Raw genomic sequence first — 115,989 nt, 5'->3', positions numbered from 1 at the left:
CACTGCTCACCACAGCCTCAAACTCCCGGACTCAGGCGATCCACCCACCTCAGGCTCCCGCGAGCGCCACCACGCCCGGCTAATTTTTTTGGGGTGGGGAACCGAGCCTCACTCTGTTGCGCAGGCTGGAGTGCAGTGGCGCTATCATGGGGTTTTGCCATGCTGCCCAGGCTGATCTCGAATTCGCGGACTCAAGCGATCTGCTCGCCTAAGCCTCCCAAAGTGCTGAGATTACAGGTCTGAGCCACCGCGCCCGGCTGGAATCGTGTATATATAATTAACAGGCTTTTGCGGGGGACGTTGTCAGCTGACTGTATTACTTTTCTTCCCTATTTGCCCGGTGTAACGTCGACGTAATACATGCACAGATGAGGTTATGATGCAAAGCCGCTGCTCCTTGCCTCATCCCTCCCTGCTCCAGATCCCCCTCCTAGAGACAGCCATGTAGTCTTTTTTATAATGCTTAACTCCCTACTAGTCTTTTTGACTTAGATATTTCCATAAAGCTTCATAGTGAAGACCTCCCAAATCTGTCAACTTGGTTCCCAATCATGGTAATAATCTCTGAGATGAGTTTTACTTGTGTAATACAACTTAAAAAAATTAGTTTCATCGTACATTTTTTTCCTACAGTGCTTTATGGTAAAAAGATTGACATGGACTTTCAACTATAGTTCTATGGTAGGAAAGTTCATCTAGCATTATTATGAAGATTGCTACCCCTGGGGGCCAGATTTCAAGGTTTGAATGTCGGTTATTGATAGGACTAAACTTATATGACATCTGGCTCTTAGAAAAGATGTTGAACGGCCGGGCGCGGTGGCTCAAGCCTGTAATTCCAGCACTTTGGGAGGCCGAGACGCGTGGATTACGAGGTCAGGAGATCGAGACCATCCTGGCTAATATGGTGAAACCCCATCTCTACTAAAAAATACAAAAAACTAGCCGGGCGAGGTGGCGGGCGCCTGTAGTCCCAGCTACTCCGGAGGCTGAGGCAGGAGAATGGCGTAAACCCGGGAGTCAGAGCTTGCAGTGAGCTGAGATCCAGCCACTGCACTCCAGCCTGGGCAACAGAGCGAGACTCCGTCTCAAAAAAAAAAAAAAAAAAGAAAAGATGTTGAACTTGGCTGGGTGGTGGCTGATGCCTGTAATCCCAGTACTTTGGAGACCCTAGACGGAAGATCGCTTGAGGCCAGAAGTTCGAAACCAGCCTGGTCAACATGGTGAGCCCCATCTCTACAAAATAAATTATTATTATTATTATTGAGACGGAGACTCGCTTTGTCACCCAGGCTGCAGTGCAGTGGCGTGATCTCGGCTCACTGCAACCTCCACCTCTGGGTTCAAGTGATTCTCCTGGCTCAGATTTCCAAGTAGCTGGGATTACAGTGCGCACCACCACGCCCGGCTAATTTTTGTATTTTTCGTAGAGACAGGGTTTCACCATGTTGGCCAGGGTGGGCTGGAACTTGTGACTTTAGATGATCTGCCCGCCTCGGCCCCCCAAAGTGCTAGGATTACAGATGTGAGCTGCCACGCCTGGCCAGGTTGATACCATTTGAACCACTGATCAATCTTAGTACCATTAAAAGTGAGATAACCAGATATAAAATACTTCATGATGTTATGCAATAGAAAATACCCAGTGCCTCCTGTGAAGTATTCCTGATCCCTCAAACTGAACTCAAATCTAATTAAGCCTTAGATCTAGCCAACAGTTTATAGGAAATACAAGAAAGGGAAAAATAAAAACACCGAGATGAAGTACAGGACAAATAACCACATTCCCCAACAGATTAAATTCACAATCAAAGATGGGAGAAAGGTAGACTATTATGGACTAAGAGTCTTCCCCCGACCCTTTATTCCTCTTATTTATTTTTTGGAGACATAATCTGACTCTGTCACCCAGGCTGGAGTGCAGTGGCACAATCATGGCTCCAACGATCCTCCAACCACACCCTCTCAAGTAGCTGGGACTACAGGCCTCCAACACCATGCCCAGCTAATTTTTAAATTATTGTAGAGACCAGGTTTCGCCCTGTTGCCCAGGCTGCTCTCAAACTCCTGGGCTCAAGTGATCCTGCTGCCTAGGCCTCCCAAAGTGTTGAGCAACCAGGCCGGGCCTAGAAGAGTAGTTTCTTTTTTCTTTGTTTTTTTTCTGAGACAGTTTCACTCCTGTGCCCAGACTGGAGTACAGTGGCACAATGTTGGTTCACTGCAACCTCTGCCTCTCGAGATTCTTCTGCCTTAACCTCCCCAGTAGCTGAGAACACAGGTGCATGCCACTGTGCTAGGCTAATTTTTGTATTTTTTTGTAGAGATGGGGTTTTGATGTTGGCCAGGCTAGTCTCTAACTCCTGGCCTCGAGTGATCCACCCACCTCAGTCTCCCATAGTGCTGGAATTATAGGAGATATTTGCTTTATTTTATGAGTTGTAATCCATTGCTATAATTATTTATTTTGTTGCTTGAATTGTCCCAGATTTCAGTTATAATCTTTTGATATGTTTAAACATATATAATGTCCTTTTTTGGGAATTGTCTATTTTCTATTTTTCTATTGGATTTTTATCCTTTGTCCCTCAAGTTTTATGAGTTCCTTATATATTAGGAATATTAGCCTTTTATTTGTGCTTTATGTTGCAAATATTTTCTCCTAGTTTTTAAATTGTATTCGACTTTGCTTATGGTATATGTTGCATACTATTTTTTGATTTTTAATTAAATTAATTAATTAATTTATTTTACTATGGCAATAAAAGACTTCCAAACTAACATACTATTTTTTTTTTTTTGAGATGGAATTTCGCTCTTGTTGTCCAGGCTGGAGTGCAATGGCTCAATCTTGATTCACTGCAACCTCCACCTCCCAAGTAGCTGGGATTACAGGTATGCACAACCACACCTGGCTAATTTTTGTATTTTTAGTAGAGATGCATTTTCACCATGTTGACCAGGCTGGTCTCGAACTCCTGACCTTAGGTGATCCACATCCCCCCCACCCCCCTCAGCCTCCCAAAGTGCTGGGATTACAGGTGTGAGCCACCGTGCCCGGCCACTACTTCCTTTTCTTTTCTTTTTTTTTTTTTTTGAGATGGAATCTCACTCTGCTGCCCAGGCTGGAGTGTAGTGGCGCAATCTCGTCTCACTGCAACCTCCACCTCCCAGGTTCAAGCGATTCTCCTGCCTCAGCCTCCTGAGTAGCTGGGATTACAGGCGAGGGCCACCATGCCCGGCTAATTTTTGTATTTTTAGTAGAGACGGGGTTTTACCATATTGGTTAGGCTGGTCTCAAACTTCTGAACTTGTGATCTGCCTGCCTCGGCCTCCCAAAGTGCTGGGATTACAGGCATGAGCCACTGTACCTGGCTGCCCCTGGATTTTAAGTCATAGTTAGCCTTTTTTTCATACTGAGGTTAAAAAGGACTTCACTATGTTTTCTTCTAGTAGTTATGTAGCTTCATATTTTACATTTAGATTCTTGATCCATTTGGCATTTCTTCTTATGTATGATGTGAACTATAGATCTAATTTTACCTTCTCCAAATGGCTACCCTGTGATCTCAGCATTAAAAAGCCCATCTTTGCTTTTTAGATGTCACCTTTATCATACACTACATTTTCTTATGGAGTTGAGTCCATTTCTGGGTTTTCTGTTTCCCTAGTCATGCACCAGTAGTGCCACACTGTTTTAATACAGAGGCTTTCAAATTTTTGTTTGTTTTTTTGTTTGAGATGGAGTCTCACTCTGTCACCAGGCTGGAGTGCAGTGGCGCAATCTTGACTCAGTGCAACCTCTGCCTCCCGGTTTCAATCGATCCTCCTGCCTCAGCCTCCCGAGTGTCTGGGACTACAGGTGTTCACCCCCATGCCCAGCTAATTTTTTGTAATTTTAGTAAAGACAGGGCTTCACCATGTTGGTCAGGCTGGTCTCAATCTCTTGACTTCATGATCCACCCACCTCAGCCTCCCAAAGTGCTGGGATTACAGGTGTGAGCCACTATGCCCAGCTCAAATTTTTATGTCTGATTGGGCAAGTCCCCCTTCCTATATATTTTTAAGTAAGTCTCATTGCTTAATAGCCACAATTCATTTTAAAAATCTTATTTTGTTTTATTTATTTTCGAGACGAGTTCTCACTCCGTTGCCCAGGCTGATTCTCCCGCCTTAGCTTCCAGAGCTGCTGAGACTACAGGCATGTGCTACCACACCCAGCTAATTTTTTTTCTTTTTCTCTTTCTTTCTTTCTTTCTTTCTTTCTTTCTTTCTTTCTTTCTTTCTTTCTTTCTTTCTTTTCTTTTCTTTTCTTTTCTTTTCTTTTCTTTTTTTTTTTTTTTTTTTTGAGACGGAGTTTTGCTCTTGTTGCCCAGGCTGGAGTGAAATGGCGTGATCTCAGCTCACTGCAACCTCCACCTCCCAGGTTCAAGCAATTCTCCTGCCTCAGCCTCCTGAGTAGCTGGGATTACAGGCGTGCACCACCACTCCCAACTAATTTTTTTGGTACTTTTAGTAGAAACGGGGTTTCTCTATGTTGATCAGGCTGGTCTCGAACTCCTGACCTCAGATGATCTGCCTGCCTCAGCCTCCCAAAGTGCTGGGATTATAGGCGTGAGCCACCATGCCCAGCTTTCTTTTTATTTTTTAAGCAGAGATGAGGTCTCACCATATTACTCATGCTGGTCTTGAATTCCTGAACTCAGGTGATCCTCCTGCCTTGGCTTCCCAAAGTGCTGGGATTACAGGAGTGAGCCACCATGCCTGGCTCCTTGGGAGAAATTGAAAATGTGAGTGTGTGAAGTATCTTTCCTCTCCCCAAGCCCAATCTCTCACTTTTGGCATGTGAGGAGTGTTAGAGTATTTGAGGCTAACTCTCCTTATTCATATCTTACTGGGAGTTTAGGAGAGGATCCTGCATGAGGAGCAATATTAGAAATAAGAGGTGTCTCCAGTTCCCTCATTTTATATGCAGAAAGGAAGACTCAGAAAAGGAAAGTCACCTGCACCAATAAGAGAGAGATGGACATTGGATACAGTGTACACTGCTCGGGTAACGGATGCATAAAAATCTCAGAAATCACCACTAAAGAACTTATCTAAGTAACCAAAAACCACCTGTTCCCCAAAAACTATATAAATAAAAAATTTGAAAAAAACTATTAAAAAAAGAGAGAGATGGAAACAAACTTAGAGATAATCTAATTACTTGGTTTTACAGAAGCAGAAGTCGTAAGTTGCCCACCCAAAGTCATGTGGCAGTAATAGTACCATTGAGTCTTCACCATGCTTCAGGCACTGGACTATTTTTATTTATTTATTTATTTAGAGACAGAGTCTTGCTCTGTCACCCAGGGTGGAGCGTAGTGGCGCCATCTCAGCTCACTGCAACCTTGGCCTACTGGGTTCAGGTGGTTCTCCTGCCTCAGATTATAGGCACCCACCACCACGCCTGGCTAATTTTTGTATTTTTAGTATAGATGAGGTTTCGCCATGTTGGCCAGGCTGGTCTTGAACTCCTGACCTCAGGTGATCCACCCGCCTCTGCCTCCCAAAGTGCTGGGATTGCAGGCATGAGCCACTGCGCCTGGCTTGGGCTACGTATTCTAAAAAGTTTAACTTGTGTATTACAACAACCTAAAGATTAGATAATATTATTGCCTCCATTTTTTTTCATTTATTTATTTATTTAGAGATGGGATCTTGCTATGTTGCCCAGTCTGGAGTGTGGTGGCTATTCACAGGTGCAATCATAGCAAACTGAAGCATAGAAGTCCTGGGCTCAACTGATCCTCTTGCTTTAGACTACCAAGTAGCTGGGGCTACAGGTGTGTGCCAGGTGGCTCAACTGCCTCCATTTTATAGATTTTTTTTTTTTGAGATGGAGTCTTGGTCTGTTGCCCAGGTTGGAGTGCAGTGGCTCATGTGATCACAGCTCACTGCAAGCTGCGCCTCCTGGGTTCATGCCATGATCCTGCCTCAGCCTCCTGAGTAGCTGGGACTCCAGGCGCCCGCCACCACGCCTGGCTAATTTTTTGTATTTTTAGTAGAGACGGGGTTTCACTGTGTTAGCCAGGATGGTCTCGATCTCCTGACTTTGTGATCTGCCCACCTCAGCCTCCCAAAGTGCTGGGATTACAGGTATGAGCCACAGCGCCTGGCCATTTTATAGATTTTTAAGGCTGAAGCTGAGCGTAGTAAAGCAACCAGGTGAGTCAGACAGCTGGCACAAAGCAGAACTGGGGTTTAAACTTGGGTAGATTAACACTCTTAACCATTAGGCTCTCGTGCCTCCCGACAAGCAACTGTCATCACAGATAAAGAGCTCGAATGAGCAGACCTAAGTTTAGTCTCCAGTCACTCAAAAATTACTTGTTTTAACCAAGAACTGAAGTGTTGATATTGTACAAACTCTTGCATGAAAGTAAAAACAGATAGAATGAACAGTTTATATTAAAGATTTCACAATGCACCAGGCCAACCCAAGAAAGTCGTTGTCTCACAGCGGTAGTTTTTGTTTTTGTTTTTGTTTTTTTTAATGTATGCAGCTTGAGCTTTTGCTTTAAACATGTGTACATCTGCACATGTGCATTCTTCCCTTTTGACTAGCAAGCAGAGAGAGATACCTCCACACTACCTGAATATCCAGTTGCTCATCAACCCTTCATTCAGTGGGTTTGGCATCCATTGAAAAATCTTTGCCTAAATCAGCCATTCTATTCAAAATGTGGACTTTCCAATTCTATCTTGTCCCTCTATTCACCAGCTGCAATCTTCTAGTAAATAGTTTCATTTTTCTTTGTTTTGTTTCTTGCCCACTTCCTCTCTCTGCTCAATAGTTTTTTATTTTGTTTTGTTTTGTTTTGTTTTTTAAGAGCTTTCTCCATCAGCTACAGGTTATTTGACTATTTTGAAATACAGTTCCATCGCTTCTCAGTCTGTTGGCTAGGATCACATGCAAAATATAGTTCCTACTGGAAATGATAAATGCTTAATTATTTTAATTGCCAATTTCAGAATAAGGTGTTTGTAAAACAGCTCCAAAGGAGGAATATGAAGCTTTTCAATTACATAACTGAAAGGGATTCTCACTTAGAGTACCTTTCCACTTACATACTGTGGTGTTATGATATCTCATATCCATTTTCGTCCAGGTTCCTGGCTGGTAACTCCCCATAGGCCTTGTTACAGTCTTTTGTTATAATGTTGGTTGTGTTAGGCTTCTTGCAGGCCTCAGGAAATAATCTCTTTGACCTTCTTCTGTGCTCCTTTCACTTGACCCAAGGCAGGACTCAATACTCTTCCCCTGCCTTTCTGATTGTGGGTCATAAGACCCTCATTCCAGAGAGGCCAATCACATTTCCAAATAGTTGTCCATAAAAACCCAGGAGGACTGGGTTCACAGAGTTTTCAGATAGCTAATACTTGGAGGTTCCTGGAGGGTGGCTCCCCCCGGGAGGGCATGGAAGCTCCACACCCCTTCCTCCATACCATATATTTTGTAATGTTTCTTTGACTTTTGTGAGCTGCTCCAGCAAATTTATTAAACCCAAAGTGGTGGATGTGGGAATGCCCAAAGCACTAGGGTTATAGGCATGAGCTATCTCTTCTTTTTAGTATTATTACTGTTATTTTTTGAGATAGAGTCTGGCTCTGTCTCCCAGGCTGGAGTGCAGTGGCACAATCTCTGCTAACTGCAGCCTCTCCTCCTGGGTTCAAGTTATTCTTATGCCTCAGCCTCTCGAGTAGCTGGGATTACAGGCACATGCTACCATGCTCAGCTAATGTTTGTATTTTTGGTAGAGACAGGGTTTCGCCATGTTGGTGAGGCTGGTGTTGAACTCCTGACCTCAAGTGACCCACCCCCGGCCTCAGCCTCTCAAAATGCTGAGATTACAGGTATGAGCTGTCGTGCTCAGCAAGAATATATTTTGTGGCCTCCCCAGTACCTCAAACCTGTAATCTCAGCACTTTGTAAAGCTGAGGTAGGAGGACTGCTTGAGCCCAGGAGTTTGAGACCAACCTGGGCAACAAAGTGGGACCCTGTCTCTAAAAAATTTAAAAAATTAGCTAGGTGTGGTGGTGCATGCCTGTGTCCCCTCTACATAGGAGGCTGAGGCAGGAGGATCGCTTGAGCCCAGGAGGTCAAGGCTGCAGTGAGCAGTGTTTGCGCCACTGCACTCCAGCCTGTCTGACAGAGCGAGACCCTGTCTCAAAAGAAAAAAACAACAACCAGCCAACAGACATTTTATCACCTCAAGCACTCAGAGTAGAACACAATGAAATTAACCTGTAGCATTTAGCCAGTTCTTAGGAACTAGATCTCACTGAAAGTGAGAAAGATCAACCACAATTAAAGAAAAGATAGGTGAATTTGAACATCAAAATTTACAACTTTTGTGCATTAAAGGATAATATCAACAGAGTGAAAAAACAACCCACTGAAAAGGAGAAATATTTAGAAATCATATGTCTAATAAGGGTCTAGTATTCAGAATAAATAAATAACTCTTACAGTTTAAGAAAAAACAAGCAACCGGTCCCAGTGGCCTATGCCTGTAATCCCAGCACTTTGGGAGGCTGAGGCGGGCGGATCACAAGGTCAGGAGATCGAGACCATCCTGGCTAACATGGTGAAACCCTGTTTCTACTAAAAATACACAAAAATTAGCCGGGTGTGGTGGCGGACACCTGTAGTCCCAGCTACTCAGGAGGCTGAAGCAGGAGAATGGTGTCAACCTGGGAGGTGGAGCCTGCAGTGAGCCATGATCTCGTCACTGCACTCCAGCCTGGGCAACAGAGCGAGACTCCGTCTCAGAAAAAAAAAAAAGAAAGAAAAAGAAAAAGAAAAAACAAGCCTGGGCAACATAGTGAGACCCCTTCTTTCAAAAAAAAATTTTTTACTTCTTAATTATTTATTATATTATTATTTATTTTATTTTTTATAGAGACAGGGTCTTACTATATTGCTCAGGCTAATCTCAAACTTCTGGCCTCAAGTGATTCTCCTATCTTCACCTCTCAAAGTGCTGTGATTACAGTCATGAGCCACCATACCCGGGCTATATCTCTTCCGTAGGGAGAAATCTACTGAAGTCCTTTGTTCATTTTCTAATTGTTGGGTTTTTTTTTTTCCATTTTTTATTTAATTAAAAAAAAATTGTTTGCTTTTGTTGCTGTAAAACTTTTTTTGGTTAGTTTCTTGTTTTGTTTTTGTTTTTTGGTGTTTTGGGGGCACAGGGGCGTGCTCTGTCACCTCATAGCCTGCTGCAGCCTGCAACTCCTGGCCTCAAGCAATCCTCCCACTTCAGCCTCCCAAAGTGCTAGAATTATAAGCATGACATAATTTTTTTGTAATTAGCTGGGCATGTTGGTGTGGGGCCATAGTCCTAGCTACTGTGGGAGGCTGAGGTGGGGGATGGCTTGGGCCCAGGAATTGGTGCCTGCAGTGAGCTACAATGGCACCACTGCACTCCAGCCTGGGTGACAGAAGGAGACCCTGTCTCTTAAAAAAAAAAAAAAAGCAAGATGATATATAAATGGCTGGCCGGGCGCGGTGGCTCAAGCCTGTAATCCCAGCACTTTGGGAGGCGGAGACGGGTGGATCACGAGGTCAGGAGATCGAGACCATCCTGGCTAACACGGTGAAACCCCGTCTCTACTAAATATTACAAAAAACTAGCCGGGCGAGGTGGCGGATGCCTGTAGTCCCAGCTACTCGGGAGGCTGAGGCAGGAGAATGGCGTGAACCCGGGAGGCGGAGCTTGCAGTGAGCCGAGATCTGGCCACTGCACTCCAGCCTGGGCGACAGAGTAAGACTCCGTCTCAAAAAAAAAAAAAAAAAAAAAAGGCTAATGAGCATACGAGCCTATGAAAAGATGCTCAACATCATGAGTCTTAGAGAAATGCAAATTAAAACCTCAATGATATACCACTTTACACCTGCTAAGATGGCTACTATAATGTTGAAAAAAGAACAATCAATGACAGGTGTTGGAAAGGATATGGAGAAATTGGAATCTTCATACACTGCTAGTGGGAATGTAAGCTGGTGCACCTGCTCTGGAAAGCAGATGGACAGTTCCTCAAAAAGTTAAACAGAGAATTACTGTATAACCCAGCAATCCCACTCCTAGGTATATATTGAAGGGAAACATATGTTCGTTCACATGAAAACTTGTACACAAATGTACATAGCAGCATTGTTCATGATAGCCAAAAAGTTGAAACATTTCAAATGTTTATCAGCTGATGCATGGATAAAAAAGTGTGATATGTCTATACAATGGAATACTATTTAGTCATAAGAAGAAATGAAATACTGTTACATGGTCCAACTTGGATGAACCTTGAAAACATGCCAAGCGAAAGAAGCCAGACACAAAAGGCCATACAATGGGAGCTTCTGGGTACTGCGTGAAGGTTCCTGGAGGGTGATGCACCTGGAGAGGGCATAGAAGCTTCCAGCCCCTTCTCACATGTCTTATCCTGTGTATCTCGTCATCTGTATCCTTTGTAATATTCTTTATAATAAACTGGTAAATGAGACCAACTGGATAAGCAAGGGCCCTCTAGTTTCATCTCCAAACACAGTGTGGGCCACTTCATACTGTGCTGCCTCACCACCAATTAGTACGATGGATGTAGCACCTGCTCCTCCCACCTGTACAACTAGGACTCTGGCCCCGTCTAGGAGGATGGAATTTTAAAAAAGGAACAAATGAAGACAGCAATGAAGCTTGAGCCAAGAACTTCAAGTTTAAAAAAAAAGGCCACATTTTGTTTTTGTTTTGAGACAGAGTCTTGCTCTGTAGTCCAGCCTGGAGTGCAGTGGTGTGATCTCGGCTCACTGCAACCTTAGCAGCTGGTCTCATTTACCAGTTTATTATAAAGGATATTACAAAGGATACAGATGATGAGATACATAGGCTAGGACATGTGGGAAGGGGCTGGAAGCTTCTATGCCCTCTCCAGGTGCACCACCCTCCAGGAACCTTCGCATGCTATACAGAAGCTCCGAATGCATGGCCTTTTGGGTCTTACTCTGTTTCCCAGGCTGGAGTGCAGTGGTGCACTCTCAGCTCACTGCAGCCTCCGCCTCCTGGGTTCAAGCGATTCTCCTGCCTCAGCCTGCGGAGTAGCTGCGATTACAGGCGCCCGCCACCACGCCCTGCTAATTTTTGTATTTTTAGTAGAGACAGGGTTTCACCATGTTGGCCAGACTGATTTTGACCTCCTGACCTCAGGTGATCTGCCTGCCTTGGCCTCCCAAAGTGCTGGGATTACAGGCATGAGCCACTGCGCCCGGCCAATATGGAAGTTTCTAAAGAAATTAAAAATAGAATTACCAGATGGCCCAGCAATCCCTTTGCTGGGTATACATAGCCAAAGGAAATGAAATCACCACCTAGTAAAGATATCTGCATTCCCATGTTCATTGCCATGTTCATTGCAGTACTATTAACAATAGCCAGGCCTGGCGCAGTGGCTCACGCCTGTAATTCCAGCACTTTGGGAGGCTCAGGCGGGTAGATCACCTGAGGTCAGGAGTTCGAGACCAGCCTGGCCAACATGGTGAAACCCCATCTCTATTAAAAATACAAAAAAGAAAAAAAATTAGCCAGATGTGGTGGTGGGTGCCTGTAATCCCAGCTACTCGGGAGGCTGGGTCAGGAGAATTGCTTGAACCTGGGAGGTGGAGGTTGCAGTGAACTGAGATCGTGCTGTTGCACTCCAGCCTGATTCAAAAGAGTAAAAAACTCCATCTCAAAAAAAAAAAAAAAAAATTAGTGAAGATATGGAAACCACCTCGGTGTCCATCAACAGATGAATGGATAAAGAAACTGAAACTGTGGACACATACACACACACACACACACAGTGGAATATTATTCAGCTATAGGAAATGAAATCCTGCCATTTGCCACAACACAGATGAAACTAGAGGGCGTTATATTAAGTGAAATAAGCCAGATAAATAAAGAAAAGTACTGCATGATCTCACTACTTACATGTGGAATCTAAAAAAAGGAAAGAAAAAAAAAAAAAGAGAAGCAACTTCAGGAGCAGAGGTACCCTTGCAGAGCACAGAGAAAATTCACAGTATCTTTAAACACTTTGGTAGGACTGACTTTGGTCTGTCAGTTGCCAAAATGATACCATCTGGGGAGTGTAGAAAAGACCTCTCTGCTTAATTTATTCTCAACTTTTCCACTTTGCTGAGACTCGTGGTTAATCATCAGCAAAACCCCCTGTGTCCTCTATCTCCTCTTTAAATAGTTCATTCACCTTGCTGTAGCTCAGAGATTCTCACCTGGAAGCAATCTTGCCCACCTCCCCAGAGCACATTTGGCAATGTTTGGAGGTATTTTTAGTTGTCACAACCGGAGATGGTGCTACTGACATCTAGTGGGAAGAGGCCAGGGATGCTGCTAAACACCCTACAATGACAATGTACAGGATGGCCCCTCACAGCAAAGGAGTATCAGACCCAGATGTCAATGGCCAAATTGAGAAACCCTGACTCTTTTCTGTAGGTACTGCTTCCTCTTTAGATCTCTCAGATCATCTGTGTTTTCTCGTACCACTGGGTTTGGAGGTGGAGTAGGAGTCTTCTTCCTTTCTCATTGCTGCTTGCAAACAATTCTTCCTCCCTAAATCCTTAAAAAAGCCCAGCTTAACTTTGAATTTTATATCCTCAGACGTTATCACTCACCACCTCTCCTTAATGCAGTCATCTGCAGATTTCCACTCCTTTCATTGTCATTCTCTCTAACACCACAACCATCTTCAACCTCGGCGATTTCATCATCCACACAGACGATCCTTCCAATATCTTGGACTCTCAGTTCATTGTATTCCACTCCTGTGGGGAGTATGACTCTCCACCACAGTCACTTCCTCACCTACATTGCCATAATTGCCATCATCTGAATTTCACTTTCTGGGCACTACATCCTATCATTTTAGCCCACTCCCTGTAGTAGGTTGATTTCAACAAATCTTTGATCTCATTAGGTAGTGAGTGATAATGCCTGATGATGTCATTAGGACAACCAATCCATCAATCAATTGCGTAGTATTTATACTATGAAAATCAGCAAATCTACAAATTAATGTTCTTTTCCTCTTTCTTTCAGAAAGCTAGTTGTTAAACATTTAACTCTTGTGTATTCATGGGATATACCTTAAGCAATCTATGTGTGTGTGTGTCTGTGTCTGTGTCTGTGTATGTATACATACATAAAATGTTGCTTTGCACATTTAAACATTTTGTATACCTGGTTTACTATAGTATGTTTTCTGATATGACTTTCCCTCCACAACATTTAGATTATGAGATGCATTCACGTTGATATGTGTAACTCTGGATTACGGTTTTTTTTTTTTTTTTTGAGACAGAGTCTCACTCTGTTGCCCAGGCTGGAGTGCAGTGGCATGATCTTGGTTCACTGCTGCCTCTGCCTCCCAGATTCAAGTGATCTTCCTACCTCAGCCTCCTGAGTGACTGGGACTACAGGCCTGCACCACCATGCCTGGCTAATTTTTGTATTTTTAGTAGAGAAGCTCTTTCGCCATGTTGGCCAGGTTGGTCTGGAACTCCTGACCTCAGGTGATCCACCCGCCTTGGCCTCCCAAAGTGCTAGGACTACAGGTATGAGCCAAGGTGTCAGCTGGTTCATTCGTTTTCTGCCCTACACAGCAAGAATGTAAGCTCCATGAAGGCGAAGATTTTTATTGATTTTATTCTCTGCTGTATTCCTAGGATTTGGAACAGTGCCTGGCACAAAGCAGGCTCATATTTATTTGAAAAAACAGGCCCAGGACGGTGGCTCACACGTGTAATCCCAGCACTTTGGGAGGCCGAGGTGGGCAGATCACTTGAGGTCAGGAGTTTGAGACCAGCCTGGCCAACATGGGGAAATCCCATCTCTAATAAAAATACAAAAATTAGCTGGGTGTGGTGGCTCACACCTGTAATCCCAGCTTCTTGGGAGGCTGAGGCAGGAGAATCACCTGAACCTTGGAGGCAGGGGTTGCGGTGAGCAGAAATTGTGCCACTGCACTCCAACCTGGGCAACAGAGTGACACCCTGTCTCAAAATTTAAAAAAATGAAAGAAAGAAAAAGAAATGAATGGTGGGCCTGAAATTCTACCTTTGCCATTTATCTAATTTAAAATATTACTTGGTTATTTTTCTTTTTGTTTCTGTTGTTTTTTTTTTTTTTTTTTTTTTTTTTTTTTTGCTGCCCCTTGCGGAGCAGAGCTACCTCATACACAGTGGGCCAACAGTAGCCTATGTTGCTATTTGGTAGCTTAGTAGATCTTACTACACTGAACCGCTTGGGTTTTCAAACCTCATCAAGGAATTTATTTTGCATATCCTTTGTAACCAGAATAGGGCAAGCTTGGAGGGAAAAAGAAATAGGTGAGAAATGGAAACAAGTCCTAAATGTAGGACGCTGCCTGTTTTGAATCTCTATAGCCACCAGGTGGCAGTATGAGCATGCTGGAAATTTAAGGTCGGGGATCCAGGCTTCAGGGGTCTCCGAATGTAAATGGGTGCCCCAAACTTACACATTTTTCCACTTTATTTCTCCTTTTGGTCAAGTTGTCATTTTTTAACATCACTATTCTGCAGATTTATATAAGTTGATACTTTCTATTTTCCCTTACATTTGACAATACTAAATTTAAAATATTGGAGCATAACAGATAATAAAAAATCACATAGCAGGGTGTAGTGGCTCACGCCTATAATCCCAGCACCTTGGAAGGCTGAGAGAGGAGAATCACTTGAGCCCTGGAGCCTGGGCAACATGGGGAGACCTTGTCTCAAAAAAAAAAAAAAAAAAAAAAATCCACGCTTGGTGGTGAGCGCCTATGGTTCCAGCTACTTGGGAGGCTGAGGTGGGAGGATCGCTTGAGCCCAGGAGGTGGAGGCTGTGGTGAGCTGTGTCTGTGCCACTGCATTCCAGCCTGGGCGAGAGCGAGACCATGTCTGAAAAAAACAAAACAAAACGACAAAAAGACAAAAAGCAAAACAAAACAAAAAACTCGCATAACATACAAATCACTATTAAGCTTGCCTGCTTCCTTGCTTTCTGCTTGCTTGCGTGCTTCCTTTTCTTTTTCTTCTTTCTTTCATTCTTTCTTTCTCTTTCTTTCTTTTCTCTTTCTTTCTTTCTTTTCTCTTTCTTTCTCTTCCTTCCTTCCTTCCTTCCTTCCTTCCTTCCTTCCTTCCTTCCTTCCTTCCTTCCTTCTTGCCCTTTTCTTTTCTTTCTTTATTGACATCTGACTCCATCACCCAGGCTGGTGTACAGTGATGCGATCTCAGCTCACCGCAACCTCTGCCTCCTGGGTTCAAGCAATCCTCCCACCTCAGCCTCCTGATTGTCTGGGACTACAGGTGTGTGCTACCATGCCTGGCTAATTTTTGTGTTTTCTGTAGTGATGGGGCCTTGCCATGTTGCCAAGGCTGGTCTCCAACTCCTGAGCTCAAGCAATCTGCCTGCCTTGGCCTCCCAAATTGCTGGGATTGCAGGCTGGAGCCACTGTGCCAGGCCTTAAACCATTTTAAAGTGTAAAATTCAGTCAGTTTTAGTATAATATATTCACAATGTTGTGCAACCATCACCATGACCTAATTCTGGAAAATTTACATTAAACCAAAAGGAAATCTTACACTCATTCAGTCACTTGCAAGCCTCCCGCCATCTTCTGACAAGTACTAATGTACTTTATGTCTCTATGGATTACCTGTTCTGGGGATTTCAGGTAAATGGAATCATACACTATAAAAGCACCTTTTTTTTTTTTTTTTTTTTTTCAACAGAGTCTTGTTCTGTTGCCCAGGCTGGAGTGCACTGGTGCAATTTCAGCTCACTGCAACCTCTGCCTCCTGGGTCCAAGCGATTCTCTTGCCTCATCCTCCAGAGTAGCTGGGATTATAGGCGCCCGCCACCACGCCTGGCTAATTTTTGTATTTTTAGTAGAGCCTGGATTTCACCATGTTGGCCAGGCTGGTCTTGAACTCCTTAACTTAGGTGATCCACCCATCTCGGCCTCCCAAAGTGCTGGGATTACAGGTGTGGTGTGAGCCCCTGCACCCGGCCAGCAGCACATGTTTTTAATTGCAATATTTATCTATGGCATCATACAGATGGACATTGTAGACAAAATTGGGGGATGTTGAAGGCGCGTGAGGGATGAAAAATGACCTATTGGGTACAATGTACACTATTCAGGTGACCTGTGCACTAAACATCTAGACTTCACCATTCCACAATTAATCCATGTAACCAGAAACCACTTGTACCCCTAAAGCTATTGAAATTAAAAAATGTTATAAAGGACTTATCTCTGGCATTGAAATAAGGCTATGCTTTTAGGAATTTCATCTAAAATATCAAAGTTATATACCAGGTGGAAAAACATACAATTTTGGAACAATTAGTAACCCTAACTTCCTTTAATATTACATAATAAAATTTTAAGGGCTACCTAAATTGTGTTTGCCTGCCCTCTTGGGCAGGGATGCACTTTGGTTCTCTTAATTGCAATGAGACAGAGACTGAAGAATGGAAGTGATGGAGAATGATTAGCAGAATTCATGTTCCTTTAATTCCCTAGCAAATAAAATGCATAGCAATATCCAGACATTACCCATCACGTTTTCAAGCTCCTACATAGTCTTCATGGCTCTGAGCTCAGAGCTGGCTGCAAGTGGTCCCTGATGGGTTTTGCCCACAGCACAGGCATGGCACCTCTGGAGACAGCTGGGCTAATGTTCAGCAAAGGTTGGCAGAAGCAGGGAGAGGGGTTTGTCTTTCTTTCCTAACTTTCCCAAAAATAGAACTTGTGAGTTCATGGCAACATTTAGTCACAACTTAATTTTGTAAATAGAGACAGGGTCCCACTCTTTCACCTGGATTGGAGTGCAGTGGTGTGATCATAGCTCACTGCTATGAACACCTGGGCTCAAAGAATCCTCCTGCCTCATTCTTTTAAGTAGCTGGGACCTACAGGTGCACGCCACCACACTCAGCTAATTTCTTTTGAATTTTTGGTAGAGACAGGGTTTCACCATGTTGCCCAGGCTGGTCTTGAACTCCTGGGCTCAAGAGATACTCCTATCTTGCCCTCCCAAAAGCTGGAATTACAGGTGTGAGCCACCATGCCCGGCCTCCTTCTTATCCTTTATTATTATTATTTTTTAGATGGAGTCTTGCTCTGTCACCTAGGCTGGAGTGGAGTGGCATGATCTCGGCTCACTGCAACCTCTGCCTCCTGGGTTTAAGCTATTCTCCTGCCTCAGCCTCCTGAGTAGTTAGGACTACAGGCACATACCACCACATGTGGCTAATTTTTGTATTTTTAGTACAGATCGGGTTTCACCATGTTGGCCAGGATGGTCTCGATTTCCTGACCTGGTAATCCACTGGTCTCAGCTTCGCAAAGTGCTGGGATTACAGGCTTGAGCCACTGTGCCCGGCCTCCTCCTCCTCCTCCTCCTCTGCTTCCTCCCTCCTCCTCCTCCCATTCTCCTCCTCCTTCTCCTTCGCAATTTTTCTCTCTCATTTTCTGAGACGTACTCTTGCTCTGTCGCCCAGGCTGGAGTGCAGTGGCCTGATCTGGGCTCACTGCAAGCTCCGCCTCCCGGGTTCAGGCCATTCTCCTGCCTCAGCCTCCCAAGTAGATGGGGTTACAGGTGCCTGCCGCCACGCCGGGCTAATTTTTTGTGTTTTTAATAGATATGGGGTTTCACCATGTTAGCCAGGATGGTCTCAATCTCCTGACCTCGTGATCCGCCCACCTCGGCCTCCCAAAGTGCTGGGGTTACAGGATTGAGCCACGACTCCTGGCCTCCAAAGAGTTTTTCAGAGGGGATCCCACAGCACTGAATGACATCTTCACTAGTGACAAACACAGACAGATGCATGTACTTTAAAACTGAAATTCACGGCTGGGTGTGGTGGCTCACGCCTATAATCCCAGCACTTAGGGAGGCTGAGGCAGATGGATTGCCTGAGGTCAGGAGTTCAGACCAGCCTGACCAACATAGTGAAACCCCATCTTTACTAAAAATACAAAAATTAGCCAGGCGTGGTGGTGTGTGCCTGTAGTCCCAGCTACTTGGGAGGCTGAGGCAGGAGAATTGCTTGAACCTGGGAGGCGGAGCTTGCAGTGAGCCGAGCTCCCACCAATGCACTCCAGCCTGGGCGACAGGGCGAGACTCCGTCTCAAAAAAAACAAAAACAAACCCAAAAACCAAACAAAAAAAACCCCCAAAACCAAAAACTGAAATTCACTGAAGTAAAAGTGACAGGAACATGGGGAGAAAATGATTCTACAGCCATCATAATTTTTTTTTTTTTTTTTTTTGAGACAGACTCTTGCTCCATCGCCTAGGCCAGTGGCACGATCCCGGCTCACTGCAACCTCTGCCTCCCAGGTTCAAGTGATTCTCCTGCCTCAGCCTCCCAAGTAGCTGGACTATAGGCGCGTGCCACCATGCCTGGCTCATTTTTGTATGTGATTTTTTATAATAGGAATAGCCAGCTATTTTATAATAGGAATAGCCAATGTCTTGAAGATTATGAAAACATTCAGATTTTTAAAAATTCGGAGAGCTGGGTGTGGGTGGCTTCCACCTGTAATCCCAGCTACTTGGGAGGCTGAGGTGGGAGAGTCACTTTAGGCCAGGTGTCCCAGGCCAGCCTGGACAACATAGCAAGACCCTCATCTCTTTAAAAAGTTTTAAACAATTATCTGGGCTTGGTGGCACACACCTGTAGTCCCAGCTACTCAGGAGACTGAGGTGGGAGGATCACTTAAGTCCAGGAGTTCAAGGCTTCAGTGAGCTATGATCATGCCACTGCACTATAGCCTGGATGACAGAGTGAGACCCTGTCTCAAAAAAAGAAAAAATGAGTTCAAAGAAAGGACAGGCATAATTCACTGGAATGATGGCCTCGTACAGCGGTTCACGCCTGTAATCCCAGCACTTTGGGAGGCCAAGGTGGGTGGATCACCTGAGGTTAGGAGTTCGAGCCCACCCTGGCCAACCTGGTGAAACCCCGTCTCTACTAAAAATACAATAATTAGCCGAGTATGGTGGGGGGCACCTGTAGTCCCAGCTACTCAGGAGGCTGAGGCAGGAGAATTGCTTGAACCCGGGAGGCAGTGACTGCAGTGAGCCAAGATCGCACCATTGCACTCCAGCCTGGGCAACAGAGTGAGACTTGGTTTCAAGAAAAAAAAAATTCATTGGAATGAGATTTTCTTTCATTTATTGTCATTCATTAAATATTTAGTAAGTTCCTATTATTTGCTCTGCACTGTGCTAGATGTGCCATGATCAAGAGGATTGGGTTGCCCTGAAATAGTCAATTCTGATCACATAATTTAAAAGGACCTCAGTGAAGAAGAGTAAAAGGAGATGTCTGAAAAAGCCACTGTGATAGTATGCAGCATTTTCTAATTAGTTTGGATATTAATAGAAAATATATGCATGACAGAAATAAGGAAATGTGACTAAAGATGAATAGAGTTCGTTCCACAAATCTGTAAAAATGGCATGAGGAATATTACAGCTCAAATGCAGGGAGAATTGCAAAGCCATAACGACAAATAAAACAGTTTTTTAGGCCAGGCGTGGTGATCCATGCCTGTAATCCCACCCCTTTGGGAGGCCAAGGTGTATGGATCACCTTAGGTCAGGAGTTTGAGACCAGCCTGGCCAGCATGGTGAAACCCCGTCTCTACCAAAAATACAAAAATTAGCCGGGAGTGGTGGCGTGTGCCTGTAATGCCAGCTACTCGGGAGGCTGAGGCAGAATCACTGGAACCCAGGAGGCGGCAACTGGAGTGAGCCAAGATCACACCACTGCACTCCAGCCTGGGTGACAGAGTAAGACTCTATCTCAGAAGAAAAAAAGATCACATTTAGCTGAAGAAGACAAAAGAAGACCTAGGTCTGATGCTTGGGCTATGTAGTGTGAACAAGTGACAGAGGAAGCATAACCCTTTGAGTCTGTCTTCTGTGTCAAAGAAAATGGTCTGGATACTGAAAAAGGTAAAACAAAAGTGGGTCAGAAGGAACTGGAGCCCAAGATGGGTGAGAAGTGTGAGAATATATAAATTGTACAGTGATCTAAATAATTTTCAACTATCAGGCCTACGTGAATTAGATCTCAGCTTACTCAGAGAGCCCTGAATAAGTAGATGAACAGATATTCTTTTATTTGAAAATCAAGGAGAATGAAATCAAGGTCGGATATTAACAAATACAGAGGCAATTTCTAATCGGAGAAGCTGGAGCTCTCAAATTATATGCTGATGAAATTGGTTTTGATTCTGGGCAAGATTCAAGAAAGAATTCTTCAAAGTATCATTTATGTGGTCATATAAAGGAAACACATTCTTAGAAGTGAGAGTTTGCTAGAGATGTGTATTTTCAGATTCACTTTATTTTTGTTTATTTATTTTTTTGAGACAAGGTGTGACTCTGTCACCCGGGCTGGAGTGCAGCGGCACGATTATGGCTCCACCTCCTGGGCTCATGGCATCCTTCCACCTCAGCCTCTTGAGTAGCTGGGACTACAGGTGCACATCACCATGCTTGGCTAGTTTAGCAATTTTTTTTTTTTGGTTAGAGATGGGATTTCCACATGTTGCCCAGGCTGTTTTCCAACTCCTTGATTTTTCAAAGTGCTAGGATTACAGGTGTGAGCCACTGCGCCTGGCTAACTTTACTTTATTTTGACATGATTAATGAATTTGTAAAAGAAGGAATGCAAATGACAGGAAATCTTCTTTTTTTTTTTTTTTTTTTTTTTGAGATGGAATCTCACTCTGTTACCCAGGCTGGAGTGCAGTGGCATAATCTCCGCTCACTGCAACCTCCGCCTCTCGGGTTCAAACAATTCACCTGCCTCAGTCTCCTAAGTAGCTGGGACTACAGGTGCACACCACCATGCCCAGCTAATTTTTGTATTTTTTAGTAGAGATGGGGTTTCACCGTATTGCCCAGGGGGGTCTCGAACTCCTGACCTCGTGATCCACCCACCTCAGCCTCCCAAAGTGCTGGGGTTACAGATGTGAGCCACCTCACCTGGCCAACAGGAAATCTTATCTTCCATAGGGCTATAGAATAGGTTTCTCAGGGTACCTTCCAGACTGCAAGGTCCTTGAGTATAAACGATTGTGCCTCATTTGTCGTTGTGTCCTCCAATGCCTGCCTGAAACAGATTTTTCTTTTTTGAAGAAACATCCTGAGATTTAGTTTTTATTTATTTATTTATACACAATAGTTGTACATATTTATGCAGTACATATGGTATTTTGACACACGCATACAATGTGCAATGATCAAATCAGGGTAATTGGACTATCACTTCACATATTTATCATTTCTCTGTGTTAAAAACATTCCAAATCTTCTCTTCTAGCTATTTTGAAATATATGATAAATTATTATTAACTATAGTCACCCTACTATTCTATCGAACATTAGAAATTATTCCTTCTGTCTAACTGTATTTTCGTACCCATTACCTAACCTCTCTTCATTCCCCCTTCCTCCTACCCTTCCTGGTCTCTGTAACCACAATTCTATTCTCTACCTCCATAAGATCAAATTTTTAGCCCTCACATATGAATGAGAACATGCAATATTTGTCTTTCTGGTGCCTGGCTTATTTCACTTAACATAACATCCTCCAGTTTCATCCATGTTGCTTCAACTGGCAGGAGTTTATTCTTTATTATGGCTGAATAATATTCATATATATGTATATATCACATTTTCGTTTCTGTTTCTTTTTTTAAATACCCATATTTTCTTTATACATTCATCCATTGATGAACTGTCTTAGGTTAAGATTCCATTCATTGGCTATTGTGAATATGCTGCAATAAACATGCAAGTGCAGAGATCTCTTTGGAATGCTGATTTCCTTTGTTTTGGGTATATAACCAGCAGTGGAATTGCTAGATCATCTGGTGGTTCCCTTTTTAGTTTTTGAGGAACCTCCTCTGTACTGTTTTCCACAGTGTCTGTACTATTTTACATTCCCACCAACAGGGTAGAAGTGCTCCTCTTCTCCTTGTTAGTGTCTGTTCTGTTCTTTTCTTTTCTTTTTTTGAGACAGAATCTTGCTCTTTCGCCCAGGCAGGAGTGCAATGGCATGATCTCGGCTCACTGCAACCTCCGCCTCCTGGATTCAAGCAATTCTCTGCCTCAGCCTCCCGAGTCCCTGGGATTACAGGCACCCGCCACCACGCCTGGCTAATTTTTGTATTTTTAGTAGAGACAGGGTTTCACCATCTTGGCCAGGCTGGTCTCGAACTCCTGACCTTGTGATGTGCCTCCCTTGGCTTCCCAAAGTGCTGGGATTACAGGCCTGAGCCACTGCGCCTGGCTTCTTCTTCTCCTTTTTTTTTTTTTTTTAAAAACCTTTCCTATGGTGCTGAGCATTTGTTATTTTTGATCTTTTTGATAATAGCCATTTTACTGGGGTGAGACATCTCATTGTGGTTTGATTTGTGTTTGCCTGATATGATTAGTGATGTTGAGTATTTCTTTTCATATACCTGTTGGCCATTTGTATATCATTTATTTATTTTTAGAGATAGGGTCTTGCTATATTGCCCAGGTTGAACTTGAACGTCTGGCTTAAGAGATCCTCCCACCTCAGCCTGATGAGTAGCTGAAACTACAGGCATGGGCCACCATACCCTTATACATCTTCCTTTGTGCCGGGCGCGGTGGCTCAAGCCTGTAATCCCAGCACTTTGGGAGGCCGAGACGGGCGGATCACGAGGTCAGGAGATCGAGACCATCCTGGCTAACCCGGTGAAACCCCGTCTCTACTAAAAAAATACAAAAAACTAGCCGGGCGAGGTGGCGGGCGCCTGTAGTCCCAGCTACTCGGGAGGCTGAGGCAGGAGAATGGCGTGAACCCGGGAGGCGGAGCTTGCAGTGAGCAGAGATCCGGCCACTGCACTCCAGCCTGGGCGACAGAGCGAGACTCCGTCTCAAAAAAAAAAAAAAAAAAAAAAAAGAGAAATGTCTATTCAGATCTGTTGCCCATTTTTAAATTGAATTATTTGTTTATTTTTGCTATTGAGTTGCATGAACTCCTTGTATATTCTGATTGTTAATCCCTTGATAGATGGATAGTTTACAAATATTCTTTTAATTCTTAAAATTAGTTAATTATTTTGTAAAGACAGGGTCTCACTGTGTTGCCCATCCTGGCCTTGAACACCTGGCCACAAGCCATCCTCTTGCCTTGGCCTCCAAAAGTGCTGGGATTACAGATGTGAGTCACTGCACCCAGCCAGTTTGCAGATATTTTTCCCATTCTGTAGGTTGTCTCTTCACTTTGTTAATTGTTTCCTTTGTTGTGCCAAAGCTTTTTAGTTTAAGATAGTCCTGTTTGTCTATTTTTGTTTTTGTTGCATGCGCATTTGAGGTCTTACACACACACAAGTCTTGCTCAGACCAGTGTTCTGGAGCATTTCCCCCATGTGTTCTAGTAGTTTTGTAGTTTCAGGTCTTAGAATCAGCTCTCGAAGCCATTTTGAGTTTATTTTTGTGTATGATGAGATATAGGGGTCTAGTTTTATTCTTAGGCATGTGGATATCAGTTTTCTGAGCACCATTTATTGAAGAGACTACCCTTTCCCCAGTGTAAATTTTTGGCACCTTTGTTGAAAATGAGATGGCTACAATGTGTGGCTTTATTTCTGGGTTCTCTATTCTGTTCTGTTGTGTATGTTTTTATGCCAGTACCATGCTGATTTGATTACTATAGCCTTGTAGTATATATAGTATACTACTGAAATCAGGTAGTGTAATGTCTCTGGCTTTGTTCTTTTTGCTCAGAATTACTTTGGCTATTCAGAATCTACTATGGTTCTGTAAAAATTTTAAGATTAAAATTTGTAACAATCTGGTCTGGCGTGGTGGCTCACGCCTGTAATCCCAGCACTTTGGGAGGCCAAGTCTGGAGGATCACTTGACATCAGGTGTTTGAGACCAGCCTGACCAACATGGTAAAACCCTGTCTCTACTAAAAATACAAAAATTAGTCAGGCATGGTGGTGCACGCATATAGTCCCAGCTACTCAGGAGGCTGAGCAGGAGAATTGCTTGAACCTGGAGGCGGAGGTTCCAGTGAGCCGACATCACACCACTGCACTGCAACCTGGGTGACAGAGGAAAATTCTGTCTCAAAAAAAAAAGGTAGCTTTTTCTATTTATGTAAAAATATCATTGGTATTTTGATAGGGATTGCATTGAGCCTGTAGGTTACTTTGGGTGGTATGAACATTTCAACAATATTAACTCTTCCAATTCATGAGCATCATTTATCTTTCCAATTTTTTTGTGTCCTCTTCAATTTCTTTCATTAATGTTTTATAGTTATCATTGTAGAGATCTTTGATTTCTTTGGTTAAATTGATTCTTAGGTATTTTATTTTATTTTTGTAGCTATTGTAAAATGGCATTGCTTCTTGATTTCTTTTTCAGATTGCTCACCGCTGGCATACAGAAATGCTACTGATTTTTTTATGTTGCTCTTTGTATCTGCAAACTTTATGAAATTTATCAGTCCTAAAATTTTTTTGTGGTATCTTTAGTTTTTTCTTGAAATAAGATAATGTTATCTGCAAGGAAGGACAGTATGACTTCTTCCTTTCCAATGTGAGTGTTCCTTATTTCTTTCTTGAAGGGGTGGCCTGCCCCTCCACACCTATGGGTGTTTCTCATTAGGTGGAACGAGAGACTTGAGAAAAGAAATAAGACACAGAGACAAAGTGTAGAGAAAGAAAAGCGGGGACCCAGGGGACCGGCGCTCAGCTTACAGAGGACCCACCCGGCACTGGTCTCTGAGTTCCCTTAGTATTTATAGATAATTATCTTTATCATCTTAAAGATAAGGGAGTGGCAGGACAATAGGATCGTTTTTAGGGAGGAAATCAGCAGTAAGACATAAGAACAAGGATCTCTGTGACATGAATAAGTTTAAAGGAAAATCCTGTGCCTTGAGATAAACCTTTTAGCAGCATTGTTTCATCCTATCACATGGGGATAAACCTTGGACAATACCTAGCTTTTCTAGGAACAAAGACACACCCTGCATGCCCAAAATCCATTAAACCTTGAGTTACCACAGCACATGTCTCTTGCAAGGACAAGGTTGGGGGTAGGGTCACAGATTAACAGCATCTCAAATACAGAACAAAATGGAGTCTCTTATGTCTACTTCTTTCTGTATAGACACAGTAACAGGCTGATCTCTTTCTTTTCCCCACATTTCTCTGGTCTAATTGTTCTGGCTAGGCCGTCCAGTTGAATAAAACTGGCAAAAATGGGCACCCTTGTCTTGTTCCAGATCTTCAAGGAAAGACTTTCAATTTTTGTCCATTCAGTATGATGTTAGCTGTGGGTTTGTCATATATTGCCTTTATTGTTTGAGGTGTGTTCCTTCCATACTCAGTTTGTTAAAAGTCTTTATCATGAAGGGATGTTGAATTTTATTCAATGCTTTTTCAGCATCTATTGAAATGATCATATGGTTTTTGTCTTTGATTCTGTCAATGTGGTATATCATGTTTGTTGGTTTGCATATATTGAACCATCTTTGCTTCCCTGGGATCAATCTAACTTGATCTTTTACATATTAATTCTTAATTTAATAAGTAATTATTAGTGAAGAGACTGTCTAATAATATTAATATTAATTCATTTAATATTTATTTTTAATTTAATTTAGTTTGTTAGTATATTTTGTTGGGGATTGTTGACTATGTTTCTCAGGGATAGTAGAATATAGTTTTCTTTTGTTATTGTGTCTTTGTTAGGTTTTGGTATCAGGGTAAAGCTGGCCTCACAGAGGAAGCAGTACCTTCTTATTAATTTTCTGGAATAGTCTGAGTAGAACTGGTATTATTTCTTTACAAGCTTGGTAGGATTTATCAGTGAAGGCATCTGGTCTTGGGCTTTTCTTTATTGGCAGACTTTTTATTATGGCTTTAATCTTGTTACTTGTTATGGGTCTGTTTAAGTTTTCTATTTCTTCATGATTTGATCTTGGTAGTTTGCATGTGTCCAGGAATATATATATATAATATATTTCTAAGTTGTCCAATTTGTTAGCATGCAGTTGTTTATAATGTTCTTTAATAATCCTTTATGTTTCTGTGGCATCAGTTATAATGTATTCTTTCTCATCTCAGATTTCATTCATTTTATTTTTATTTATGTTTATTTTATTATTATATTTTAGAGATGGAGTCTTGGTATGTTGCCCAGGCTGGCCTTGAACTCCTGGGCTCAAGTGATCCTCCTGCATCAGCCTACCAAGTAGATGGTATGCATGCACCACCATATCTGGCTATTTTTCTTTAATTGATACTAATATTTGTACATATTTATGAAGTAACTGATATTTTGATATATGCATAGAATGTGTAATGATCAAGTTAGGGTACTTAAGATATCCCTCACCTCAAACATTTATCATTTCTTGGTGTTGGGAACATTTCAAATCTTCCCTTCTTGCAATTTTGAAATATACAATATATTGTTGTTGAACATAGTCACCCTACTGGGCTATTGAACACTACCTACTATTTAACTGTATGTTTGTACCATAACTTTTTTTTTTCCTTTTTGAGATGGATTCTCACTCTGTCCCGCAGGCTGGAGTGCAGTGGTGCCATCTTGGCTCACTCCAACCCCTGCCTCCTGGATTCAAGCGATTCTCCTGCCTCAGCCTACTGAGTAGCTGAGATTACAGTTGCCCACCACTACACCCAGCTAATTTTTGTATCTTTAGTAGAGATGGGGTTTCACCATATTGGCTGGCTGGTCTAGAACTCCTGACCTCAAATTATCCACCCACCTCAGCCTCCCAAAGTGCTGGGATTACAGGCGTGAGCTACCATGCCTGGTGTGTTATTATTTTTTTTTTTTTTCTTTTCAATAATGACCATTGTAACTGGAGTAAGATGTTATCTCATTGTGGTTTTGATTTGCATTTTCCTGATGATAAGTGATATTGACCTTTTTTTTTTTTTTGAAGGAGGATCTCACCCAGGCTGGACTGCAGTGGTGTGATGAAAACTTACTGCAGCCTCGAACTCCCATCTCAGCCTCCTAACTGGCTGGGACTACAGGCATGCATCATTACGTCCAGCTAATTTTTAAATTTTTTGTAGAGATGGTCTCACCATGCTGCCCAGGATTACCTCAAGCTCCTGGCCTCAAGGAATCCTCCCACCTCAGCCTCCAAAAGTGCTGGGATTACAGGTGTGAGCCACCACACCTGGTCTTATAATGTTTACATTGATTTGCATATGTTGAACCATTATTGCATCAGTTGGATGAATCCCATGTGATCATGGTATCTGTCTAAATATCTTTTTAATGTGTTTTTGGATTCAATATGATAATATTTTGTTGAGGATTGTTGACTCTATGTTTATCAGATATCTCAGCCCATAGTCTTTTTTTGTGATGTCCTTATCTGGTTTTGGTATCAGGGTTATGCTGATCTGACAGGATGAGTTAGAAAGTACTTCCTTCTCTCAATTTCCTTGGAATAGTTTGGGAAGAATTGGTGTACTTTTTTCTGTATATGATTGATACAATTCAGCAGCAATGCCATCTGGTCCTGGACTTTTCTTTGTTGGGAGTTTTTTTAAATTACTGATTCAATCTCATTCCTCATTATTAGTCTGTTTAGGTTTTCTATTTCTTTGCAGTTCAATCCTGGTGGTTGTGTGTCCAAAAATTTTCCATCTCCTTCCATTTCTTAGAATAGTGGCTTGTTATAGTCTCAAATAATAGTTTCTATATGTGTGGAATCAGTTGTAGTGTCTCCTTTTCCCCCCCAATTTTGATTATTTAGGTCTTCTTCCTTTTTTTTCTTGATTAGTCTAGCCAAGTTTATCAATTTTGTATATGTTCTCAAAAAACCAACATTTTGTTTCATTGATCCTTTGTATTTTTTTAAAGTCTCTGTTTCATTTAATTCTGCTTTTTTAATAGCTTTTATTTTATTAAATATATTTGAACTTAATCATTCACAAATTTAACCTATCCTTAAAAGTAGGCATTACTTATTTTATATTATCCTATTTGTGTACAAAACAAACTCTTTACATATTCACACTTAGGTAAGTGCTCAGAAAAAAGCCTGAAAGAATATACATTATTAAATTCAAATGCTGGTAACCTTTGAGAGGGTAATAAAGGGAGATCATTTTTTATTTCATTCTGTATATTTGAATTTTTTACAACATGTATTTATGGATTACTCACATAAATTATTTTTTAAAAGGCATAATGGGATTCAGTTAAACCATACTTTCTAGTCATTATGTGCATATTAATCAAGACTTCTATTATTTCAAGTAGCTCTTAAAGTTTGTGAAATACTTTCTAATTTCCCCCTCAATTTTGCTTGCCCCAGTCATTTATTTAGTAAACCCTTTTCCTCACTCATAAGTTAATTCCAGTTTTGTCAGAAGTACAACTTAAAGTGGCTCCAGGCTACAGGTAATCCTGTTCAAAATTCAGGAACTCAAGAAATTTGGATGGGTTTTTGGAACTAAAAAAAGGTTTAGATAATGTGTTCTATATCCAAACTCATAAATGAATATATGTGGTACCAAGGGATACTTTGTATTGCTATCTAGGCACTTTTGCACTAATGTTGCCTTTAGGGAAGTGGTTTATAATCCTTGGGTGCCCACTGGAAAAATCTGTGGAACTTTTAAAAAATACATAGATGCTTAGGCACCATCTTTAAAGATTTCGAGTCTATAGTTGTAAGGGAAGCAAACGTTCCTTAGAAATGTTTTTTCCTAAGAAGAAGAAGAAAAAAGAAATGCTTTTTCCTAAATCTCGATCAGTGATTATATGTGTAAAAAAACGACATTACCCAGAGAATGACTGAATTCAGAACCTTACAGAATGCAAAAGCTAAAAAATTCATAGTAAAGTTAGGGTTTTTTTGGGAGGAAGGGAACAGAATTGGTTCTGCTAAACATATTCAAAAGCACCAAAAAGGATGAAAAACAATTTTAAAATACCTATTTTTGCACCAGTGGTGTTTTGTAGTATGTATTCTTCCTCGGAAGCTGTGTACTGATAATATAGGGCAAAGACTGTAAACAAATAACAAACATAATCCTGAGGTTTATTTATCAAATGCCAGTCAGTGGAATCTCTGACCGGCTTTTAAAATGAGGGCAGTTTCATTACACTGGCATACTTGGCAAACCAGGTAAATACAGAAACCCTGTTCAAGATTTAAAAAATGGAGCAACACTGGTCAGCATTTGGTATGTGAATATAATACACCTACTGAAAATATTCCCATACATCATGAAAACTTGGAGGTAATTTGCATAGCTTGAAATGACTTTAGAATATTATGCATAAAAGGGCCTCATCAGGAACAGAAAAGTGGCATTTTTTTTGTGTTTCGACTACAAGTTAGAACCCAACTGGCTTTGATGTTATATTCAGTAAATTCCAGAGTATGTGGGGCATAAAATCAAGCTCCAGAGTATGTGGGGCATAAAATCCTGATTTGAGTTTTATATGACAAAAATTCTACTAAATATTCTTTTTAATAAGTGGCTTATCAATATTCTCAAATTCAACCTAATCATCCAAGAAAAAGTAGTTTCCACTCTTCTTTTGTTCTACATCCTTAATTGAATTAAATTTATTTATTCGTGGCCTATAGTTATTTGGATCTCTTCTGAATGTAGTTTCAAGCTGAGAGAAAAATGTATTCATGCCAGCCAAAGGGGTTTGAGGACTGTTTGCAACTGTGTTCTTAGTAGATGGAACACCATCAAAAATGATGACATGATCCGCTAGATAGGTGGCTATGATGAAGTCACGTTCCACAACAAAGGCTGTCTTTTTTGCATGAAGTATGAAACGTTTGGCAACTCGAGCTGCCATCAGTCTTTGCTCAGAATCCAAACATGCAGATGGTTCATCAATTAAATAGACATCAGCAGATTTGCCCAAACAAAGGGCTAAAACTACTCGCTATAGTTCATCACCCAATAACGTCTGCACCTCTTGATTGATGATGTTTTCAATTTACAGAGGCTTCATTACATTAGTCACAAATTGTGAATGAGTATAAGCATCTCTTATCTTTTCATGTAGTAACTGGCAAACACTTCGTTGATTTCGGACTAATTTTCTGTAGCTTATAACTGACATTTAGAACTGGTACTTCTCCTCCTTTATCAGATTTAAGTCTTCCAGCAAGCATTCTGATAAATGTTGTTTCACCCATTCCATTTTCCCCCAGCATCACCATGATTTCAGAATCTGTAAACTCTCCAGCTACAATTGCTAGCTCAAACTCTCCCATTTTTTCTTCATTCTTGGATATTTATACATACACGTCATTTTGACTTCTTCTTCATTTGCTGTCTCAGCCACTTTAAAAACAAGTGATGCATCTCTGAATCTCAAGTTTTCTGTTGGAACATAGCCATCCAAAAAAATGTTTATGCCCTTTCTTACACTAAAAGGCATAGTGACAACTCCATAGGCGCTTGGTATACCATATAAACAGCAGATGAAGTCAGAGAGATAGTCTAATACACTTAGGTCATTTTCCACCACAATGATATATCTATCCGGATTTATTAGAGATTGTAGAGTAATAGCAGCCTTTAAATGCTGCTTGACATCTAGGTAACTAGAAGTCTCATCAAACATGAAAATATCAGCTTTCTGTATGCAAATGACAGCTCAGGCAAATCTCTGCAACTCTCCTCCTGAAAGAGCTTCAACATTTCGTTCTTTTAGGTGGGTTAAATCAAGCTGCTAACATACAATTTCCTGTGTCTTTGTTTCATCTTTTCGGTCCAAAACAGATCCCACTGTCCCCTTTGCAGGCTTAGGAATCTGATCTACATATTGGGGTTTGATGATGGCTTTTAGGTCATCTTCTAGAATCTCAGTAAAGTAATTCTGTAATTCAGATCCACGGAAATAAGTCAAAATCTCTTGCCAATCAGTAGGATCATCATACTTTCCAAGGTTTGGCTTTTGTTTTCCTGCAAAAAAATTTTAAAGCGGTTGACTTTCCAATACCATTAGTTCCAACTAATCTCAAAACTTCACCTGGACGAGGGATAGGCAACCTGTGAAGTTTGAAGACATTGGCACATTATCAATGTGTGGTTTCTTTTTCCAAGTTGCTTGGTAAATTGTCAATTGATAAGGCACCAAAGGGGCATTTCTTAATACAGATACCACAACCAATACAAAGAGTTTCAGAACTTTGCTCTGGGGTGTAACTTCTGTGCATAATTTTCCCATCTGAACTACAGGACAACTCTTTTTGCATTCCTGTTGACATTTCTTAGGTTTACATTTGTCATGGTGACAATAGCAATTCTCATTAATTTGTGTGCTATAACTGTGCGAAAGAATATCCAGCTCTTCTGGAGAAAATGATCACCTTGAGGAGGGGAGTGCAGAGGCCAAATCAGCTCTTGCCTTCACTTATCAGCCACACAGCATGTTCTCATGACCACCGGCCAAAATGGCCTTTTTTTTTTCTTTGAAATGGAGTCTCACTCTTGTTGCCCAAGCTGGAGCACAATGGTGCGATCTTGGCTAACTGCAACCTCCACCTCCTGGGTTCAAGCGATTCTCCTGCCTCAGTCTCCCGAGTAGTTGGGATTTCAGGCCACTGCCACCACGCCCGGCTAATTTTTGTATTTTTAGTGGAGACGGGGTTTCACCATGTTGGTCTCAAACTATTGACCTCAGGTGATCCACCCCCCCTCGGCCTCCCAAAGTGCTAAGATTACAGGCGTCACCGTGCCTGGCCTATTCTTTTTTATTATTTAAAAAAAATTAAAATAGACGCAGGGTCTCATTCTGCACTTACCCAGGCTAGAGTGCAATGGCGCAATCACAGCTCACTGCAGCCTCAAACTTCTAGGCTCAAGCAATCCTCCTGCTTCAGCCTTCTGAGTACCTGGGACTACAGACACCCACAACCATGCCCCGCTAATTTTTTGTTTTATTTATTTTATATATTTAATTAATTAATTTTTGAGACGGAGTGTTGCTCTGTCGCCAGGCTGGAGTGCAGCTGCGTGATCTCAGCTCACTGCAACCTCCGCCTCCCAGGTTCAAGTGATTCCCCTGCCTCAGCTTCCCAAATGGCTGGGACTCCAGGTGCGTGCCGCCACGCCCAGCTACTTTTTGCATTTTTAGTAGAGATGGGGTTTCACCATGTTGGCCAGGATGGTCTCAATCTCTTGACTTCATGATCCGCCCGCCTCAGTCTCCCAAAGTACTGGGATTACAGGCGTGAGCCACTGCGCCCAGCCAATTTTTTTTTTTTTACATAGAGACGGGGTCTCATTATGGTGAAATGATATTGCATTGTGGTTTTGATGTGCATATCTCTGATGACTAGTGATGTTAAGCATTTTTTTCATATACCTGTTTGCCATGTGTATGTCTTCTTTTGAGAAATGTCTGTTCAAATCCCTTGACCATTTTAAAATCAGATGATTATTACTTTTTGCTATTGAGCTGTTTCAGTTCCTTACATATTCTGATTATTAGTCCCTTGGCAGATGGATAGTTTGCAGATATTTTCCTCCATTCCATGGCTTATCTCTCTGTCTCTCTGCTTTTTTTTTTTTTTTTTTTTTTTTTTTGAGACAGGGTCTCACTCTATTGCCCAGGCTGGAGGGCAGTGGTGTGATCTCAGCTTATTGTAGTCTCAGCCTTCTGGGCTCAGGTGATCCTCCCACCTCAGCCTCTCAGGTAGCTGGGACTACAGGTGTGTGCCCGCATGCCTGGGTAATTTTTTGTAGAGACAAAGTTTTGCTATGTTACCCAGGCTAATTTCAAACTCCTAGGCTCAAGCAATCTGCCTGCCTCAGCTTCCCAGAGTGCAGGGATTACAGGTGTGAGCCACTGCTCCTGGCCTCTGTGAGTTGTCTCTTCACATTGTTCATTGTTTCCTTTGTTTTACAGAAGCTTTTTAGCTTGACATAATCCAGTTTTCTGTTTTGCTTTGGTCACTTGTGCTTTTCAGGTTTTACAGAAAAAAAATCTTTGCCCAGATGAATGTACTGGAGCAATTCCCCAATGTTTTTTTCCAGTAGTTTCATAGATTCAGGTCTTAGAATCAACTATTTAATCCATTTTCAATTTATTTTAATGAACGGTGAGAGACATAGGTCTCGTTGCATTCTTTTACATATAGTTATCTAGTATTCCCAATACCATTTATTGAAAAGACTGTCCTTTCCCAATTGTATGTTTTTGGTGCCTTTCTCAATAATGAGTTGTTGCAAATGTGTGGATTTATTTCTGGGTTCTCTATTCTGTTTTACTGGTCTATATGTTTGTTTCTATGCCAGTACCTCATGCTGTTTTGGTGACTATACTTTGTAATAAATTTTGAAGTCATGTAGTGTGATTCCTCTATTTTTGTTCAGGATTGCTTTGGTTATTTGGGGTCTTTGTGGTTCCATATAAATTTTAGGATTGCTCTTTCTATTTTTGTGAAGAATGTCATTGGTAGTTTGATAGGGATTACATTGATCTGTAAATTGTATGTCCTCTTCCATTTATTTCATCAAAACTTTTTGTTTTTTGTTGTTGTTGTTGTGGTTTTGCTATTTTTATTATTATTATTTTTTGAGATGGAGTCTTGCTCTTGTTGCCCAGGCTGGAATGCAATGGCATGATCTCAGCTCACTACAACCTCCGCCTCCTGGGTTCAAGCAATTCTCCTGCCTCAGCCTCCTGAGTAGCTGGGATTCCAGGCACCTGCTACCACGTCCAGCTAATTTTTGTGTTTTTAGTAGAGACAGGGTTTCGCCATGTTGGCCAGGCTGGTCTCGAACTCCTGACCTCAAGTGATCCACCCGCCTTGGCCTCCAAAAGTGCTGGATTACAGACGTGAGCCACGTACCCAGCCTAATTTTGGTTTCTTTGTTGATTTTTCTGTCTGAAAGATCTATCTAGTTTTGAAAGTGGGGTGTTGAAATGTTCTACTATTCTTGTGTTAAGGTCTGTCTCTCTCTCTAGCTCGAAGGATATTTGCTTTATATATCTGGATGCCTCAGTGTTGGATGCATATATATTTGCAACCGTATATCCTCTTGCTGAGTTGACCCCTTCATCATTATATAATGACCTTCTTTATCTCTTTTTACAGTTTTTGACTTTGTCTATTTTATCTGATGTAATGATAGCTACTCCTGCTCTGTTTTGGTTTTCATTTGCATGAAATATTTTTTTCCATCCTTCACTTTCAATCTATGTGTGTCTTTATAGGTGAGGTGAGTTTCTTTTTTATTTTATTTATTATTTATTTATTTTTTTGAGACAGAGTCTCACTCTGTCGCCCAGGCTGGAGTACAGTGGTACAATCTCGGCTTACTGCAAGCTCTGCCTCCTGGGTTCACCCCATTCTCCTGCCTCAGCCTTACGAGTAGCTGGGACTACAGGTGCCTGCCACTGTGCCCGGCTAATTTTTTGTATTTTCAGTAGAGCCGGGGTTTCACCCTGTTACCTCGGATGGTCTTGATCTCCTGACTTCGTGATCCGCCTGCCGCGGCCTCCCAAAGTGCTAGGATTACAGGTGTGAGCCACTGCGTCCGGCCGGTGAAGTGAGTTTCTTGTAGGCAGTATGTAGTTTATTCTTTTTATTTTTATCCATTCAACCAGTCTATGTTTTTTAATTGGAGAGTTTAGTCCATCTATATCCAATGCTATTATTGATAGGTAAAGACTTCCTACGGTCATTTTGTTACCTGTTTTCTGGTTGTTTTCTAATTCTTCTTTCTTACTGTCTTCCTTTGTGGTTATTTTCTCTGGTAGTGTGGTTCACTGTCTTGCTTTTATTTTTTGTGTGCCCATTATAGGTTTTTGTTTTGTGGTTACCATGGGGGTTACAAAAAAATCCTATAGTTATAAGAAGTCATTTAAAACTGATGACAACTTTGTAAAGAAAAGAAATAAATAGCTAAAACAAAACTAAAAAAGTCTATACTTTTAGTCACATTTTCATTTTTTGTGGTCTCAATTTATGTTTTTTTAATCTTATTATTATTATTTTTTTCTGAGATAGAGTCTTGCTCTGTCACACAGGCTAGAGTGCAATGGGACAATCTCAGCTCACTGCACCCTCTGCCTTTGGGTTCAAGTGATTCTCCTGCCCCAGCTCCTGAGTAGTTGGGATTACAGGCATCTGCCACCATGCCCAGCTGATTTTTGTTATATATATATTTTTGAGACAGAGTCTCGCTCTGTCACCCGGGCTGGAGTGTAGTGGTGCAATCTTGGCTCACTGCAACCTCTGCCTCCCAGGTTCAAGAGATTGTCCTGCCTCAGCCTCCAGAATAGCTGGGACTACAGGCGCGTACCACCACACCCAGATAATTTTTTGTATTTTTAGTAGAGACGGGGTTTCACCATGTTGGCCAGGATGGTCTTGATCTCTTGACCTCGTGATCTGCCCGCTTTGGCCTCCCAAAGTGCTGGGATTACAGGCGTGAGCCACTGTGCCTGGCCTAAATTTTGTATTTTTAGTGGAGACAGGGTTTTACCGTGTTGGTCAGGGTGGTCTGGAACTCCTAACCTCAGGTGATCACCTGCCTCAGTCTCCCAAAGTGCTGGGATTACAGGCATGAGCTACCATGCCCAGCCTTTATCTTAATTTTTAAATTTTAAAATAATTTCTCTTTCCCATTGGTCTGTGTGATGCATAAATTTATATTTTTTTATAGTGTCTTCTACTTAATAAATTGCTGTAGTTATTATTTTTGATATATTTGTTTTTTAACCTTTATACTTAAAGCATAGTATTCCATGGTGTATATGTGCCACAAATTCTTTCTTTTGCTTGATCAGTTCTTCTGCTGACACACTTGATGCATTTTTAAACCTGTCAATTGCACCTTTCAGCTCCAAGATTTCTGTGCTTAAAAAGTTATTTCAATCTCTGTTAACTTTGATAAATTTTAGAATTGCTTCTCTGTGTTTTATTGAAGTTTTTTGAGCTTCCTCAAAAGAGCTATTTTGAATTCCCTGTCTGAGAAGTCATATGTCTCTATCTCTCCACGGTCAGTCATTGGTGTTTTATTTAGTCAGTTTGGTGAGGTCATATTTATTCTTAATGTTCCTTTTTTTTTTTTTTTTTTTTTGAGATGGAGTCTCACTCTGTTGTCCAGGCTGGAGTTCAATAGCATGATCTTGGCTCACTGCAACCTCTCCCTCCTAGGTTCAAGCAATTTTCCTGCCTCAGCCTCCTGAGTAGCTGGGATTACAGGCGTGCACCACCACATCCAGCTAATTTTTGTATTTTTAGTAGAGACGGGGTTTCACCACGTTGGCCAGGATGGTCTCGAACTCCTGACCTCATGATCTGCCTGCCTTGGTCTTCCAAAGTGCTGGGATTACAGGCATGAGCCACTGCGCCCGGTTTTGTCTTAATGTTCTTAACACTTGTGGACATTCATCGATGTCCAGGCATTGGAGAGGTAGGTATTTATTCCAGTTCTCACAGTCTGACTTAGTTTGTTTCTGTCCTTCAGAGGGCCTTCAAAAGATTCAAAAGGAATTATTGAGTTCTTGTCTATGGTCACCGTAGCCATTTCAGCACCAGAGGGCACCCTAAGCCCAGTTATGCTGTCACTCTCTTGCAGCCTCCTAGATAACCCAGCCCAGATGGATGTGGGAATGATCAGGGAGAAATCCCTGAGTTCCAAGGGAAAGTCCCTCATTCATTTTCCTCTTTTTCACCCAAATGCCCAAATAGAAGGAGTCTCTCTCAGCACTGAGCTGCCTGAAGTTGGGAGAGTGATGATACGGGCACCTCTGTGGCCATCACAGCTGGTGTTATGCTAGGTTACACCCCAAGAACATAGCTTCCTGACCAGTGCATCACCAGGGGTCACACAAAGACCGAGATCCCTATAGCCTGGCTGCCACTAACATTTACTCAGGCCTTACCACCCTTTCCTTCCCCACCCACCCCTCCAGCAAACAGATTCTTCCTACAAGCTGCTTTATCTGCTTGGAGTTAAGGGAGGAGTGGTGTCGGCAACGTGAGACTGTCCCTTCTATCCTTTTCAATGTGTATTTTCTTGTTATTATGCTAAAACCAGGTACTATGATTGCTCCTCTGATTTTTTAATTCTTGCGAAGGTGCTTTCTCGCGTGGAGATTTGTCCAGTTGGAGGTTCTCGTGCAGGGACGATTGCTATAGGGTTCTTTTCAGCCATCTTGCTCCACCTGCCTTGAAACAGTTCCTATTAATTTGCTGAAGTCTGTGCTCTGGCAAGCAAATGAGCAAATGTACCACTTGGGTAAAGGAGGCAGAAATATAGATCAGATGCTAGTACAAATGAGTGGTTACTGGTTAGATAACTTTGCTTATAAAGTGCTTAGCCAATGGATCAATATCAAACTAGACAAATGAAAAATTCAAATTGTGAAACAGTAAGTTGAGAACAATACCATTTTGGTTTTGAAAATGATATATTTCGGGCCAGGCGCGGTGGCTCACGCCTGTAATCCCAACACTTTAGGAGGTCGAGACGGGCGGATCACGAGGTCAGGAGATCGAGACTATCCTGGCCAACATGGTAAAACCCCGTCTCTACTAAAAATACAACAATTAGCTGGGCGTGGTGGCAGGCACCTGTAGTCCCAGCTACTTGGGAGGCCGAGGCAAGAGAATCACTTGAACCCAGGAGGCAGAGGTTGCAGTGAGCCGAGATCGTGCCATGGCATTTCAGCCTAGGCGACAGAGTGAGACTCCATCTCAAAAAAAAAAAAAAAAGAAAAAAGAAAATGATATATTTGAATTCAAAATATAAGCCTAGGCAGTGTAGTGAGACCCTGTCTCTATAAAAAATAAAAATAATAGCTGGAGATGGTGGTGTGTACCTGCTAGGGAGGCTGAGGTGGGAGGATCCCTTGAGCTCAGGAGTTTGAGATTACAGTGAACTATGATCACAATATTGCACTCCAGCCTGAGTGACAGAGTGAGACCCTGTCTCTGGAAAAAAAAAAAAAGCAACCATAAAAACAAAAGAGAAAAAGAAAATATTTAATGTATTATCAGCAGTGTAAGGTAGCAGAGCTGTCCAACAGAGCAATACTCAGTGATGTTAAGAATGTGTGTACTCTATGACCCTCTACAACAATTTGACTCCTGAGAATATATCCCAGAGGAACCCTTCTTGACAATCAGGGAGACAGAAATAAGGATGTTCATCATATTTTTGTTTGTAGCAAACAAGAAGCAACATAAAGGCAGTACCTTAGACCTGGACAAGAGGGGCCTCTGCTCTTCAGAATTCTTGGTGTACCACAATGACATAAAAAGTACATGGGCACCCTGGCCACTGACTTGATATTTAGGGGTGGCACAGCCTGACCTGTGACCCTGCATATTCTTTGTTGGACTGATGTTATTCAGGCTCCAGGGCAATGCATCCATATATCTTGCTCTATGTCCTTAAAAAAGGGGGCTGAATTAGACTGTTGCGAAGGTCTTTAGGTTGTACTGTTGCCAGCCTTGGAGATGGGCACTGCTTTGGAGCATAGAAAACACTTGAATGGCAAAAAAAAAAAAAAAAAAAACCAAAAAAAAAAACACCTCAGATAAGGGATAAAATAAATTAATTACAGAACTGACAAATCCTTCCTCTCAGATGCTACAAATACATTAGAGTTTCACATAATGAAGCATCTTTTCTCAGTAGTGCTGGGGATCCATTTCTTTGCTTCTCTCAGTGTTCCAATTCAGGTTACTCACAAATTAACACTGTATTTGCAACACACAAACCTCACTGCAACCTCCGCCTACTGGGTTCAAGCAATTCTCATGCCTCAGCCTCCCAAGTAGCTGGGATTACAGGTGCATGCCACCACACCGGGCTAAATTTTGTATTTTTAATAGAGATGGAGTTTCACCATGTTGGCCAGGTTGGTCTCTAACTCCTGACCTCAAGTGATTTGCCCACCTTGGCTCCCAAAATGCTGGGATTACAGGCGTGAGCAACTGTGCCCAGCCAGAAAACTAGATTTAAAATTCCACTTCATTTAAACTATTTTGACCACATATTCTTTTTTTTTTTTTTTTAGTGAGATGAATGATTGCCTTTATTTATTTTGAGATAGCTTTTTGCTCTGTTGCCCAGGTTGGAGTGCAGAGGCTTGATCATACTTCACTGCAGCTGCAACCTCTCAGGCTCAAATGATCCTTCTGCCTCAGCCCCCGAAGTAGCTGGGACCACAGGTGCATTCTGCTACACCTGGCAAGTTGTTTATTTTTTGTAGAGATGGGATTTTCCTGTTTCCCAGGCTAATGTCAAACTTCTGGGCTCAAGCAATCCACCTGCCTTGACCTTCCAAAATGCCAGATAGTAAGTGGCAGCCACCATGCCTGCCCAATATTATTTTAACAGCACAATGTTTACAGAAAACAGTGTGACCTTTCTAGGTTTAGAATAAATGATTTTGAAAATAGAAGCTAAACATTTAAGACAGATAAATAACAATCACTGTCCAGGATGAAAATTCAAAATAATTCAAAATAATAATAATGGTTAATAAACTGAGAAAAGAAATCATATACAAAATAAAAATAGAAATATTTACATTATTCACTTCAACTAGATTATAGAAAGTCATGTTGAATAATTACATATACACACATATTTGAACTACCAAAAAAATCCACAAAGAAGTAGAAAATTAAGGAATGCGTCACTGATTTTATACCTGCTGTAAAAAAAAAGTTCAGACTTTTGGCTTAAGTCACAAAGTGAGAAAACATTTTTCAGTTTTAAGTATTGATTCAAAAGATTGCCCAAAGCCAGTCAGCTAAGAAGTCTGGATGGCCCTGGAAGTGCATTTCTTTCCCTCTTTTGGTAGCTTAGCAGGGAGCTGGCTCATCAGGACTGAGCCTGTCTGCAGAGGGACAGCTAGGCCACTGGCTGATGCTAATATTCCCAGGAGGCAGAGATTCTTCAGGGCTGTTCCCAAGACCCTTGATGTGTCACTCTAGCCTTGGTGTTCTTCCTGGACCTGAGATCCCTTGGTATATACATTTTTTTCTTTCTTGGAGAAACTAGGTTGTCCCCACTCCCTTTTAGTTCAAAAATTGATAAGTATGTAACAGTGAGGAGGCAAGGTCCTGTCTTCTTGACTGCTGTTCATGGCATGTCTCTTGACTGCTGTTCATGGCATGTCTAGTCTTTTGCCTTAGGCTGGCCCCAGAGACTGTGGCCAAGGTGCATTCAGAACATCTAGGCCAGGGCCAGGCACAGTGATTCATGCCTGTAATCCCAGCACTTTGGGAGGCCCAGGTGGGTGGATCACTTGAGGTCAGGGGCTTGAGACCAGTCTGGCCAACATGGTGACACCTCATCTCTACTAAACTTACAAGAATTAGCTGGACATGGTGGTGCACGCCTGTAATCCCAGCTACCTGGGAGGCTGAGTCAGCAGAATTGCTTGAACCCAGGAGGTAGAGGTTGCAGTGAGCCAAGATCATGTCACTGCATTTCAGCCTGGGTGACAAAGTGAGATTCCATCTCAAAAAAAAAAAAAAGGCATCTAGGCCAGGCCTGTGTTATGAAATAGCAAGAGTTCAGGGGACTATGTGTGCTCTACCAGTAAATTCTGTTATAGATGCACATATGGCACTTGTAGTGTGTGTCTGTAACTTTGTGATATCCTCCACCCCAAACACAATAAAGCCTATAATAAAGGCCTTGCTAAAATAAAGTATACATGCTATAATTTTAGCCAAAAATCCAGAAACATTCTTGAAATCACTGATGCCACTTCGAATCTGTTGGATGTTAATCAGCCAATAGCAATGATATTCTCTGGAACAAATCAAAGACTAAATACAATATTCTTTTTTTTTTTTTCTTTTCTTGACACAGAGTCTTGCTCTGTCACACAGACTGGAATGCAGTGGCACGATCTTAGCTCACTACAGTCTCCACTGCCAGGTTCAGGCGATTCTCATGCCTCAGCCTCCCCAGTAGCAGCTATTACAGGTGCATGCCAGAATGCCCAGCTAATTTTTGTATTTTTAGTAGAGACAAGGTTTCACCATGTTAGCCAGGCTGGTCTCGAACTCCTGGCTTCAAGTGATCTGCCTGCCCTGGCCTCCCAAAGTGCTGGGATTACAAGTCACCGTGCCCGGCCTAAATATAGTATTCTTGATCTGCCCAAACACTGAACACCATGATTTGAACACATGAGGAAAATGTTTATTAAATTTTGTTAACATAATTGGATTTAATTTAGACAAGATATACAATGCACTAGAAAAGTGAAACAAAAAAGAAGATCTTTAAGCGTAGAGCAATTTGTGAGCTTTCTGGGAGAATGAAATTTATTTTGAAGTTGCACTAGTCACAGTTATTTGGTATTACTATTTCTAATGTCATTAATTCTTATTCATTCCTATTACTAGTATTAGCAAAGCTTTAGCAAAAAAACCTTACATATCTAAGTTTCACTTTTGAGAAAACAGTTTTTTAAATTTTAGAGAAAATAGTTCTTTTTTTTCTGAGTCTGTTTCTAGGGAAGATAAAATAGTTCTAAAACAAAACATATTGAACAAGATGACATTCAAATAAAATATGCAGAAATTAGAGCAAAGAAACAAAAAAGTTTATATAAATTTCATAAATGAGATGATTCATGTATAAATAACCATCAAACATTTCCTTAAAGCATGTTTTCTAGCTGTGATAGATTGAAGAGACATTTGAACAAATTGATTAGCATACTCCTAATTTTAGTTTTCTTTGTAATGCCCTAGCATTAAAAACTTTGAAACAACTTAATATTCTCCTTCTTTTTTTTTTTTTCTTTTCTGAGATAGAGTCTCGCTCTGTTGCCCAGGTTGGAGTGCAGTGTCAGTCTTAGCTCACAGCAACCTCCACCTTCTGGGTTCAAATGATTCTCCTGCCTCAGCCTCCCGAGTAGCTGGGACTACAGGCACGGGCCACAATACCTGGCTAATTTTTGTAGTTTTGGTAGAGATGGGGTTTCACCCACGTTGGCCATGCTGGTCTTGAACTCCTGACCTCAGGTGATCCACCCGCCTCGGCCTTCAAAAGTGTTGGGATTATAGGCGTGAGCCACCATGCCCGGCCAGAACTTAATAAATATTCTATGGATATATTGTTTTAAAGAGATAATAGGCCAGGCATGGTGCCTCATGCCTGTAATCCCAGCACTTTGAAGGCCCAAGGTGGGAAGATTGCTTGGGGCCAGAAGTTTGAGATCAGCCTCGGAAAAATAGCCAGACCTCCATCTCTAATTTAAAAAAAAAAAAAAAAAAAAGGAAAAAGAAAATTGCAATATAACTGAAAGCAATTTGTGTAGTAAAATTGAAATATTTGCAATATTTTTGTTATAATAATTTATTATATGCATTACAATAAACAATGGCATCATTTTATTATCATGGTATATGATGCTAGAGGTAAGACTAGTGCTTACTTTAGGGCCGGGTACAGTGGCTCACACCTGTAATCCCAGCACTTTGGGAGACCGAGGTGGGTGGATTATTTGAGTCCAGGAGTTTGAGTTCAGTCTGGGCAATATGGTGAAACGCTGTTTCTACAAAAACTACAAAGCTGAAGTGGGAGGACGACTTGAGTCTGGGAGGCAGAGGTTGCAGTGACCTCAGATAGCACCATTGCCCTCCAACCTGGGCTACAGAGACCCTGTCTCCGAAAAAAAAAAAGAATAGTGCTTACTTTGTGGGGTACAGAATAGAAAGGGGCCTTACTGGGGAGATCTTACCGGGGAACGGATCTATTTCTTGCTCTGGGTGGTGGGTTACATGGGCATAAACATGCACAAAGCTATTGAGTTATACACACAGGTTATACCTCAATGTGAATGTTTAAAAGTTCATGGTTCATTTTTTTTTTTTTTTTTTTTTTTTTTTTTTTGAGATGGAGTCTGGCTTTGTTGTCCATGCTGGAGTGCAACGGCACAATCTCAGCTCACTGCAACCTCCGTCTCCTGGCTTCAAGCGATTCTTCTGCCTCAGCCTCCCGAGTAGCTGGGATTGCATGCATGTGCCACCACACCTGGCTAATTTTTGTATTTTTAGTAGAAACGGGGTTCACCATGTTGGCCAGGCTGGTCTCGAACTCCTGATGCCAAGTGATCCACCTGCCTCGGGCTCCCAAAGTGGATTATAGGCGTGAGCCACTGTTCCCGGACCATGGTTCATTTTTGAATATAAGTATGGTATCAGAGGAGTGAAATTTCTTCAAATTAATAAAAAAATTGGCTGGGTGCAGTAGCTCATGCCTGTAATCCCAGCACTTTGGGAGGCAGAGGCAGGTGGATCACCTGAGGTCAGGAGTTTGAGACCAGCCTGGCCAACATAGTGAAACCCCCGTCTCTATTAAAAACACAAAAATTAGCTGGGCATGGTGATGTATGCCTGTAATCTGAGCTACTCGGGTGGCTGAGGCAGGAAAATCGTTTGAACGTGGGAGGTGGAGGTTGCAGTGAGCTGTAATAGCACCACTGCACTCCAGCCTGGGCGTTTTAGCAAGATTCTGTTTCACAAAAAAAATCATGTATCTATAACCACTCAAAAACGTTTGTCTGCATAGGTCTTGCTAGTAGAAAACAAAATAGGGGAAAGTTTTGATTGTTATAGTGATTTTGCTGAAAAATAAAGGCAAGAAAAATAAAGCTTTAGAATAAATATCTAATTTTTGAATTACATATGTCTTTAAAACTCATCCAGATGTCATCGTCCATCGACAGAAGATGTGTGTAAAAATAATTAATTTTAGCTCTCTTGGACGTTATGCCAATTCTAAGTCATATAAAAATCAGAGTTTTACAGATAGGTTTCAATTTTTATTTTTAAAAAATTATCTAAGTCTGAATGAAAAGGTTAAATTTGTCTTTCTTTACAAAGGAATATTTGGCAAGGAAGAAGAAGAAATATCTAATTTTACAGTATGTTATTGTCACTTATGACTTTTTTTTTTTTTTTTTTTTTGAGATGGAACCTCACTCTGTTGCCCAGGTTGGAGTGCAGTGGTGTGATCTTGGCTCATTGCAACCTTCACCTCCCGGATTCAAGCGATTCTTCTGCCTCAGGCTTCTGAGTAGCTGGGAGTACAGGTGTGTGCTACCATGCCCGGCTAATTTTTGTGTTTTCAGTAGAGATGGGGTTTCTCCATGTTGGCCAGGTTGGTCTCGAACTCCTGACCTCGTGATCCGCCCACCTTTTCCCAAAGTGCTGGGATTACAAGTGTGAGCCACCGCGCCCTTATCATCACTTATGACTTTTAAATATTTAAACTTACGATATACAGGCATTGGTCTTTTGGACCAAATGCATTTGGTCTCTTGCCTCAGACCCCACAAATGTTAAGGGTGGGCCTGATTAAGGGAATGGACAGGTAAACTGGGGCATGGAGTTAGATTTATGTATCATAATATGGATAGATCTCAAAAAATAATATTGAAAGAGATAAAGAAGAAACTGAATATTACTTGTTTTTCAATAACAGACATTTATTTCACTCTCTTTTCCTTCCTTCCTTCTTTCCTTCCTTCCTTCCTTCCTTCCTTCCTTCCTTCCTTCCTTCCTTCCTTCCTTCCTTCCTTCCTTCCTTCCTTCCCTCCCTCCCTCCCTCCCTTCTTTCTTTCCCTCCCTCCCTCCCTTCTTTCTTTTCTTTCTTTCTTTCTTTCTTTCTTTCTTTCTTTCTTTCTTTCTTTCTTTCTTTCTTTCTTTCTTTCTTTCTTTCTTTCTTTCTTTCTTTCTTTCTTTCTTTCTTTCTTTCTCTCTCTCTCTCTCTCTTCTTTCTTTCTCTCTCTCTCTTTCTTCCTTTCTTCCTTTTTTCTTTTCTTTCCTTCCTTCTTTCTTTTACAGTGTCTCTGTGGCCCAGGTTGGATTTGCAATGGTGCAATCATGGCTCACTGCAGCCTCGGCCTCCCAAGCTCAAGCAATCCTCCCACTTCGGCCTTCTGAGAGGCAGGGGATTACAGGCGCATGCCATAGCACCTAGCTATTTTTTGTATGTTTTAGTAGAGACGGTGTCTCACTATGTTAGCCAGGCTGGTCTCAAACTCCTGGGCTCAAGCGATCTACCTGCCTAGGTCTCTCAAAGTGCTGGGATTACAGGTGTGACTTACCTTGCCTGGCTGACATTTATTTAATACCTATATAGCGTCTACTACGTACCATACTCTGTTCTAATCACTTAATAAGTATTAGCTCATTAAACTAAATATTAACTCTTTATAACAATCCTATGAGGTAAATACTAGTATTTAAAAAAAAAATTTTTAAATGAGAAAACTGAGGCATATAGAGACTAAGTAAGTTGCCTATGGTCACATAGCCGGTAAGTAGCAGAGCCAGAACAGAACTCAGGAAGACTATCTTTAGAGTCCTAACCAGTACTCTATACTATTTACTTAAATAAATGTAGGAAAGTGTTTTGGAAGAACCTTTAATTAAGTACACTGGAGTGTGTTTCTGTAAGGAGAAGAGAATAGGGATGAAGGAATAAATAACACAAACAACAAAGAGGAAACTTGCACTGATCAATGGTAGTAGGAAGGCATGAACTGACGGGTATGAGCATCTCATTTCTATGCCCCTGAGCGACTTTTTAAAACTTGTTCACTTGCTAAACCAGTTGTCTTGAAGAATGGGATTATGGGAGATGTTCAGTTTCTATATTTCTATACTTTTCAATTTTTGAAAAAAGATGAATAGGTATTACCTTTGTGATTAAAAACACTGCATGCAGCTGGGCACTGGCTCATGCCTCCCAGCACTTTGAGAGGCTGAGGCAGGAGGATTACTTGAGTCCAGGAATTTGAGACCAGCCTGGGCAACATAGCAAGAACTTGTCTCTACAAAAATTTTTAAAAACTAGCTGGATGTGGAGGGGTGTGCCTATAGTTCTAGCTCTTCAAGCGGCTCAGGCAGGGGCAGGTGGGGGTGGGCGGATCACTTGAGCCTGGGAGTTCAAGGCAGCAGTGAGCTATGATGGCACCACTGCATTGCAGCCTGGGCAACAGAGCAAGACTGTCTCAAAAAATAAAATAAAATAAAATAAAATAAAATAAAATAAAATAAAATAAAATAAAATAAATCCCAGAACAATAGGCTAAATCTCCCAAGATGAAATTTGTAAGTATATTTAAGATGTTAATTTTTTGGCAAGGAAAAATAAGAATATCTTTCTTTTGTTCCTTTTAACTTTTATTTTAGATTTGAAGATACATGTGCAGGTTTGTTATCTGGTTATATTGCATGATGCTGAGGTTTGGGGTATGACTGATTCCATCACCCAGGTACTGAACATAGTACCCATGACATTAATTTTTGAATCTAGTTTTTCTTTCTATTATCTGTGACCTAGAACAAGTTATTTAAAAATTTAAAGCCTTACTTTCCTCATGTAATGGAATGTTAAAATAGGACTCTTGACCGGGGGTGGTGGCTCACGCCTGCAATCCCAGCACTTCGGGAGGCGGAGGTGGGCGGATCACAAGGTCAGGAGATGGAGACCATCCTGGCTAGCATGGTGAAACCCATCTCTACTAAAAATCCAAAAAAAAAAAAAAAATTAGCCAGGCTTAGTGGCGGGCACCTGTAGTCCCAGCTACTCTGGAGGCTGAGGCGAGAGAATGGCCTGAACCCGGGAGGTGGAGCTTGCAGTGAGCCGAGATTGCACCACTGCACTCCAGCCTGGGCGACAGAGTGAGACTCCGTCTCAAAAAAAAAAAAAAAAAAAAAAGAAAAAAAAAACAACAAAAAAAAGTAGGACTCTTTTCTCAGATCTTTCCTGGGTATGTGAAAATATTTAAGAAACAAATAAAATAAATATGGCTGGGTGTGGTGACTGATGCCTGTAATCCCAACACTTTTGGAAGTCAAGGCAGGAGGATTGCCTGAACCCAGGAGTTCAAGACCAGCCTGGGCAATATGGAGAGAACCTGTCTACAAAAAATTAAAAAGTTAGTTGAGCATTGTGGTGAGGGCCTGTGGCCTGGGTGACAGTGTGAGACCCTGTCTCTCTCCCTCTCTTTTTTCTTTTTTCTTTTTTTTTTTGAGATGACGTCTCACCATGTTGCCCAGCCTGGTCTCGAACTCCTGAGCTCAAGCTATCCTCCCACCTTGGCCTCCCAAAGTGCTAGGATTACAGGCATGAGCCACTGTGCCTGGCTAGACCGTGTCTCGAGAGAGAGAGAGAGAAAAAAAAAGCCCAGGTGCAGGGACTCATTCCTGTAATCCCAAAACTTTGATAGGCCAGGATGGGAGGATTGCTTGAGCCCAGGAATTCAAGACCAGCCTGGGCAAGATAGTGAGACCCCCATCTCTACAAAAAATTAAAAAAAATTAGCCGGGCATGGTGGCATGTGCATGTATTCCCTGCTACTAGGGAGACTGAAGTGGGAGAATCACTTGAACCTGGGAGATAGAGGCTGCAATGAGCTGTGATCGCATCACTGCACTCCAGCCTGGGTGACAGAGTGGGACTCTGTCTCTTAAACAACAACAACAACAACAACAACAACAAACAGAAGAGATAGGAGTTCTCAAATGTTACCCAGGTTGGATGCTGGATCTGAACTCTTGGACTCAAATGATCCTGTCTCAGCCTCCTGAGTAGTTGGGACTGTAAGTGTGTGCCACTGTGCCCAGCAAAAATCAGACTTTTTATTATCTAACAGTGACCAGATAAGTCACAGGGCTTGCTTCTAAAGCAAGTCATCCCTCTAGAACAGGTTTGAATGAAAAGTGGAGAAAAGAAAGCCAGTTGTTTTTCCAAATATAACTGTGAGTCCCACCTGTTCAGTGTATCACCTATATTCATTTCTTTTTTATTTTTTTAAATTTCTTTTTCACCTATATCCATTTCTAATACAACATAATAATAGGGTTTATCTCCTAGGTTGTTGAGAAAGTAACAGAGATAATGCAAATAAAATGCTCAGCACAGTGTCTGATACAAGGAATGAGGTCATCTTAGACCATCTAGCCCTAGTCAGACTGCCTGATGATTGCAGCTGCATAAGTGATTCCAAGTAAGACTGGCAGGAGAACCACACAGCCGAACTCAACCCAAATCACTGATCCTTAGAACTGAAGGGCCTTGGAGCCAGGTGTGGTGGCTCATGCCTGTAATCCTAGCACTTTGGGAGGCTGAGGAAGGAGGATCCCTTGAGCCCAGGAGTTCAAGACCAGCCTGGGCAACATAGGGAGACCCTGTCTCTTCAAAAAAAAAAAAATAAAAATAACCTGATAGACCTTGGAAAAGAGCAGATGCAGAGGGAGCATGAAGAGTGATTGTTCCTGAAGGTATGGTCCTAAAGGATAGGACTCACGCCAAAAGGTAGATGGAAGAAAGATTTATTTTCAATATACAGAAGAACTTTAAAAATGAAGTTTCCTGAAGATTAAATAAAGTTCCTTTGAAAGTGGTGAGTTTACTATCACTTGAGTTTTTTGTTTTGTTTTGTTTTAAGCTGGATGACCTTCAAATGTCGGGGATAGTGTAGAATGAATGAATTCAAGTCTTGTATGGGTCCCTTTACCCTTACAGTTTTTGGAATCTAAGAAAACTCTGCACATCAATTTGGCCTGGAAGTTCTGAAGATACTTTCCTTTTATTATTCACTATAGTAACAATTTTAACAGTTTTCTACGAGTTTACAGCAATAAAGATGATTCATTAGAAACGTCTGTCAAAGCTAATCCTTTTTGTCCTTTTAGTTTATAAAATTGCAATTAGCCAAGTAAAATGACTTTATCCTTGGGATTTATCAAACACACATATATATACTTTTTTTTTTGGATACAATGTTTTGCTCTTGTTGACCAGGCTGGAGTGCAATGGCACAAGCTCAACTCACTGCAACCTCTGCCTCCCGGGTTGAAGCGAATCTCCTGCCTCAGCCTCCTGAGTAGCTGGAGATTACAGGCGTCTGACACCATGCCCAGCTAATTTTCTGTATTTTTAGTAGAGATGGGGTTTCACCATGTCAGCCAGGCTGGTCTGGAACTCCTGACCTTGGGAGATCCAACTGCCTCACCCTCCCAAAGTGCTGGTATTACAGGTATGAGCCATGGTGCCCAGCCGTGTGTGTGTGTGTGTGTGTGTGTGTGTGTGTGTGTGTGTGTGTGTATACTTTTTTTTTTTTTTTAAGAGATGGGGTCTCATTCTGTCGCCGAGGCTGGTGTGGCTGGTGTGGTATGGCACTATTATAACTCACTGCAGCCTTGAACTCCGGGCCAAAAGCCATCCTTCTGCCCCAGTCTCCCAAAATGTTGGAATTACAGGCATGAGCCACCATGCCTGGCCTATTCAGAGGCTTTAATTTCCAAACCTAGCTCCTTATATGGAAAAAAGTTATAGTAATGAAGTTTAAATAAAATAGCATTCATCATTTCACTTACTTTACATGGGGTAATTATTTTGAATTTTATAATAATGAACACAATGTAGGTAATTTTTGCAGTCAGGCAAATTAGTGAGAAAAGATACATATTTGTGCCTTCTGTTTGGTTAAAATCCATCTCACCGAATGTGTGTGAGTATGACCTTGAATCTGCTAGGAAAAATAATAGTCATTATGATCTTGATTATTTGAATGTTCACCTTTGCCTTTTTGCCCTTTATATCTGGGAGTTTTAGAGATTAAGATTTACTTTCTAGGCCAGGTGCGGTGGCTCATGCCTGTAATTCTAGCACTTTGGGACTCTGAGGGGGGCATATTACCTGACGTAGGGAGTCTGAGGCAAGCCTGACCAACATGGAGAAACCCTGCCTCTACTAAAATTCCAAAATTAGCTGGGCGTGGTGGCACATGCCTGTAATCCCACCTACTTGGGAGGCTGAGGCAGGAGAATCACTTGAACCCAGGAGGTGGAGGTTGCGGTGAGCTGAGATTGCACTATTGCACTCCAGCCTAGACAACAAGAGCAAAACTCCGTCTCAAAAAAAAAAAAAAAATTACTTTCTATAGGCAAGACTTCCATTTGAATTGGGGCAAGATGAGTTCCCAGCATAAGGAATAGAGAATTAAAATATTTGTCTTGGCCCAAACTCTTCTCTTTATTTTGCTTTGGACTAGGAGTTTTTCTCATGGTTAACAGACCTCTCTCACATTCTCAAACCCTAAGAGGCAGGTTGGGCCTCTCCCTCCCCTGACCTGTCAGGACTCCTCCAGACCAAACCTTTTGGACTATTATTATGTGGAAAAAGAGAACTTCCATGAAGGGTCAGGCACTCCTCACAGCCCATTGGAAGGCACTTCCAGATTTAGGCCTTCCCAACAATCGTGCCCTTTAGGGAGGCTTACTTCACTTTTTTTTTTTTTTTTTTTTTTAATTTTTGAGACAGGGTCTTGCTCTATTACCCAGGCTGGAGTGCAGTGGCATAATCTTGGCTTGCTGTAACCTCTGCCTCCCAGGCTCAAGCAATCCTTCTGTGTAACCTTCCTGAGTAGCTGGAACCACAGGTGTGCACCACTACACCCAACTAATTTTTTTTTTTGGGTCAAATGAAGTACGTTATTTCATTTCACAAAATTCCTTATAAAACTTTACAAAATTCCTTATAAAACATGGGGTAGATGCCACCTGGTTACCTCACTCGGCGCCCATCCAACTCCCTTTGAGGGGGCAGATGAGGGTGGAAAGTGTGTGAATGAAATAGCATTATGTACAAGGCAGGGGTTGAAGTGATAGGTACAAGTTCTTTCATATTTACTATATTTCACATATTCACAGGTATACAGAAAACCAGGAGGAAGGAGTGAACTCTGGTCCTGTTCTCTTTTATAAAAAAAGGACCAGTGTCCTGGACTGGACACCCACTGCTATAAAAGATGCAGGGGGGCGCAGGGCCTGATGGTCACAGACTGATATACCGACTGGAGTCTCATAACTTGTTAGGTGGCTCAGCCCAAAGGCAGGCAAAGAAAGGATGCTGAAGGGCTTCACCTAAGGTCAACCGCTTAGCTGGTTCATACTCTAGCATGCTTTCCATCAGATTGAAGAGCTGGTGGTGTTCCTCTGCCTCTGAGGTCAGATACTGCCGCAGTGGTTTGCAGTTCTCACAAACATAGTGCCCAGCTGATGTGTTCTCATCTCAATCCAGGCGACCCCAGTAAAAATGTTTCTGCTTTCTTGTCTTTCGGATCATCCAGGAAGGGGTAGGACCCAAGATCGTTTCCATCATGGCTAGATGCTCTCTGTTGTCATGGATCTGGAAGAGGGTGAAGCGCACACAGTACTCAAAGAAGATGCAGCCTATACTCCACACATCACAAGGCTGTGACCAGCCCAACTCAAGGATGACCTCTGGTGCTCGGTAATGGCGAGTGGAGACAATGGTGCTATCATGCTTATGGTCAAAGGTGGCACTGCCAAAGTCTCCCACCCGCACAGCTGTGCTCTTCACACTGTGCTCATCTTGCTTCTTCTCTAGGTTGTAGGTGAGCTCATAGTCTGAATTCACAAACAGAATATTTTCAGGTTTGAGGTCTGTATGCGTCAGCTTGTTATCATGGAGGAACTTGACAGCCTGGCACAGCTGGAAGGCCATGTGGCACACTTGGTAGATGGGGTAGGGCAGGTAGTTGTTGTCTTTGAGGAAATCGAAGGTGCTAAGGCCCAGAAGCTCAAAGGAGATGCACACGTGGCCATGGTAGTCAAACCAGTCAAACATCTGGACACAGAGGTTCTCGTTGTCAGAGTCTTTCTCGTTGATCTTCTCCAGCACGTTGATCTCAAGTCAAGCTGCTTCCTTACACTTCTCCACATTTTTAACGATCTTCAGGGCAACTCGAGTCCCACCCCTGCGATGGTCAACACATTGTACAACTCGGCCGAAGGTCCCCCTTCCTAAAGTGCTAACGATTTCATATCGCTCTTGTAGCCAGTCCCCGACGTGGTAGATGAGGCGGCCCTCAGCGTGGTCCTCTACACGCTTGGCTTTCCGGTGGCTGTGCTGCGAAGATGAGCGGCTAAATGTCCGGCTGCGCCTCCTCCGGACATGGTCACTGTCCTCTCGCCGCCGCCGTCGTGTCCGGTTATTACCACTTGACCAGGAGCGACTTCTTCGTCGCTTATGTTTTCGGCTCCGATAGTGTTCACGGTGACTCCCCCGGCTGCCTCGCTCTGAGGGATGGTACCCTCGAGGATGAGGCACCGTTCTGGCGGCGAGGCCCGCGCGCGTGGCCCGCAGGAAGTCCATGATGGCGGCGGCACCGCGGCCGGAGTCCCGGCACCCCAGCGGCGACGAAGTGCTGCTCCACCCCGCAACCCGAGACCCTGGGACCTCCCGCCCCATTCTCGGGCTCCGCTTCAGTCCTGCCCGCCTCTGCTTAACTGTCGGCCTGTTTCTAGTATTGGCGTTTTCAAAAACTCTGATGTAACAATCAGTAGTCCTGGGTATCTGGGTTCACTTTGGGGATTGCTAAAGCAGCATATTCTTCATAGGAACCGAATAACTGATTTAAGGTGAAGGAAGTAAAAACAATTTATGTAAAGTTGTTTTTTTTCTTTAAACTTTTGGAAGCACTCTGCAAAATATATTTAGAAGCCGAATTACCATGGAATAGGTAATTTGGCCATAATTTGACTTAGCACATTGTGGAAAAGAATAGGGGAAATCATCAGGCGGAGTCACTAAACTCTGAAGCTCCCAGGGGATCAGCTTTAGAGCCCTCAGTAAATTATCTGGGAGGGAGAATATGCAAACAATAAGAAAAATAAACTTAGTACAGTACTTTATTTTCAAAGTACTTTTCTACATATTTCAGGTCCAAAAAATGTTATGTAGACAAATTGTTTGGGTACCACCCCCCTCCCTTCTCGGTGCCCTTTCAACAAACCCCACCCTCTCCCCAAAGTCTTCCTCCTGTTCAAAGGCATTCTTGACAGTTAGATAAATGAATAATCCTGAAATCGGATTCATATTTTAGGAGACTGATCTCAGCTCAGTATTCTCTCCTATCACACCTGTGGTTTGCTGCTGTCCGTTTTACCTCTTCCCCCACCACACAGATGGGGTCTTGCTCTGTCGCCAAAGCTGAACACCGTGGCTCACGTGTGTAATCCCAGAACTTTGGGAGGCTGAGGTGGGTGGATCACTTTAAACCAGGAGATCAAGACCAGCCTGGGCAACATGGTGAAACCCCGTCTTTACTAAAAAAATACAAAAAATTGGCTGAGCATGATGGTGTTCACTTGTAGTCCCACGTGATCAGGAAGCTGGGGTGGGAGGATGGCTTGGGTCTGGCAAGTTGAGGCTACAAGTGAGCTGAAATCACACCACTGCACTCCAGCCTAGGTGACAGAATGAGACCCTGTCTCAAAAAAAAAAAAAAAAAAAAAGAAAAAAAAGAAAAGAAAAAAAAAATACGGAAGTAGGAAAAAAAAAAAGTGTGTGTGTGTGTGTGTGTGTGTGTGTGTGTGTGTATATATATATATGGAAGTAGGTACTCCAATTCCAATTTTTTCTCCCAGTTCAGTTTCTCTTTTCCTCAGAGACAACCATTAACCTCTGGAAAGGTTATTTTTTCTTGTTACCATGATATTCTGAGCTTGCCTTTTAGGAATAGACTACTTTCTCCCCTATTATGGCATTGAGGAAGGTGACACTTTTCTATCTGGGGCCTGATACGAGTTGGCTGTGGTTATTCTCCTTGATTCCAGAAAGGAATGGCTTCAACTCTGATTGAATTAATTTGAGCAACTAATTATGTTCTTCTGATTTTAGGTCTTTCTTTGACAGATGAGTGGGTGGAGTTTGGCAATACCTCCCATTACTTCTAGGAAAATGGTTTCTAAAGTGAAAAGTGCTATACAAGATCATAACAATTATTATTATTATTATTATTATTATTTTCATGTCTTGAACCTTCTAAATTAATATACTCTTGTCTACCAAGGTGTGGAATACTATGGAAGTAACAGAAAATCTTGAAAGTTACATGAATCGTTAGACAGCGACCAGGAAAACCTCTGTCAGAGAGCCAAACAACATGTATTAAATATATACAGTGTCCAGAGATTTGTGTACTGGGGTTAGCAGAAAAATTCATTCATTCACACTTAATCTTAGCCAAAAGGCTGAGAAGTGATAATTCATTCACAATGTTTTTTGGTTTTTGTTTGCGTGTGTGCGTGTTTTTTTTTTTGTTTGTTTGTTTCTATTGCTCAGGCTGGAGTGCAGTGGCGCGATCTCGGCTCACTGCAACCTCTGCCTCCCGGGTTCAAGCAATTCTCCTGCTTCAGCCTCCTGAATAGTTGGGATTACAGGCACCGCCACCATGCCCAGCTAATTTTTGTATCTTAGTAGAGACTGGGTTTCGCCATGTTGACGAGGCTGGTCTTGAACTCCTGACCTCAAGTGATCCGCCTGCCTTGGCCTCCCAACATGCTGGGATTACAGGTGTGAGCCATCATGCCTGGCTATTCACAATGTATTTATTTATTTATTTTTATTTATTTTTTTTGAGAGGAGTCTCGCTCTGTCGCCCAGGCTGGAGTGCAGTGGCGCGATCTTGGCTCACTGCAAGCTCCGCCTCCTGGGTTCACACCATTCTCCTGCCTCAGCCTCCCCAGCAGCTGGACTACAGGCGCACGCTGCCATGCCCAGCTAATTTTTTGTATTTTTAGTAGAGATGGGGTTTCACCGTGTTAGCCAGGATGGTCTCAATCTCCTGACCTTGTGATCCGCCCGCCTCAGCCTCCTAAAGTGCTGGGATTACAAGTGTGAGCCACCGTGCCTGGCCATGATGTATTTATTGAGTGCTACTACAAGTGTTTGGAAACAGTGAATAGTGAGGTGTTTAGAATCAAATATAGGCCATTGGCTTAACATACATACTTTAGCATAAAGGACCATTTCATGAGTTACTTGCTTCAGTGTCTTTCTTTAATGCTTTAGTGTGCTTACAATGATAATAGTGGATGCAGAACCTGTGGATACAGAGAGCCAACTACAAGACTTGAGCATCTGCAGATTCTGTTATCCTATGGAGTCCTGGAATCAGTCCCCCATGGATACCAAGGGATGGCGGTACTGTGGAAACTGTACACATCAGCTCACATTCTCATTGTAATCCTCACAATATCTTTTTGATGTACTCTTATTACTGACACTTTGCAGATGGGAAACGGAGGCTTAGAGAGGCTATGGAACTTGCCCAAGGTTACACAGTTGTAGCGCTTGGAATTGAATGAAGGCAATCTGACTCCAGACCTCTACTCTTTATTTTTTAAACTGGGAAACATAACACATACATGGAAAAATGCATAAACAATAAATATATAATCTAATGAGTTATTACAAAGCCCACAGCAGTGTAACTACCACCCATACCAAGGAATAGAAGATTTGTAGCATTCCAACCCTATTAGCTCTTCACACTCTCAAATCCCTCCTCACAGGACTCCTTTGGTCTCAGAGGTAGCCACTAATCTCCCTTTCATGATGATCAATTCCTTGCTTTTCTTTATAATTTTAACACCTAAGTATACATTCTTTTTTTCCTGTTTTTGAACCTTACAAAAATGGAATAACACAGTATATATTATTTTGTGAATAGTTTCATTTTCTTAATAATTAAGTTTTTAGGATTCATCTATATTGTCGAATGTAGCTTGTTCCTATTTCCAAACTGCTGTATGAGTTTACTTTCCCTATGGCAAAGTATGAGAATTACCATTGCTCCACTGTGGTCAACATTTGTAATCGTCAATCTTTTTCGGTTTTAGCCATTCTGGTGGGTGGCATGTTATTCTCTCATTGTGATTTAAATTTTCTTGTCCTCATATGAGGTTGATGCTTTTTCATGTTTATTGGTTATTTGGATTTCTTCCTTAGTTAAGAGCCTGTTCAGCTCTTTTTCTTTTTCTTTTATTTTCTTTCTTTTTTTCTTTTTTGAGACAGAGTCTCACTCTGTCGTACAGGCTGGAGTGCAGTGGCATGATCTTGGCTCATTGCAACCTCTGCTTCAGGCACGCATCAGCACATTGGGCTAGTTTTTGTATTTTTAGTAGAGACAGGGTTTTGCCATGTTGCCCAGGCTGGTCTCGAACTCCTGGTCTCAAGTGATTTGCCGACCTCGGCCTCCCAAAATGCTGGGATTACAGGTGTGAGCCACCGTGCTCAGCCTCAACTCTTTTTCTTATGATTATAGTTCTTTATATATTCTAGATACAAGACCTTTCTTGGTTATACATGTTGTAAATTAACTTCATACCTTCCTTCTTTCTCTTCTCTTCTCTTCTATTCTCTCCTCTCCTCTTTCTCTCTTTCTCCCTTCCTCTTTCTTTCTCTCTCCTTCCTTCCTTCATCCCTCCCTCCCTCCCTCCCTCCCTCACTCTCTCTCTCCCTTCCTTCCTTCTTTCCTTCCTTCCTTCCTTCCTTCCTTCCTTCCTTCCTTCCTTCCTTCCTTCCTTCCTTCTTTCTTTCTTTCTTTCTTTCTTTCTTTCTTTCTTTCTTTCTTTCTTTCTTTCTTTCTTTCTTTCTTTCTTTCTTTTCTTTCTTTCTTTCTTTCTTTCTTTCTTTCTTTCTTTCTTTCTTTCTTTCTTTCTTTCTTTCTTTCTTTCTTTCTTTCTTTCTTTCTTTCTTTCTTTCTTTCTTTCTTTTCTTTCTTTCTTTCTTTTGATGGAGTTTCACTCTTATCACCCAGGCTGGAGTACAATGGCATAACCTCAGCTCACTGCAACCTTTGCCTCCCAGGTTCAAGCAATCCTTGTGCCTCAGCCTCCTGAGTAACTGGGATTACAGGCGCCCGCCACCACACCCGGTTAATTTCTGTATTTTTAGTAGAGATGGGGTTTTACCATGTTGGCCAGGCTGGTCTCAAACTCCTGGCCTCAGGTGATCCACCCACTTCAGCCTCCCAAAATGCTGGGGTTATAGGAGTGAGCAACCGCGTCTGGCCCATGTTGTAAATTTCTTAATCATCTGTGAGGCTTGCCTTTTAACTCCTTTAATGGTGTATAATTTGATAAAACCAAGTCTTAAGGTTTTTTTTTTGTTTTTTTGTTTTTTTTGGAAGGACAGAGTCTTGCTCAGTCACCCAGGTTGGAGTGCAATGGTGTGATCTCGGTTCACTGCAACCTCTGCCTCCTGGGTTCAAGCGATTCTCCTGCCTCAGCCTCCTGAGTAGCTGGGATTACAGGCACCTGCCATCATGCCTGGCTAATTTTTGTATTTTTATAGAGCTGGGTTTCACCATGTTGGCCAGGCTAGTCTTGAACTCCTGACCTCAGGTGATCCGCCTGCCTTGGCCTCCCTAAGTGCTGGGATTACAGGTGTGAGCCACTGCACTTGGCTGTCTTAATGTTAATGTGGTCAAATTTATCTATTTTCCTATTATAGGTAGTGCTTTTTGGATTAGTTTAAAAAGTCTATCCCCTTACCCTTGAGATCAACATACTGTTATATTATCTTTAAAAACAATAAAAGCATTATTCCTTTTTTTTTTCTTCTTACGTTAAAGTCTGCTTCTACATAGCTTCATTCTTCTGACTTTAATATTTATGTCTCAGCTGGGCATCATGACTCACACCTGTAACCCAGCACTTTGGGAGACTGAGGCAGGAGTTTGAGACCAGCCTGGACAACACAGCAAGATCCCGTCTGTTTAAAAAAACTACTCGGGCTTGGTGGCACATGCTTGTAGTCCTAGCTGCTTGGGAGGGTTGCTTGAGCCCAGGAGTTTGAGGCTGCAGTAAGCTATGATCACTTCAGTCTGGGCAACAAAGCGAGACCCTGTCTCTTAGAAAAAAAAAAAAGTGTCTGTTAGCCATCTGAAATTGACTTTTGTGTATAATGTGAAGAGTCCAATTTCATTTCTTTTCCAAATAGAGCACTATTTGTTCCAGCACCATTTAATCATTGAAAACTGTTCTTTAGGTGTTGCTTTGCATTGCCAGGCTAGTCTCAAACTCCTGAGCCCAAGTGATCCTCCTGTCTCAGCCTCCCAAATAGCTGGATTTACAGGTGTGCACCACCACACCCAGATCCCTGGGCTCTCTATTCTGTACTACTGGTAGATTTGTCTATTCTTGATCTCCTTCCACACTGCCTTAATTACTATGAAAGTTGACAGTATCAAAATGGAATCACTTGTGTAAAAAACCCCAAAACACCCTGAGAAATACAGCCAGGAAAGCTAAGAAGAGAGCGTTTTCACACTTGCATGCCTGATAACAAAATTACCACAGAAGACTCCAGAAAATCACAACATTAACTATGGTCATTGTAAACTTACACAAAACGTACTTCTATGAGGATATCTGCTCAGCAACTGTCTGTCTAACCTCAGACTGGAGCCACCCTTGTTATTATAGATTATTGTAGGCAAGGATAATAATTTCAAAACAATTATGTAATGCCCCTAAATTTTCCTGTAAAAACCTTTGTCTTCCTTTACCTCCTTGAATACACACATAGTTTACTGTGGCATGTGTATTCCCATTGCAATGCCCTATTCCCAAATAAACATATTTTTCTTTTAGAGAGCCTCTCTCTGTTATTTAGGTTGACATAAATGGTGCCAGAAACAGGACCTGAAAAAAGATCACTATCACAAGGAATTGGCAGTTCTTGAATCTGGTGCCGTACTCATTTAAGCCATTTCAGTTCTCTGCTTCCATGGCTCACTTTTTCTACCCTGATGAGTCTTCTCTAATACCACGCCTCCTTCTTTATGGTAGAAGCTCTTGACTTTATTTGGGGTCTGATTTGAATAAGGCAACCCTAAATAAAGGACTTTACATCCCTCCTGGGATTAAACAAAGACTTTTTGTATTTTCTGGTAAGTCTTTTCTGATTTCTACACAATTTCCATTCTGTCTGTGAGGCATGTCTTTTCTGATGAATTTACTTTTGGTCTGCGTGACTACTTTAATATTTTGTCTGATCCACATGCCTGGGTTAAAATTTTTTTATGAACACTCTTGGTTTTATTTTGGTTACGTACAACTGATTTAGCTCTTTTCCCTTGCTTGTTTCTGAAAATCTTCTGAGAACAAAAATAAACATTCTTTTAGAATGGACACATTCTAAATGATGGACACAGGATGGCTAAATAAAAGCCACTAGAGTGGTTGCTACCATCAAATACATTGGTCCAAACTTCTGACATTCTAACAAGATTGATAATTTTCTTTGCTCTTGAGAGATTGATAAGTAATGTAATGAGGTTTTCCTAATTTCTTTTCTTTTTTTTCTTTCCCTTTTTGTTCTTCTTCTTTTTTTTTTCTTTTCTTTTTTTTTTTTTTTTTTAGAAACAGAGACTTACTCTGTCTCCCTGACTGGAGGTCAGTGATGCAGTCATAGATCATTGCAGCCTTGAACCCCTAGGCTCAAGTAGCTAGGACTAGGGGTGCATGCCACCATGCCCAGCTACTTTTGTTTTGTTTTATTTTGTTTTGTAGAGACGGTGTTTCACTCTGTTGCTCAGGCTTCTCAAACTCCTGGCCTCAAGAGATCCTCCTGCCTTAGCCTCCCAAAGTGTCAAGATTACAAGTGTGAGCCACTGTACTCTGCCTAGGATTTTCAAACATTAAGGCATGCCAAGTTTTCTGGGACTCCAGCTACATTTGATGGCTCATTCTCATGCACACTTAAAAAACTGATGGGTTTATGAAACTGTTACAACAGGTCTCACTTAATCCTCTATGGTAATTTCATTTATTCAGCTGGTTAAGCCTAATTCATGGCTCAAAACTACTAAGCAAACTGAGATTATCATTTTACTTTATATTTTTCCTTTTTTAAAATTTAGCCTGTAATCCCAGCACTTTGGGAGGCCGAGACAGGCGGATCATGAGGTCAGGAGATCGAGACCATCCTGGCTAACACGGTGAAACCCCTTCTCTACTAAAAAATACAAAAAACTAGCCGGGCGAGGTGGCGGGAACCTGTAGTCCCAGCTACTCAGGAGGCTGAGGCAGGAGAATGGCGTAAACCCGGGAGGCGGAGCTTGCAGTGAGCTGAGATCCAGCCACTGCACTCCAGTCTGGGTGACAGAGCGAGACTTCGTCTCCAAAAAAAAAAAAAAAATTTGTATGTTACTTGTTAAATTTTTGCAGAAGTATAGGTCTTAACAAAATAATGCTGGGCCAGCACTTTGAGATGACAGCAAAAGACTATAGACCTTAATAATAAACTCCAGGTAGACTTAGCCTGAGAGTCATTTTCTTCAAACCTCCCTTATTGCCTAAATGTGGCTAAATGGTTTTTGACACTGACTCCTCATCACCAATCACTCCCCACAATGTGGGAAGAAACCAGCAACCAGGCCTCCAGGGACATCAGAATGTAACTACAAAATGACTGATCAGTGATGCATTCTGAGAAAGATCTTGATCGAAAAAGGGAAATGTGAAAATTGTCAGAATCAAACTGGAGTCACTTGTGTGAAAAAACAAAACACCATGACAGAGCTGGGGAAGGCTAAGAAGGGAAGGCTTTCACACGTGTATGCCTGATACTAAACTATTGCAAAAGACTTTGCAAAAACCACAGCCGTACACAAAGACCACTGCAACCTTACACAACAAGTACTTCTGTGTACTTTCTGTACACAACACAACCTTACACAACAAGTACTTCTGTGTATCTTTCCAGCAACTGCCTGTTCAACCTAGAACTGGAGTCACCCTTATTATTGATCTTTGTAGCCAAGCACAATAATTTCAAAGCAATTATTTAATCTTTCTTATTTTTTCTTTGTCTTCCTTTACCTCCCTGAATACACACAGAGTTTACTGTGGCATGTGTATTCCTATTGTAACGCCCTATTCTCAAATGAATGTCTTTTTCTTTTAGAGGTCCTACTATTTAGATTGACAGCTTTAAAATAAAGCTTGTTTTTGTTTTGTTTTGTTTTTGAGGAAGAGTCTTGCTGTTGCCCGAGTGCAGTGGCACAATTATGGCTCACTGCAGCCTCCACCTCCTGGCCTCAAAGTGATCCTCCTGAGTAGCTGGGACTATAGGTGCATGCCACCACAACTGACATTTTTTTTTTTTTTTTGGTGGGGGTAGAGATGGGATTTTGCCATGTTGCCCAGGCTGGTCTTGAACTCTAGCCTCAAGCAATCCACTTGCCTCAGCCTCCCAAAGTGCTGGGATTATAGGCATGGGCCACCATGCCTACTCTATAATAAAGCTTGTTATCTGGTAGCACAAGTTATCCTCCTCCCACTCCTTCTCTTTTTTTTTTTTTCTTCCTCCTCTTCTTCATGAATGCTTGTCTTTGCTCTTCCATAGCATTTTAAATTAGCTTGTCAAGTTTCTCACACATACACAGAAATTTATTGAGATTTTGTTGGGAATTGCACTGGCTCTGTAGGTAGGTTTGGAGAGACTGGCGTTTTTCAGTATTGACTCTTCCAATCTATGAACATGTTATATCTTTATTTAGGTCTTCTTCAGGGTCTTTCAATGTTTTTTTCAGGCAGGTTTTGCATTTCTTTGATCGATTTATCCCTAGGTACTTGATATTTGTTTGGAGCTGTTGTAAATGGTATCTTTAAAAAAATTATCTTTTTTACTGGCATATATAAATAACTATTAATTTTTTAAAATATGATTTTTGTATCTATTAACCTTGTTAAACTCTTTTATTGTTAACAGTTTATCTGCAGATTGTTTTGAAGTGCCATAAACATAATTTTTTTTGTTTTTTTTGAGACGGAGTTCTGCTCTTGTCGTCTAGGCTGGAGTGTAGTGGTGCGATATCAGCTCACTGCAACCTCCGCCTCCTGGGTTCAAGCAATTCTCCCACCTTAGCCCCCCGAGAGGCTGGAATTACAGGCGTCCGCCACCTCGCCCGGCTAAGTTCGTATCTGTAGTAGAGACGGGGTTTCACCATGTTGGCCAGGCTGGTCTCGAATTCCCGTCCTCAGGTGATCCTCCCATCTTGGCCTCTCAAAGTGCTGGGATTACAGGCATGAGCCAACGGTGCCCGGCCTCCACGTACATAATTATATCATCTATGAAAAAATAATTTTGTTTCTTCCTATTTAATCTTCAATCCTTTCATTTTTCTTGCCTCACTCCACTGGCTAAGGCCTTAGGCTGCAATGATGGGTATTCTCATCTGTAGCACACTTAATCATCATTAAGCTTTCCCAGCCTCAGGTCAACAGTATTGGGAGGTTGGTTTCTCACTGGAGGGTCGGGAATAAGATGCCAGAGCACTTCTTCCAGAGCCTGCAGCGAGTTAAGGCCGAGGGTATGCCTCTGGCCGGCTCATCTTCCAACGCAGAAGAGCCCGCCGCCCCTCTCTGGTTGCCGCGCAACGGCGTCGTTCTGATACAGGGTAGGTGCAGGGCGGCTGGAAGCACGTGTCGCCGCTTCCTCATTCTGAGACTACATCCCCCACAATGCTGCGCGCTGTGGGCTGCTAGCCCCCGAGTGCGGGAAGGGCCGGCCGGGAGGCGGAGCGGAAGCCGAGTGCGAGGGACAAGCGGAGTAAAATCTCCACAAGCTGGGAACAAACCTCGTTCCGACTCCCACCCCCCGGCCTTTCTCCAGCCCGATCTGGAGGCTGCTTCGCCAGTGCGGGACGCAGCTGACGCCCGCTTATCAGCTCTCGCTGCGTCGCCCCGGCTCAGAAGCTCCGTGACGGCGGCGACCGTGACGGGAAGCCCGCGGCAAGGTAGTGAGTAGGGGGCGAGTCCGCCAGCCGGGCCCGCACCTCTAGCGCAGCCCCTCCGCCTCGGCGGCCGCTCCTCCCCCGCCGCGCCCCCGTCCCCGGTCCCCGCCCAGCTAGGGCCGCTGCCGCGGAAACCCGGCTTAGGAACGGGCCGGCAGCCTCCGGCCGCGGCCGGGAAGGCTCTTTGTCCCTTTCTTTGGGCCGTGCCTCTGCCCCTCCGCGTCTGACAGCCGCGGTCCCTTGGCCCGAACGGGGAACCGAGCGTGGCTGGGGCTGCGCGAGTCGAGCGGGGCGGGCTCGGTCCGGAGCTGTGGGATGGAGAGTCCGGGCGGCACCGCACTCACTTCTTTTTCTGTTTTTGACAGCTCAGTTCTCTTCTACTTTGGGAGAGAGAGAAAGTCAGATGCCCCTTTTAAACTCCCTCTTCAAAACTCATCTCCTGGGTGACTGGTAAGGATGAACTTAAACTGCCGTGTTGATTGTTGACTGTGGCGGTAATGAGAATGGCTCAGCCAGCGAGCGTTCGAATCCTTCCTGGGTTTCTCTCACTGCCTGCCTTGGTGATCTTGGTTACTTAAAGGCTCTAAGCCTGAGTTTTCTCATCCATCAAAACACACACCTTTACGTTGTTAGAATTAAGAATATAGACCTATAACGTCATTAGTACTTCATTTGATGAAAAGATCCTTTGTGATACTTTATTAGCTATGACTGAAGTGACCGAAGTGGCCTCTGGACTTGAGTTTTGTGCTTTTCTTTTCTTTCTTTCTTTTTTTTTTTTTCTGAGATGGAGGCTCGCTCTGCAAGAGCTCACTGCAAGCTCCGCCTCCCGGGTTCACGCCATTCTCCTGCCTCAGCCTCCCGAGAAGCTGGGACTACAGGCGCCCACCACCACTCCCGGCTAATTTTTTTGTATGTTTAGTAGAGACGGGGTTTCACCGTGTTCACTAAGATGGTCTCGATCTGCTGACCTCGTGATCTGCCCGCCTAACGGCGGCCTCCCAAAGTGCTGGGATTACAGGCGTGAGCCACCGCGTCCGGCGCTTCTCTTTTTTTAGTCATTAATACCTGGGTTTTGTGTTCTTCACTTTATCTTAAACCTAACGAAAGGCTTCGTTAACATATGCCGTCTTCCTAATTTCTGCTGTTTTGAGATGGCTGAGACTGTTCTTAGGAAATTGATGACTCTGCTTTTCTGTGGGTCAGCTTTAGAGATGCAAGTATTTATTCACCTCTCCCCTCCCCGTCAGTTGTGTCCTTTGGGGATCTTTAGAGGCGCTTAAGTGTTTGTTTCAAGTCAGTGTAGGCATCCAGGTATTCTACAGTCCTGCCTCTGGGCTTCACCATGTTTACCCTGGGTCAACTTTTTTCTACTTCTGTCTGCATCTTCTCACTGATTAATAATTTCCCCAGTTTGGGATTTGTGTTTTTTTACAAGTTGTAGTTTTTGTTCACAAGACACCCTGAGTGAATGCAATAAATTCCGTCAGGAATGACTTGATAATTTCACATTAGTCCCTTTTCAGTTTCAGTTCTTGCACTATTTTCTCCTGAATTTTACTGACGTTGGTTATGAATTTTTCTTCAAGGAAATCTCTGTGATCCTTAGTTGAAGTTTATTTTTCACTTAAAATGTCTGCTCTGTACTTCTTTGAGTTCAAACACTATTACACAATATGTGCAATAACAATCCTGAGTAAATGCTGTTTTAAAACACGCAGTTGTAGGGGGAAAAAGCCAGTGGGCCTGATGAATTGCTGGTGTTATTTCTTTAGTGACAGATTAATTTTTAAAATATATATGAGGAAGAAAAGGAGAAATCTAATGATGTATTTTATAAGCATAACAGAGAGCCAAAGAATAAATAAGTGGAAAACTTACTTAAACGGTGGAAAACTTACTTAAACTGTGGAAAAAGGCATATGCACATAAAATTTCTGACTCACTCTAAAACGTGTTGCGAAAATACTTGTTTTGAGGAAAATGTTTCTATGTTGGTGTTATTTAGTGCAGTGTAGGACAGACAGTAATGGCTATGGAAATAGGAGTCCTTAGTGTTGTCCTTGCACTGTCACTATCTGTGAAACCTTAGATTACTTTGTGGTCCTCAATTTCCTCATCTCTAAAATAGTGAATTCGTCTGATTCCAAGGACTTTTCTAGCTCAGACTTTCAATGGTAAAGATTTTTAGAGGTTTTTTAAAATGCATAAACAAAATTGGTGTAAACCCTTTTAGTCATTTGTGTTCTTAGTGTTTCTTCCTGCTTCAGGTGATATAATTCTTTCAAACTACCTTGAAGGAGGGAATACATATGAGACAACAAGAAAGCTGCCAGAAATCAGAATCTCTACTGGCCAGTTATCACTCTGTCATGAGCTGCACAGTTTCTCTGCATTTTTGACATGCTTTGTTCTCTTTCTCCCTACTCTGTATCTTTTGCTCATAGCCTCTATACCTATTGTGCCTGATTCTTCATGACTTTACCTGTCAATCCCCTCACCCAACTTTATTATTTTCATGACTTCTCCTTCAGCTCCTTCTGCCAACTGCCTGGTTTTCCCTGGGGCCTCTTTGTTTGAGGCCAGAGATTCTAGCCTAGTTGGCTGTGGAACGGGAGGTGGGGTCATGTGGCACAAAACATGATTGGCCAAGGCTGTGACAGGTCAAGCTCTGTGATTAAAGTATCTGGTGCTGCATAGTGTGTGTCTATGTATATGTATATATATAGGGTTTTTTTTTTTTTTTTTTTGAGACAGAGTCTTGCTCTGTCACCCAGGCTGGAGTGCAGTGGTGCTGGCTCACTGCAACCTCTGCTTGTTGGGTTCAAGCAATTCTTGTACCTCGTGCCCAGCTAATCTTTGTAGTTTTAGTAGAGACAGGGTCTTACCATGTTGGTCAGGCTGGTCTTGAACTTCTGACCTCAAGTGATCTGCCTGTGTTGGCTTCCCAAATGGTGGGATTACAGGTGTGAGCCATGGAGCCCAGCCTGCATAGTTTATTTTATTGTACATTTTAGTTTAGTTAGTTTGGTTTGAGACAGCCTTGCTCTGTCACCCAGCTTGGAGTGCAGTGGTGCGATCTTGGCACACTGCAACTTCCACCTCCCGGGTTCAAGTGATTCTTGTGCCTCAGCCACCCAAGTAACTGAGTTTACAGGCATGCAACACCATGCCTGTCTAATTTTTGTATTTTTAGTAGTGATGGGATTTCACCATGTTGACCAGGCTGGTCTTGAACGCCTGACCTCAAGTGATCTGCCCTCCTCAGCCTCCCAAGGTGCTGAGATGACAGGCATGAGCTACTATGCCAGGCCATATTTTAGATTCAACTGTTACTGTAGCATAATGCTTAGTTTTCTTTTTGCCTTAACATTTTCTGTTTTTATCCCTGCCTCACTGTACCATTTTTCTTTTATCTGTTTTTGTAATATTCAGTGCTGTTGTCTTCTCTTTCGTCTCCCAAATGTGCCATCTAAAAATGATCTGATGTCTTGACACTCATTTCCGTATCTTAGCTGGAATTTTAGTGTAGCTTCTCTCAAGGCAGTGCATTTTAAATCTTAGACCTTATTATGGAGTGAATGGGGCTGTGTTCTGTGTTAATCTGCCCCCCCAACAATATTAACCTCAGGGAGTATTACATAGAGAAAATATTTTAGGAATGCTCCTTTTCCCCTGAAATTACATTCCGGGGTCAAGTCTGTGGAGGACTTTTTTTTGGTTTATTTTGGAGAGAACTATTTGAACCTCTGAGCTGTGGTGAACATACTGTGTCTTTTTGTAGTAAATCTATGCCTCTTTAGCTGAAATTCCTTTGGAGACTAATAGGCAGTAGTTCTTCTAGTACCTTTGGTTGAGTGAAAGCTTCTCTACCTGCTAGTTGTTGCTATTGCTGTTGAAAGTTACTTTAGCTATAGTTATAATGGCACAAAATGTAGAACACTGAATAGATGCAAAAATGAGATTTGAATGAGAGATTATAAGGTAGGATTAGCCATCTATTTGTCTTTTTAATGTTGCTGTTGCTATGTTTGCTTAAAATAAAAGGAAGTACTTCATGACAGATGACAGGGAGTGTGAACTGCAGTATTTTTTTTAACTTTTTTGTTATAATCCATAGTAAGAGATCTTTTTGTATCAAGACTCCATAGATGGCTGGGTATGGTGGTGTGCGCCTGTAGTCAGTCCTAGCTACTAGGGAGGTTGAGGTGGGAGAATCACGTGGGCCCAGGAGTTTGAGTCTGGCCTGGGCGACATAGGTAGATCTCGTCTCAATAATTAAAAAAAAAAAGATTCCATGCGTGTATAACTGTGTCTACATAGGCTGGACTCAGTGGCTCATGCCTGTAATCCCAGCACTTTGGGAAGGTGAGGCAGGAAGATCGCCTGAGCTCAGGAGTTTGAGACCAGCCTGGGCAACATAGTGAGACCTTGTCCCTGCTAAAAATAAAGTTTGACAAACGTGGTGGCACACACCTGTAGTCCCAGCTGCTTAGGAGGCTGAGGCAAGGGTGGAGGACCTCTTGAGTCTGGGAGATCAGGGCTCAGTGAGCTATGGCCACTGCATTCTAGAGCCTGGGCAACAGAGCCAAACCCTATCTCAAACAGCAACAACTGTGTATGCATGCATGTGTCTGTATATGTAAAAATAAACTGGAAATTTCACAAAACAAAATTGGTGTGTACAGTCTACTCTGATGGTTTCTATTTTATCTCGTGTTTTGAAAAAGTGCTTGTTGCAAACTGTTGATTTTGTTCCCTGCTTTTGAAAAACGGTGGAGTCCCGGGCTGAGAGTTTGGATGCCTGATGTTTCTCTGTATGGTTGACTTTGAGTAGTCATTAATTCTCTTTGTGCTTCATTTTTCTTATCTTTATAATGAAGGTGTTCTAGTTTAAATATTTGCTGATTCTTTGTTTGATTTAATTAATTAATTAAATTTTGAGATAGAGTCTCACTCTGTCACCCATAGCTCATTGAAACCTGGTACTCCTGGGCTTGAGTGGTCCTCCTGCCTCACTCTCCAGAGTAGCCGGAACTACAGGTGCGCACCACCATGCCCGGCTAATTTTTAATTTTTTTTTTTTTATAGTGACTGCGTCTTGCAGTGTTGCCCAGGATGGTCTTCTTGTACTTCTGACTTCAAGAAGTCCTCCTACCTCAACCTTGTAAAGTGCTGGAATTACAAGTGTGAACCACCATGCCCAGCCTGTTTTACATTTCTCTGGAAATAATGTTGGACTAAAGACAAGTATATGTCTTTATGTCTCTGGCCAGGGAGAAACCACTGAAAAGTGGCTTAAATGTTTGGCTGTTTACATAGTGTGCTGTTTGGCAAGTGGCATAATAGAGCTTTGAACAGCACTTTTCTCTAAAGATCTTATAAAGTGGAGTAGACATGTTAATGCCTGTAATAAATATAAAAATTTAGAAAAAAAATTTATCCATGTTTGTTTCTCTACTTTTCTGTTTCTTAACAGGGAATATTTTGGAGTTTGAAAAATTGTATTTAAAATACTTAATACGAGTTTTAAGTAAATGCACAGACAGATTGCTACCTAGACCTTATTTCATACCTGATCTTGCCACTGCCTCTTTCAGGTTAGAGAACACCAATAAGAATATATTTTTCTTTGTAAACACCACCATATCAGATCATTACTATTCCTGTATATTACCAACAGTGGAACTGCCATTTTCATAAGACAGGGGAACACAAAGCTTTCTTTGCTTGCGGGTTTCCTTCTGTTCACTTTGTATGATTTCTCCAGACCAGGCCATTTCATGCTGTGCTTTGGGAGCCCTCTCATTCTCATTTGTTTGTATTGAGGAAAATAGAAATAAGGAATTTGTTGCCTGCTCCCAAGATTCTGGTAAAAGAAGAATTCTAAAGGTTTTATTGGAAGGAAATTGGAACCAGACTTTGTACTTCCTCTTCTTTCTCAAATCAGATATTACCCCCTCATTATTCCTTGACCTCACACCTCAGGTATATGTTGCAAGAAACATCACCCTTATTTTTCCTTCATAGCAGTTTATCACAAGCTGAGATAAGTTGTTTGTTGTCCCATTCCTATTAAAATAGTGTCCAGAAAAACAGGAATCCTGTCTTTCATATCTTGCTTTACCTTTCACATCTCTGGTTCCTGGCACATAGTAGGTGCTTTGCTATTGTGAATGAATTAGTGAACAAATGAATGAATAAACCAAGTTATTTCATGTCTTAAATGGAACTGCATGTAGTAAAGGTTGTGTTTTGAGCCTGGGCCTTTATGCACTGCCTCCACCCTCCACCTCCAGTTCTTTTTTCTGGAAATGTGTTATCGCTGTGTTTGCTGATCATGGTGAAGGTCTCTACCTTTAGGAAACTTTGTATTTATCTTTGTTTTACTTCATATGTTTTTATCTTCTAGTTTTTTGCCTGTATAAAAACTAGCATATAAGACTTCCGAAATCCTTCTTGTAGCAACTTTATAATAGTTGGATTTATGTGAATACAGTTTATTTGAAACTTTAAGAGCCAGGTTAATAATTTAGTGAATAGTTGCAATTAGGCATCTTCAGGTTCATTGTCCTAAACTGCCATTACTATTTTCTGGTTACATTCTTTTAAAGCAAAAAAGAACAAAGCTTCGTTTAATACAATTTATTCTGTATTTACAAACACAGTCTTTCTAGTGGAAGTAAGGAAGGTAGTGTGGTGTAGAGAAAACCCTAGACAGTGAGTCAGGACCTGTATTCTGGACCAGTAGGATTTCTGCCATTAACTGATTGTTTCATTTTTAGGCAAGACACTTAACATATCTGGGCTTCAGTTTCTTCATCTGAAATGCGAGGGAAATGGATTAGGTTTCTTCTCAGGTTCTTCCAGTCTAGAAAAGGATAATTGAAGATACTTTACCCCCAAATTTCTATCCTCTGTTCCTCTACCCCAAAACTCATTGCAGGGAGATCACATTGCTGCATGGGAGAAGGTGGGGTTAGGTTTAGGGATGTGTTTTAAAGTAAACATAAGGCATTTTTCAGTGATGGCTGATTGTTCACAAGGCTCTGTGGGGGATGTGGCAGCAGTGTAAGGCTTGTTGTTCTTGCCCATAAGGGACCTGGGACTTAAACAAGGAGACACGGCTTACACACATGCTTGGATGATGTGATGTATCAAATTAATTGGTATGAAGTAACATGCTGTGGGAGTTAGAAGAAGATCAGTGTGGGGTAGAATAAGGTAAGGAGGTTTTGAAATCCTTCTATCTGAGGTAAGATTTAAACAGATATTCTACCTCGTCTCCTTTCAGACTACTTGGAAGATGAACTGTTCTCATCAGCAACATGCTGTTATGTCATCTTTTAGGAGTAGGTAATGCTCCAGTGACTTCATACCAATGACATTTTCATGTTGTCCACAAATTCTGAGTAGAAAATTTCAAGCTTGTAGCCTCCCTGAGAGCTGACTGTTATTAACTGAATGAGAGGATATCAGGAAACATGTAAAGACACATGCTGGGTAAATAAAAATATCATATAAATGTAAGATATAATTATTACTGTTGTATGAAGCAGAAAGAAGACTGGCTGGATTGGAGGAGATATATTTGTGACTGAGTTTGCATGTTAGATTTTAAGTGCAGTGTGAAACTGTTGAAAGGTTTTTAATCAGGAGAATGTGATATGCTTGTGTGTGTGTGTGGGGGGGTAAAAAATACATAATCTAAAATTTATCATTTTAACATTTAAGTGTACAGTTCAGTGACATTAAGTACATTCACATCATTGTGCAACCGTTACTACCATCCATCTCCAGAACTTCTTCATCATCCCCATCTGAAACTCTGTCCCCATTACATCATAACTTTCTATTCTCTTCTTTCACGTTGTAGCATGTATCAGAACATCTTCCTTAGGGCTGAATACTATTCCATTGTATGTAGATGCCACATTTTATTTATCTGTTTATCTATTGATGGACACTTGGATTGTTTCCACCTTTCGGCTGTTATGAATAATGCTGCAGTGAACATTGGCATACACATATCCCTTTGGGTTCCTGCTTTCATTTCTTTTGTGTATATATCCAGAAGTTCAATTACAGATTGTATGATAATCCTGTGTTTAAGTTTTGGAGGAAATGCCATACTGTCTTCCCCAGCAGCCATACCATTTTATGTGCCCACCAGCAGAGCAGAAGAGTTTAAGTTTGTTCACATCCTTGTCAACACTTGTTTTCTTTTTTTTTTTTATGATAGCTATCCTAATGGGTGTGAAGTGGTATTTCATAGTGGTTTTAATGTACATTTCCCTATGATTAATGAGGTTGAGCATTTTTTTTATTGGCAAAATGTCTTCAAATTATGAGTTTTGTTTTTGGAATAATATTTGATTGCTCTGAGAAAAACGGATTGAAGTAGGGTTGGAGAGGAGTCTGGCAAACCACTTGACAAGCAGCTATAGGAATCCACTTGGAGGTGGTGATAGTTGGATCACACTCTGTTGCCCTTCTTCAGGTCTAGTGCTTTACTGATACTTCATTTTAAGGGTGTCCCCTCTCCTTAGTTATTCTACCTTTGTGCCATATAGACTAATTACTTTTGTGATTTCTGCAGTTGGTTGAGAACTTTCTCCTGGGAATCTTTTTTTTTTTTTTTTTTTTTTTTTTGTGGCGGAGTCTCACTCTGTCGCCCAGGCTGCAGTTTCGCTATCTCGGCTCACTGCAAGCTCTGCCTCCCGGGTTCACGCCATTCTCCTGCCTCAGCCTCCAGAGTAGCTGGGACTACAGGCGCCTGTCACCACGCCCAGCTAATTTTTTTTTTGTATTTTTAGTAGAGACAGGGTTTCACCATGTTAGCCGGGATGGTCTCGATCTCCCGACCTCATGATCCGCCCGCCTCGGCCTCCTAAAGTGCAGGGATTACAGGCGTGAGCCACCGTGCTCGGCCTTCTGGGAATCTTAAAAATATTCAAGAATTTATCTTAGGCCAAAATAAGAATGATGATGATGATTTATTGTTTGCCTTAAAAACTCCAGGCCAGGCACAGTGGCTCACGCCTGCCATCCCTTTGAAAAGACTGAGGCAGGAGGATCACGTGAGGCCAGGAGTTCGAGACCAGACTGGGCAATGTAATGAGACCCCTCTAAAAAAAAAAAATACAAAAATTAGCGGGGCATGGTGGTGTGCACCTGTAGTCCCAGGCCATTCAGAGAGCGAAGGTGGGAGGATTGCTTGAGCCCGGGAGGCCGAGGCTGCAGTGAGCTGAGATTGTGCTACTATACTGCTAGTCTGGGCAACACAGCAAGACCCTGTTTCAAAAGCAAAAAACAAAAAACAACTCTAGTTGTTAATTTAGTGAATTTCAAGTTTTGTTTTTTTTTTAAGTGATTAATAGAAAATTAATATAGTGGCTTAGAAATTAAGATTTAAAAGTTTTTAGATTATAGACTGTTTTGATGGAGGAAGTACTCTAATAAAAACTATGCCAGATGGTAGCCATAAGCCCTTGGCCTCAGTGTTGGCCTATCAGGTTTCCAGTTAGTGACTCTGTCCTTATCTCAGTGGCCTTCTGAGGGCTGGGTCAGTACTTGAAACATAAAGAAAACTTGGGGAGGTTCAAAGTGCAAGCTCCTCTGTTGTTTGCAGTTTTGAACATTGCACAGAAAGAAGAGACATTGAATCTTTCCTTTTTTTTCTTTCCTAAGGATTGAGGCTAATAATCATTTTCCTTTCTAATCACTAAATTAAAAGTACATAAGTAAATTACCTTCAGTTGCTAAAGAAGTCAAAACTTCTTATCTTTTTTTTTTTCTTATGTGAAATCACAGACAGTTCTCTGAGAATAGAACAGTGAGTGTATTCATATCGGCCCTGGAGAATAAAGTAATACCAGTGGAAATTGTTTCCTCTTCACTTTACTTCTACTTTTGCCTTATAAATACAGGGCCTAGCCTACCCTGGGGGTAATGACTCAGGTTCCAGCAGTGGTCACCTGTTTTCAATCCCCCTTACCCATTCCTCTTCAAGGTCCTCACGGTGTCAGCTGAAGAATGACAAGGTTCATAAATTTGGAAAGGAGAGCTTTATTTCTTATAAAGGGTTGCAGCCTGCAGGGTGATCATTCTGACAGGCTGGGAAGCATAGCCTCCGGCCAGAAGCCAGAAACAGACACTTGGAGAGAGGGACAAAGGAACAGGAATTTATGCTGAGCAGAGTGGCCGAATACATATTTAATAAGTTAAGGCATCATGAATATTTATGAAAGGAGAAACATGTGCATGCACAATTGAGCTTCATGTAGCTTCCTAGGTCCTGCATATAAAAAAATTGTGGCGTTAGCATGATTCCAGAGTGGAGTTTTCAGCCCTCTGATGTCAAAAGGTAAAGCGGAGGACAGGAAAACCCTTACTGTTCTTCCTCTGTAGACTGGCCAGAACTACTCTGTGGCTGGTGGTCTCTTATCAGGAAGAAATGCTTGTAGGTTGTTTTGTTGAAACTGCAGAATGGAGGGGCAGCAGTCAGGCAGTTGGTTGAGATCAGTGGTGGAGTCTTTTGAAAGGCCTGGTTTCTGTTTAGTCCAAGTTTGTTCAACCTGCGACCCATGGGCCGCATGGGACGGCTTTGAATGCGGCCCAACACAAATTCATAAACTTTCTTAAAACACTGAGTTTTTTTGTGATTTTTAAATTTTTTTAGCTCATCAGCTATTGTTAGTGTTAGTATATTTTATGTGTGGTCAGAACAGTTCTTCCAGTGTGGCCCAGGGAAGCCAAGAGATTGGACACCCCTAATTTAGCCCTTAGAGAATAATGCCTAATGGCATGATGATAATGGCAGTTATCAAGGGAGGGAAGTATAATGAAGTGTATCTGACCGCCCATCCTGTTATAACTGCCTAATGGCGGTTCTAATGGGTTCTCCTTGCCTGATGCCTAGACAGAACCAATTTATCAAGGTGGGAACTGCAATAGAGAAAGAGTTTAATTCATGCAGAACCAGCCGTATGGGAAACCAGAATTTTATTATTACTCAAACCCATCTCACTGAAAACTCAGGGATTGGAGTTTTTAATGATAATTTGGTAGGTAGGGGGTCAGAAAGCGGGGAGTGCTGATTGGTCAGGTTGGAGACAAAATCATAGAATCATGACTCTTCAAAGCTGTCCTCTTGCACTGAGTCATTTCCTAGGTGGGGTCCACAAGACCAGATGAGCCAGTTCATTGATCTGGGCGGTGTCAGCTGAGACATCTGTCTCAAGCACTGATCTTCAGTTTGACAGTAGTGTTATTACCCCCAAGAACAATTTGGGGAGGTTCAGAATTTTGCAGCCTCCAGCTGTGTGACTTCTAAACCTTAATTTCTAATCTTTTCTTTTTTTTTTTTTTGAAATGGAGTTTCACTTTTGTTGTCCAGGCTGAAGTGCAATGATGCAATCTCAGCTCACTGCAACTTCGGCCTCCTGGGTTCAAGCGATTCTTCTGCCTCAGCCTCCTGAGTAGCTGGGATTACAGGCATGCGCCACCACGTCCGGCTAATTTTGTATTTTTAGTAGAGACAGGGTTTCACCATTTTGGTCAGGCTGGTCTTGAACTCCTCACCTCAGGTGATCCACCCACCTCGGCCTCCCGAAGTGCTGGGATTACAAGTGTGAGCCACTACGCCTGGCCAATTTCTAATTTTGTAGCTAATTTATTAGTCCTGCAAAGGTAGTCTAGTCCTCAGACAGGAAGGGGGTTTGTTTTGGGAAAGTTAAACTAAAAACTAAGTTAAACTATAACCTAAGTTCCCGCCAGTGCTGTGGCTTATGCCTCTGATCCCAGCACTTTGGGAGGCTGAGGCAGGTGGATAGCTTGAGCTCAGGTGTTTGAGACCAGCTTGGCAACATGGCAAAGGCCCTTCTCTACAAAGAAATTAGCCAGGTGTGGTGGCGTGTTCCTGTGGTCCCAGCTACTTGGGAGGCTGAGGTCAGCGGATAGCTTGAGCCTGGGAGGTGGAGGCTGCAGTGAGCTGAGATTGCACCACTGTACTCCAGGCTGAGTGACAGAGTGAGACCCTGTCTTTAAAAATCAATCAATAAATAAATTTTTAAAAAAGTTCTTAAGGATTGTTTTCAGTAAGCTGCGAAATATCTTTGTGAAATGCACTGTTCTGACTCAAGATACATTTCTACCTAAAGAATTCTGCTCCGTTTGATGTAGTCAAAGAGTTTTTTCACTGGACACTTTGGTGATTCACACCTTTCTTTCTCTCCTGGTTTTTCTAGATTCTGTGATTGTTAACACCTTTCTGTGTTTTAAAAACCTGAAGTATAACCTTTTAATTTTTTCTTAAATTACATAAATGCATACCTTTCTCATTTGAAATCTGAAATTGTAAATTTGGAAATATAGAGAAATGTTCCAACCTGTTTGTTTATTTGTTTTTGAGACAGGGTCTTGCTCTGTCACCCATGCTGCAGTACAGTGGAATGATCGTGGCTCACTGTACCCTTGACCTCTCAGTGGGCTCAAGCAATCCTGCCGCCCCAGCTTCCTGGGTAGCTGGGACTATAGGCGCATGCCACCATGCCTGGCTAATTTTTAGAATTTTTGTATAGAGATGAGGTCTTCCTGTGTTGATCAGACTGGTCTCAAACTCCTGGGCTCTAGGGATACTCCCACCTATGCCTCCCAAAGTGTTGGGCTTGCAGGTAAGCCACTGCCCCTGGTCTCTTAAGTGTTTTAGTACCTGCCATTAAATAGTCATCATTCTTTATGTCTGGCATATTTTTGTATGATATAAACTTGGAAATTGTAACTTATTTTTAATCTTAGATTGCATCTTAGATTGGATGCTTCCTGAGGTTACCTTATTCCCATTAGTAATAATTTCTAGTGGCATTTTCAAATGTTGGCACACTCTGTTTATATTGTGGGAATTCTTTTTAGAAAGGCATTTTGATTTTCCAGTCCTTTTTCTTTCCTACTTCCTCACTTTCATTTTGATGTTTTTTCTTTTTTCTTTCTTTCTTTTTTTTTTTTTTTGAGGAAGAATAGCTTTTAGGCATTTAGGTTGGTGACATGTTTGAATAGACTGAGATCTCCTATATATCTCATTATAATGTCCATGGTTTTAGTTACAAATGAGAAACCATTTGAAGAGTTTTATGACCATGGTTGCGGTTTTTTCAGGTATTTTCAATGAATTGACATTTGTTTCTAGTTTAAACTTTGAAAAGATACGTAAGTGAGACTGGTAAAAGACTAGAAAGCTTACTTAGTGGTGGAGAAAGTTGTCAAATATATATGATATAGTTCCAAATAAAAATTATAGAATATTTTCTTTGTAGTTGTCTGTTCTGTTACTGATACAGATTAAGACTAATACTGTTTTTCTTCTTAATTTTACAGAGTTAATAGAGTGGATACAACCTTTCTGAAGATGAAGAATATACAATATTGAGGAGATTTTTTTCTTTTTTCTTTCAAGTTTTGATTTGTGGCTTGTCTCAAGTTACCACTTTTCAGTCAAGTCTGTTTGTTTGCTTCTTCAGAAATGTTTTTTACAATCTCGAGAAAAAATATGTCCCAGAAATTGAGTTTACTGTTGCTTGTATTTGGACTCATTTGGGGATTGATGTTACTCCACTATACTTTTCAACAACCAAGACATCAAAGCAGTGTCAAGTTACGTGAGCAAATACTAGACTTAAGCAAAAGATATGTTAAAGCTCTAGCAGAGGAAAATAAGAACACAGTGGATGTCGAGAATGGTGCTTCTATGGCAGGATATGGTAAGATAACTGTAGAATATTTCTAGTCTCCTCCGATCCCTATTTAAAGATGGTCGTGGAAATTGAACTTATTACTTTATTCATAGGTCTTGCAAAGTAATTTTTTCTTTACTTTTTATTATGAAAATTTCAAATATACTGAAAAATAGAGATACTATGATAAATATGTACATATTCATCATCCAGATTTAACAGTTATTAACATTTGGCAACATTTGTTTTATCTAAGTGTTGAAGAGTGTTTGTAGAAATTGTGACATTTCATTGCCAGATATATATCGCTAAAAAAAATGTATCTTGGAGGCCAGGCGTGGTGGCTCACGCCTGTAATCCCAGCACTTTGGGAGACCGAGGTGGACGTATCACGAGGTCAGGAAATCGAGACCATCCTGGCTAACATGGTGAAACCCCATCTCTGCTGAAAATACAAAAAAAAAAAAAGCCAGGCATGGTGGCACGTGCTTGTAGTCCCAGCTACTTGGGAGGTTGAGGCAGGAGAATGATTTGAACCTGGGAGGTGGAGGTTGCAGTGAGCTGAGATCGCGCCACCACACTCCAGCCTGGGTGGCAGAGTGAGACTCCGTCTCAAAAAAAAAAAAAACAAAAAACCAAGAAAAACCAAAAATGTATCTTGGCCTGGTATTGATGGCTCACACCTGTAATCTCAGTACTCAGTACTTTGGGGGGCCAAGGTGGGAAGATTGCTTGAGCCCAGGAGTTTGAGACTAGCCTAGTAGCCTAGGCAACATAGTGAGACCTCTACTAAAAATACAAAAAAAATCAGCCAGGCATGGTGGCGGGTGCCTGTAATTCCAGCTACTCGGGAGACTGAGACAGGATGAGGCAGGAGAATTGCTTGAACCCGAGAGGCAGAGGTTGCAGTGAGCCGAGATAGTGCCACTGAATTCTAGCTTGAGCAACAGAGTGAGACTGCATCTCAAAGAAAAAAAAAATTAGCCAGGCGTGGTGATACACACCTTTAGCCTTAGCTAGTCAGGAGGCTGAGGTGGGAGGATCGCTTGAGCCCAGGAGGTCAAGGATACAGTGAGCCATGTTTACACCACTATACTCCAGCCTAGGCAAGACAGTGAGACCTCATCTCTTAAAAAAAATGTCTTAAAAAATGACCTCTTTGGACATAATACAATACCAGTATCATATCTAGTTTATGTTTAAATTTTCCTGATTGTCCCAATATAAGCCATCAATTGTATAGCATTTATTATTTCCTAAGAAGCAGGATTTGCCTATATATCTCCAGTATTGTTTATTGCTATTCTCCCTTCCACATTACTGGGTCCTGCTGTGTTTTAAGTTTCTTCTCATGACATGTTATTTCTTTCCTTTAAGACTTAAAAAGGAGAGAGAACAGATTGTATGGTTCTGTCTGGAACAATGTATATACATGAATGTGTGAACATTTTCTCTATTTCAGTTTTGTTTGTTTAATTAAAAGTTATGGCTGGGCACAGTGGCTCACACCTGTAACCCCAGCATTTTGGGAGGCTGAGGTAGGCGGATTGCTTGAGTCCAGGAGTTTCAGACCAGCCTGGGCAACGTGGTGAAACCATTTCTCTACAGAAAATACAAAAGTTAGAGGGGCGTGGTGGCGCGCACTTGTAGTTCCAACTACTTGGAAGGTTCAGGTGGGACAACTGCTTGAGCCTGGGAGGTTGAGGCTGCAGCGAGGTGTGATCACACACCACTGCACTTAAGGCTGGGTGACAGAATGAGACGCTGTCTCAAAAAAAAGTGATACATGCATGTATTTAAATAATCAAAATATGTTATGATTCCTGTAATGAAAAAGGGCAGTTTTTTCCACTCACAAAAGTCCTCAAATTTCCTGTTCTTTGGAGCCACCCATTTTAAATTCTTTCATCTCATTTTTTTTGGTGATTATTTCTGTATCTAAATAATATGCCCTATGAGCTACTTTTAGATTTTTCCGTTTTAGGTGTTATCTGTTAACTTCTCACTATGCAAGGTGAGAGTTTAGCTTTTTTTCTCACCTAAAAATGCATTCCATCCACCCCCCAGGCTGTTGTCACATCCATATCCTTCTTGTCCTTTCGTTTTCCCTTCATAATTTTGTTTAGAATAATATTCAGTATTTGTACTATTATGACCATGTTGATGGTATTCATTATTGAGCCATGTAAATGCATACCTCAGAGATACTGTGGATTCTGTTCCAATCCACACAATAAAGTGAATATCACAATAAGCAAGTCACACAGCTCTTTTGGTTTCCCAGTGCATATAAAAGTTAAGTTTATACTGTACTGTAATCTCTTAAGTGTGCAGTAGCATTATGTCTTAAAAAACAATGTACATACCTTAATTAAAAATGCTTTATTGCTAAAATATGCCAACAATCATCTGAGCCTTCAGCAAGTCATACTCCTTTTGCTGGTGGAGGATCTTGCCTTGATGTCAAAGGTTGCTGACTGATCAGGGTGGTGGTTGCTGAAGGTTGGGGTGGCTGTGGCAATTTCATAAAATGAGACAATACTGAAGTTTGCCACATTGATGGACTCTTCTTTTCATGAAAGTTTTTTTTTTTTTTTTTTTTTTTTTTTGTAGCATGGATTATTTGATAGCATTTTACCTGCAGTAAAACTTCTTTCAAAACTGGAGTCAATCCACACAAATCCTACTGCTGCTTTACCAATAAATTTTGCATAATATTTAAATCCTTCGTTGTCATTTCAACAGTGTCCACAGCATCTTCACCAGTAGATTCCATCTCAAAAAACTACTCTTTCCTCTTCCATAAGAGCAGCTCCTCATCTGTTCAAGTCTTGTCATGAGATTACAGCAATTCAGTCTCATTTTCAGACTCCACTTCTAATTCTGCAGTTACTTCCTCCACTGAAGTCTTGAACCCCTCAAAGTCATCCATGAGGGTTGGAATCACCTTCTAATTCATTCATTCATTCTTGTAAATGTTGACAGTTTTACCTCCTTTCATGAATCATAAATATTATTAATGGCATCTAGAATAGTGAATCCTTTCCAGAAGGCTTTCAGTTTACTTTGTCCAGACCCATCAGCTCTGGCCTTATGAAATGTATTTCTTAAATAATAAGACTTAAAAGTCCAAATGACTCCTTTATCGATGGGCAGGAGAATGGATGTTGTGTTAGCAGCCATGGAAACATTAATCTCCTTGTACATCTTCTTCAGAGCTGTTGGGTGACTGGGCACATTGTCAAGGAGCAGTAATATTTTGAAAGGAATCATTTTTTTCTGAACAGTGGGTCTCAACAGTAGGTCTTAGTGGGCTTAAAATGTTCAGTAACTCATTCAGTAAACATATGTTGTCACCCAGGCTTTGTTGTTCCATTTATAGAGCACAGGCAGAATATATTTAGCATAATTCATAAGTGCTCTAGGATTTTCAACATGATAAATGAGCATTGGTTTCAACTGTAAGTCACCAGCTGCATTACCCCCTAAGAAGAAAGTCAGCCTGTCGTTTGAAGCTTTGAAGTCAGGCATTGACTTCTCCTCACTAGCTATGAAAATCCTAGATGGCATCTTCTTCCTATAGAAGACTATCTTGTCTACACTGAAAATTTGTTGCTTAGCGCAGCCACCTTCATCAATTATCTTAGCTAGGTCTTCTAGATAATTTGCTGCAGGTTCTCCATTAGCACTTGCTGCTTCGTCTTGCACTTGAATCTTACGGAGATGGCTTTTTTCCTTAAACCTCAAAAGCAACCTCTGCTAGCTTCCAACTCTTCTTCTGCAGGTTCCTAACCTCTCTTAGCCTTCATAGAATGGAAGAGAGTTAGGGTCTTGCTCTGGATTAGGCTTTGGCTTAAGAGAATGTTGTGGCTGGTTTGATGTTTTATCCAGACCACTCAGACTTGCTTCATTTCAGCAATAAAGCTGTTTTTCTTTCTTATTATTCATGTGTTCCCTGGAGTAGCACTTTTAATTCTCTTCAAGAACTTTTCCTTTGCAGTCACAACTTCACTGTTCGGCACAAGGCCTAGCTTTCAGCCTATCTCAGCTTTCAACATGCTTCCTCACTAAATTTAATCATTTCTGGCTTTTAAAGTGAGAGAAAAGGGACTCTTTCTTACACTTGAACACTCAGAAGCCATTGTAGGGTTACTAATTGGCCTAATTTCAATATTGTTATGTCTAAGGGAATAGGGAGGCCTGAAGAGAGGGAGAGAGACAGAGGAAAGATCAGTCGATGCAGCAGTCAGAATACATGTAACATTTATGAATTAAGTCTGCTGTCTTATATAGGTACAATTCAAGGTGTCCCAGAACAGTTGCAATGGTAACATCAGCAATTGCTGATCAGATCACCATGGCAGATACAAGAATAATGAAAAAGTCTGAAATATGATGAGAATTACCAAAATGTGACAGAGACGCAATGTGTTAGATACTGTTAGAAAGATGGCACCAATAGACTTGCTCCATGCAGAGTTGCTGCAAACATTCAGTTGTAAAAACACAGTATCTGTAAAGTGAAGTGCAATAAAACAATGTATTTCTCTATTACATTATGGTTACTTTCCTATAAACTTTCACCCTAGAGTTTAATAAGTATTGATTTTTGCTTCTTTGCCTAGTTTTCTATGGCATCCCCCTACAGTTGTTTAAATATTCTCCTAGCATATTCAGACACATTAGGCCTTTTAGCACTTCCTGTATATTGAAGAAGTCTTTCCCGATGCCTTCCAATCAGCTCTGGCCTGGACTGTTTGCTCTCTATAGGATTGCAGCAGTGAATTGTTTTAAGATCACAATTTGTCATCATCTTGTAGATTTATTTTACTCCTCTATTATATTGGATCTCCTATTTTCTAGAAATTTTTAGCTTCCCCTTTATTGGTTATCCCCTGATTTTAAGGGACTAGATCTTCTGGTAGGTTCCTGAGAAAGATGCAGATAGGTAAAAGTTTTGAGTTCTTACATATCTTGAAAAGATCTTTTTTCCCTCAACCCTCATGCTTCATTGTAAGTTTTGCTGGGTACAGAATCCTAAGTTGGAAATAATTTTCCTTGAGATTTTAAAGGCTCTGCTCTGTTCTGTTTTACTCCTCATCCCCCTAGGTTCCAGTGTTCTTTTTGAGAAGCTGATGCTGTTCTTTATCCTTTTTATGTGACTTAATTTTTGGAAACTTGTAAGGTCTTTGTCCCACACCATTCTAAAATTTCTCAATGACGTGACTGGGTATGGGTCTCTTTCGTACAGGTGTTGGGCCCTCAGCAGGACATCCTGCAATTTATGTCATTCAATTCTGGGATATTTTCTTAATTTATTAATTTGATTTCTATGTTTTTCATTCACTCTTTCTGGCATTCTGTTATTCAGCATTTGGGCTCTCTGGACTGTTGTCCTCCAGTTTTCCCTTATTTACCTTACTTTCCATTTCTATCTTTTTACTTCATTTTTTGAGATGATTTCCTTAGCTTAATTTCCAGATCTTTATGGAGTTTTTCATCTCATCTAATATTTTTAATTTCTAAGAGCTTTATTTTGGGCTGGGTGCGGTGGCTCACACCTGTAATCCTAGCAGTTTGGGAGGCTGGGCAGGTAAGTCACTTGAGGTTAGGAGTTCGAGACCAGCCTGGCCAACATGGTGAAACCCCATCTCTACTAAAAATACGAAAATTAGCTGGACATGGTGGCACCCACCGGTAATCCCAGCTACTCAGGAGACTGAGGCAGGAGAATCACTTGAATCTAAGAGACGGAGGTTGCAGTGAGCCGAGATTACACCACTGCATTCTAGTCTGGGGAATAGAGTGAGACGCTGTCTCCAGGAAAAAAAAAAGCTGTGTTTTGTTACATCTCTGAGGTTACCGATGGTAGCTTTTCTGAAGTGTTTTTATGTTTCTTCCAAATATATCTGGTGATCCTTTTTCTTTGTATTTGAGAAATGAGACACTAAAAGGTTGATGGCAAATGCTGAGCTTTTGTGTGGTATTCACTACAGGATGATCTGGCTGGGACATTCCCTTGGGTATATCCTTAATATTTACAATGACTTCTTACACCAACTACCTGCAGTTAGGCCTGCAGTAAGGGCACAGTGCTTCACAAGACTGCCCTCACTTCAAAAACCAGACACTAGTTAGGGTATCCCAGGCCACTTTCACTTCTGACCAAGTGGCTACAAATTTGTGGGTTCCCATTACCTCCTCATGTTTGACAATTCACTAGATTGACCCATAAAACTCACTGAAAAGAATTATGCATTACTTTTGATAAAAATACTTTATTTTCAATCTGTGATTGTTTGAATTTGTGGATGCAGAACCCACAGATACAGAGGTCTAAGGGACATGAGCATCCATGGATTTTGGTATCCATGGTGGGTCCTAGAACCAATTCCCTACAGATACAGAGAGCCAAGTATACTTACTATTACAGTTTTACTATAGAAGAAGGATAGATGCTAGAGCCAGCCAAAGGGAGATACGCATAGGACAAAGTCTGGGAGGGTACAAGATGCAGTTTCTGTTATCCTCTCTTCATAGAACCAGGACACATTACCTTCCTGGCATATCCAACACACATCAATGTGTGATAATATGCAGAATATTGCCCACTAGGAAAGCTCACCTGAACTTCAATGTACAGTTTTATTGGGGTCTCATTATGTAGGCATGATTGAATTATTGCCCATGTGGTTGAACTTAATCTCCACCCCTCCTCCCCTTCCTGGAAGTCAGCTGAAAATCCCCAACTCTCTAATCAAATGGTCGTCCTTTCTGACGACCAACCCCAACCCCCGATTCTGAGTCATCCCATTAGCATAAAATATCTCGGGCCCCACTCTGAGTTGCCTCCTTAAGGTAAACTAACAGATGTGGTCCCAGGGGCCTACCATGACTAACAAAGACATTCGTCACTCAGGAAATTCCAGGCACTTAGTGGCTACCTCCCAAGAACTGGAGACAAAAGACCAGCTAAATTTTTTTTTTTTTTTTTTAATTTGAGACGGAGAATTGCTCCGTTTCCCAGGCTGGAGTGCAGTGGTGCAGTCTTGGCTCAATGTAACATACACCTCCTGGATTCAAGTGACTCTCCTGCCTCAGCCTCCCGAGAAGCTGGGACTATAGGCATGCACCACTGCGCCCGGCTAATTTTTATGTTTTTTAGTAGAGATGAGGTTTCACCATGTTCAAGGTCAGGTTGGCCTTGAACTCCTGACCTCATGTGATCTACCTGCCTCCGCCTCCCAGAGTGTTGGGATTACAGGGGTGAGCCACTGCGGTTGGCCTAAATTTTTTATTACATGGTATCAATGTGTTTTATTCCTTTGAGATACTCTCTGATATCAGTATATTTAGGTCTCTCCTGTTGTGCTGGTCAGATACCCTGGAGAAGCACTTCCTATCTGTTGCTGGAGAGTATAGGCCTGTAAGTGTTCTGGGATCTGAGTGAGAGAAAAAGGCTGGGCAAGGAAGAGTGATCTCAGCACTCACTACTTTTATTTACTCTTCCAGTTTCCAGTGTAAACCCAGGCCCTCAACTGCTCTATCCCCTTAAGAAAATACATCTCAGATCTCCTGCAGTGGGGGAGGTTTTGGAGTGGTGCACAGAATTTAAGGATGAAATTGCTTCATAGAAAATAGCTAATGCATGTTGGCCTTAATACCTACGTAGGTGATGGGTTGATAGGTGCAGCAAATCACCATCGTGCACGTTTACCTATGTAACAAACCTGCACATCCGAAGAAACAGGAGTGTGGTATGACCATGAGGAAGCAAAAGAAAACAAGGAAGTATGCAACCATGAAGTGCATGCTTAGACTCAGAGATCAGAGGCTTAAAGAAAAGGATTAAAACCTAAAAAGAAAGAAAAGAAGGATCCCAGCACATTAAAGGAAAGAGAAGTTCCCCAACACCCTTCCTGCTTATTTTTCCAATGTAATACACAGCTGGGCCCACCTTACTACATCCTCATTGATACCAACTTTATCATCTTTTCCTTAAAAGCGAAACTGGATTTAGTGCAGTCAGTGATGAACTGTCTGTATGCCAAGTGTATCCCTTGTATAACTGATTGTGTAATGCCTGAAATTGAGAAATTGGGGCAGAAGTATTGAGTGGCTCTAAGGATTGCCAAGGATCCAAGATTTGAACTGTGTACACACAAAGGAACCTATGCAAATGACTGCTTAGTACAGAGAGTAGCTCAGCCTAAGTGTTACATTGTGGCCACAGTTGACCCTTAAGATTCCTGGAATTCTTATCATGTACATTTTAACCGTAGATACAACATTGAATGGTTGCCAGATGATTATGAAGCCCCTCCATTCTAAATCTTACAAGACACAGTTCCTCTGCCTTTCTGCAACCAATGTTTTCTTGTTGCCAGTTCATTACACATGCAATAGCATGAATTATTATTCTGTTGACCTATTTGCTCTACTGTGAGCTGAGGAAGGTTACATATGCTCAACTCTTTTTTTTTTTTTGAGATGAAGTTTTGCTCTTGTTGTCCAGGCTGGAGTGCAGTGGCACATTCTCAGCTCACTGCAGCCTCTGCCTCCCAGGTTCAGGCAGTTCTTCTGCCTCAGCCTCTCAAGTGGCTGGGATTGTGGGCTTGTGCCACTATGCCCAGCTGATTTTTTTTTTTTTTTTTTGGTGTTTTTAGTAGAGATAAAAACTTCTGTATTTTTAGTACAGAAAAATATGCCTTGGCCTCCCAAGGTGCTGGGATTGCAGGTGTGAGCCACTGTGCCTGGCCTGCTCACTTTTTGATGCTGTTTTGAAATTGATATTTTGTCTCATAAAAATTTTAGGCTAGGCATGGTGGCTCATGCCTGTGGTACAGCACTTTGAGAGGCCAAGGTAGGTGGATCACCTGAGGTCAGGAGTTTGTGACCAGCCACGACAACATGGCGAAACCCCATCTCTACTAAGAATACAAAGAAAGTTGGCCGGGTGTGGCGTTGCTTGCCTATAGTCTCTGCTGCTGTGCAGGCTGAGGCAGGAGAGTCACTTGAATGCAGGAGACAGAGGTTGCGGTGGGCCAAAGTTGTGCCACTGCATTCCAGCCTGGGTGACAGAGTGAGACTGTCTCAAAAAAAAAAAAAAATTTAATGATGGTCAAAGGGTTCAAAATCTCAGACAGGAAGAATATGTTTTTTTTTTTTTTTTTTTTTGAGACAGAGACTGGCTCTGTCGCCCAGGCTGGAGTGCAGTGGCCGGATCTCAGCTCACTGCAAGCTCCGCCTCCCGGGTTTACGCCATTCTCCTGCCTCAGCCTCCGGAGTAGCTGGGACTACAGGCGCCCGCCACCTCGCCCGGCTAGTTTTTTGTATTTTTAGTAGAGACGGGGTTTCACCGTGTTCGCCAGGATGGTCTCGATCTCCTGACCTCGTGATCCGCCCGTCTCGGCCTCCCAAAGTGCTGGGATTACAGGCTTGAGCCACCGCGCCCGGCCGGAAGAATATGTTTTATACTTTTTTGAGTTCTGTTGTACAGTATGGTGCATAACTTAATAATGGAGTATTATGGATTTCAAAATTGATGTTCTTATCACAGAAATATATTTGAAGTATTGCATATGTTAACCAGCTTGATTTAATTATTACACATTGTACCACAATTTATGACATCACTTTGTAACCCATAAATTTATACAAGTATAAATTGTCAATTTACAACAAAAAATTTTTGTTGCATCTTTTTAGGAATAAAAAACCCCTGCACATCCTGCACGTATATCCTAGAACTTTGTACCTAGTCCTTCTAGGTTTTTAGTCCTTTCTTTACCTCTGTTTTCAGTAGTACATGGTGTAAAATTTCTGGGGCCTTTCGGGGTAGGATTCTATGGAGAAAACAGGATTGCTTCTTGGCTTTTCTTACTTCTCATTAAAGATTTAGCCTTTTCAGGTCTGCTAAGTCAGTTACCATTCAGCTCTGGAGTTTTGTTACTGTGGTTTCCTTTCTTGTTTGTTATCTTTAGCCTTGAGGATTTGTGCTTAAAAAGAGAAAAACACTTTACTGTTTTTGTGGGGTACCTAGAGTCAGCTTAGGCTAAATGCCTGTGATCACTTTACCATCTTTACCTGGGAATGCCCTGGACACATATTTTTCCTTTTTTCCCTTTATGTTGATTTTCCTGAAGTAATGACGGTTAGTCTGGTCTCAGACTCCTGGCCTCATGTCATCCTCCCACCTCAGCCTCTCAAAGTGCTGGGGTTATAGGCCTGAGCCACTATAGCCAGCCAGATATTACAGAAATAGATAACATAAAGAAACAAGAGTAGAGAAGAGGTAATTTCAGTTAATTTGGTATATATCAACATTTGGCTATGTGTTTTCTTAAAGGGCTATGTCATAACTATTTTCAGTTTTGTGGGTTGTATATGATGTCTTATAATAAACGAGCATGTCTATTTCCTAATAAAACTTTATTTTCAGAGATAAGTGGCCATTCAGTTGTAGTTTGCCAACCTGTGGTACATATGCACGCATATTCCAACACATTGCTTTATTTTGAACAAAAATGGCATTGTACTGTACATGTTGGTTTTGCAACTTACTTATTTTCACTAATTTACTGTAAATATACTTCCATTTTATACACATAGGTCTATTTTATCCTTTTTAATGACTTAATATTATTTCATTTCATTTTATTTTTTGAGACAGGATCTCACACTCTTGCCCAGGCAGGAGTATAGTGGTGTGATCATAGCTCAGTATAACCTCAAATTCCTGGGCTCAAGTGATCCTCCCACCTTAGCCACCCAAGTAGACTACAGGTGTGTGCCACCCTGCCGGGCTAATTTGTTGTTGTTGTTGTTGAGTCAGGATCTCACTGTGTTGCCCAGCATAGTCTCAAACTTCTGGAATCAAGCGATCCTCCCACCATGGCTTCCCAAAGTGCTGGGAGTACAGATGTGAGCCACTATGCCTGGCCTATTACCTCATTTTATAAATGTCTTTCTTTCACTTCTTTAATGATGAATAATTTGGTGCTAACCTTTTTTGTGTGTTTTATTTAGTGCTGTGGTGTATTTGTGTGTATGAAATATATGTGTGAGTGTGTATATGTATTTCATATTTGTGTGAATGTTTAAGAATAGATTACCTAATTGTGAAATTTTGGGGTCAAGGATGTGCACACGTTAAATTTAATAGACATTTGTCAGATTGCCCTCCAGAATGGTTCTATCAATTTACATTCTTACTATACCACTTTCCCACCAGTGGGAAGATGACCATTTATATGCAGACTTTACCAATTCTATTTAATTTTAAATGACATTTAATTGTTTGCTTTTGGATTTATTTGCTTTCAGGGAGGTTAAAAGATTTTTTAAAATGTTTGTTGGCTATTTGTATTTCTTGTACATATGAGAATGTGAATTATTTGAGTCACTTGACAATTTTTCTGCTGGGAAATTTGTTTCTTATTTGACTGATTATAAAGATGCTAATGCTGTCATGTGTTACAGATTTTTTTCTTCTGATTTTCAGTTGCCTAATAACTGGGTATGCTGTTTTTAAATTTTATGTAGTAAAATATCATTTTTATGATTTAGTTTTGTGCTGAAATTTTTTTTCTCCATAACTTATATTCTGATGTATTATGCTTTTAGTTGTTTTTTGTTTGTTTTACATCTATATTTGTAATACAGTTGGGACTTCTGATGTAAGCAGTAAGATGCAGGTTCTTTTCTCCAGCTGAGTTAGCCAGTTATTCTAGTTTCATTATTTGAATTTTTTCCTTGGCTCCATTAATTTGAAATGGGAGTACAAGTTATAATAAGATTAGAATTCTACAGTAACTTAAACCTTTAGCTATCTATAGAAACCATTTATCCATAGCTTTTCATTAGTATACAAAAAAGCTAGTCAATCAAAATTATTTATAGAATGGACCTCTTTTGAGCTGTTTATCCTATTTTTTCTAGTTGGTAAAATAAACATAAGCTAATATATTTTTTAATGGAAATTTAAAAAATACTTATTTTAGGTTTAGGGGCACATGTGAAGGTTTGTTACATAGATAAACATGTGTCATGGGGGTTCATTGTACATATTACATCATCCAGGTACCGAGCTCGGTACCCAATAGTTATCTTTTCTGCTCTTCTCCCTCCTCCCACCCTCCCCACTCAAGTAGACCCAGTGTCTGTTGTTTACTTCTTTGTGTTCGTAAGTTCTTATCATTTAGCTCCCACTTAGAAGTGAGAACATGCAGTATTTGGTTTTCTGTTTCTGCATTAGCTAATATTTTTTAAAAATGCTAGTCTACAATAAATTGTTACTATTTTGAAGGCTATGGACAGATTAATTCAACTTTATAATGACCTGTACATTTTGAATAGTAACGTGTGCTTTCTCTTTAATCTATAATCATTTCCATCTGCCTTATATCTTTTCCTCCACATTCTTAGTCCTCTGTGATGGAATTTTGTTTTCTTCCTATGTAATATTCTCTCTGTTGGATTCTGTGATTTGCCTAGAACAGTGAATTGGGAATACTTGCTCCAGCTTCACACTGACTGCTCTGGAACACGTTGCAGTTGGTGCATGGTTTCCTACACCTGGTTCTGAATCTCCAGCAACACCAGTCCTTAACCACATCAGATTTTCTGACTGACCTTGCTTTCTTTTAAGGGTTTTGGCTTTCCTCTTTATCAGTGTAGCTGAACACTTTAAATAAAAAATAGATGCCAGCCAGGTGCAGTGGCCCACGCCAGTAATCCCACTACTCTGGGGGATTGAGGCAGGAGGATTGCTTGAGGCCAGGAGTTCGAGACCAACTTGGGCAAGATAGTAAGACCCTGGCTCTAAAAAAAAAGGCCAGTTGCAGTGGCTCACCTGTAATCCCAGCACTTTAGGAGGCCCGGGTGGGTGGATCACTTGAGGTAGGCAGCAGGCACCTGTAGTCCCAGCTACTCGGGAGGCTGAAGCACAAGAATTGCTTGAACCCAGGAGGTGAAGGTTACAGTGAGCTGAGATTGCACCACTGCACTCCAGCCTTGGTGACAGAGTGAGACTTTGTCTCAGGAAAAAAAATAATTTTTGATAAGGTCTTGCTCTGTCACACAGGCTGGAGTGCAGTGGCACGATCATGGCTCACTGTAGCCTCAACCTCCTGGGCTCAAGTGATCTTCCTGCTTCAGCCTCCCTAGAAGCCAGGAATACAGGTGTGCACCACAACACACAGTCAGTTTTTTTTTTTTTTTTAAAGAGATGGGGTCTTGCTTGTTGCCCAGGCTGAACTCAAACTCCTGGGCTCAAGCAATCCTGCTTCGGACTCCCAAAGTTCTGGGATTACAGGTGTGAGCTACCATTCCCAGCCCGGAGAATAATTTAATGTTACTATTTAAATGTTCTTCAGAAAATAATGGTTTAAAAATTGCTCTTGCACACAAACCCAGCAAAAATTTTCCTTAGTAAAATGATCAAGATTAAAATTTATTTAATTCATTTTAAAAATATATACTCTATTATATAAGTAATGAATGTAAAACAGTGTTATAAGCATTTTCAGAAGCAGGCTATTGAAGATTATTTTTTATAGTTTGAAGAAAACCAGTTTTAAAAATTTCTTACACCAGGGACGTCTGGGAAAATGGAGATCCATCCTCATTTACGTTATCCATCTCTCCCCTGTTCTTTCCTTCCAAATGCAACTAAAAGCCTTGGACATTTTATATAGGACTTTGGAGGAGAAAAAGTCAGACAGTCTAGGGACCTCAGGAGACCAGGAATGACACAGTGGTATGTTCCCTGTGTGTATTTCACAGTTGAAGCTAAAGAAGTCAGCAACCTAGATAACTGCCAACAGGCGAAGACAGAAAAAGGCCCAACAAAAGCCTGTTCTCTCTAGCCAAGAAAAGGCAGCCTAGCAAGTCAGAAAACTTGTAGACAATAACAGCTCTCCTCTAGCCAAACATCACAGAAAAAAACTGTTGCTACATTACCAGCTACCTGATCAAGGGCCAAGTGGTAAGCCTAGACTTTTATCCTTGCGGGGCTACAGTGAGGCATACAACATTCCTGCCATGGAGGTGTTAGAGAAGGCAGTAGGTGCCGGAAATGTCACCCCTGCCAGCCAGGAGTGAGAACTGTCCTCACTGTACTCATGGGACCAGTGGAGACCACATGGAGAACCAGGACTTTACCTCCACATGGCAGTAATGAACTGTTCATCTCCCTTCCCTCTGGTATGATGTCGGGAGAAGCCTGCAGAGAGTCAGGACCCTCATTGTCCCCAGTGAGTATGAGGCCATCCCCACCACACTGTCAGTGGAGAATACATGGGGACCTGGAACTCCCATCTCCACCCAGCAGGAATGAGGAGCCCACCACCCTTGAGTATCATGGAAGCTGAATGGGGCACCTGGACTTCTGCCTCTGCCTGGCAGTAACAGGGTGGCACCCCTCCCCCGCCAGAGTGGTGGTAGAGAAAACCACCTAAAACAGGAGGTTTAAATAAGATCCAGAGTCTCATAATATGAAAATGTCCAAATTTCAAACACAAATCACTTATACTAAGAACCAGGAAGATCTCAGACTGATTGAAAAATGACAGTGACTGCTATGGTTTGAGTGTATGTGTCCCTCCAAAATTCCTATATTGAAACCTAATCTGTTGGTATTAGAAGGTGGAGTCTTTGGGAGATGATCATATCATGAGGACTCTACCCTTGTGAATGGGATTAATGCCCTTTAAACAGAGGCTTCAGAGAGCTGCCTTGTCTCTTCCACCCCTCTGCCACGTCAGGACACCTAGAAGACACCATCTGTGAGGAACAGACCCTCAGCAGATACCAAATCTGCCGGCCCCTTGATAGTGTACTTTCCAGCCTCCAGAACTGTGAGAAATCAATTTCTATTAATTACCTAGTCTATGGTGTTTTGTGATGGCAACCTGAATAGGCTAAGACAAGGACATATTAGAATTATCTGAAAAAGATTTTAAAGCTACTATGATAAAATTTCTTCAATGAGCATTTAATGAATATGAAGCAAATGAAAAAGACACCTTCAAAAAAAAAATAGTCTCAGGAGAAAAATAGAACATATAAACAAAAACCAAATGGAAATGTTAGAAGTGAAAAATATAATTAAAGTAACAAGTTCAGCAAATGGACTCAACAACAGAATGGAGGGGACAGAGGAAAGAATCAGTAAACTGGAAGATAGAAAAACGTAATTACCCTATCCAAATAACAGGGAGAAAAACAGACAGAAATGAATAAAAAGAATAGAGCTTCCAGAACCTGTGGGACCATAACTAAAAATCTAACATTTGTGTCATTAGAATTTCGGGAGAGGAAAATGAGAGCAGAGCTGGAAAAGCAATCGAAGAAATACTGGCTGTAAAATTTCCATATTTGGCAAAAGACAGAGTCCTCAGATTTAAGAAGCTGAGCAAACCCCAAGTAGGATAAAACCATGCTAAGAACTTCATGCCAAGATAACATAGTAATTAAAATATGGAAAAAAAAAAAAAAAAAAAAAGGGAAAGTGACCAGCAACCAGCCTTTACCTATGAAAGACAAGTTTTAAAATTTGTACATAAAAAGTTTACATATTGACTTATGTAGAATGCTCTATTTATCCAATTTACATATATATGACATTCCAACAATGGTGGAATACACGTTTTTCAAGAGTCCATGGAGGCAGGGCGTGGTGACTTACGCCTGTAATCCCAGCACTTTGGGAGGCCGAGGCAGGCAGATCATTTGGAGTCAGGAGGTCAGGACCAGCCTGGCAAAAAGGTGAAACCCCATCTCTACTAAAAATACAAAAATTAGCTGGTTGTGGTTGCGCACGCCTGTAATCCCAGCTACTCAGGAAGCTGAGGTATGAGAATTGTTTGAACTGGGAAGCAGAGGTTGCAGTGAGCTGAGATTGTGCCACTGCATTCCAGCCTGGGTGACAGAGTGAGACTGTTTCAGTTAATCAGTCAGTCAATCAGTCAGTCAATTGTCTGTGAAGGCTGGGTGTGGTGGCTCACACCTGTAACCCTAGCACTTTGGGAGGCCAAGGTGGGCAGATTGCTTGAGAACAGGAGCTCTTAACTAGGGAGACTGAGGTGGGAGGATCCCTTGAGCCCAGGAGGTTGAGGCTGCAATGAGCCATGAGCATGCTGCTGCATTCCAGCCTAGGTGACAGAGCAAGACCCTATCTCAAAAAAAAAAAAAAAAAAAAAAAAGTCCATACAATATTTACCAAAGTAGACCTTGTTCTTGGCCATAAAACAAGCCTCACAAACTTAAAAGAATTAAAGTCATACTGAATATGTTCCCTGACCACAGTGTAGAAATCAATAATGGAAAGATAATAGGAAAATCTCTAATAGTTGAAACTGGACAACATACTTCTGAATAATGAGTCAAAGAGGAAATCTCAAGGGAAATGAATACAAATGAAAATGCAACATAAAAAATTGTGGGACACAGCTAAAGCAGTGCTGAGAGGGAAATTTAGATTTATGCACTAAGTGCATAAATCAGAAAAGAGGAAAAGTCTCAAATCCATAATCTAAGCTATTAGAGAACCTAGAAAAAGAAAAGCAAACTAAATCCAAAGCAAGCAGAAAAAAGGAAATGGTGAAGATAAAAGCAGAAATCAATGAAGCTGAAAACAGAAAAACAGTAGAGAAAAATCAATGAAACAAAGAGCTTGTCCTTTTAATAGGGTCAAAAAAAAAAGGGCCAAACTTCTCATAAGACTGAAAAAGAAAAAAGACATAAATTGCCAACATCAGGAATGAAAAAATGAATATCACAGCAGATCCTACAGATAGCAAAAGGATAATAAGGGAACACTGAACAGCTATATGCACATAAATTTGATAACTTGGATGAAATGGATCCATTTCTCAAAAAACAAATTGCCACAATCCACCCAATATGAAATAGATAATTTGAATAGCCCTATAACTAGTAAGGAAATTTGGCCGGGCATGGTGGCTCACGCCTGTAATCCCAGCACTTTGGGAGGCCGAGGTGGATCATGAGGTCAGGAGTTCAAGACCAGCTTTACCAACATGCCGAAACCCCATCTCTACTAAAAACAAAAAAAATTAGTCGAGTGTTGTGTCGCACACCTGTAATTCCAGCTACTCAGGAGGCTGAGGCAGGAGAATTGCTTGAACCTGAGAGGCAGAGGTTGCAGTGAGCAAAGATGGAGCCACTGCACTCCAGCCTGGGTGACAGAGGGAGACCCTATCTCAAAAAAAAAAAAAAAAAGAAGCTTAATTTATAATTTAAAAGTTCCCCCCAACACCAGAAAAAAATCTTTAGGCTCAGATGGTTTTGCTGGAGAATTCTCTCTGCAGTTTAAAGAAGAATTAGCATAATTTTATGTAATCTTTTCCAGAATATAGAAGGAGGAGCAATTCCTAGTTCATTTTAGAAAGCTAGTTTATCTTTACACCCAAGTAGGTAAATACAGTATAAAAAATAAAAACTACAAATCAAAATTCCCCTGAATGTAGATGTGAACATTCTTAAGAAAATATTAGCAAACAATTCAGCAGCATATAAAAAGAATTAAAAACCAAGTGGTTTTTTTTTTGTTTTTTTTTTGAGATGGAGTTTCACTCTGTTGTCCAGGGTGGACTGCAGTGGTGTGATCTCAGCTCACTGAAACCTCTGCCTCCCAGGTTCAAGCGATTCTCCCACCTCAGCCTTCCAAGTAGCTTGGATTACAGGTGCCTGCCACCATGCCCGGCTAATTTTTGTATTTTTAGTAAAGACAGGGTTTCACCATGTTGACCGAGCTGGTCTTGAACTCCCGACCTCAAGTGATCCACCTGCCTTGGCCTTCCAAAGTGCTGGGATTACAGGTATGAGCCACCATGCCCAGCCACAAAGTGGCATTTATTCCAAAGATGCAAAGCTGTTCAGTATTTGAAGATCAATCATTGTAATACCATACACCAAATAAACAGATTAATAGGAGGGAAATGGGTTTTACTGTAAAAGGGCAACATAGGGATCCTAGTGGTGATCGAAATATTCTGCATCTTAACTCTTATCAATGTCAGCATTCTTGTTGTGATTGTGTATACAGTTTTGCAAGATGTTACCATGGTAGGAAAACTAGGCAAGGGGCATTGGAATTTTTGTATTCATTATTACTTACAACTCTTTGTAAATCTACAATTATCTCACAACAAAAAGTTAATTTAACAATTAAGGAAAAAACCCAAAGCCAAATCTGTAAAATGTGTGGTCCTTGTATTCCAGATATGTTAAAGGAAAGTCAATCTCAGAATTCCTATTAGATATGATTTCTATGTAGCTATTTAAAGCATGGTTTGTTGGCCGGGCGCGGTGTCTCAAGCCTGTAATCTCAGCACTTTGGGAGGCCAAGACCATCCTGGCTAACACGGTGAAACCCCTTCTCTACTAAAAAATACAAAAAACTAGCCAGGCGAGGTGGCGGGCGCCTGTAGTCCCAGCTACTCGGGAGGCTGAGGCAGGAGAATGGCGTAAACCCGGGAGGCGGAGCTTGCAGTGAGCTGAGATCCCACCACTGCACTCCAGCCTGGGCGACAGAGCGAGACTCCGTCTCAAAAAAAAAACAAAACAAAACAGCATAGTCTCTTTATGGTGATTTGTATCATTTAGGCAAAGCCATTATCTAGCATTTCTTAGGAAAAATTGGGCTTATTTTAGGAACTAAGGTATTTGTATTTAATGCTTGATGAGAACTTATCTTAGTTCACTCAGGTGATCTAAACTGCCTTGCAATCTTTTTTTTTTTTGAGACGGAGTTTCGCTCTTGTTGCCCAGGCTGGAGTACAATGGCGCGATCTCGGCTCACCACAACCTCCACCTCCAGGGTTCAAGCGATTCTCCTGCCTTAGCATCCTGAGTAACTGGGATTACAGGCATGGATCACCACACTCAGCTAATTTTGTATTTTTAGTAGGGACGGGGTTTCTCCATGTTGGTCAGGCTGATCTCAAACTCCCAACCTCAGGTGATCTGCCTGCCTTGGCCTCCCAAAGTGCTGGGATTACAGGCGTGAGCCACTGTGCCCGGCCCTGCCTTGCAATCTTAAGAAGAGAAGTAATAAAGTAATTGTTGAGTGACATAATTTATTAAGCACCCAGTGGGAGAAGGTAGCTATATTAAAAATACAGAAGATTAAACAATGAATGTACACTTAATCATAGAATTAATGAGGTCTTTGAAAGCACTTTTACCTAACAGTGTTCTCTTTGCTATGATATTTAGTTTGTATTTGTTTGGAAGCATTCTTTCTTTACTGCTAGTAGCTTCATAATGAAACTTTACACTGGGTAACTCACTTTAATAACCAAGAAGCGACTTCTGGCTGGGCGTGGTGACTCATGCCTGTAATCCTAGCACTTTGGGAGGCCAAGGAGGGAGGATTACTTGAGCTCAGGAGTTCGATACCAGCCTGGCAACATGACAAAATCTTGTCTCTACAGAAAATTAGCTGAGTGTGGTGGTGGGCACCTGTAATCCCAGCTACTTGGTAGACTGAGGTGGGAGGACCTCCTGAGCCCAGAGGTCGAGGCTGCAATGAGCCGAGATTGCACCACAGCACTCCAGCCTGGGCAGAGACAGAGCGAGACCCTGTATCCAAAAAAAGAAAAGAAATGATTTCTAAATTTTCTTGCTCGTACCATTAAGCTAATATTTAGTGGTGGCAAAGTATTGATTTGAATTTGAAAAATATTAATAAGGAAAAGTTTTGACTTGTACGATGTATATTAAACACGTCTATGTCATTTTGCATTTTACAACAGTTTTATTCCTTTTGTGTGTGCATACAGGTTTATCTATTTAGACCTGCCTGTCTACTAAATAGATTTGAGGCAGCTGACATTAAGAATACAAACCAGAAAACAATATTTAGGTATAAAAAGGTAAAGTACGGCCAGGCCTGGTGGCTCACGCCTGTATTCCCAGCACTTTGGGAGGCTGAGGTGGATGGATTGCTTGAGCCCAGGAGTTTGAGAATAACCCAGGCAACATGATGAAACCCTATCTCTACAAAAATTAACCCAGCATAGTGGTGTGTGCCTGTAGTCCCAGCTATTCGGCAGGGAGTGGGGAGGGGGCACTGAGGTGGGAGGAAATCACTTGAATCCAGGAGGTCAAGGCTGTAGTGAGCCATGATTGTGCTATTGCACTCCAGCCTGGGCGGTAAAGCAAGACCCTGTCTCAAAAAAAAAAAAAAAAAAAGATAAATTAAGAGACATATGACATAAGTAGGGGGTCTGCAAGAGCCTGTGTGCTTATGTTTGTGCCAGTCATGTGGCTGGTGGCCCTCAGATTTATTCCTTACCCTTACTCTGTTCTATTTCTCAAGGAAGAGTGACTGATTCCAGTGGGTGGCATTTTCCAAGTTCCCAAATCAGCTGGCTTCTGCCTGGGTTCAGCCAGGGGGAGGTATGGAAGGAATTTGGAAAGTAGGAAGAAGGGAAGGTATTTTTCCCCCTCCCTCTCTGCTTCAGGTGGGGTCTCTGGCGGTGCCCATGATGGTTTTGTAGTGCTACTTCCTGCCAAACAGCCTGCTTTGGTTCTGTTTTTCCACCAGGTGACCTTGGACTTGGCCTCTGGTAAATCACTGTGTTCTCCCTCTGTTCCATAGTTCAAGGGATGATAGTGGCTTCCTGCTGTGCCTTACAATCACTGATTATGTTTAGCATAGTTAGAATGTTTTTATACCCAGCATCTTTAGCATATTTAATAGCATCATATACCCTTCTTTTGATTTTTGTGTGCTATGAAATAATCAGGCTAGGTTTATGTTTTTATGTGATTTTTTTCCCCTTCTTAAACTATTTGATCTTCTCCCAGAATAAGGAAGTTAAAGTAGAAACAGAGTAACCTTAAAGTGGTTTATTTTCTAAATTGGATCCTTCATTTCTATCTCAGTGATGATGCTACCTACCAAACATGTGAATTAGACCTTCAGCAAATGTTCATTTCAAACATTTGTCGAGTGTCTACTGTGTGATGAAGCACCCTAAAAGGATAGCTATGACAGGATCTCTATTTCCAAGTTGCTTTTAGGGGTTCAAGGTCTAAGATAGGGAAGGGGTTCTTACTGCTAGCACCTTCAGTGATGGAGCTTTATGGGGGAAAGTATTATAGATGCACATATAATATTAATACAAGCATATAATTCCCTTAAAGATGTTGTCTCATGACATGTAAACATAAAATTGTATTGTGAATGTAGAGAAAGGAAGATGTTTGGTGTATTTGAAAGAACTCCAAATTCAACTAAGTGATTTTATATCATGGAGGAAGGTAGATATAGTCCTCTTTGTCTCTTTTTTTTATAATACTGTAACAGTCGATTTTAGAAAATTTTAAAGTTCTATATTTAATAATAATTTAGAACATCGTAAAGTTATCATATAGTTGTTTCTCATTTATCCTAACTTTTCCTTTAATTGCCAGTTTCTAACCCTGACTGAAATAAGTGATTAGACTGTACCTTTATAATTCTCACACCTCAGTTTAATGTCAAACCTCCAAGGTCTTTAGCTTCATTTCATTAATGTGTTAAGACTGTCCCCTGCCTGCCCATTTTAGGTTGCTACTTCTTTTAGTATTATAAAGGAGGTGATTGCCATGGAAAAGGAGATCCAGGATTTATGATTTAGTCTTAACTGCTGAAGAGTTTTAAAAAATATGATTATCTCCTGTTTACCAAAGACTATTGCAACTCTTGATTGAAAGGTATTAATAAATAAATGTCCCCTCTCCCAGTGTTTCATTTTGAAAATTTTCAACTCTACAGAAGAAATGTAAAAATTGTATGGTAAACATCATATATCTTTCATCTATGCTCACAATTGGCTAACCTTTTTTTTTTTTTAATGTCTGCTTTTTCTTTTCTTTTTTTGAGATGGAGTCTTGCTCTGTCGCCCAGGCTGGAGTGCAGTGGCGCGATCTCAGCTCACTGCAGCCTCCACCTCCTGGGTTCACGCAGTTCTTCTGCTTCAACCTCCTGAGTAGCTGGGACTACAGACATATGCCACCACGCCTGGGCTAAGTTTTTTGTATTTTAGTAGAGATGGGGTTTTACCGTGTTGGCCATGGTGTCCAGGCTGGTCTTGAATGCCTGACCTCAAGTGATTCACCCCGCCTCGTCCGCCCAAAGTGCTGGGATTACAGGCGTGAGCCACCGTGCCCAATCCTCTTTATATATACAAATATCTATGTTTATTTCTTTTTGGTACCATCTGAAAGAAGTATATGTCATGATATTTCGTTCCTGGGTACTTCTTGCTGAAGGATTTTTGTAAATGTTTTTCTTGTATATTCCCTTTAAACTAGAATGTTGAAGTGTTCATGATGAATGATGCCAGAGATGCACTGCTTGGAAAATCTCATTTTAGCATAAAACTTGCTCCAAATAGTTTCCCCCTCACTTTATATTACATTTCTATTTTTTGATAAGTATTTTTTATCACCCTCTATCACAACCACTATCGTAGTACTACTCCTTTCTGATACCTTTTTTTCCCACTTCTAAACAGTTGTAAAATATTGATAACATAAAATTTGCCATTAAAATAATTTTTAAGGCTGGCTGCAGTGGCTCACACCTGTAATCCCAACACTTTGGGAGGCCGAGGCGGGCGGATCACCTGAAGTCAGGAGTTTGAGACCAGAGACCAGCCTGGCCAACATGGTGAAACCCTGTCTCTACTAAAAATACAAAAATTAGCTGGCCATGGTGGCGCATGTCTGTAATCCCAGCTACTCAGGAGGCTGAGACAGGAGAATCACTTGAACCTGGGAGGTGGAGGTTGCAGTGATCCGAAATTGCTCCAGTGCACTCCAGCCTGGGTGACAGAGTGAGACTCCATCTCAAAAAAAAAAAAAAAAAAAAAAAAAAAAAAATCAGGGGCGGGGCACGGTGGCTCACATCTGTAATCCCAGCACTTTGGGAGGCCGAGGTGGGTGGCTCACCTGAGGTTGGGAGTTTGAGGCCAGCCTGACCAACATGGAGAAACCCCACCTCTACTAATAATACAGAATTAGCCAGGCATGGTGGCACATGCCTGTAATCTCAGCTGCTCAGGAGGCTGAGGCAGGAGAATCACTTGTACCTGGGAGGTGGAGGTTGTGATGAGCCAAGATCGAGCCATTGCACTCCAGCCTCGGCAACAAGAGTTTAACTCTGTCTCAAAAAAAAAAATTGTTTTTAAAATATGCAGTTCATCAATATTCATTATATTCACAGTGTTGTGCAGCCATCACTACTGTATCTTTCCAAAACTTGTACCACTCCAAACAAGAAATCTGTAACATCTGAGCAATAAATCTTTATTCCTTCCTTCCCCTGGTCCTTGATAACCTGTAGTCTACTTTCTGTTTGTATACATATACCTATTCTACATATTCTATATAAGTGGAATTGTACAATATATGATTTGTGTCTGGCTTATTTCACTTACCATAACGTTTTCAAGGTTCATCTGTGTTATAGCATGTATCAGAATGTCATTCCTTTTTCTGGCTGAATAATATTCCATTGTGTTTACATATATACCACATTTTGTTTATCCGTTTATCTGTTGATGGACACTTGAGTTGTTTCTACTTTTTGACTGTTGCAAATAAACCTGAAATGAACATTGGTGTATAAGTATCCCTCTGAGCTCTGAGTCCTTGCTTTTGATTTTTTTTTTTTTTTTTTTTTTTTTTGGGTATATACCTAGGAGTGGAATTCCTGGGTCATATGGCAATTTTATGTTTAAGTTTTTGAGGAACTGACAAACTATTTTCTACAGCAGCTGTACCATTTTATATTCCCACCACTAATGTGTGAGGGTTTCAGTTTCTCTGCATCCTTGCCAACACTTATTTTTCATTTCTTTGGTGACAGCTATCCTAGTAAGTGTGAAATGGCATCTCATTGAGTTTTGGTTTGTATTTCCGTAGTGGCCAGTGATGTTGAACATCTTTTCATGTACTTATTGGCCATTTGCATATCTTCTTTTGAGAGTGTCTATTCAAGTCCTTTGCCCATTTTAAAACTTGATTGATCTTTTTGTTCATGAATTGTAAGAGATCTTTATATATTCTGGATAGTAGATCTTTATCATGTATATGGTTTGCAAATGTTTTTTCCCCTTCTATAGGTTGTCTTTTCATTTTCTTGATTAATGTCCTTTTATGCACAAAAGTTTTAAATGTCGGTGAAGTTCAATTTATTTTCTTTTTTGTTGCTTGTGGTTTTCTGATAGAACCATCAGCACATTTATCAGTTGTTAGATGATTTCTCTCCTGGTGATCCTGGATTAGGGCATGGGCTGATTTTTTGGTACATGATCAACAATAATAACAGTATTCGTTGTCACTAACTGAGTACCTAATACATGCTAGATGATTTTGGGAAACCTGAGAAAGAGAATTCTAAGGCAGAAAAGCCTCATAATTTTATTCTTGCCAAGTAAAGTTTACTAAAACTCCATAACATTACAAAGAGGTTAGAAGATATAGTCTTCCCCACCTTTTTTCTGTGGGAAATTTAAGTCAGAACTACTGCTAGTGTCCTACTGCACTGAACAGGTTCCTGGCATTTGCGCTGGACCCTAGGCTCCCCCACAACTCCACCCCTGTAGAGGTTCTCTATTTCTGTATTTCATGGACTCTCTTACTTAGCTAGCTTTTTACTTTACCGGCTTAGTCTGTGTTATTTTTTTATTTTTATATTTTCGAGATGGAGTCTCGCTCTGTTGCCCAGGCTGGAGTGCAGTGGCGCAATCTTGGCTCGCTGCAAGCTCTGCCTCCCAGGTTCAAGGGATTCTCCTGCCTCAGCCTCCACAGGTAGCTGGCACCACAGGCGCATGCGACCACGCCTGGCTAATTTTTTATATTTTTAGTAGAGACGGGGTCTCACCATGTTAGCCAGGATAGTCTCGATCTCCTGACCTCGTGATCCGCCCGCCTCAGCCTCCCAAAATGCTGGGATTACACGTCTGTGGTATTTTTTACAAACTGCTTAAGAAACTCAAGATAAATGAATTACTCACAGCAGGACTAATATTTTGAACCAGACTTTGAAATCTATTATATCGCACTGGAAAAGTGAGAGTTTCCCCCACATTTACAATTCCAAAATTCCTTTTGGAAACTCTTTGTAAATGATGCTGTTGATTTAAAAATTAGGGCCAGGATCAGTGGCTCACACCTGTAATCCTAGCACTTTGGGAGGCTGAGGAGTACGGATCACCTGAGGTCAGGAGTTCAAGAGCAGCCTGGCCAACATGGTAAAACCCCATCTCCACTAAAAATACAAAACTTAGCTGGGCATGGTGGCGGGAGCCTGTAATCCCAGCTACCCAGGAGGCTGAGGCAGGAGAATCACTGGAACCAAGGAGGTGCAGGCTGCAGTGAGCTGAGATCATGCCACTGCACTCCAGCCTGGGCGACAGAGGGAAACTGTCTTAAAAAAAAAAATAGGTTTTTCCTATTTGTAGTATGAGTGCATTCTCTCTAGTACATTTTCTCTAGATGACCCAGTAGTTGTCCACCTCTTTCCTTCAAACTGTAAAAACACAAAAATTAAGAGCTCTATTAATGTTTATTTTATTCTGATTTTTTTCCCCTAGCGGATCTGAAAAGAACAATTGCTGTCCTTCTGGATGACATTTTGCAACGACTGGTGAAGCTGGAGAACAAAGTTGACTATATTGTTGTGAATGGCTCAGCAACCAACACCACCAATGGTACTAGTGGGAATTTGGTGCCAGTAACCACAAATAAAAGAACGAATGTCTCAGGCAGTATCAGATAGCAGTTGAAAATCACCTTGTGCTGCTCCATCCACTGTGGATTTTATCCTATGGCAGAAAAGCTTTATAATCGCTGGCTAGGACAGAGTAATACTTTACAATAAAAGCTCTACACATTTTCAAGGAGTATGCTGGATTCATGGAACTCTAATTCTGTACATAAAAATTTTAAAGTTATTTGTTTGCTTTCAGGCAAGTCTGTTCAATGCTGTACTATGTCCTTAAAGGGAATTTGGTAATTTGGTTGATGTGATAAGCAGGTAGGTGAGTTTTGTATAAATCTTTTGTGTTTGAGATCAAGCTGAAATGAAAACTCTGAAAAACATGGATTCATTTCTATAACATATTTATTTAAGTATATAACATGTTTTTTGGACAAGTGGAGAATATTTAATCATTCTGTCATTTGTTCTCAATTGATGTAACTGTTAGACTAAGGCTATTTGAAAATGTGCTTATTTCTAGTACTATATTTTGTTATTCCAATTATGAGCAGAGAAAGGAAATATAATGTTGGAAGTAATGTTTTGAAATCTTGACCCAAAGAATGTATTCATTTGCACTATCCTTCAGAATAACCGAAGGTTAATTATTGTTTATTTTTAAAAATTACACTTACAAGAGTATAATCTTGAAATGGGTAGCAGCCACTGTCCATTACCTATCATAAACATTGGGGCAATTTAATAACAGCATTAAAATAGTTGTAAACTCTAATCTCATACTTAAATTTTTCTTATATTCTGAAGAATGAAAGATATTTTTATGATGAGAGTAACAATAACTAAATTATTCATGATTTTTCACATACATGAATGTTCTTTTAAAAGTTTAACCCTTTGAGTGATGCTATCAGGAAAGCACATTATTTCCATATTTGGGTTAATTTTGCTTTTGTCCAGGAGGAAGGGACTTGGGAGACGAACTCTTGAGGACTTTAGCCAGATGTATATAATAAAGGTACTTTTGTGCTGCATTAAATTGCTTGGAAAATGTTAACATTATATTATATAAGAGTATCCTTTATGAAATTTTGAATTTGTATAACAGATACATTAGATATTCATTTTATATAATGGCCACTTAATTAAGAACATTTAAAGTATAAACTATGAAGATTGACTATCTTTTCAGGAAAAAAGCTGTATATAGTACAGGGAACCCTAATCTTGGGTAATTCTGGTATAAAACAAATTATACTTTTATTTAAATTTCCCTTGTAGCAAATCTAATTGCCACATGGTGCCCTATATTTCATAGTATTTATTCTCTATAATAACTGCTTAAGTGCAGCTAGCTTCTAGATTTAGACTGTATAGAATTTAGTTTAGATATTGTATTGTTCATTATTATAATATGCTACCACATGTAGTAGCAATAATTATAATATTTTATTAAAATATGTGAAATATTGTTTCATGAAAGACAGATTTCCAAATCTCTGTTCTCTTCTCTGTACTCTCTACCTTTATGTGAAGAAATTAATTATATGCCATTGCCAGGTAGAAGTTTGGAATAATTGTTTAGTCTCTCCTATTAGATGTGGAATTTTTGTTTTTGTTTTTGTTTTTTTCAGGGATGAAATAAAATATATTATTTCTACCTACAAAGTATTACAAGCTTTTTTCTTTAATGTTGGTTGTGCATTTAATAAATGATAAATAGTTAAAAGGAATCTTAAGAAAATTTTGGTTTTGTTTCAATTCCAGATAACTTTTTCAAAAGAGAAAAACTGAAGGTTACCCAATAGTGCCTCTCATTTGGTACCTAGGGTAGGAGAGTCTGAGTGCAGAGATAGATTGGAGAACTAAGGCTTGACTTCTTAAAAATCAGCAGTAAACTGATAATCTGAAATGGGTAGCAGCCACATTTAAAAATCAACAGTAGACTGTTGATTTTTAAGAAGTCAAGCCTCAGTATTTATATTTTCAGTTAATCTTAATTTGGACATTAGCACAGAGGGCATCACTAAAGGTACTAAAAACTTGCAAACTTGTATCAGGGTGTCTTTGGGTTTACTTTAAGCAAATATATGAATTAAAAAGTAATTTAAACATTATTTCAGGTAGTTAATGATAGATAACTTAGGTCTCATTAGTTTTCAAGAAACACGTATGATTTTGGCTCTGGAGTTACATAGACTGCAGAGACTCAAGTCTGCTTTTTTATTGACCATATTACTTATTTTGAATTTATAGAAATCTGTCTTATCTCATTTAGTTATGCCTTGGAAGCCCAAAGTGTTAGCAGCTTACATAGGAGCCTCTCACACACAGTTTTGGTTTAAATGTAAACAATATTCTGTTTTTAACCAAACACTTTGAGCTGAGTAGCTATTAATGTAGTTACCATTTTTTCCCCTTTCTCTTATAGAAGTATCTACCTGAAAAGGGAGCATGATGTAATGAAACAGACCAAAAAATATATAGTTAATTGAAACCATTTTTCTCCCATAATTGAAAGCCCTGAATGATTCTGAAGAACTTTTGTTTAGGGAACTGGTATTGCTCATGTAGTCTTAGCTACTCAGGGGCTGAGGCAGGAGTACTGCTTGAGCCTGGGAAGTGGAGGCTACAGTGAGCCACTTACAGTGCAGTGATTGCACTACTGCACTCCAGCCTGGGCGACAGAGCAAGATCCTGTGTCAAAACAGTAACAACAACAACAAACCAGGAGAAACAATGAGAATATAGAGAAGCACAATGGGAAAAAGTCTGAAATCTTTCTGCCCAGGGATAACTACTGTTGATATTTTAGTAGATAAATGTGAATCTGATCTCCCCTCCCCACACTCTCTAGTGACTTCCCATTTCTACTTAAAATCCAAAGTTCCCACTGTGGCCTTCAAAGCCCTAATGTGCCCCTGGATGCCTCCTGACCTCATTTCTTACCACCCTCCTCCTCCCCAATTCCTGTTCAGTCATACTGACTTGTCCTTCCTAGGACATACCAAGCATGCTTTTGCCTCAGTAACTTCAAACATGATATTCCTCTACCTGCCACCACTCTCACCCACAGATAACGTCATGGTTCCCTCCCAAACAGCATTCAAGTGTACATTTAAATGTTACTTCTTAAGGGAAGTCATCTTTGACCACCTTCCTAAAATACTAGGCCTCAGCATGCTTAGCCATTTTACTTTTCTTTGTAGTTCTGATATACTCAACTTTAAATGGTATGTTAACTTATTTTGTTTTCTCTCATGTTTCTTAGAATATAAACTCCATGGAGGCAAGGACTTCATTTTGTTCATTTATGTAACCTGGGCATTTACAACTGTGTCTAGCTCATAATAGGTACCCAATTAATATTTGTTAAGACAATGAGTTACTAAACCCATTCTATACTTTTTTTGCTTTGTGCATATATACATATGTTTTAAAAATAATATACTTTTTTTGTACAATGTAGGATGAATTTCTTTCTAAGTCAGCAAGTAAATAATAGTTACTCTATTGTGTGGCTATATCACATTGGTGTATCTTTCACTTAATTATTAAGCATTTTGGTTGCAGAGAAAAGATTTAGCCCGAGGTGTGAGACAAGTCTAAAGAGAAGTGGGAAGTCTATAATAGAGTGTGGGGAGGGGAAATTAGACTCACATTCACATTCTTTTTATTGCTTCATGCTGTTACGGTTATTTTAGATGTTGGAGGTAACATAACAAAATACAATTAATACCCATATGGGGAGACAAAATGGTGAAATATCTCCGCAGACTTTGTTTTATATCAAGAGCAGCAGGCTAGAAGCATTTTGCAGCATAGGGAGAAGACTGGGAATAAAATGTACAATGGCTAATTCATAATTTTGTTTGAGAGTGGGGAGGAGATGGAGTAGTGGTCAGATTTTTGCTTGAATCAGATTGAGTTTGTTGCTTTTGACTTAAATGAATCAATAATATTAGTGTGCATTTAAGTAAGGAAGTTAGGACATGAAGATTTTTAAAAAATTATTGTTCTTCAGATGTTACCAGTATCAGTATGTTTCACATATCTTTTCAGATGAGTTTTGGACCTCCGTCGAGTCCTTCGTAGGGCAAGTGTAACTTCACACTGCTTTTAAGTGTTGGTTAGCAGCAGCATCTATTTGAATAAATCACTGTTTTTAACTTAATCTTCTTTGGTGCTTAATTCATCCACCCACCCACCCTTTCTTTACTAATTATTCAGGCAAAGAAATAAACTTTCTGAGGAGTCTATGGAGGGGAGAGGGTGATACAGTTGATGTGCTACAAGGCTTGGGGAGAGGAAATATTTTTGTGATTGTTTCTATGCAAAAAGGGCATTTATTTTAATATAGAAAATATTATTTTGAAGTTGTTTTAAAATACCTTATATTTTTAGAATGGAGGTTGGGAAAATTTGGTCCTTCCATCGATTTAATGGTATGACTGTGGGCAAGTATGTATGTGCTTTCTTTTCTTTGTTTTTTTTTTTTTTTTTTTTTCCTGAGATAGGTTCTTGCTCAATTGCCCAGGCTACAGTACAGTGGCACAATCGGCTCACTGCAGCCTGGACTTCCTGGGCTCAAGCAGTCCTCCCACCTCAGCCCCCAGAGTAGTTGGGACTACAGGCATGGGTCACCATGGCCAGATATTTAATAATTTTTTATGTTTTTTTCTTTTTGAGAGGGAGTCTTGCTCCGTCGCCCAGGTGAGAGTGCAGTGATGCAATCTCGGCTCACTGCAACCTCTGCCTCCCGGGTTCAAACAATTCTCCTGCCTCAGCCTCCCAAGTAGCTGGGATTACAGGCACATGCCACGACACCTGGCTAAGTTTTTGTATTTTTAGAGACAGGGTTTCACCTTGTTAGCCACGATGGTCTGGATCCCCTGACTCGTGATCCGCCCGCCTCAGCCTCCCAAAGTGTTGGGATTACAGGCATGAGCCACTGTACACAGCCTTTTTTTTTTTTTTTTTTTTGAGACGGAGTCTTGCTCTGTTGCCCAGGCTGGACTGCAGTGGCGCAGTCTCTGCTCACTGCAAGCTCCGCCTCCCGGGTTCACATCATTCTCCTACCTCAGCCTCCCGGGTAGCTGGGACTACAGACGCCCACCACCATGCCTGGCGAATTTCTTGTATTTTTAGTAGAGATGGGGTTTCACCGCATTAGCCAGGATGGTCTGGATCTCCTGACCTCGTGATCCGCCCGCCTCGGCCTCCCAAAATGCTGGGATTGCAGGCATGAGCCATGGCGCCTCCCAATTTTTCATGTTTTGTAGAAATGGGGTCTTGCTATTTTGCTCAGGCTGGTTTCGAGCTCCCGGGCTCAAGCAATCCTCTCCCCTCCCACCTCTGCTTCCCAAAGTGTTGGGATTACAGGTGTGAACCACCACACCTAGCCATGTATGTGCTTTCTGATTTGGTGTCTCCAGCTCCAAATCATTGATAATGTCTATCCTGTGTGACTACATGGAATTTTGGTAACATAAGCATATGTGTTTAAATCCCTTTCAATTCTTTTTTTTTTTTTTGAGAGGGAGTCTGGCTCTGTCGCCCAGGCTGGAGTGCAGTGGCGGGATCTCAGCTCACAGCAAGCTCCGCCTCTCAGGTTCACGCCATTCTCCTGCCTCAGCCTCCCGAGTAACTGGGACTACAGGCGCCCGCCACCTCGCCCGGCTAACTTTTTGTATTTTTTAGTAGAGACGGGGTTTCACCGTGTTAGCCAGGATGGTCTCGATCTCCTGACCTCGTGATCCGCCTGTCTCGGCCTCCCAAAGTGCTGGGATTACAGGCTTGAGCCACCACGCCCGGCCCCTTTCAATTCTTAAGAAGAAAATATATAAAAGAATTACCAGATTGTGCGGGCGCCTGTAGTCCCGGCTACTCGGGAGGCTGAGGCTGAGGCAGGAGAATGGCGTGAACCCAGGAGGCGGAGCTTGCAGTGAGCCGAGATAGTGCCACTGCACTCCAGCCTGGGTGACAGAGCAAGACTCCGCCTCAAAAAAAAAAAAAAAAAAAAAAAAAAAAAAAGAATTACCAGATTGTTCACCTCAAGTTTCTAGTATGAGGCCTTGCACAAATAGGTGTTCAATATATATTTGTTCTATGAGAAAAGGCATCTTTGGAATAGCACATATAAAGCAATATAAAGATATTTCATGGTCCTACAGTTCTTACACTGTATCACAACACAGTCCAAATCCAGTATTTCTAAAAAACCTTAAGGAATGCATAGTACTGTGTTTCAAATGGTATGCTACAATCCATTAGATGTTATCAATTTAGCAGGTTGTGATTAGCATTTTAAAGCAATGGAATATGAAATATCATGAGCTTTAAGTTGGGTCAAGTAAGAAAAACAGAAAAATTCTATTATAAGTAATAAGGGTAAATGTTTCCTGAAGCTTCAGTTCAACTGTGAGTGTGTGTGTGTGTGTGTGTGTGCATGCTGGGTCATGATATAAAATGTATTCCTTAGATAAGTTAAAAGTTTTAAAAGTCATTGACCCAGTATAGTTATATAGATTATAATTTACACAGTGCTGTTCTCATTTTGCTTGATTTAAGAAAACAAAATAATGGATGTAGAAGGGACTATTTTTCAGGTGGAGGAGGTAATTAGAAGAAACTAAAATACACCTACTTTACTAATAGGCTCAGGTCATGTTTTGGGAAACTCTTGGTCAAATATTTTTGAAGACTTTCCTTCCCCCTTCCTTCATACTATGCAATTAATGATTTCTCTCATTTCTTATGAGAAAAAAAATGCAATTGTCAAATTTTTAACTATCAACTGACTTGTTTGATTATTTATTTATTTTTTGAGATAGACTTTCACTCTTGTTGCCCAGGCTGGAGTGCAATGGCATAATCTTGGCTCACCGCAACCTCTGCCTTCCGGGTTCAAGGGATTCTCCTGCCTTAGCCTCCCGAGTAGCTGGGATTACAGGCATGCACCATCACGCCCATCTAGTTTTGTATTATTAGTAGAGGTGGGGGTTTCGTTTCTACGTGTTGGCCAGGCTGGTCTTGAACTCCCGACCTCAGGTGATCCATCCACCTCGGCCTCGCAAAGTGTTGGGATTACAGGCATGAGCCACTGTGCCCGGCCTCAACTAACATTTTAAAAGTCACACTAAGAATTGTGAACACCCTACCCTGAAGACAAATTATATGTGTTGCTTAAAAGGAATGAAAATTTGATGTTTTAAAAAATTCCTGTGACAAGTTCCTCTTAAAATTATGCTTACTTGCTACTTAATCTATCAACTTAGAGAAAGCTTCCTTACTAACTTGCTTCAAATGAGGCAATAGAGCTCAATTTTTTTTTCAACATTTTATAAAATATTTCAAGCATGCAGCCAAATTGAAAAAAATGACAGTGAACACACATCAGATTATATGTAATATATATATAATTTCCCGAGTAGCTGAGATGTGCGTGCCATCGTGCCTGGCTAATTTTTAGTAGAGATGGGGTTTCACCATGTTGGCCAGGCTGGTCTCAAACTCCTGACCTTTATGTGATCTGCCCACCTCATCCTCCCAAAGTGCTAGTTTTTAAATTATACTCCACCACAGCTACTAATCCATTTTATCTTTTTATGCTTTTCAAAACAAATTACAGACATCAGTACACTTCCCCATAAACACTTTAGCATGTAAATCAGCAAATTTGGTATTCGTTTAAGGTTTTCTTCTTTTGATATAAAAGTAAAATGCACAAATTTTAAGTATGCACTAGCTGAGTTTTGACAAATGCATTGACCTGCTTACGCAAACTCCTATAGATATAGACCATTACCGTCACACTGAAAAGTCCCCTCATGCTCTTCCTGGTCAATTCTCACCTCTCTTCACACAAGGCAAAATTTTCCACCATAGATTTGTTTTGCCTATTTTAGAATTTCACATAAATGTAATCATAAAACATGTATTCTCATGTCTGGCAGCTTTCACTCATCAGTTTTTGGTATTCATTCACGTTGTTTGATGTGTCAGTAATTGATTGCTGAGTTGTGTTTCATCGTATGAATCTGACATAGTTTGTATATCCATTCTCCTATTGATGAACACCTGGGATATTTCTAGTGCTTGGCTATCATGGATAAAGCTGATATGAACATTCTAATAGAAGCCTTCTTGTGAATTTAACCTTTCATGTCTTTTGGATAAATATCTAGGAGTGAAATTACTGGATCATAGGATAATTGCATTAAGAAATGCACCTTTTTCCAAATGATCTTTCCCCAAAGTGTTTGTGCTATTTTACATTCCCAATGATTGGATGTCTCCATATTCCCTCATTCCCAGGGTAGGTAAAAGGTAATAAAAGGGTCATAATACCTCCTTCCATCAGGGAAATGCAAAATATTGTCTTTAAAACAGAGAATAAAGGTACTAGTAGAATGACTTTTTGATCAGTCACTGTCTTTTGGTGTCCCCAAACTTGTTTGTTAATTGTAATATAAAGAAAGTGGCTGGGTGTGGTGGCTAACACCTGTAATCCTAGCACTTTGGGAGGCCTAGGTGGGTGGATCACCTAAGGTCAGGAGTTCAAGACCAGCCTGACCAACATGGTGAAACCCTGTCTCTACTTAAAAACACAAAACATTAGCTGGGTGTGATGGCAGGTACCTGTAATCCCAGCTATTCGGGAGGCTGAGGCAGGAGAATCGCTTGAACCTGGGAGGTGGAAGTTGCAGTGAGCTGAGATCGCGCCATTACACTCCAGCCTGGGCAACAAGAGCAAAACTCCATCTCAAAAAAAAAAAAAAAAAAAAAAAGTAAGGTCTAGCCTAGAGATGACTCGTCCTTTGGCAAAATTCAAAACTAAATTGCTACCTATTTCTCTGTAAATAATTACGTGGTTTTTGTCTTGTTTTTGTTTGTGCTTGTGTTGTAGACTTACTGTGCTCTGAGGCATCTGGTTATAATGGGCTTTTGATTCCTATTCCATGTTATTGTCAGTTTGCATTGTTTTCTTCTTTACTCTGTTAATATGGTGAATTGCATTGATTGATGTTAAGCCAATTTTGCATTCCCGGAAAAAACCCACCTTGGTACAAAAGGTTTGTATTATTCTTTTTATATTTTACTAGAGTTAATTTGCTATTATTTCGTCATAGGAAATTTAAAAATCTACATGTAATGAGAAGAAAATGATCTGTGATTTTTCTTCCTTATAAAAGATATAATAATGGAATGCAACAGATGATCCTTGATTGGATATTGCTATGAAAAAATATGTGCTATAAATGGTATTTTTGGTGACAATGGGGAAATTTATAGAATGAGTATGAGATGAAATTATGGAGCTATTTTTATGTGTTGAGGTGATAATGCGAGTCATCCATTGTTAACAGTTTGTCATAATAGCTTCCTGATTTATCTATATTTTGTTTTTTTATAATTGTGGTTGAACTGTTTCAAAGTAAGTTTCATACATTATAACATTTCATGCCAAAATACTTCACATATCTGGAAAAAGGTGAGTTTTCCTACCTAAGTTGTTGATTTTTAGGTGTTCATTGTACTTTTTTTTCTTTTACATGTTCATAAGTTTTATAAAATATGAAAAGAAAAAATTTATATAAAGTTTGTTTAATCTTTCTAATGAATTATTTTTATCCTTATGTTGTAACTTTTTTTGTCCATAATAAGGATTTTTTTCTTAAAAGTATATTTTGTCTGACACTAAAATAATTATCTCAGAATACCAATATACTATCTTAAAATACAAGTGTAATTTCTTTTGGTTAATATTTGCTTGTTTTTTTTCCTTTTCCTTTTCCTTTGAAGTGTTTTTCCCTATATGTTTTAGATGTGTCAATAGCCTATGTTTAGATGTTTTAATTTCTCCAATCTGAGATTCTTTTTCTTTTAACTGGTGAGCTTAATCTATTTACCTTTGTTGTGATTACTGATATATTTTCATTTACTTGTCTTATTTTGTGCTCTTTATTCTTGTTTGTTTTTTTTTTTTGAGATGGCGTTTTGCTCTTTTGCCCAGGCTGGAGTGAAGTGGCCTGATCTCGGCTCACTGCAGCCTCCGTCCCCCAGGTTCAAGTGATTCTCCTGCCTTGGCCTCCCAAGTAGCTGGGATTATAGACGTATAGATGCCTGCCACCATGCCTGGCTAATTTTTGTATTTTTAGTAGAGACAGGGTGTTGCCATGTTGGCCAGGCTGCTCTTGAACTCCTGACCTCAGGTGATCCACCTGCCTTGGCCTCCTAAAGTGCTAGGATTACAGGCATGAGCCACTGAGCCTGGCCTATCCTTGTTTGATGTAGGAAAACAAACAGCTTTTTCTGCTACTACATACATACAACACAGGACAATTCTGTGACCAAAATATGGGAGGGTGATTTCTCCTCATACCAAGCAGTTCTTCAGCAGACACCAGCTGGGTGTCTGTAATTCAGTTCGGTTCTGACACAGTCTACCAGGAGGTAGTGTCAGGCCCCACAGGTTAAAGGCTTCATCCCATACAGTACCATTTCAGGTGAAATGGTCACCAATCGGTGACCAACCGACTATAAACTGGGGGTTCCCATGACCCTCTTTTTGGGTTTAATTTGCTAAGGTTGCTCCCAGAACAGAGGGTAACACTTCACTTACATTTACCCATTTACTAAAAGGATATTTTAAAATATACAAATGAACAGCCAGATGGAAGAGATATGCAGGGCAATGGTATGTGGGAAGGGGTAGAGAGCTTCCATACCCTCTCTAGGCACACCATACTCCAGGAACCTCCACTTGTTCAGCAATTTTCAAGCTCCCCAAACCCCATCCTTTTAGGCTTTTGTGAGGGCCTCATTAAGTAGGCATGATTAATTATGTCATTCATCATTGGTAATCGACTCAACCCTCATCCCCTCTCGTCTCCATGGAGGTGGGGAAGGTGAGGCTGAAAGTCCCAACCCTCTAATCAAGTAGTTGGCTTGCCTGGCAACCAAACCCCCCATCCATTAACCTTACCATAGAAAAAGACACTACTTCAGAGATTCCAAGGGTTTTTGGAGCTGTGTGTCAAGAAACAGGATGGGGTGAAAACCAAATCTATATTTCTTATTATAAATCACAATATCACAATCCTTGTTTATGCTTTCATTTTTCCCTTTCTTGCTTTCTATTAGATTAATTCTATTTTCTGTATTTCTTGGTAAGATACAATGAATTTCTGAGTTTCTCTTCAAAGATATACCCTGCTAAATTCCTTGTCCTTTGTTTTCAAACTCAACTTTATTGTTCCTCCTTGCCCCTAGTTACTATAAGCAGCCTACCCCTTTCCCATCAGCTCTAGTCAATAACTCACATCTGTTCCCTTGGTTACCTGCACCTATTGTTGCCCTGAAACTGCACGTCTCACATGCTCCACCACTGTACCTTACATTCCCCCTTCTCTTCCATATTTAGAAAAATATTTGCAAGTAGCCAATCGGGTCAGCTCAGATTGTGCGGTCTGGCCCCAACCCATGGGGGAGTGACCCAGAAGTAGGGACTATGTGTCAGGAATAAAACCTGCTGCTCTCCTTTGTTTGGTGTGCTCTTGTGATCTTGATTGATGTGAGTGGCACCCTTCTGCAGAAGTAAATTGCCTTGCTGAGACAACTTTTGCCTGAGTGCTGGTTTCACTTTGCAGCACCCAGCATTTATTCCTAGAGCATTTTTATATCCAGCAATTCTGGGGGCTCATCAGGATCCCTACTCACCTTTGGGAAGGGGTTTTCAGTCTCCCTACCCAAGGGAGATGCATTCCACTGCCCTGTTGCGGTAGCCTCGGGGATGGGAAATTGAGACCCACCCATTGTGATGAATAAACCTGGACTCTCAGCAATGCGGGGAGGAGAGGCTTGCAATACCACGGTGAGCAGGTAAACTCTGTGCACAGATCAAGGTAGGAAACATTGCAGGGGTGACAAAGTACTTCCTTGGTGATCGGGATGGGTGTCGGGGCATTCTGGAGGTTGAAAGTGTGTGAATGGTAACAAACACTACTGTGCGGAGTGAGTCCAATCTGCTTTTCCATGGTCACCTCATATAGCTTAGGGAGGCCCTCCGGGAGTCCCATCAGGGGTTTATACTGACCCACCATTAATGCTAAGAGGGACCTGAAATATTCCCTTGAGGGAAGTGGCCAGAGTGGACGAAGTGAAAGGATGCAACGAACCTCCAGCAGATGGGGCTAAAGGATAGGCAAAAAGGCCAGGTGGGTGGCTCACGCCTGTAATTCAGCACTTTGGGAGGCCGAGGCGGGCGGATCAGGAGGTCAGGAGATCGAGACCATCCTGGCTAACACGGTGAAACCCTGTCTCTACTAAAAATACAAAAAATTAGCTGGGCATGGTGGCGGGCGCCTGTAGTCCCAGCTACTCGGGTGGTTGAGGCAGGAGAATGGCGTGAACTCAGGAGGCGGAGCTTGCAGCGAGCCGAGATCGAGCCACTGCACTCCAGCCTGGGCGACTGAGTGAGACTCCCTCTCAAAAAAAAAAAAAAAAAAGGATAGGCAAGACATCTCTAATATGTTAGCATTGAGCCTTAGTAAAGCTTCCAGTGAAGGATAGGCAAGAGATTCCCTAATATGAGGGGTTGAGCCACAAGGCACCCCCCAAATAGGCAAGAAGTCCCTAATATGAGGGGTTGAGCCACAGCAAGCACCTGCTAGGCAAGAAATTCCTAATATGAGGGACTGCACCTAGCCAAGACCCAATATGGAAAAGCAAAAAGGATAGGAACAGTGAAAAAGATATACCACCTGATAGTTCCCTAGATCCCATGAGAAAAGATAAGAATAGTAACAAAAATATACCACCTGATAGCCCCTAAGTCTCATGCTAAAATGTTGGGAAGATAATGAAAGACCATAAGGAAAGGCAACAAATGATAAAATGTTGCTGTTCTATTTGGACTCAAGACCTATCCTCAATCCCTCAATTTTCTGGCCAAAGTTTGGGTCGACTGAGGGGATACTATGTCAACTTTTAATTCAACATGTAAATAATAAAAGCCCAGTTTCTCAAGAAGAACTGGACTATGTTCTTTGCTGGAAGCAAAGACCTGTCCTCCCTTTTCCCTTATGCACCTGCCCCTACTGTAAAGACAGTGAAGGAAGGGATTCCGGGGATCTGGCAAAGAGGACAGCACACCGGATCCCCTAGATCATCCTCCACCTAATACTCCTAGTCCCCCACCTAATACCCCCCAACCTTTCCCATCAGGCCTAGCTTAAGTCCCCCTCTCTGAAAGGACTCCAAGCTCCTAATTCACCAGGTGGCTTTTGCCAGGCTAGCAACATCAAGCATCCGCTGCAACATGTTGTCGGCGTCGTCCAGTCCATAGTGCTCCCTCGCGGCAGGCAAAGTTCATGCTCCTGCCCCCGGGGCTGGTCCAGGGTCCCGGCACCATATTGACAGCGGCTCTGCGGGACACGCGGGCCAGGCTGCAGCCTATGCCCCAAGCCGACTACATTAGGGAACATCTGCCTTACGTTTGCCAGGGCCAAGTAACACGGGGCTTCAGCCACGGCTCCAAGCAGCTAGGCATCCCTGCAGTTAAGTTTCCTAAGTAAGTAGTAGATAATCTTTCAGCTGATATATACACTAGCACTTATTGTGGTCAGGCCAATGTTAAAGTGAAAATATCCACCAGAAAAGAACTTTAATTCTTTAAGGTCACTTATATTAAAATGTACCACCAGAAAAGTATTACATGTGTATAAGGCTATTCTGTCAAA

The 115,989-nt window shown here is 41.3% G+C and overlaps 1 protein-coding gene and 4 pseudogenes across 4 annotated transcripts; 2 read left to right on the top strand and 3 right to left on the bottom strand.

Moving 5' to 3' along the window:
- Positions 1-29,581: 29,581 nt before the first annotated feature.
- LOC103226375 (ATP-binding cassette sub-family E member 1 pseudogene) lies at positions 29,582-31,003 on the bottom strand (annotated as a pseudogene).
- Positions 31,004-51,234: 20,231 nt separating this feature from the next.
- On the bottom strand, positions 51,235-51,896 carry LOC119626193 (dual specificity protein kinase CLK2 pseudogene; annotated as a pseudogene).
- Positions 51,880-52,416, bottom strand: LOC119626194 (dual specificity protein kinase CLK2 pseudogene; annotated as a pseudogene).
- Positions 52,417-62,552: 10,136 nt separating this feature from the next.
- CCDC126 (coiled-coil domain containing 126) lies at positions 62,553-103,911 on the top strand. 4 transcript variants are annotated; one of them, XM_007981880.3, is made up of 4 exons: positions 62,553-62,779; positions 63,142-63,226; positions 76,151-76,533; positions 102,123-103,911. In XM_007981880.3, exons 3-4 carry the CDS (start codon positions 76,296-76,298, stop codon positions 102,305-102,307), a joined length of 423 nt encoding a protein of 140 aa, XP_007980071.1. In that variant the 5' UTR covers positions 62,553-62,779; positions 63,142-63,226; positions 76,151-76,295; the 3' UTR covers positions 102,308-103,911. The 4 variants fall into 4 exon arrangements, with proteins under 4 accessions (XP_007980071.1, XP_037860672.1, XP_037860673.1 ...); XM_038004744.2 differs by having other exon boundaries at positions 62,553-62,782; XM_038004745.2 differs by lacking the exon at positions 63,142-63,226.
- On the top strand, positions 76,558-85,658 carry LOC140709658 (rRNA-processing protein FCF1 homolog pseudogene; annotated as a pseudogene).
- Positions 103,912-115,989: the final 12,078 nt, after the last annotated feature.

Source organism: Chlorocebus sabaeus, chromosome 21, assembly GCF_047675955.1.
Source record: "Chlorocebus sabaeus isolate Y175 chromosome 21, mChlSab1.0.hap1, whole genome shotgun sequence".
Taxonomy (NCBI): Eukaryota; Metazoa; Chordata; class Mammalia; order Primates; family Cercopithecidae; genus Chlorocebus; species Chlorocebus sabaeus.
This window is presented reverse-complemented; position numbering and strand designations above follow the sequence as displayed.

Coding starts and splice junctions, on each gene's coding strand:
- CCDC126 (XM_038004745.2), top strand. CDS start 76,296: ATGTTTTTTACAATCTCGAGAAAAAATATGTCCCAGAAATTGAGTTTA. Junction 76,534..102,122: donor TGCTTCTATGGCAGGATATG/GTAAGATAACTG, acceptor TTTTTCCCCTAG/CGGATCTGAAAAGAACAATT.